Source organism: Pistacia vera, unplaced genomic scaffold (genome assembly GCF_008641045.1).
Source record: "Pistacia vera cultivar Batoury unplaced genomic scaffold, PisVer_v2 Contig525, whole genome shotgun sequence".
Lineage (NCBI taxonomy): Eukaryota > Viridiplantae > Streptophyta > Magnoliopsida > Sapindales > Anacardiaceae > Pistacia > Pistacia vera.
This window is the reverse complement of record NW_022196363.1, coordinates 488,804-632,014: the sequence shown is the minus strand read 5'-3', so window position 1 is coordinate 632,014 and position 143,211 is coordinate 488,804. Positions and strand designations below refer to the sequence as shown.

At 35.5% G+C, this 143,211-nt stretch overlaps 12 protein-coding genes, 1 non-coding gene and 1 pseudogene across 24 annotated transcripts; 11 read left to right on the top strand and 3 right to left on the bottom strand.

The window, feature by feature from the left end:
* Nucleotides 1-38,050: 38,050 nt before the first annotated feature.
* LOC116107004 (UDP-glycosyltransferase 83A1-like) lies at nt 38,051-39,816 on the top strand. Its single transcript, XM_031393321.1, has 2 exons — nt 38,051-38,546; nt 38,654-39,816. The coding sequence occupies exons 1-2, from the start codon at nt 38,057-38,059 to the stop codon at nt 39,550-39,552; spliced, it is 1,389 nt and encodes a 462-aa protein (XP_031249181.1). The 5' UTR covers nt 38,051-38,056; the 3' UTR covers nt 39,553-39,816.
* A 916-nt stretch (nt 39,817-40,732) lies between these two features.
* LOC116106987 (UDP-glycosyltransferase 83A1-like) lies at nt 40,733-42,497 on the top strand. Its single transcript, XM_031393294.1, has 2 exons — nt 40,733-41,253; nt 41,360-42,497. Exons 1-2 carry the CDS (start codon nt 40,740-40,742, stop codon nt 42,241-42,243), a joined length of 1,398 nt encoding a protein of 465 aa, XP_031249154.1. The 5' UTR covers nt 40,733-40,739; the 3' UTR covers nt 42,244-42,497.
* Nucleotides 42,498-44,306: 1,809 nt separating this feature from the next.
* On the top strand, nt 44,307-46,176 carry LOC116106965 (UDP-glycosyltransferase 83A1-like). Its single transcript, XM_031393277.1, has 2 exons — nt 44,307-44,820; nt 45,166-46,176. The coding sequence occupies exons 1-2, from the start codon at nt 44,343-44,345 to the stop codon at nt 46,071-46,073; spliced, it is 1,386 nt and encodes a 461-aa protein (XP_031249137.1). The 5' UTR covers nt 44,307-44,342; the 3' UTR covers nt 46,074-46,176.
* Nucleotides 46,177-53,168: 6,992 nt separating this feature from the next.
* LOC116106970 (UDP-glycosyltransferase 83A1-like) lies at nt 53,169-54,761 on the top strand. Its single transcript, XM_031393283.1, has 2 exons — nt 53,169-53,229; nt 54,286-54,761. Exons 1-2 carry the CDS (start codon nt 53,169-53,171, stop codon nt 54,759-54,761), a joined length of 537 nt encoding a protein of 178 aa, XP_031249143.1.
* A 12,412-nt stretch (nt 54,762-67,173) lies between these two features.
* LOC116107009 (UDP-glycosyltransferase 83A1-like) lies at nt 67,174-76,644 on the top strand. Its single transcript, XM_031393324.1, has 2 exons — nt 67,174-67,237; nt 75,560-76,644. The coding sequence occupies exons 1-2, from the start codon at nt 67,207-67,209 to the stop codon at nt 76,441-76,443; spliced, it is 915 nt and encodes a 304-aa protein (XP_031249184.1). The 5' UTR covers nt 67,174-67,206; the 3' UTR covers nt 76,444-76,644.
* A 7,606-nt stretch (nt 76,645-84,250) lies between these two features.
* On the top strand, nt 84,251-86,547 carry LOC116107001 (transcription factor TCP13-like). 4 transcript variants are annotated; one of them, XM_031393316.1, is made up of 3 exons: nt 84,251-85,006; nt 85,160-85,949; nt 86,028-86,547. In XM_031393316.1, the coding sequence occupies exons 2-3, from the start codon at nt 85,244-85,246 to the stop codon at nt 86,381-86,383; spliced, it is 1,062 nt and encodes a 353-aa protein (XP_031249176.1). In that variant the 5' UTR covers nt 84,251-85,006; nt 85,160-85,243; the 3' UTR covers nt 86,384-86,547. The 4 variants fall into 4 exon arrangements, with proteins under 4 accessions (XP_031249176.1, XP_031249173.1, XP_031249174.1 ...); XM_031393313.1 differs by having other exon boundaries at nt 84,254-84,637; nt 84,859-85,006; nt 85,160-86,547; XM_031393314.1 differs by having other exon boundaries at nt 84,254-84,637; nt 85,160-86,547.
* A 1,624-nt stretch (nt 86,548-88,171) lies between these two features.
* On the top strand, nt 88,172-90,435 carry LOC116106996 (transcription factor TCP13-like). Of its 4 annotated transcripts, none has more exons than XM_031393306.1 (3): nt 88,175-88,295; nt 88,517-88,664; nt 88,818-90,435. In XM_031393306.1, exon 3 carries the CDS (start codon nt 88,902-88,904, stop codon nt 90,039-90,041), a length of 1,140 nt encoding a protein of 379 aa, XP_031249166.1. In that variant the 5' UTR covers nt 88,175-88,295; nt 88,517-88,664; nt 88,818-88,901; the 3' UTR covers nt 90,042-90,435. The 4 variants fall into 4 exon arrangements, with proteins under 4 accessions (XP_031249167.1, XP_031249166.1, XP_031249168.1 ...); XM_031393308.1 differs by having other exon boundaries at nt 88,180-88,664; nt 88,818-89,607; nt 89,686-90,435; XM_031393307.1 differs by lacking the exon at nt 88,517-88,664 and having other exon boundaries at nt 88,172-88,295.
* A 2,131-nt stretch (nt 90,436-92,566) lies between these two features.
* On the bottom strand, nt 92,567-92,638 carry TRNAT-CGU. Its single transcript has one exon. It is a non-coding gene; the product is annotated as a tRNA-Thr (tRNA).
* Nucleotides 92,639-93,598: 960 nt separating this feature from the next.
* LOC116107003 (transcription initiation factor TFIID subunit 8-like) lies at nt 93,599-95,742 on the top strand. 2 transcript variants are annotated; one of them, XM_031393320.1, is made up of 2 exons: nt 93,599-93,866; nt 94,118-95,742. In XM_031393320.1, the coding sequence occupies exon 2, from the start codon at nt 94,245-94,247 to the stop codon at nt 95,379-95,381; it is 1,137 nt and encodes a 378-aa protein (XP_031249180.1). In that variant the 5' UTR covers nt 93,599-93,866; nt 94,118-94,244; the 3' UTR covers nt 95,382-95,742. The 2 variants fall into 2 exon arrangements, with proteins under 2 accessions (XP_031249180.1, XP_031249179.1); XM_031393319.1 differs by having other exon boundaries at nt 94,113-95,742.
* A 2,836-nt stretch (nt 95,743-98,578) lies between these two features.
* On the bottom strand, nt 98,579-104,099 carry LOC116106999 (protein LONGIFOLIA 2-like). Of its 2 annotated transcripts, XM_031393312.1 has the most exons (6): nt 103,703-104,099; nt 103,318-103,576; nt 102,647-102,699; nt 100,589-102,568; nt 100,359-100,509; nt 98,579-99,621 (listed from the first exon to the last, which is right to left on the bottom strand). In XM_031393312.1, exons 2-6 carry the CDS (start codon nt 103,466-103,468, stop codon nt 98,816-98,818), a joined length of 3,141 nt encoding a protein of 1,046 aa, XP_031249172.1. In that variant the 5' UTR covers nt 103,469-103,576; nt 103,703-104,099; the 3' UTR covers nt 98,579-98,815. The 2 variants fall into 2 exon arrangements, with proteins under 2 accessions (XP_031249172.1, XP_031249171.1); XM_031393311.1 differs by lacking the exon at nt 103,703-104,099 and having other exon boundaries at nt 103,318-103,674.
* A 5,746-nt stretch (nt 104,100-109,845) lies between these two features.
* LOC116106991 (probable C-terminal domain small phosphatase) lies at nt 109,846-113,493 on the bottom strand. Of its 2 annotated transcripts, XM_031393299.1 has the most exons (7): nt 113,235-113,493; nt 111,671-112,279; nt 111,499-111,580; nt 111,292-111,358; nt 110,821-111,006; nt 110,640-110,700; nt 109,846-110,313 (listed from the first exon to the last, which is right to left on the bottom strand). In XM_031393299.1, the coding sequence occupies exons 2-7, from the start codon at nt 112,152-112,154 to the stop codon at nt 110,141-110,143; spliced, it is 1,053 nt and encodes a 350-aa protein (XP_031249159.1). In that variant the 5' UTR covers nt 112,155-112,279; nt 113,235-113,493; the 3' UTR covers nt 109,846-110,140. The 2 variants fall into 2 exon arrangements, with proteins under 2 accessions (XP_031249159.1, XP_031249160.1); XM_031393300.1 differs by lacking the exons at nt 109,846-110,313; nt 110,640-110,700 and adding an exon at nt 110,471-110,594.
* A 5,639-nt stretch (nt 113,494-119,132) lies between these two features.
* Nucleotides 119,133-127,527, top strand: LOC116106944 (putative methylesterase 11, chloroplastic). Of its 3 annotated transcripts, none has more exons than XM_031393250.1 (6): nt 119,133-119,771; nt 120,697-120,933; nt 121,681-121,824; nt 122,272-122,403; nt 123,153-123,332; nt 123,770-124,099. In XM_031393250.1, the coding sequence occupies exons 1-6, from the start codon at nt 119,400-119,402 to the stop codon at nt 123,806-123,808; spliced, it is 1,104 nt and encodes a 367-aa protein (XP_031249110.1). In that variant the 5' UTR covers nt 119,133-119,399; the 3' UTR covers nt 123,809-124,099. The 3 variants fall into 3 exon arrangements, with proteins under 3 accessions (XP_031249110.1, XP_031249112.1, XP_031249109.1); XM_031393252.1 differs by lacking the exon at nt 123,770-124,099 and adding an exon at nt 127,449-127,527 and having other exon boundaries at nt 119,134-119,771; XM_031393249.1 differs by lacking the exon at nt 123,770-124,099 and having other exon boundaries at nt 119,137-119,771; nt 123,153-123,688.
* On the top strand, nt 126,536-129,013 carry LOC116106945 (protein SPIRAL1-like 3). The gene is made up of 3 exons (XM_031393253.1): nt 126,536-126,680; nt 127,449-127,711; nt 128,538-129,013. Exons 2-3 carry the CDS (start codon nt 127,469-127,471, stop codon nt 128,613-128,615), a joined length of 321 nt encoding a protein of 106 aa, XP_031249113.1. The 5' UTR covers nt 126,536-126,680; nt 127,449-127,468; the 3' UTR covers nt 128,616-129,013.
* A 3,983-nt stretch (nt 129,014-132,996) lies between these two features.
* LOC116106942 lies at nt 132,997-137,055 on the top strand (annotated as a pseudogene).
* Nucleotides 137,056-143,211: the final 6,156 nt, after the last annotated feature.

The following is a 143,211-nucleotide window of genomic DNA, read 5'->3' as shown; positions in this document are numbered from 1 at the left end:
GCAAATTTTTGGTTAAATCCAGAAGGTTTACCCAGAACTTCCTCACATATTTCAGCTTCTGTTTTTTCACTTTCCCCTACTTGTGTTTCATCTTGTAGCTCTATCATTTTTTCCTACCATCAATTCAATGCATAATCAATAAGTCAACCAACAAACTATATAGCAACATAAAAGAATAATGCAGCACCAAACAAAAATAAATTTGATGGAGTAGAGAAGCAAGTATCTAAAACATTATCAATCTAATACTAAACAAACATATAAGCAATAGATTTACAGTCACATATCCATGCATAAACATGCTAATTAATTGGAAAGATAAGGCTATTGCATTTTGTAAATATCATAAAAGTGATGTGGCATATGCTTTGAAGATGCGGAATGGAAGTTGATTAGTTCAGTATTACTCATCAAGAAGTATAAATCTGTAGATATGCATTTCCCATTTTCAAAGTGTTTTAATTCTCCAAGAGGCAAAACAAAGCCATGGTTCTCTGCCATTGCTAGCCTAAACCCAAGGACATACACTACCACACTGTAAAAACTCCACTAACTTACATGATCTTCAGCACACACAAATAAAAAAAAAAATAAAAGAAACTCCAACTTTCTGCTTTAAAAAATACAAACTGTTAAGTTCAATCAAGAGAAACAATATAACACAAGTTAAATTTCAGCCTTATCCTCCAATGTTTGTAACATATCAATAGCAAACCACAGTAAAGTTATAAAAGTTTGGTAACACTGAGGAAAACTAAATGCCAATATCAAACAAATGCACAAGCACCAACATAATTATGGGTCAAAAGATGATAGAGAATTGCAATGATGATCAACTTCCATTCCGTTTCACCATACATTTATACCCAATTCAATGGTAAGACATTTCATATATCGATAATTGAAAGATGATCAACTTACATATAGCTCTCTTGATTGTTCAGTAATCCACCCTTTCTCGGCGCTCCAACGAGTGTCATGAAATAATTGTATAGGACCGACAGATTCCCCAAGTTGGTTCACTTTAACAGTTCATATCGTCATTGACCATAAAGGCAATTAAAATTAGTAAACAGGAAAACAAAGTTGTATATTTGTATAGATAATCATATTAAATACCTTTTCCTTTTTGTGCTGGATAAAGTTCTCGGAACCACCACGATGGTTACACCTCAACTTCGACCGGTTCTCAGAATAAGTTTTTGACCGTGCCTAACACCACAAAATTTAATATTAAAATACAATGCATATATAATAACATTAAAAGCCATGTTGACCTTACCTGAAACTTTTCACTAGAAAAGAGGTCACAAAGATATATCCAATCATCGAGATCTTTAATTTCTTCCGGTCTATTCTGTAATGCTTCCTCCTTAGTAGCATATGCTTTGAATTTCTTGTGTAGGGCACTCCGGAAGCTATTGAATCTCTTACACAATTTGTGCTTCAGCCATTTCAGTACATGGGGCTCCGTGACATCAATGTCAAATTTGGTTTAAATTCATTAATAATGTACATGCATTAAACTTATATGGGTATTATATATTATTTTCATAAGGAAGTATGACAATATGGATAATGATATTCAAATACATTACCGTGATACGAGCAATCATTTGTTTTTCGACATCGTAGGGACCTTTCTTCCAAGTAAGCACCCTAACGGGGGCATAGTTCCTCGCAACTATTCCTACCTCAGTACTCAACTTTGATGCATTTACTCTAGTAGGTACTCCATCTTCTTTTTGAAAGTTACATGCAACTTCGACTGCGCTGTTTGCATGAGTCTTTCACATCCAACTCCTCTACTCTTCCCTCTCACATTCTTTGCCACAATATTGTCTACAAAATCAAAATAATGCATCATTAGTAAATGATATGTTATTACAATGACGATATACATGTTGGTAAAGTAAAATGTATTCTTAAATTTTAAACAAACATTGTAGACAATATCTAAAATCCAAGTTTATATTTTAGTATGCTTATATGGACCAATATCATAACTTTACCAGTGATTGCGGGAATTTCAGGAGTCGGTACTGGACTATGATTCTATCGAACAACATTTACACGTCTAGCTAGGGTCCTTCTTGTACCAGGAGCCATCTTCAGAATCTGCAAACATCAATTTTAGAATATGTAAAACCAAGGTCTATTGGTCGAAATCTAATGTCCAAAGTTCAGATTACATGAGAAGAATCTCTAACTAGATACTTAAAACTACAAAATCCATAAGGCGAGCAAACAATACATTATTGTAATCTCTAAAAATGAATTACAAATACAAATATTCTGCTAACTGTAATACAGGAAAAATGGCGGTGAAGGCAGAAACTAACAAAAAAAGAGAAATTCCTGCTACTTCATCTTGTCTCCTACTATGTGTGAAAAAAAAAATGTTTAATCTTTTGTCTTGGAATAAATTATAGAATACAAATCTAGAACTAAAATTGTTCTCTTTTTTGTATCAAAAATTACATTACTGAAGCTAAAATCTGCACCTAAAGTTAAGTACCAAGAAATTAAACCTGCAAAACAAATAAGCGAAGGTCACAACCAGGAATTTGTTGCTGCAACGTAATCAAATATGAGATTTATCTAAAAATGGTAACAAAGATATAAAATAAAAACATATGCAGACCAGAGGTGACCAACATGAGAATATATATTAGCAATCATTTCTAAAGATAAGGAATCAAGTGATTTTTAGCATTTGGCTACACAAAGAAGCATGTGCCCTGGACTCAATCACAGAGGAGATAAATGGTTCTCCAGAATATATAAAGAGGTAAGATAGATAAAACAATATAGCAAACAGTTTGAACTGAGAATTTGAGATCGATTTGGAAAGCTCATATATGAAGCTGGAAGCAGAGCAAGAAAGCATACTCTGCATTCAGGATCATACTTTTATCAAATATATCAAGACACAAAATAATTACTCTGTTTATTAATGGAATTGATTCTCCTGATAGAGTCTCGTACAAAACAAATACTATTTTAAGAATAGGTGATCCAGCCTTACCCCTTCTTTAAGAAGGCATTTTTCTCGAAGAGCTAAACTATATTTCTCTAAGCGTTAAAAATGAAGCAATATGGTGTTTGTACCTTCACAGATTTTGAAGTAGTGGTTCCATATACTCAAAATTTAATGGCCTTTTCCCCACCAAAATTTAGAAACAGAAAACAGAAATGAAAATAGAAGAGCGTAGCAGCATATTGCTATAAATTGATATGCAAAGGCTAACAATCAAAAAAGCCACCTAGAAGAATTAAAAGGCATTCTTTTCACACCTCACTAATTACTTTAACATGGTTCATTTGATAGGCCAATTATTTATTCAGTTTTTTCTTGCTACAGTATCATATAATAAAGAACCTTCAGAAGTGTAAAATAGTTTGAACCTAGCTATGAAACCCCTTATAAATAGGAGTATTATTTGTTGTCACATACTTTTCAATTATCCTCTGGCTTAATAAGAGTGCACCATTGTAGATCAAAAGCAAATATCACAATACATTTCAAAAGATGAGCTACATCAAAATGAAATATTGATTAGGAGATTCTCATAGAAAGTCATCCTAGCTTTCTCTATTCTTAATGTTTTCATGAAATAGTACCTTCTCAATACAGAACTGCACTCATCGTGCAATTTGTAGAACATGTTGAAACTCATGGGAAATTTCTTTTTTGAAAAAAAAAAATAAATAAATAAAAAATAACCTAACCTCAAACACCATAACCAGATTATTGGTAGGCAATGCATCTTACCTAATAAAGCAGCAGCTGACCAAAGACCTAAATAGTATTTTAGACTGCCAATAGAAAATTTTTGCAACAAAACAAGTTGAGTAATCTTAATAAAAAAAATCACCTGCTAAGCAAAGATGACAGTAATGTAATCTGCTAGATAAAAGCTTCTTTATGACACAACATGGGGTTCTAATTTTCATTATTATGCATCACGGCAATAACTCAAATAGTGCTTTGCATCATATAGTTTGCAGAGATTTCCTCATATCTAAATTTTTTTTTTGTATTAAATCAGCATGAGCATTACCTACGTCAAAACACATTACATGATATTCCACAGAACAGAGCAGAAGAAGTGAGTCTTTTCAACATTTTCCTCTTCCGTTTCTCTTCAAAATCTGCTTAAAAAAAAGGAGGTTCATGCATGCTCTAAAGCGTAATAAAGCTTTGAAACTCGCTGTTTGAATAATGGTTCAAGCCTGAATGATTGTACTTACGGGAGATTAGGGACTACCTCTTATTGGATGAATGAAGGAAGCCAAGAAGATCAATTGAAAGATGAAGATGCATGGAGAAGAGATGAAGTCAGGTTCTGCATTTCAGAAATTCGGGCAACAATGATTAAGATGAAGACGCGTCAGAAGAGATGAAGATGTGTGGGGAAAAGATATGAAATTTGGGTTGTGAGTTTGGGAAATTTGGGGGAAAAGCTAGGGCAAAGATGTGTGGAGAAGAGATAGATGCGTGGAGAAGAGATATGAAATTGACAAAAATGCTTGCTTTATATAGGTTAGGGAATTCTGTAAATAACTTAAAAAAAGTAAGGGTTCTAATCAGTTATTTAATTTTGAAATATAATTCTATTTTGCAAATAAGTCAATTTGTAACTAAAAATTTAGTCAGTAAAGAGTTAGTGTTAGTTGCCTATAATTTAGGTCTGGCGGGAACAAATAATTTGGGGGGAATATGAATTTTTTAACTTTAATTGGCAACTAAATCAAATTTAGTTGCTGTATATACTTTGAGGCTCTTGTAATTATTGTCCAAATATGGGATATTTTGATAATTTCGTTTTTCTATAACTAATCATAATAGTTACGAATAAATTCCTAATTATTCGCAACTAATTTAGCTACTAAGGGGTAGTTGCAAAAAATTGTTTTTTGTAATAAAAAATGTAGATGCAAAATATAATATTTTAGATGCAAATTATCAAATTTTGGAGGGAAAAATCACCCGGAAAAAATTGCAACTAAATTTATTAGTCACTAAAGCAACTGGTTTTGTGACTAACAAAATAGTCACAAAAAATTAACTTTAGATGCCAAATGTTGGAACATGTGGGCCCCAAAATTTTAATCCTCTTTGCCCGAATAATGTGAATTTTGTTGGTAAATGTAGCCTTTTTGCAACTAATTCTGGTTAGTTGCTAAAAAATTGGTTGCAAAATGTCAATTTTCTTGTAGTGAGCTAATGCACACCAAAAATATATTAACACTATTTAAATAAGCACTTTTTTAAAAGGGCACGTAAAAGATATTCATGTGTGAACTCATACCTCAATATTAAGAGTCAATTTATCAACCGAAAGGTCTATCTTGAACTTGTCTACATGTATATTCACACTCGTGCTTGTATTAAATCTGACTATCACCCCCGTAACAGATGTAAATGGAATCCGATTATCATAGATATCATAGCATGCAACAGATAAAGGTGGAAAGCACGAACCAACTCTGTGGAAAGTGGGAATTTTATGAGAAAAGGGGGAATATAAAAGGTTATTAAGTCTAATTAGAAATACTAGCTTAAAGGAAAAATAATAGGAGGAAGAAACTCTCTAAGAAGCATTAAAACATGCATTATAATTGATGTGATAGGTAAATAGAATTCAGTAACTACTTAAACCAAAAGTTTAAGCTTGGTTTAAGCCCAACGATAATATTTAAGCTGTAAAGTCTCGTCATGCGTAATATAAGTTAAAAGATGCAAAAATGATGCTTTACTTGTCATTAATCCTATTTAGAGAGTGTATTGAGATTGAGTGGATGATAAAGAGTATTCTACTTAATTCTAGGAAAGAGCCAATAAAATTGCTTTTCATCTATCTAAAATACTCCTAGGATGGGAAATTGTGCAATTCATTCTTATGCAATATAGGAAGCATCTTGTGATAACTTATTTGGGCTACTTATCATCCCTTATTTTGTACTCTAGGCTTAAGACTAGCAAAGAATAATGTTATCCAAAGTTTTTTCAAAATTTTGTATGAATGGGTTATCTCAGCCAAAAGATGGAAAGGATTTTACTGTGAGTTTCATGAACAAAAAAATTGATAAGCTGATTCGTTAAAAGTTTTCTTACCTAACACAGAGCTCTGAGCTCTGTTTACAACTCAATAGTCTACGATTTCCAACCTTAGAAGATCCCTTAACTACCACTTGTCTCTAACAACTCTTACAGCTTGACTGAGGCTAAAGCACAAAATTCCATCACATCAGGGTATATAATCATAAAACACAAGAAACAATATCATATTATAGTGCAACGAACAGAAAAAGATAAGAATCTTTTGTATCACTTACAAGGTGAAATGAAAACTTATACATCTCAGTATTTTGAAAGAAGTTTGGTAACTTACACCCAAATTCAAATATATATAAACCTTGATACCCTTTCCTAGAAGTAGGTGGTACACGAGCTGTGTAGATATTGATACCCTTTTGAAGATTCTTCCTTTCACCTATGAATCCGACTTCCATGATCGTCTCTAAATTATTCTTAACAATGTGCTTTTGGTCCAACTTCTTTGAAGCACTAGAGGAAACAGCATTGGCAGGCCGAACAACAGCCATAATTTCTCTAGGAGGTACTTCTCCAGCTTTAGCATTGAAAGGTAATTCCTAAAACAGAAACTAATTAGTTCTAATTAAATATCTTGATGGAAGAGAAAAGAAAGGGATTGAATTTATGTTCCTCAAGCTAAGTGCCAAAAGAAATGGAGAATATTTTTACACATATAAGATGTGATATTCTATATTTATAATTTTCAGATAACTTAATCATTGTTCTCATCCTTGATAAACCAAAATAAGAGAAGTTTGATGAATACAGACCCCATCAACATCTAATTCTTGACATTGTGTTGCGTTCAAAAAGTCAATCAAAGCAAGAGCATTCTGACGTTGCTTCTCTAGTTGCAGTTCCCAATCAATATTGTCAATACATACACACTAATGCCAATGACCAAAAAAAAAAAAAAAAATACTTACTCTCAAGTAAAATTTGCAAATATCAAAGAAATAGAAATGTACGCAGCAATAAATAGAAAATTTAAACTAAATGGAAAACCTTTCCAGAATCAATTATGCCAATAGGTAACGATAAGAAGCCAAATATATCCAAGCTAACAGTCCCATTGTTCTCCATGTGGACACATCCTTCCTTATCCATGAGACCTATTGGCCTTTCAGACTAGGAAAGATATTAGACATCACATGTTTATGAAACAAAAAGTACAAGGATTATATGTATAAACTGAAAATAGAACTTTCAGAGCCACAAGTGCACAAGATAGCATACCTGCATATAATTCGAGCATCACCTATTAGAAATGTACAAAAGGGAGGGTGAAATTTATCAAATTTACAAGAAGATTAAATTATGTAAACTTGTCAATAATATGTTTGTTCTATCACAAAATGATAAAAAGAAAACTAATAGTCATATTCTATAAGTCTAAGAGTCTTAAAACCATTGCCTACCGGCAGCATCCCCTTGAAGACCTTCAATTAAAAAATATTCTATTGTTGCATAGATATTGTTGTTATGAACTCCAGCATATTGTCACGACCAGCCTGCTTGCCGACTCAAGCATGCTGCACGTTGCTTACAGATTAAGTATACTTCAGGGTGAAGCAAACTTAAGGGCTAAGTTAACTTAATAGCTAAGTTAACGACTCAGCAGCCAGGTTAGGCGACTAAGCACCTTCGTTTCCAAGGCTGCACCAATGCTTGCCACCTAGGGTTTTCTTAATGCTTAAGCATGTAGCTTAGTCACGTTAATTTGAGGAGCTTGAGCCTATAAATAGGCAACTCCACCATGTAAAGTTTCATAACTTGAATTCCATCAATACAGAGTTTATATTTTCCCTACACTTCTCTCTCATTTGTATGCTTTTAGCTTATGAGTTTGTGTGAGTGTTAGGCTGCTTAACTCATTTCCGAAGAGTTAAGGCCGCACGAACTTAGCAAAGAAGTTAAGTGCGTGACAAGTGGTATCAGAGCCTCGGTTAGCATAACCTCGGTTTTCATTCAATGGCAAAAGACACTGTCGCTTCAAAAGGAACCAAGACGGCAGAGATGGAGACTTCCCAAGAACGTGGTTGTCCGGAGAAAGTCGACCCCAACGCTTACCCCTCAAGGCAGAGAGGTAAGTCCAAAGATTTTCTTTCCAGTTTTGACTCACGCCTATCTCGTGTAGAAGAAAGGGTGAGCACGCAGTCGGAGGATCTAGATCATCGAGTGGATGATCTAGAGTCGGAGGTTACCGAAACCTACACTGTCGTGAAAGCTATGTTGCTTCAAATGGAAGAGTCACTAAGGACTGAAATGGGGAGAATCCGTGAGGAGTTCGTAGGGGAGCTTGCCAAGACCCGTCATATGTTCCAAACCAAAATCAACAGCACACTTGTTCGTTTAGACGAGGTGCAAGCTGATTTAGCGCGATGCAAGCGCGCCATGGTTGCAAGGACTAGTAGCAACGTCATTGAAAGCCAAAGGATTGACGTCCCAAGGCCTAGAAGTTTTGGTGGCTCACGCAAGGCACAAGAGGTTGACAACTTCTTGTGGGGACTAGACAAGTACTTCGGGGCCGTAGGCGTCACGGAGGAAAGCTCGAGGATTGAAACTGAAGTCCTCTATCTCACAGACACCACAAGGTTGTGGTGGAGGAGAAGAGAATGAGACATTGAAAAAGGTATTTGCACTATCTCTACTTTTGATGATTTTAAGAGAGAACTTAAGCGGCAGTTTTACCCGGAGAATGCCGAGGATGAGGCAAGAGCTCGCTTGCGAAGGATCAAGCAAACAGGGACGATCCGTGATTATATCAAGGACTTCACCGACTTGATAGTGGAGATCCCGAAGATGTCTGACAAGGACTCGCTCTTCAATTTCATGGATGGGTTACAATCATGGGTGAAAACAGAGCTAAGGCGTCGGGGAGTGCAAGATCTTGCCACAGCCATAGCAGTTGCTGAAAGTTTGATTGATTATAGCACCAAAAAAGAATACACCGGCAAATCCAAAGATAAGAAGGGCAGCTTTGTTAAAGGTGCGGGAAACAGGGGACAATCTAAGGAGAGCAACTGAGACACTCGCCAAGACTACTCCTCATCCAAAGGTAAGACAAGGGCAAACGTTGGGACAAGAGCTCCAACAAACCCCGCAACAATTGCTTCATTTGCAATGGGCCTCATTGGGTGAAAGACTATCTAGAAAAGAAAGCTCTTACTTCCCTCATAGCCAAGCATCAGGAGGGCAAACAAGCCGAAAGCAGTAGTGATGGAGCACATATAGGATCGATGCAACTACTCAATGGGATTCAGTCCACACCAAAAACCCAAGCTAAAGGGTTGCTCTATGTTGATATGGCCATCAATGGGAAGGCCACCAAAGCCATGGTAGATACGGGAGCTTCACATAACTTCATTTCAGTAAGTGAAGCATGTCGGCTAGGCATCAAGGCTTCAGGAGGTGGAAACACTATCAAGGCAGTCAACTCAGTGGCACAATCGATACATGGAGTGGCTCGACATGTCAAAACCACAATGGGAACTTGGTCCGGCTACTTAGATTTCTCAGTTGCACTGATGGATGACTACCAAGTTGTCCTTGGCTTAGAGTTCATGGAACAAGTCAAAGCATTTCCCTTGCCGTCAACCAACACCATGCGTATCATGGACAGAGAACAAGCTTGTGTGTTGCCCACTAGCCGCCCTACCAAGCCGGAGACAGCGACACTCTCGGCTATGCAGTTCAAGAAAGGCATCAAGAAGAAAGAGGAAAGCTACTTGGCCATCCTTAAGTAATATGACGACGAGGAGCCAATCTCGCCAGAGGCAGTACCCTAGGAGGTAGCACAAGTACTCGAGGAGTTTATTGATGTCTCACCAAACGAGCTGCCAAAGGAGCTACCACCTAGAAGGGAGGTAGACCATCAAATTGAGTTGGAGCCAGGCGCCAAGCCACCTGCCAAGGGTCATTACCGTATGGCACCACCCGAGCTTACGGAACTAAGGAGGCAGTTGCGGGAACTATTAGATGCAGGGTTTATCAAGCCCTCCAAAGCTCTCTATGGCGCACCAGTTTTGTTTCAAAGGAAGAAGGATGGTTCCTTGCGCATGTGCATAGACTACCCAGCACTCAACAAGGTATTTGTGAAAAATAGCTATCCCATTCCTTTGATTGCCGATCTTTTCGATCAGCTGGGGCATGCCCGCTACTTCACCAAACTGGATCTGCGGTCAGGTTACTATCAAGTGCGCATAGCCGAAGGCAACGAGCCAAAGACCACTTGTGTTACAAGGTATGGGTCTTATGAATTTTTGGTTATGCCATTTGGTCTAACAAATGCACCAGCCACTTTTTACACTTTGATGAATAAGATATTTCATCCGTACCTTGACCGGTTCATGGTCGTCTATCTAGATGACATAGTGGTGTATAGCAAAACCTGGGAGGAGCACATGTGGCACCTCAGGGAAGTGTTCCAAGTCTTGTGGGACAACAAGCTGTATATTAAGAAAGAGAAATGCTCTTTTGCCAAGCTAGAGGTAATGTTCTTGGGTCATAAGATCAAGGATGGGCAGCTTATGATGGAAGATAGCAAAGTGCAGGCCATTCAAGAGTGGGAAACACCCACCAAAGTGCCGAAGTTACGATCCTTCCTTGGATTAGTAAACTACTACTGTCGGTTTATCAAAGGCTACTCAGCAAAGGCATCCCCGTTGACAGACTTACTCAAGAAGAGCAAGCCGTGGGACTGGTCTAATGAGTGTCAAGCTGCCTTTGAGGAGTTGAAAGCTGCTATCAGCAAGGAACCTGTGCTTGCCTTGCCAGACCATACTCAGCCATATGAAGTGCACATCGATGCATTCGACTTTGTCATCGGGGGAGTACTCATGCAGAATGGGCATCCGATTGCTTACGAGAGTCGAAAGCTAAATGGGACCAAACGGTGTTACACTGTGCAAGAAAAGGAGATGACAGCCATCATCCATTGCCTTAAAGTATGGCGACACTACTTGCTTGGGTCTAAGTTTGTTACTTTAACAGATAACGTCACGACAAGCTACTTTCAGACCCAAAAGAAGTTAAGTCTGAAGCAGGCACGATGGCAGGACTTTCTTGCCGAGTTTGATTATGTCTTGGAGTACAAGCCGGGCAAGACCAATGTGGTGGCAGATGCACTAAGCCGCAAGGCCGAGTTGGCGAGCATCAATCAAGTCACAAGCGCATTGGCTGACCGAATCAAGTAGGGACTCCAGCATGAGCCATTGGCTTGAAACATCATTGCCTTGGTAGAAGAAGGGAAAACACGGAGGTTTTGGCTAACTAACGGCTTACTCTACACCAAAGGCAACTGCCTCTACATCCCGAGATGGGACAATCTGAGGAAAGGAGTGTCATGACTCCTTGTGGGTAGGCCATCCAGGTATGAGACGCACCCTTGCTCTCTTAAAATCTGCCTACTATTGGCTTGGGATGCAGGATAGCATGGAGGGGTATGTGCGTACGTGCCTTGTTTGCCAACAAGACAAGGTAGTGCAACAACAACTGGCAGGCTTGCTACAACCATTACCCGTGCCTGAGAGACCATGGGAGAGTGTCTCAATGGACTTCATCACATGTTTGCCAAAGTTCGAGGGGTCTGGGAGCATCATAGTCATCATGGACAGGTTTAGCAAATATGCCACCTTCATCCCTGCATCCACCGATTGCACAGTAGAAGAAACAGCTAAGCTTTTCTTTCGCAACATCATCAAGTTATGGGGCATTCCGACAAGCATAGTCAGTGATCAAGATCCTCGGTTCACCGGGAGATTTTGGACAGAGTTATTCAAGATGCTAGGATCAAACCTAGACTTCTCGACCAGCTTTCATCCCCAAACTAATGGTCAAACCGAGTGCATCAATGCACTGTTAGAGCTATATTTGTGGCACTATGTGAGCGCTAGCCAACGGGATTGGGCAAAGCTCCTTGACACAGCCCAATTCTCATTTAACTTGCAGTGGAGCAAGGCAACCAACAAAAGTCATTTCGAGATCATCATGGGACAACAACCGAACACACCTCTTTCCCTAGCCATATGCTATGATGGGAAGAGCCCTGCAGCCTTCAGGTTAGCCAAGTCATGGCACGAACAAACTGAACTTGCTCGTGTAGCCCTACATAAGGCAGCGAAGAGAATGAAAAAGTGGGCTGACAATAAAAGAAGGCACGTTGAGTTCCAAGAAGGTGATCTTGTTCTCGTAAAACTACTACCCCAGCAGTTCAAGACATTAAGGAAGGTGCATAAAGGCCTCGTGCGCAAATATGAAGGGCCATTTCAAGTGATACAACGCATCGGCAAGGTTTCGTATCGACTCCAACTTCCTCCAAAACTAAAGATACACCCGGTCTTCCATGTAAGCTTGTTGAAGCCATTCCATGAAGACCCAGAGAAGCCATCCCGAGGAGTCTCTAAACGAGCACCAATAGCCGTTGTAACATCCTTTGATAAGGAGGTTAAAGAAATACTTGCTGACAGAGTCATTCGTCGACGTGGTGTGCCAAATTATTGGGAATACTTCATCAAATGGAAGGGACTTCCTGATGCCGAAACCAGTTGGGAGACCGAAGACTCATTGTGGCAATTCCAAGACTCAGTCCTACACTATAAAGATAATGCGATGAGGGTGTCGCAGCATTAGGTGCGAGAGAATGTCACGACCAGCCTGCTTGCCAACTCAAGCATGCTGCACGTTGCTTGCAGATTAAGTATACTTCAGGGTGAAGCAAACTTAAGGGCTAAGTTAACTTAATAGCTAAGTTAACGACTCAGCAGCCAGGTTAGGCGACTAAACACCTTCGTTTCCAAGGCTGCACCAATGCTCGCCACCTACGGTTTTCTTAATGTTTACGCATGTAGCTTAGTCACATTAATTTGAGGAGCTTGAGCCTATAAATAGGCAACTCCACCATGTAAAGTTTTATAATTTGAATTCCATCAATACAGAGTTTATATTTTCCCTACACTTCTCTCTCATTTGTATACTTTTAGCCTGTGAGTTTGTGTGATCGTTAGGCTGCTTAAATCATTTTCAAAGAGTTAAGGCCGCACGAACTTAGCAAAGAAGTTAAGTGTGTGACAATATGCTCCCTTGAAAACCGTAACTCTTTGACATTTTTTCCACGTTAAACCCTTCCTCTTTAGTACTTGGTGCACTCTTGCAACTATAGTTGAATAATATATATATGATAAGTCATCAGATAGAAACAGGAGGTAAACAAATAAATCAGCAACAAAAGAATAAAAAAGAAATCCAAGGAATTGAACAAGGTATATGAAAAGCAAACTATGCAAAATGGAAAATAATGTTATGTAAGTTAAATTCCTTATCAATCAAAGCCTACCATCAGATGAAATGCCCAGTGACTTTTTGTTTTTGAGGCTAACGATAAAAATTGGTTGATCTGCCCCAAAATTATTTTTTTTATCATAATGATCATGCGTCAGAAGACGCCAGTCTTGATATTCCTTTTCCAGTTGCAAAGGAGTTAATAGTTTTCCAGCTCTATCAATTTCAACATTGCAAATTTGGAAATTATACCATTGGGAAGATAGTGTAACAATTCAAATAAACTGATTAAAACTAACCCCATATTTACAATTTGCAAATAAGAATTACCTTTGTCTTCCTTACAAGTATTAGCACCGAAATTCTTCAAAGCCATGGTAAATGGATTCTGGTGTGGTAAATCAGTCTGTTAAATCATCGTCATTTGACCCAAAGAAAAAAAAACACAAAAAGATTATACAATTACTTCACCGCATCCACAAACTGAATTTAGAATTATTTTAGTTTAGTTGCAATGTCTGTAACCATCTTTGAAAATCTTGGTGAGAGAGAATTGAACATTGTAGGAATATGCTGAGAGTAGAAACAATTAGTACTAAGAAATGTTTTTTTACAAATTAATATTTAGAAAGAAAATTATACATTAGCTTTTAAAGATACGCTAATCTGCTCCAATATATAAAGTAACTTTGGTAATGAGGCCTTAGCAACTCACAGTCAAACAAAACCGTAAAAAAAAAAGGTTGTGGCATGAGATGGTACAAACACATGGAAATTTCACTACATTTCTTATCTTAGAAGGTGTCAGATTAAAACCAGCATCAGTATCTACAACCAAACAGATTTTGTAAAGCATGTCTTATATGAGAGGAAAACAAATCACATCCCAGTGAGTGGAAAGTACATGGATAGTAGTGACTTAAAAAATATTCAATTACCTTACCAATGAAGCATTTTGCTCTTGAGCAACATCTCTTCAGTAGGTGAGCCTTATCTCCCTTTTTCTGCCTCAAATCCATAAAAGGAAGCCATGCCTGGTGTAAATCAGAAACATGAAAAATTACCTTGGGAATTTATATTAAGTGGCAGACGATACATACAACAATTTTATCCAAACATAACTAGATATATAAAGAAAATGAAAGTATTAGTAAAAGCTTGCCAAATTTCACTACTTAAAATTTACAATTTAAATATTATTATGACGTAATATGGTTAGATGTAGAGCTTGAAAAATATTATTGGACCCTTACATAAGCTTTTAGGTCACGTTGTAACATAGGCATTAGATAGGTCCTTTACATAAGCTTTAAGTTCACACTATAACTTAAATGGCATTAGAGTGAAGTTAAAATGATCTTGTCTTTAGATCCTCCTATTAATTTAATTACGATTAATCATGTTTATGATTATGATTTTATTTGTACTTATGTTGGTCCACACATAAGTGCATGTGGGTGGACATAGTAGAGCTTTCGTACTATAGTACAACTCTTACCTATAAGTTTAAATTTTTACTCAAAGTTGTAAATAAACAAGAATCAGAACCAAGTTGACCAAGTACTCGTGTTTGAATCTTCCTATCTTAACAATCATGTATGTCATTATGATTGGTTCTGATTATGTTTGATCCACATGAAGTGCAAGTGCACTTTTAAATCCTAAATGGGCTCTTGCTTAGCAGATTAAACTTTTTATAACAAAACACAACAAAAAACCAAGGAAGTCTAGCTTCTAAACATTGACCACATTGTGGATGTATGTCCACATGGGGTAGAATTTGAGGTGGGTCATTATGTGATTAAAACAATTGTATTTTGAGTAATGTTACATTTACATCACTCTTTTACACCATTTTTATTACATCATGATGTGTCATACACTATAACCACACAAATTCTATTATAATATTAAAAATTTTAAATAATTAAAAATTTATGTGATTGTGGCATATACTATATCATGATGTAATGAAAATGATGTAAAAAAGTAGTGTAAATATAGGATTACTCTGTATTTTTACTACTTTCAGTCAACTTCTTTTGAATTCATAGGATTTAGAACTTACCCAACGAGCATTTGGAAGAAGATGACCAAGATGACGAATAGCAACACGACTGAAAGTTTCATAGTTTTTAGGAACTCCGCATCCTTTAGAATTTAACTTCTCTATAATTCTTAAAATGCTCTCTCCCCCTTGTATTAAACAATTTCAGAATTTATCTAGCATGCAAAAAAAGTTGTGCTCTGTATGACACATACCTCCGTAACTGGAAAAAAAAAACACATTTTAAGTGTGCATTTGCTTCTTAAGATGTCCGTGAACCTGACAAATACCAATTCTTGAGATAATAAAATCTACCAAAGATTGCATTTTGTTGACAATTGATATGCCATTGAAAATCATGACAAAAGAACTACAATTGCTACCAGGACTTTTGGCTGTAGAACAACCAAGTTTAAGGGAAAAGTGAAGCTGTAAAACAAACTCAGGACCATTGCATGAATGCATGTTCGTTATTGCAACCTCCCCACCTGCAATTTCAACTAAGTCAACACCATTAACCTACAAAGACGAAATTCCTTATTTGTTATTTTCTTTTTTTATTTTAAGAAACATAAAAAAGAATTCTATTAATAACATAAATAGAGACAAAGCTGCATTCCAATCTCTCTATGACTCGTAAAATTTTCTTTAAAAAATCCCAAGTACTTTGGTGTATGTATACCATGTTAGTCATAAAGCATGTTGGCATAAACGATGACGTTTAAGTGTCTTTAATATGTGCCAAAGCACTGTCGTTTTTGTAAAGCTGAAAAGTGTATAAAAGGGAAGCTTAATCCCTAACTGTAGCAAGTCGTTCAGTTACAAATAAAATCCCCTTTTGCTTCTCTCAATTTCTTTCTCAGATCTGCTTTCTTTACGCACTTTTCTCTCAAATTCCACATGGTATCAGAGCCCTGACTCACGTCAATGGCAAATACATTCAATTCTTCATCAATGTTTAACGGCATTGAAGAATTGCTTCGAAACTCAGCTAATCGCATGACTTCAGCTCTGGCGTCCAGTCTGCAGGTTATAAACCCAAAATTAACCAGAAACAATTATCGTTTCTAGAGCTCACAAGCACTCTTTGCTGTCGGGTCACATGAACTTGAAGATCACCTGCTTGGTAAGCTTCCTTGCCCTTCACCAGTTATCAGTTGCAGTTCTGTATTAGATGACAACTTAGGTGCAAGTAAAGACTCATTTGATGAAAAGATTAATCCTGATTACATTTTGTGGAAGAAAATAGATAAATTTCTTGTAAGTTGGCTATTAGCTTCGATCTCTGAGAGCATGTTTAGCTATGTTTCTAAGTGTCGTTTTGCGAGTGAGATTTGGATTGCTTTAGAAAATGAGTTCATTACAGACTCAAAGGCCAGAGCTCTTCATCTTAAAAACTTACTACAGACTACTCAAAAAGGTAATCTTAGTATTGGAGAGTATATTAAGAAGATGAAAGAAATTGCCGACAGTTTATCTGCAAGTGGTTCTATTGTGTCAGAAGAAGATCTTTTGCAATTTGTTTTGGATGGGCTGGGACCAGAGTTTGATGCAGTAGTTGTGAATCTTACCTCTCGGCTTGAGTCTAAGGTAGATAAAGTCACATTACATGAGGCGCAATTTCTTCTACAGAAATATGAAATTCGGTTAGACAGATTTAACTCTACAGACCTGTACAACAGTTCTGTACTTATAGCCTCAACGGGTAACTCTACTGGTTCTTATGATGAAGTTCACAATGTTAACGTTTTGGCAAATCAATCTATTGGAAGTCAGCATGTGACTAAAGCTACTGAGCCCCCTGTCCACAATAGTGTACCTTCATTAATATCTCTTGGGAACCCTCATTATCCTCAAACCTACACTATTCCATCCTCACCTTCATACATACCGTATGACAACAGTATAGTTAATGCTCGACCTCATGGTTCTGTGGTGTATGGTCGTGGCAGAGGAAGAGGCAATGGAAGAAACAGACTGATCTGTCAAGTCTGCAATAAAACAGGGCACTCTGCTATTCAGTGCTATCATAGATTCAATGCAACCTATACTGGTTCATTCTCACCTACAGGCAATGCTCCACTCCAGTATAATGGTTCTCATCATCATTTTGGTGGACAGAACAGACCTTTTCCTGCAAATGCTGCGCATTCTGTTGGTGCTGCGCATTCTGTTGGTGTTAATCCTCAAAACATTCCTGGTTATCAGTCACATCCTCAGTCACAAAATTTTGGTCTATCTGGCCCTGACACCACCAATCCAGCTCAATTTACTGGTTTCAGTGTTCCTAGTCAACAAACAACAAGATCAGATGCTCAAGCTCATTTTGCAGCCACTGGCTCAGCCTCTAATCAGTATTATCAACATACTTCACCTACTGCTCTGGCTACAGCAATGACTCCAACTGATCCAGCTTGGTACATGGACTCAGGGGCCACTGATCATGTCACGTCTCACTTGGGAAATCTGAATGTCAGCAAGCAATATGAAGGTACTAATCATCTCCAAGTTGGCAATGGTGAGTGTCTCAACATTTCTCATACAGGTCAATTATCTTTACCAAGTCAATTACATACAAAGTGTTTACATTTAAAAAATATACTGTGTGTGCCCCAAATTACAAAGAACCTACTAAGTATATCTAGGTTTACCAAAGATAATGATGTAATTGTAGAGTTTGATGCCAATTCTTGTGTTGTTAAGGACAAGCTAACCAAGGGAGTTCTGCTGCAAGGGGGACTTAAAGGAGGACTGTATCAGTTACACATTCCATCCACATTTTCTTCAAAGTCCCATAGACCATCATTTGCTTCCTTGTTTCAGTCTCCTGGTCTCACAAATTTTATGATTCCATCTGGTAGTGCTGGTAGTTTTTTGTCACAACCTAGTGTTCAGCTTACTACACCTGTTATTACTGATACGAATAAGTCTAGCCTTGTTTCAGAAGCTGAGTGTTTAGTTGCTTGTAAGCCTCTGGCTTCTAATGTCTCAAACAATAAAATTCAGCCTTTTACTGTTAAAACTAGTGACAGCATTGTTCAACCAAATGTTTCTTCTTGTAATGAGCTTAACACTGATGAAATTTCTAATAAATTGGTTACTGAAAGTACTAATGTGATGCTTGCTTCTTATTGCCAAAATGTTGCTGTTGATAATCTTACTACTAATAATTTTAATGCTTCCAACTTGAACATAGCTAATATTTCTAATAAGTCTGTTGATTTCACTAGTTCAATTTCTACTGCTGCTAATAATCATACTGATGCGTGTGATGATAATGTTGTGTACTTAACCACTAGTAAGCAATATCTTGATTATATGTTGTGGCATAAGCGACTAGGTCATCCTCATCCTAGGAGTTTACAAAAAATCATTTCTGGTTTCTCAAAACAACATGTTTCTTCAGAATTTAAACTAAGTACCCCACTGTTTTGTGACTCTTGCAAACTAGGAAAACTGCATCAGGCTAGTTTTCCCCTTTCACAATCACACACCACTTCTCCTCTTGAATTAGTGCATAGTGATGTATGGGGTCCTGCCCCTTTTGCCTCTAAAGAAGGATTCAAATACTATATTCATTTCTTAGATGATTTTAGCAAATTTACTTGGTTATTTCCTCTTCGCACTAAATTTGAAGTCAAATCAGTTTTCATTAAGTTTCATCACTTAGCCGAACGACAATTTGGGTGTAAATTCAAATGTCTTCAGTCTGATCAGGGAGGAGAATACAAAGCTCTCCTCCCTTATCTCATTGATCAGGGTATACAAATCAGGAATTCTTGTGCTTACATTCATCAACAAAATGGCAAAAGTGAGAGAAAGCATAGGCACATAGTTGAGACATGTTTAACTCTTTTAGCACATGCATCCATGCCTCTTCATTACTGGTGGTTAGCTTTTGAAACATCTGTTTTCCTTATAAACAGAATGCCATCTGTTACTCTTGATTTCTTTTCACCTTATCAAATGTTATTTCATCATCCTCCTGTTTATGATACTCTTAAAGTCTTTGGCTGCTCATGCTTTCCTTATCTAAGAGTTTACCACAAAAACAAGTTCAATTTTCATTCCACAAAGTGTGTCTTCGTTGGATATAGTTTGCTCCATAAAGGTTACAAGTGTCTTAAACCAGATGGTACCATTGTTATTACACCAAGTGTTCAGTTTAATGAGAGTGAGTTTCCTTTTAGTACTCATTAGTTTACTGATAATCAAGTACCTTCTTTAGTGTCTCAGTCCACTCCAGATACCATAACCTCTTTTCCTTTTGTTGTCTCCTCTTCTCCCAATTGTACAGCTTCCTTTGTCCCTCCTGCAGTGCCCAAGGTCACATGCTGTCCTGATATATCAACAGTTGGTAAGATCACTACTTCTACTACATTATCTTCTCCACATACATTTCTTAATGATCCATCACCATCTCAAAAAGAACCCACAGCAACTAAACCCATATTAGAATTCTCCCCTATTGTTAACCCACTACCTAATCCATTACCTATCCCAACTTCTCCTAACTCAATATCACCATCTGTTACTATCCAGCCTGTTACATTAGAAAATAACCCTCATCCCTTACCTACTATTGTTAACCCACTACCTAATCCATTACCTATCCCAACTTCTCCTAACTCAATATCACCATCTGTTACTATCCAGCCTGTCACATTAGAAAATAACCCTCATCCCTTACCTACTATTTCATCTTTGCCTTGCATTATCTCTCGAGACACTTTACCCTCTTGTCACCTTGAGATTGATCTTACCTCATCAGAGTTCCCGAGTGATTCACACATCTTCCAGCCCCCTGCTCAAAATAATCACCCTATGCTAACAAGAGCAAAGTCAGCTGCTGCTAGTTCTAGTATTGGTCACAAAATAGTCCTTGCAACCACTTGCCTATCTGCTGAATCTGCTGTTCCAGAGCCTAGTTCAGTACCAGAAGCTCTTGCTAGTAATGAATGGAAGACTGCCATGCAGTGTGAGTATGATGCTTTAGTCCAAAATCAGACCTGGAGTCTGGTCCCTCCTACTGCTGATATGAATATAGTAGGGAATAAGTGGGTGTTTCGTACCAAATTTAATGCTGATGGGTCCTTGCAAAAGTATAAGGCCCGGTTGGTAGCAAAAGGGTTTCAACAAACTCCTGGTTTAGATTACTTTGAAACCTTTAGTCCAGTGATCAAACCTTCCACCATTAGGATTATTCTTACTCTTGCCGTTACAAATGATTGGGACATCCAACAAATTGATGTCAACAATGCCTTCCTAAATGGTGTTCTAAATGAAACAGTGTACATGAAACAACCTCCTGGTTTTGAAGATAAGTCTCAGCCTTCCTTGGTTTGCAAGCTTCATAAAGCTCTCTATGGCCTTAAGCAAGCCCCAAGAGCCTGGTTTGACAAACTGAAACATGCTCTTCAGCTCAAAGGGTTTCACAATGCTGTTTCCGATTCCAGCTTATTTGTGCTTAAACAACCTTCTGGTATTATCTATGTTCTTGTTTATGTGGACGACATTTTAATAACGGGTTCAGATTCTTCATACATTACTACTCTAGTGCAGAATCTAAATTCTGATTTTGCATTAAAGACACTTGGCTCTTTAAAGTATTTTCTTGGATTGGAAGCAAGTAGAACTTCCTCGGGCATTCACTTAAAGCAGACAAAATATGCTGCTGATCTTCTCACTAAGACCCGAATGTTGGAGTCCAATAGCTGTCCCACACCAATGGCTACAGGTGTCAAGTTGTTCCCTAGTGACAGCCCACTCTTTGATAACCCAAGTTTGTATAGAAGTACCATAGGAGCTCTTCAGTATTTAACTTTAACTAGACCTGATATTAGCTTCACTGTAAATAGGCTAAGTCAGTTTCTTCAAGCTCCAACTGAATATCATTGGCAAGCCTGCAAAAGAGTACTTAGATATATCAAAGGTACACTGAATTATGGGTTAAAATTCAGATCAGCCTGCTCATTATCTGTGGAATGCTATGCTGATGCAGATTGGGCTGGTAGTGTGGAAGATAGACGTTCCACCACTGGTTACTGCATTTATTTAGGACCCAATCTCATCCAATGGAGTTCCCGAAAGCAAAAGGTGGTAGCCCTCTCCTCCACTGAAGCAGAATATAGAGCTTTAGCTCAAACTGCTACAGAAGTGGCCTGGCTTAATAGCATGTTCTCTGAGTTAGGATTACCCATTCATCATTTACCCATTGTTTGGTGTGACAATGTTAGTGCAGGAGCTTTAGCTGCAAATCCTGTCTTCCATGCTAGAACCAAACATATTGAAATAGATGCTCATTATATTAGAGAGCAGGTGTTAGCCAAGAAAATTGCTATTCAATATGTCCCTACTAAACTGCAGATTGCAGATCTCCTAACTAAAGCACTGCCTGCAGTCCAGTTTGCAACTCTAAGGGCCAAAATGAATGTTCAAATTGATGATATTCATGAGCCATTTTCTGAAGTTCTGAAATGACTGTGTGTTCTGAACTTACTGAACTGAAGCTCTGAAGTATATGTGTTCTGTGTTGTATTCTGGAATTTTTTTTTGTTATGGAACTTTTTTTTCTGCAGATGGCTGAAATCAGAGTGCAGAATCTAATAATCTGTGTTGAAGTTCTGGACTTTCTGAAGTTCTGAAATGATTGTGTGTTCTGAATTTACTGAACTGAAGCTCTGAAGTCTCTGTGTTGTGTTATGAATTTTTTTTGTTTTGAAGATGGCTGAACTCCAAGTGCAGAATGTAATAATCTATGTTGAAGTTCTGGATTTTCTGAAGTTCTGAAATCTCTGCGTGTTCTGGACTTACTGAACTGAAGTCCTGAAGTTGGTGTTGACAAGTGGTTCTAGTTTAACTGATGATTTCTGGAGCTTGTGTGATTGTTTGTATTATTGTGGCTGTTTGTGGCTGTTTTCTGAGTTCTGACTGAGGATGTTGGTGTAACTAAGCTCTGCGGTTTATTTTGTCATGTTGATAGTTGGTGTTGACAAGTGGTTCCAGTCAAACTGATAATTTATGGAGCTTGTGTGATTGTCAAACTGATGATTTCTGGAGCTTGTGTGAGTTTTTAACTGATGATTTCTGGAGCTTGTGTGATTGTTTGTATTACTGTGGCTGTTTCTGAGTTCTGATGAGGATGCTGGTGTAATTGAGCTCTGCTGGTCCTGAAGCTCTGGTTTTGCAATTATTGGTTTCTGAGGCTCTGATTCAATAGACAGAGTTATTGATCCTTTTTGAAGTTATGCAGAAATTCTTTTTACAGACTCTAGAACTTATGCAGAGTATGATTCAGCAGCAAAGGAAATGATATATCTAGGAATTATACAGAGTGTGATTCAGCAGCAAAGGTTATTGTGGCCATTGTTGTGTGCTAGTTCAATTCCTTGGAGGAAATGGTGCTCTGGGAATTATGCAGTATGCGTTACTCTTTGGCTCTAAGTATTCTTACTAAAGTTCTAGGTGCTGTCGTGAGAAGTTAGCAAAAGCTACGTGGCCTTGTTTGAGAGAGCATGTTAATCATAGAGGAATTGGAAGAAGGATTAGTCCATACGGTTCTGTTTGAGAAGGAATGTTAGTCATAAAGCATGTTGGCATAAACGGTGACGTTTAAGTGTCTTTAATATGTGCCAAAGCACTGTCGTTTTTGTAAAGCTGAAAAGTGTATAAAAGGGAAGCTTAATCCCTAACTGTAGTAAGTCGTTCAGTTACAAATAAAATCCCCTTTTGCTTCTCTCAATTTCTTGCTTAGATCTGCTTCCTTTACGCACCTTTCTCTCAAATTCCACACCATTATCCAATACCTCAAAGATGGGACCTTACCAAGCGACAAGGTCGAGGCAAAGGTTCTACGAGTAAGATCTGCTCGATTCACACTCATCGGGGACCAGCTGTACAAGAGAGGATTCAGTGTCCCTCTCCTCCGATGTGTAACCAGCGAAGAAGCAGACTACATCATGAGGGAAATTCATGAAAGGATCTGCGGTAACCACACAGCGGCTCGATCTCTCGCGAACAAGGTTGTTCGTCAGGGATATTATTGGCCCCGGATTCAAGAAGATACGCACAACTTTGTCAAGAAATGTGACAAGTGCCAGCGGTTCGCGAACATTCCACGAGCCCCCTCTCACGAGCTGATAACTATGTCTAGCCCCTGGCTGTTTTCTATGTGGGGGATCGATCTTATCGGCCCCATGCCAGCCGGAAAGGGAGGGGTCAAGTATGCCGTGGTCGCGGTAGATTATTTCACAAAATGGGTGGAAGCCGAACCTCTGGCCGCGATCACGACCAGAAAGCTTAAAGACTTCGTTTTCAAGAATATAGTGTGCCGCTACGGAATTCCTCACACCCTCATCTCGGATAATGGAAAGCAGTTCGATAATGAGGAATTCAAGTAGTTCTGCGATGAGCTGGGCATCGATAAAAAGTTTACCTCAGTCGCCAGACCGCAAGCAAATGGCCAAGTTGAAGCAGTCAACAAGACCATCAAGCATACTCTAAAGGCCAAACTTAGGGCAGTCAAGGGGAATTGGGCTGACGGCCTCCCCGAAGTCTTATGGGCGTACAGGACAACTCCAAGAACCTCCACCTCGGAAACCCCTTTTTCACTAGCCTATGGCTGCGAAGCGATGATCCCTGTGGAGGTCGGGACTGGTTCTCTTCGGAGGGACTTATACAATGAGGTCGAAAGCGAAGCACTTATGAGAGCAAGTTTGGATCTGGTCGAAGAGCACCGCAACAAGGCTTCGCTAAGGATAGCAGCCTACCAGCAGCGTGCAAAAAGGTTCTTCGACTCAAAGGTCAAGCGAAGAGACTTCCAGGTCGGAGACCTTATACTGAAGGAAGTTCTCCTCGGGACCAGAGAGCCAAGTGCGAGGGTACTAGGGCCTAACTGGGAAGGTCCGTACTGGGTCGACAAAGTGATCAGACCGGGGACTTACCACCTCAAAAGATTGGACGGCTCCAAAGTACCCCGAGCTTGGAATGCCGAACACCTCCGGCCATACTATCAGTAATCCCGAACTCAGCTCTTAGTTTTTGTTAATTTCTTTAATGTTTTAAGTATTGCTTTGTTCGCTCGAAACAGTTCGCATGTGTTCTGTTCGCATGTAAGAATTTGTATGTAATTGCCTATGTAAATCACAATTGCAAATTGTACATATATATATGAGAAAGCGAACTACAATTGCAAAGAAAATGCTCATTTATGTACAAACAAAAAGTTAAAAGACTCGATCTCGATGGGGGCAACTCGTTGCATTACGGCTGGTTGGGGGGATCCTTCGAACCAGAACCCCCTGCCTGGTCTGGTCGTTGGGCGGCCACGGTTGCCTGATCGTCCTCCTCGGCCACGATCCGCAAAGTCACTTGCCACCTCTCTGGGAGGTCGGAAATGTCCATATCTGGGTTCCTCAACTGGAGGGAATAAATGGACCCGATCGCCCAGTCAGCGGCCTTCTCCTCCAACTCCTCTGACTGATTCCGCAATTCTTCAGTCAATGAGACGATCCTTCCCCGACTCTCCTGGAGTTCGGCCTCAAGAGCTTGCCTTTCCTGTTCGGAGGCCTTCCTCTCTTGTTAAGCTCGCTGAGCCCGTGCGAAGGTCGTCTGGATCTGCTGGTCCTTTTCTCCAACCTCCTTGGAGAGCCTGGCGGTTGTCCTTTGAAGTTCCTTAACTTCCTCCGCACGGCGATCGAGTTCCGTCTTTTGGAAATCCACTGTTCGTAAAGCAGCGTCCTTTTAGTTCAGATACTTGTTCGCCACTTCGAACGCCTGTGTTCTTTCCACTTCGACGGACTCCAAGCTCTGCTTCAGCTTCACGACCTCCTCCTTCAGGTCGCTTGTCCCCTTTGCGGTCCCCAACCGTGTCTTCTCCATAGACATCCTCATCGCAAGCAACGCCTGCGAGCAAGATATGAGTTAGAAATAAATCAGAATGTAGTTTCAAATACAGCTCGTTTACCTTGCTTAGATGCTGGAACGACGTGATCATCAGGTCGTCGCCCGTATCAGCAAATTCGTCGTATGACTCCGATAGTTCACACTCGAGCAGGCCATAGACTATCGGCTGCAGGTATTCGGGCAGAATCCCCAGTGAGTCTTGCACTGGTGCATCCTTCACCTTGTCGGCAGCGACAGCCTCACTCACGGGCTCCTTGCTCGACCTCCTTGATCCTTGTCGCGACCTCAAAGGCTCTTCCTCAGATTCAGTCTCTGACTCTTCGGCCTGAATCTGCTTCCTCTTCTTCGACCTTTGGGCCAAGGCCTTATGCCTTGGGCGTGCCGGTGGTGCCTAAGCGACCTGTCCTGCCCTGATCGCTTCATGTACAGGTGACTGCCAAGGTGCACCAGTTCGCACTGGTTGTGCCGGGATGGGACGAGCAGCTTCGGTCGCCCTCTCACTCCTCGACCGAGGAAAGACGAACAGTGCTCGACGAGACTGCCCGGATTCCTTCGGAGGCATAATTTCTGTATTTTAGTTCGTTAGTAAACAAAATTACTTCGCAACCAGGACAGGAATCAACGTAACTTACCTTCTAGGGGTTATAAAGACGCTTTGTTGCTGAAAAAACAGTACTTCCGCAAGTTCGCGGTTGTCACAAGCTTCCTTGCGTCCCGACTCTCCTTGTCTAGTACTCCAAAAGATACGACCCTGTCTGGGTCGGCAAGTAAGTTCTGGTTGGTCGTTCTGTTAACTACAAAAGAAGATAGGTCGTTATTATGGGGCATGCGAACAAACAATATGCCTCACGAGGAATAACCTACTTGGTGTCTGAAAGCGGCAGTGGCCGTCGTAGCAGAAAAAGAAGAATTTCGTCTCATAGGCCCCCGCGTTGCTGGGATAGCTATGTATCCCCTCAGCGATGGTAGGTCGTCGGGACAGGTAGTACGAATCCTTGTCCCTACTCTTCTTGAGGTAATAGGCGACGCCGAGCTCTACTGCCGTTGACTCACCCAAGCTGCTTTCGGAGCACGCGATGTACATCGCGACGACGATGACATACGCGTTTGGCCTGAGTTGCATCGGTGCGATCTCGAAATAATCCAGGACCGACCTGATGAAAGGATGGAGGGGAATTCTCCCTCCACCCTTGAAGATCTCTTCGGAGATCGCGGCAAGGCCATCGGAAGGGCACCGTGACGACCTGGTATGGTCGAGGAACACCTCCGCGCAGATGTCATACTGCTTTTTTACCCTATCAAATTCCTTGGGGGTGAGAACCGAGAAGACATCAAGGGATGCGTCCTCAGGAACGTCCCGCGAGGACGAGCTGGCCGCTTTCTCGGGTCTAGATGTTGACGGATCCATTCCAGAGTCTGCAACATCGACAGACACGGTCATTTAGGCTTACGTGCTTAAAGCCGCCACCCACGGCTCGAGTCTGGCAACAATGGGGCGTCTCTGGTGGAACACCGAGAGACCCTACGCCGTTGCCCACCAACCAAAAAAAAAAAAAAAAAGGGAAAAAAGAAGAGAATCTCACCTCCTGGGATGCGTAACTGAGGCCGAAACTCATTTCAGTTGCCTGAGAAGCGCCGATCGGAAAAGAATAATTTCTGGTTTGCTATTGTTTGTCACTGGAAACGAAAGAGGTTTTGGTGGCCTCATCTGAAAAATGCGAGGTTTTATATGGATTGCGAATCGACGGTTACCGCTTCTCAGAACCGAAACGACAGCCTTCTCTCTCTCCCTACATTTAATGCGCCCCACGTCGCATTAAATGCCGTAATGAGGGTCATCGTTTCATATGCGTCGCTCAGTTAAGACTGTCAAAACGACGTCTGGTCAGTACACGCATTTAATGCTTCTGTCAGACATTGCAACGCGTGCAGAGCGCCTGACAGCGTGGATGCAGGTTCATTGAATCTCTCCAAGGCACGTAAGAAAGCACCCGACGAATCCAGGTCGTTAAAATGACAATTGTCAGGTCGTTTGGGCGAGAATTGTGCGAGGTCGTGTTAGCCGAAGGTCGTGTCCCGAGCTTCTTCTATTCAGGTCGGAATGACCAAAACCTCCAATCGTGGCATGACTTAGTTTCCAAGGTTCGGCCCTCAAACCTTGCAAACTAGGGGGCTTCTGTTATGGCTAAGAAATCAAAGGCTGACGTGGAGTCGCGTGACGAAACGTGGCCTGCTCCCGTTAGAACGGTAAGGGCACGTCAGGCCTACCAAATGCCCTGGTGCTTCCACGTGTCCGCTAACCTGCTCCAAATCGCGTGAAATCGGCTTGGAAGATGAGTAATAAGACATAAAATCATATTAGGTCCTGACAATCACACCAACCCAAGGATTTAGTGATGATTACGCACATTCAACTGGGTATAAGAAGAGGAAGACCCCTTCATTAAGGGGATTCGACAATTTTACATTTGTATTCTCTCTCTTTAAACAAAGCATTGTATAGACTATTCAATCATTTGTAAGTCAGTCCGCTTTAGCGACCTGACCCATACTATCAATATCAATACAAATCAGTGGACGTAGGACTTGCTACCNAAAAAAAAAAAAAAAAAAAAGGGGGAAGGTGGGAAGAAAGGAGAATCTTACTTTCTGAGATGCGAAATCAAGGTCGGAACTCGTTCCAGTTGCCTGATAAGCGCCGATTGGGAAAGGAAGATCTCTAGTTTGCAAAGGTTTGTCACTCGAAGCAAAAGAAATTTCGGTGGCGTCATCTGAAAAATTTGAGTTTTTATACGGATTGTGAATTGACGGTTACCACTTCTCGGAACCGAAACGACAGCCTCCCCCCCCACCCTCTCTGCATTTAATGCGCCCCACGTCGCATTAAATGCCTTAATAGGAGTTGTCGTTTCAAGTGCGTCGCACAGTCAGGGCTATCGAAACGACGCCGAGTCAGCACAATGCATTTAATGTTCCTGGCAGACACTGCGGCGCATGTAGAGCGCCTGACAGCGTGGAACCAGATTCATTGAATCTCTAAGGTACAGAAAGGAGCGTCCGACGAATCCAGGTCGCCAGGATGAAGATTGTCAGGTCGCTTAGGCAAGGAATTGCGTGAGGTCGTGTTGGCCAAAGGCCCTGTGCCGAGCTCATCCCATTCAGGTCGGACCGACCAGAACCTCTAATGTGCCTTAGTTTCCAAGGTTTAATCCTCAAACCTTAAAAACTATGGGGCTTCTGTTATGCCTGGGAAAATAAGGGCTGACGTGGGAAAGTCACGTGAAGAGTGACCTGCTCCTGTCAGAGCAACAAGCACACGTCAGACCTGCCAAATGATACGGAGCTCACACGTGTCCCTTTCCCCTGCAATAAATCGTGCGAAATCAGCTTGGGAAGAGAGCAATGGGACATAAAGCCGGATTATATCCTGACAATCACACCAACCCATGGATTTAATGATGATTACACGCTTCAGTTTGATATAAAATGAAGAAGACCCCTTCATTATGGTGATTCGGCCATTTTTACACTGAGAAACTCTCTCTCTCTCCTGTAAACAACACCTTTACTTTTTCCAAATCTTTTGTAAGTCAGTCCGCTGTTGTGACCTGACCCACACTATCAATATCAATACAACTCAGTGGACGTAGGACATGCTACCTTAGCATCCGAACCACTTTAAAAACTCTCATAGCATTTATTTCGCTTTTGATACTCATTATCACGTGTGTTTTTCTGCCAATCAACGCTACGCACGTAACAATTGGTTGGTGCAAAAATTAAGCATCAACAGAAACGAAGGAGAAATGGCTATGCAGATTAAGTAAGCAATGAAGAAGAGTATGGGACGAAGGAGGAGTGAGGCAAGTAATGCCAGAGCTAGTTGCCCTGAGAAGTCGCCAAACTTGAAAACAATTGGGTATGTCAAAACATGTATATGGAGTTTGGTCGAGGTGAGTAGAAAGAAGAGAATAGCAAAGAGAAGAGAAAGCAAGACCAAGATGGACAAAAAGAAGGTTCCTGGAATGTGTGGCTCGAACCATAGTGTTGTGGAAACAAATCATAAGTCTAACCATTACTCTAAGCTCTTATTGATAATAGCTTTTTAATATTAGTCAATAAATATGAATCATTGTGATCTCAATTGATTTACTTTGGCAATAGTCAGTTTTGGCAAAAATTTTACTATTTATACTTTAGTTCGAAAACGCTTAGTAACTCCAAGAATTTGACAAATAATCTCAAGGTAACTTGCTTTTTTTTAATTGAATTCTTTTTTTTTTTTTTTTTTTTTTGGCAAAAAAAAACTCATGGAAATGTCAAAGAATATAAAGAGGAAAAGAAAATCTTTTGATTCACGTATTGAGTTGAAATGATATTTTACTGAGAATAATTCACTTTCAAGATGTTTATGAATTTTTGTCTTTTACCCACTCCAAATAGCGAGGGTAAGAAGTAAGGATGCGTTCCAATATATTACTTCATCATTGAAAATGAACTAACTTCACTTAAAAAATTGGAGTCTTGGAATAATGAGTTGGTTGTTACAAATATATTACTGTTGATTTTATTTATAAAACAAAAAAAGAATAATTAAATCAATTATCTTATTTATTTTATATAAATATAAAATGAAAATAAGGAATGAATAATTTTTAATCATTTGTTTATGAAAATCAGAATAAAAAAGGAATTAATGTTTGATTATATATTTATAGAAAATAATAGATAAAAATGAATTTATTATTTACTTATTTTTTATTAAGATCAAAATAAATAAATAAATTGTTGTTTTAATTATTTATTATTAAAAAATAAAAATAAAAATGGAAGGTTATTTTAAATATTTATTCATAAGAAATAAAATATTAACAACTCTTTTAAATCATCTTTTAGAAATCAACCCTTGGCATTTGACCTGAACAAAAGGAGTCAATTTTGTATTAGTTTAATAATAGTTGTCTTTACATTAAAATAATCCAAGTTGCATCGTACTTATGTTGCATGACATAGAAATAATTATACCTTTGATTTTAAACAGTTGTGTGAAATAAAGAATTTGGTTTATAGGTATACAAGACAATATATATTCTGTAAACGTGGCCAGGTGGTCGTGGATTTGGCTGAAAATAGCCAAATTAGTTCTAGTCAGAAACGGTCAGATCTGTGCATGATTGGCCAAATACGATCGATCGTGCGTCGTTTTGACATCGATTTCTGACAGCGGGTAGTGGTGGCCGACGACCGACATTGGCAATGTTGGTCAGATCCGACTACCAGTCTTGGATAATTTTTTTTTTTTAAGTTCAAGGATATTATGGTCCTAAGGATAAAATAGTCCATTAATTTAATAATAGAAACCATGAATGGATCAAATCAACTAATATCCTATATTTACATCTTGACAAATAAGGGAACAAGATACTCCTATACAGTGTTATATTGCCCTCGGGAAATAAACGTGCTTTAATAGCCTATTAAGGGGAGATTTCGTGTGTGGGGTTGAAGCTGTATTTACCCATCGCAGTTGTGGTGGGTTCTTTCACATTTACCGTCGTCCTTTCTTTTATTCTCATTTATCTACTTATCAGTCTTTTGGTTCAACTGCCAAAATTTAAGTCCAACCACTTCTCATTCTCAATATCCGTTGGAGTATTGGCTGCAATGGTCTTTCACTCATCAATGGTTCCCTTTACCTTTCTCATAATTATCATATGTAATGCTCAATGGAGGCAATTAGGTCTTCGTTTCCTTTGATCCGTTTTTGCTTCTTTGCTTATTCAACAGGATCAGGAAATAGAAGAAGAAGAGCTGGTGTGAGTGAGGGTCAAACTTGAACTCCCTATTGGCTAAATTTGTATGATGGACTCGGACCAGAATTTGATTCTATTGTGGTGAATATCATGTCAAAACTTCATTTGACTCTCTAATTTTGTTACAATACACTACAACTCAATAGGTTAAGAAATTTGTGGGAAGGACAATACAATTTACAATCCAATCTTATAACCCGACGTGATAATTCGTAATTGGTCAACTTGTAATGGGTCTCGCCTGTCCAATAGAGTCTCGTACCAAATTTCGAACTGTCATGTCGAGATTATGAGAAATAGTTGTTAGATTGGATTGTAAGCCAATCTTTAGTGGGAAAACACGTTTCCTAACATAAATACATGAAAAGAATTAACATGTAGATTCTTAGTTGTAGTTAGTATGGACTCTTGTTTGTACAATTCATGTGTTATTTCATTTAATATTATATAATGTTGGTAGATATCTTTTAATTTTAACTCACTCCAATAGACATGTTGTTAGGAGATCATGCAGCGGAAAAATACATCGAGATAAATAACAGAGGAATAAAACCACACAAAAGAGACATGATATTACAGGGTTCAGCATAATCGACATATTCACGGATGAGAGAAATCCACTATAGTTTCATGAATATGATATATAAGAGTTAACTAACACCGTAAACCAGATACAAAATAGAGCGGAAACATGCTAGTTTCTAACCATGCCACCCAGTATCTAGAGTGGAAACGTCTATGTTCTATGACACTCGTTCCCCATGGTGTATCTCTCGCAGTATTGGTCTTATCATTTTAAAATACACTATATTAATTTTGACTCAAAGACTATTAAAATATATTTAAAATGATAAAAAAATATCCTCTTTTAAAGATAATAAAATGTCATTAAATATTGACATAAAAATACATTTAAAGAATATTTTTTTTTTTATTAAAAATAATTTATTTATGCGTTGTATGAGATGAAAGTTTACATTTTATCTGTGTTTTTATAAGATTATGGGTTGCTCAGGGAAATGATATGTTATGTTACGTTGCATAAGTCAAAGCGGATAGTCTTTGTCCCCACACCCAGTATAAAATAAACCTCCACCTTCATTATCGTTTTTTTTCCATTTTTCTCATTATTAAACAGCCTTTATCTCTATTAACTACTTTTTTCATTGTGCCCATTTATTTATTTTATTATATTTATATTTTTTTAACCTAAATAAAAAGATTAAATTCCAATCAATTATATATGGAATAATGTAAATTCTCAATTTTCTATCATCATCATCATCATCATCATCATCACGTCTTTATAACACAATACAAACTTATTAAGCAGCGCCATTACATCAAGTACAAACTTAGTATATAAGTCTTGTTGATGTAAATATATGGGTCTATCTGCCTATTGTGAGCTAATTATGACGAGCTGCCATGTCGAGGGTTATGACCGTAATAGTGAGATCGTGAAAGGGAAGTGAGCGTGTGTCGTGATCGTGATTGTGATCAAGGAGACAACTGGGACCGGGGGAAGGGATTATGACTGTAGGAGCCAAGAATGTGATAGGTATAGACGAGAGCGTATGTGGATAGATCAAGAGCGGTGACATGAGATTCGGATCGGCACCATAGTTATGATTCAAGAAGTCAAAAGAAGTCACGCTTTGGTCAAAGGAATGTTCAGAGAGTATGATCACTGTAGGTGCTTGGCCCTTCAATTTAGATTTTACAACTTCTAATGTTTCGCTTTCCTCTTTGTTCTGTTTTTTGTTAATTTTTTAAGCTAATATATATTGCTTGACTAGAGGTTTCAGCTATTAGGGTATACCAAAATAGTTGCTATAAGAGGTTACACAGGGTTACTCAAGAACATTTAGACCCTAGACATAGTTACTTGGGAGCCTTCTAATAATATAGCATATATTAAAAAATATTCAAATTTATTTTTCTTGCCTTTCGATATCAAAATCACTAGGGAGGGGATGGCGACTGGTGGGCTAACGGGGTCAGGTTGGTGGGGGGTTTTGGAGAGTTGATGCTGGAGAGTGATGGGAGGTGAAATGGGTGATTTCCAATACCAGATTGATTGGAAAGATGAGAAGTTGCACAGTAAAAGGTATCGATGACCGACGATGGCAGGTAACGAGGAGGTAGGATAGGGGTTTTTGTGAGAGGGTTGGAGTGGGAGATGGTGGTGTCAGGGAAAAGACCAACGAAGTGGGAACTGGGTTGAGAGTTGTCAAAAACAGCTAAATCGAGGGCTCGAGCCTAGGAAACACTTAGGAGGAAATGATAGTGATGATTCTGGTCGATTTGGTGAAAATCGATCGGAATTGCTCCAAAGGTCGGCGATGGAAGAAGGGTGGAGATTGATTTAGTGTTGAAATAATATCGATATTTCAAAGAATTTAGAGGACTGACTATATTCATTTGACAATTATTGCATAAACCTAGAGCAAGGAGTTTTACAACAGTTAGAGTTAGCATTATCTTTGACTTCTTCATTGCGTTCATAAGCCTTATCTTTCTCTATCTTCCTTAACACAACGTTATTATAACATATAATAAAGGAGAGTTATACTGACTTCTTCTGAGCCTTATCTTTCTCTATTCTTACTCAATTAAACCATTATTGACGTTATAACAAAAGAAGTTATTGCTATCACAAAAGATAAGTTATCAATCTTCCCTTTGTACTTCTTCTCTAGGTTAATTAAAATCTCTTACTATTCTATGTAGCTGAAATTATTCAGAAGAAACTTGTTAAAACTGGGGGATTTTTCATTCTGAAATAGTTGTTGTGAAGTAATCCTTAAGGACATGTTTATAACAGTCTCAGGTTTCTAATTTTTCCTTGTTTTTTGAATATTTCACAACAATCTTAAGGATTATGGGGGTATTCTCTGGTAACAATTCCTTCTGTTGCTATTGACAATCCTATAGACAAACTTCTAAGCAAACACTCCGCAATGCGGCCTTCATGGAGGTACCATCAACTGCTTCTGCTGTTCAGTAAATCACCATGTCTCATATGCCAAACCTTTCCTTAATACTCTAAAAAGATGTTGGAGGACAAATTTTTAAAAGATGGCAAGAACGCACTCTTTCGATCCTTAACATGTTGTGTGAGCTGCTGCTTCACCGATCCTAAACCTAAATTGTAAACCGTGTTATTATCCAATGCCTTAAGGTATGAAATTACTTTTCAAGTAATTTTTTTTTGAATGGAAGGGTAAATGGTCAATTTACATGTATTTTCGAGATGTGGCTTTATTAAGTTAAGGGGTGATGTCATTAAGAGAGAGGGTAGAATGGTCATAAATTGATTGATAGGTTTAAATGACGAAACGGTAACCAAGGGTATAATGGTCTTTTCATACAAATCCATATGTAATAAGTATCCATAAAGTGCATAAGGGTAAGTTAGTCATTTACAAGGGATTGCTAATGTTACGTGTTTTAAAGAAGTCAAGGCATTAAATGAGGTTTATCTTTATGTTGCGGTAGAAATGACCAAATGCTTATATGAAAAATTTATGCCAATGACCCTTATATCTAACTTTTATGACCAATCACATTAGAGTAACAATTGAATGAATATTTACAAGATTTTAAGTGAGAGGGTCGCTTTACACCCACAAGTGCAATCTTCTTCATCTCTCAATATCCACCATAAAGCCACTAATAAGCATTTTATTTTCAAATTTTTCAGGATTCAAGTTGGTTTTCAAGGAGTATCGCCATCTACACTTAAAGACTTCATTTCAGATGTTAGGTGGGTCAAACCCTAGTTGTTGATCTTGTTTTAAAAGAGAAATTTATAATGGTTAGTGTATAAGGTAGAAAGGGTGAACCTTTGGAGCTAAGGAGGAGGTCTCTTGTGTTTGTATATAAGGTAAGGAAAAAAATCTCCTATGACTACAATGATAACACCTAGGGTTTATGAAACTATATTTATTAGTTAATATGGGTTGATGCTATGTTTTGGTCATGGATTGTTTAAAGGTGTGTTGAGTGTGTATGTGTGACTGTGGAGGATGATTTATGCCATTAAGAGATTTGTAGGTGGACAATGGTTGGCACTTTTTTCTGTAAAAAGGGAGGTTATGGCCTTTTATACAGGTGATTATGGCAAATGATGAGTGCAATGAATGGTGACACGGTAAAATGAACAAATCGGATTGGCTTTGTTGATTATAGTAACATGCTTCACTGAAATCTCATCACTGAGAGTTATAGAAGTCCGATGAATCGAGTGATGTCTTGAAGTGTTAAAAATTGAGAACAGACATAAAACTTTTATGTTTTAGCCAAAATAAATTCGAATTAAATAATGGAAAAAATTGCTTGAAAGTGACGAACGTGTGGCATCCACCTTCTTAATGGAAATTCCCATTGTTTCTAATTTAATAAACCCCTGAATAATATACTACTGAATCCTTGTATTGTATGAGAAATTGATGAATGTAAAGTAAGAAGTTTAGTAGGAGGATATAGGATGATGTGGCATGGGAATATGTAATCCATACTGTTGTGCATTCATAATGGTAAGCATATAGCTTTTAGTTGTGTTATGAAATGTTAAAGACATGAATTCCAGTGAGTCTCTTGAGGTAAAACCAGATCAGAGGAAGGGAAATTCTATGGAAACCATGAGTCCTTTGAGGTGACGACCAAGAACAAGGTAATGGTTTAAATGAATCCGATCGGATAACAAAGACTAATGAAACCATCAAGTATAAAGACAAAAGAAATAAGCATGCCATGTACATGAATATTTCATAAGTCATATATGTTCTATGTTATATTATGTATGATTATGTTATGACTTATGTTTATGAGAAAAGTCCAAAGTGTATGATATGTTTTATGAACTTGTTATGTTAAAGAATGAAGGTCATATTTTGTAGGTAGGTAAGGTCCTAAGTAATATACTTGTATAATGATGTATAATGAACCTTAATAGTTTATAAATGGCCATATTCCTTACTGAGCGATTAGCGCTCACCCCATGAAATGTTTTAAAATGTTTTGCAGGTAAGGATTAAGGCATGAAGCTGGGAGAGGATTCCGAGGGACACTACGAGCATGAAGGGATGTTTTAATTATGACTTTTGAATGATTTTGCTAGTATTTAGTATAGTGATTATGTTTATATCTCATAATGCAGTAAATATGTCCATGTTATTATGAAGTATATATGTTTGTGTTAATAAAAGAAATCAAATTGTTAGTAAATTTGTAAAAGTGTGTATGTTCTCGTAAGTACTACTATGGATTTCATAATGTACTCCAAGAAAGGAAACTATATTTTTGACTTGTACAATGAACTTATTATAGTTTAGAAATTAAAATGTTTTAAAATTAAAATAGATATATTTTTAAACTACAAGTTTATTCTTTTAATAGGATTTTAAAATAAACTTCTTTCCTAGGCGTGCATTTTCTAGGTTCTCAGTGGCCAATGGATACTTAGGAAATACTCGGCTAGGGAGGGGTTTTACATAGATCATCAGCTAATCCAAAACAATTGGAAATGACTTGTAGGCATACAATCATTATCACCTTATCTAATGACTTGTTTGATATCTATTGCCCCTATAAAGAAGCCAAGGATATATGTGATTCAATGAAACTAAAATACACTGTTGAGGATGCTAGGAAGCAAAAATTTGTTATTAGCAGCTTCTATAGGTGTGAGATGATAGATGATAAGGATATCAAGATGCAAATAAATGAATACTACAAACTTCTAGAAGATCTCAAGGCTGAAAACATCAATTTGCAATATGAGTTTATTGTAGGATTGCTGATTGAAAAGCTGCCAGAATCTTGAAAAGATTACAAGCAACAACTCAAACATAAGCACAAGCAATCGTCACTGGCATATTTGCCCACCCACATCATAATCGAGGACACCAACAAAAAGGAACTCAAAGCTGCAGAATGAAAGGAGATGGCTTTAAAAGCACACTTGGTGCAAGATAGATTCACAAACAAAATAAGAGGTACGATAAAAAAAAAAAAAAAAAAAAACTTGATTACAAGCCTAAAGCTACTAACCCCGCCTTCAAAAAAGAAGAGAAATTATCTGTTTGTGGAAAGCCAGGTCATCATGCACCTCAATGTAGAATGAGAATGAGAAATGACAATCCTCTTAAGCCAAATGCAAATTTGGTTAAAGGAGATGATATAATTGCAGCGGTTATTTCTCAGGCTTATCTTGTGGCTAATGTGAAAGAATGGGTGGTAGACTTTGGTGCTACCAAGCATATTTTTGCAGACAAAGATGCTTTTACCTCCTACACTCCTGTAAGGGACAGAAAAGAAGATGTATATCTTAATGATTCTCAAACTGCTAATGTTCTTGGCAAATGTAAACTTCTTCTCAAGCTCACATCTGGCAAGACTTTGGCTCTCAATGAAGTGTTTCACGTGCCTAATATTAGAGCACATTTAATTTCTGTGGCTCTATTAGGAAAGGTTGGGGTTAAGGTGTCATTTGAATCTGATAAAATTGTAATGACAAAGAATAATGTTTTAGTGGGCAAAGGTTATTGTAACCAACAACTTTTTGTACTCAGTGTTTCTAACATTATGAATGGAAATGCATCTTCTTCTACTTACTTGATTGATTCTATTGATATGTGGCATGCTAGATTAGGANTTGTTGAAACTCTGTTTTGTTTTATTCTGTTTAAAATTTTGGTAAAGTTCTCAATGAGAGACAAAGCAATCCTGGAATCTCATAATGAACATCATTAGGTGCAGAAGATGACAGCGAAAACATCAATGGCATCTCTTGGGATCTATTGGGAATCCATCCCTGATCTTTATTAATTAAACTAGATAATAGCATGATATATACGAAGCCATTATCTGTATTATTGATAAGAACATACAAAGCAGAAAACTAAAATGAATCGTCCACATGTTCTGATCATACCTTTTCCAGCACAAGGCCATGCAATTCCTTTCCTTGAGCTTTCACAGTGCTTAGCAAAGCATGGCGTCAGTGTCACGTTTGTAAACACAGATCATAATCACAAGCGGGTCATCAATGCATTGCGGGCAAAGAAGCATGTAGGAGATGATCAAGAAATCCGGCTGGTATCGATTCCAGACGGATTGGATCCCTGGGAGGATAGAAATGACATAGGCAAGTTATGTGAATCACTTGTAAAGGTGATGCCTGGGAAGCTGGAAGAGCTCATACAAGAGATGAACAACAAAGAGGAAGATGAAAAGATCACTTGTGTTATTGCTGATGTGCATGTTGGAATGGTTCTGCAAGTAGCAGAGAAACTGAAAATTAAGGGGGCTGCGTTTTTGTCAACGGGAGTGGCGGCTCTGGCCTTGTACCACCATATTCCCAAAATGATTGATGATGGAATCATTAACAAAGATGGTAAGACTGGATTTTTAACTTGCGATGAAATTGATTTTGCTTTGCGTTGATAAAAGGTAGCTAGGCCATGCAATTATTTATTTCCTTAAACACCTTAATTATTTCAGGAACTACGACCGACGGTCGACATATGATACAGTTGGGACCAAACATGCCTACAATCAACAGTGCAGAACTTATCTGGAACATTGGCCACTTAATTAGCCAGAGGAAGATTTTTGAACTTATTCTTAAGGGCACAGAAGGTACACAAATGACAGCTGACTACCTGATTTGCAACACAACGTATGACCTTGAGCCTGAAGCATTCAACTTGGTTCCAAAAATTCTTCCTATTGGACCTCTTTTAGCGAGCAACCGACAAGGAAATTCAGCGGGATACTTCTGGCCAGAAGACTCGAGTTGCTTGAAATGGCTGGATCAACAGGAACCTAAATCAGTCATTTATGTTGCATTTGGCAGCTTCACAGTTTTTAACAAGATCCAATTCCTGGAGCTGGCACTAGGACTTGAACTCACCAACAGGCCATTCCTGTGGGTTGTGAGGCCGGATATTACCGAGGATGCAAATCAAGCCTACCCAGAAGGCTTTCAAGCCAGGGTAGCCAGTCGTGGCCGGATGGTGGATTGGGCACCTCAACAGAAGGTTTTGAGTCACCCTTCCATTGCCTGCTTCTTTAGTCATTGTGGTTGGAATTCCACCATGGAAGGTGTAAGCAACGGGCTTCCTCTCTTGTGCTGGCCGTACTTTGGTGACCAATTCATTAATGAGAGCTACATTTGTGATATTTGGAAGGTGGGATTGAAATTTAACAGAGAAGAAGGTAAGATCATCACACGAGAAGAAATTAAGAGCAAGGTGGATCAAGTGCTTCGTAATGAAAATTTCAAATCCAGAGCTTCGGAACTCAAAGAAACTGCATTGAAAAGTGTCAAAGAAGGGGGTTTATCTGACAAGAATTTCAAGAAGTTCATTGACTGGATAAGGACCCAAGAAATGGAATAAGATACCTTGATATTACTGGATCATTCATTTGAAGATTCGTTCAAGTAAAAGAACTCTCGTGGTAGTCTAGATTTTCTCCTCGAACAAACAAACTTCTTGTTGTCGTGTAATATGTTGGTAGGTTCTCTCTGTGCTAAACTTACGTCTGCTGTGGAAAGAATTTAATTTCAAAGCTTGAAATCAAGGTTCATTAAAAAATAATCATGGATTAATTAAGGCTAATGATATTCACGCTGACCTGTTTCCCAGGCAACTGAAAGTTTGAAACTGAGCGTTACAAAGACCAAAATTACAGCCAAACAGGCCAGTAACGACGAGTCTATATAGCAGTATGTGATAGCATATGAGACCTGAGAATTTCAGTCAAATGCATGCACTGGCTACTCGCAATGAGATGTATTCAAAAATCTAGAATACCACTTCAAACTACATTATTCCTGCAACTATCTATTGAACTTATCTCGAGGTTTTTTTCTTTTTTCTTTTTCCTATCTTTTTTCCTTTCTCGTTTATCTTTAGATTGATTTTGATTGATATATAGTTGCCACATGCATTAACTTTTGGTATTGAATCAACAATAATATTGCGATACCAGAGACTATCACTTTTAAAAAATATTATTTCATAACAGTTAAACTTGAGAGACAAGTTGAACAGATTGAAATCTGTAGTTCTGAGCTTTAATTCTAATGCTTGGCTAAGGAAAATTGGGCCAGCCATAAAGCACAAATCATAACCTCACTGGGCGGGATGCCCAAAATATGTGTTAATTTGAGGCAATGCGACACTATGACCAACCAAGATGTTATCCTTCTCGTGAATCTCAACACTAGATATTATAATTAGAACAAGGAAACTAAAATAAAAAGTTCCAAGAAACCAAAAACATCGAAGACTTTTTTAGCCATTTAACTCAATCACTGGCTTACTTGTTATAGTTAAATAAGATAAACGATGATTTTATGAAATCGAGGAGAGAAAATTGACTATTAGATTAAAGTATAGAAATTAAGAAAAACCCCGAGATGATGAGAAGTTCCAGGGCCTGCCAGATCATAATAGATAAATAATAATAAAATGACAAATCTACACCAACGAGTCGATAAGCGACAAGCAGGAAACCAAAGCAAATATACGAATTAGATCTCCTGGGAAGTCACCCTGATCATTATAAAACAAAGCAAATTATGTTCATAGGAACATACAGGAAACTGAAAACTAAAATGAGTTCTCCACATATTCTGGCTATTCCTTTTCCTGCACAAGGCCATGTAATTCCTTTACTGGAGCTTTCGTTATGCTTAGTTAAGCATGGCTTCAGAGTCACGTTTGTCAACACAGATCATACTCACAACCGGGTCATCAACGCATTACCGGAAAATTCTATTGGGGATGGAATCCGTCTGGTGTCGATTCCAGATGGAATGGAACCCGGGGAGGATAGAAATGATTTAGGGAAGCTATGTGCAGCAATGCCGAAGGTGATGCCGGGGAAGCTGGAGGAGCTTATTGAAGAGATCTACAGAGTGGAAGAAGATAAGCTTGTTTGTGTGATTGCTGATGGGAATATTGGATTTGCTCTTGAAGTTGCAGAGAAGATGAAAATTAAGAAGGCTGCCTTTTGGCCTGCAGCAGTCGCTACTCTGGCCTTCTTTTACAATATTCCAAAGATGATTGATGATGGAATCATTGACAGTAATGGTAGCACCCTCTCACTTGTTTTTACTCTTTTCTATCTTCCTCTGTAAACTTTCTGCAAGTTAAAAGTCACTGAATCACTGTTTTGTTGTGTACAATTTGTTTCCAGGGACTCCGTTCAAGAAACAAATGATTCAGTTTGCACCCAACACGCCTGAAATCGACAGTACAAACTTTATTTGGGCAAACATTGGTGGCGGCTTAGCCCAAAAGATACTCTTTGACTATATAAGCAAGAACACAGAAGCTGTGAAAGTGGCAGATACCCTTATTGGCAACTCAACCTATGACTTTGAACCTGGAGCGTTCAACTCGGTTCCAAATATGCTTCCAATAGGACCTCTTTTGGCGAGCAATCGACAAGGAAATTCAACAGGATACTTCTGGCAAGAAGACTCAGCTTGCTTGGAATGGCTTGATCAACAGCAGCCCAAATCAGTCATTTATGTTGCATTTGGCAGCTTCACAGTTATAGACAAGATTCAATTCCAGGAGCTGGCACTAGGACTTGAACTCGCCAACAAGCCGTTCTTGTGGGTTGTTAGGCCAGACATTACTGATGGTGCCAATGAAGCCTTCCCAGATGGGTTTGAAGAAAGGGTAGCCAACCGTGGGAAAATGGTGGGTTGGGCTCCGCAACAGAAGGTTTTGAGTCACCCTTCCATTGCCTGCTTCTTTAGCCATTGCGGTTGGAATTCAACCATGGAAGGTTTAAGCAATGGGCTTCCTTTCTTATGTTGGCCATACTTTGCTGACCAGTTCATCGATGAGAGCTACATTTGTGATGTTTGGAAGGTAGGATTGCGGTTTAAAAGAGACGAAAGTGGAATCATTACACGAGAAGAAATTAAAGGTAAGATAGATCAAGTGGTTGGTGATGAAAAATTTAAAGGAAGAGCTTTGGCACTCAAGGAAACTGCCATAGAAACTGTTAAAGAAGGTGGTCAATCGAACAAGTGTTTCAACAATTTCATTGAATGGATCAAGGCATAGGAACTCACCACAAGTGATGATGGATCATTGTTAAGGAAAATAAACATATAATAACAACTTGGAAATCTCTGCCATCGAAACCAAGGTTTTAATTTCATCCTGTATTTCTCTTTTATGATACATTCGAAGAATCGAAGTCTTTTTTTTTTTTTTTTTTTTAATTTGTTATAGTATTTTGCATTGCGAGGAATAAGCTCATGTAATACAGTAGTTGGTCTGTAACCCTGGGTCACCCTGTGGCTCTTATCGCTGTTGATGTCTCTCCCTCTGAATTGTGTCAATCGTTTGTCTTGCATCTCTGTCGAAAGGAATGGAGAAAAAGCCCGGCCCAGAGTTGGCCTAGCTTGGGGTTGTGTCCAGATCGGACCTCAGTTAGAGTTCTAGATCCAAAGTAGATGGCCCAGCCTGGAATTTTGCCATCTCTATCTATCATGCAGGGTGTACTAATCGCTCTAGTAATATAATTAAATAAGCGGAGTATCGTTCGTACGAAGATTGACTTATCCATTAAATACACAAATTGTCCTAGTTTTGAGTTATTTGAAAACAACGAAAATTGAAATATTATGAATTCTGAGTTAAAAGGTAAAATTAATTAAAGAATGCAATAAACAAGATCGAATCACCAATGAATAGAAATGTTATTGCTAAGGCATTCAACTTCACCTAACCAATTCAATATAAATCCTAAAAACATGGTACTAAACATTTATCATCTAATGTTGATGGCAAAATACTCGAACCTATTCAAAACCCTCTCTCGAGTAGAATCAAAATTACTCACATATAATAACCCATGGTATCCCTATATGAATTTAAAAACCTATGAGCATATTAAGTTTTATAATATTTCAATAAAAACCACACAAATCACTTTGATTTTACTTCTATATTAGTAAATATCTCTAATATTACTTACTTGGTTGGCAAGTATTATTAAATAGGAAATTTATTATTTAGCCTTTGGAAAATTTCAGGTACTACACCATGTAAACAACTAAACAAAAAGCTATTAGAGCAAGATGATAGAGGCAAATAATATAAATTTAAAAAAAAAAAATTAATATGTAAAGTTCAGCGTATGAAATGGTATTGATCGAACCTGTATATGTTTTCTCTAGGAGATAGACTAGGTTCTTTGCTAAATGAATGACACTTTGACCATCACAACCCAAAACGCTCCTCTCATAATTTTGACTCAAATCTTCTAGGAATTTCGGTAACCATATCAGCTTCTTACTAATTTTTGTCACAGCAACATACTCTATTTCTTAATTCTGACCCAATTCTTCTGACATGATTATTACTAATTTAACATGCAGAAATTAGTAAAAAAAAATTCTTAAATTAAAAAAAAAAAAAGGGTTAAATGGAAAAATAATGCTTAAATAAAATAAACTAAGTGATTTTCAGGCCTGAAGCAACCCGTTGCCGTTATGGGCTATGAGCTCCTATATATTCCAGGTCCAATCTAACAACTAAGACTAAATAAAATAAAGTATTTTTCTTAAATTCTAATTAACTTGTTAAAAACCTAGGCTTCAAATCTAGCAAGTCAAAACGTCACTAGGAGAAAGAACACAAACATAATTTAAACACTAGATTTCGGGAGACATCACAAAATACTCTAAAATCTTGGATTTGATTTAATCTATATTAATTTTTACTCCTCTCGGCCAAACGGTTTTCCTCCACTTTTACTTTTCTTCCCTCTTTCTCCTTTTTTTTCCTTCCCCTCTCTCTTATCTCCTTTCCTCTCGAGTCTTGGCTCACACTTGACTCAGAGATTAAAATGAGAGACTATGGGATTTTTCTGGTTAACCAGTCAAACTCTATAATGCTTTTGCTTGCTGAGTCAATAAAAGTAAATACAAATATCTTGACAATTCAGCAGCCACCTCTACAAAGTCATGTTTTACTTCTCCAACTCTCTCAGCCCCCTAACAGGAATAATCAGGGGGTAACAAAATCACATACGCAAGTCAGTAAGAGACAAGCTGCTAGCCCATCCCTTATCCTTATAAAACTGGTTATTAACACGATACAAATATGCGAAGCCAAAGTTTGTTCATAATTCAAGAACGAAAAAGAAAATAAAAATGAGTCGTCCACATATTCTGGCGATACCATATCCTGCACAAGGCCATGTAATTCCTTTACTGGAGCTTTCACAATGCTTAGTTAAACATGGCTTCAGAGTCACATTTGTCAACACAGATCACACTCACAACCGAGTCATCAACGCTTTACAAGAAAATTTTACTGGGGATGAAATCCATCTGGTATCAATTCCGGATGGAATGGAACCGTGGGAAGATAGAAATGATTTCGCAAGGTTATCTGAAACAATGCCGGAGGTGATGCCTGGGGAACTGGAGAAGCTCATAGAAGAGATCAACAGAGTGGAAGAAGAAAAGATTGTTTGTGTGATTGCGGACGGTAATGTTGAATTTGCCATTAGAGTTGCAGAGAAGATGAAAATTAAGAAGGCAGCATTTTGGTCTTTAGCAGCTGCAAGTCTGGCCTTGCTTTACAATGTTCCGAAGATGATTGATGAAGGAATCATTGACAGTGATGGTAACACACTCTCACTCGTTTCTGTTCTTAATTTTGTTGCAAGTTTAAGGAACTTAATGACACACAAATTAAGGAATACTATTAGTATTATATTACTGGTTAACGCCTGAAAACGGTAACTTGATCCCAAGGTGCTTGGCTCTTTTCCCCACAACATTAATAATATTATATTTTGCTCTAAAAGGGATCCAACTTACAACCTCCGTTAAGAAAACCAGCGCTTACAATAATTAATAAACTGAAGAAGAGAATTAAATCTTTAGATTTATTCACTGTGTTCTACTATAAGGTAGGCCAAGCATGCAGTTATCTATTTCTTTTATGTTCACTTTCTGTTAATTCCAGGAACTCCAATCAAGAAACAAATTATTCAGCTCGCTCACAATATGCCTGAAATCGACAGTACAAACTTTCTTTGGGCCAACTTGGGTGGCGGCTTAGCTTTCCAGAAGAAAATCTTTCACCGCATAGAGAAGTTCACAGAAGCTGTGAAAGTGGCAGACTGGCTCATTTGCAACTCAGCATCAGATTTTGAACCTGAAGCGTTCAACTTGGTTCCAAATATTCTTCCAATAGGACCTCTTTTGGCAAACAACCGACAAGGAAATTCAGCAGGATACTTCTGGCAAGAAGACTCAACTTGCTTGAAATGGCTAGATCAACAGCAGCCTAACTCAGTCATTTATGTTGCATTTGGCAGCTTCACAGTTATAGACAAGATCCAATTCCAAGAGCTGGCACTAGGACTTGAACTCACCAACAGGCCGTTCTTATGGGTTGTGAGGCCAAACATTACTGATGATGCAAACCAAGCCTACCCAGAAGGGTTTCAAGACAGGGTAGCCAATCGTGGCAAAATGGTGGGTTGGGCGCCACAACAGAAGGTTTTGAGTCACCCTTCCATTGCCTGTTTTTTTAGCCATTGTGGTTGGAATTCCACCATGGAAGGTGTAAGCAATGGGGTTCCTTTCTTGTGCTGGCCATACTTCGGTGACCAATTCATTGATGAGAGCTACATTTGTGATATTTGGAAGGTGGGATTAAAGTTTACCAGGGACGAAAGTGGTAGCATCACACGAGAAGAAATTAAGACTAAGGTGGATCAAGTGGTTGGTGTTGAAGATTTTAAAGCAAGAGCTTTGGAACTCAAGGAAACTGCATTGAAAAGTGTCAAAGACGGCGGCCATTCTGACAAGACTTTCAAGAAGTTCATTGAATGGATAAGGTCACCGGAACCAGGCCATGCTTGTTAGAATTAATATTTCAAGATTAATTCGTTGTGACTTTTGCTTTTCCAAAATAATCTGTATGATTGAGTAATTCTAAATTTTCAACTTCTTATGTTTTTTGCTCTCATTTCCTTTTCTTGATCTGGGAACTGGAGTCTGGAAGAATACTGCAGAAGACAAAACTACAGCCCAAACCACCCGCCAAACAGGTCACTAACCCACTTTAGGTTTCAGAATAATTGATTCATCAGTCAGCTGCAAGAGGAAAGAGCAAATTAAACATTGGCCCCACCCCACTTAGATGAAATTCTTGAATAAATGTTTTGTAAGTTGTAACGGCTGAATCTGAAGAGAGGACTAAGTTCAACAGATATAAATAAGCAATCCATATGCGCTGGTAATTCCTTATGCACCACAGGGTTGAACGAAATGGAGAGTCATATGAGAATAAAATAAACCGGAAAACAAATCATAGACAGTAAAGAGAGAAAATAATACGTACGATTTATCCTGATTCACTCAATATAGGCTACGTTTAGCTAAGTCAATATTATTATAATACTTCCTCACCTCTCTCGTTTACAATGAATGAATTGTCTTATAATTACAATTATACTCATAACAAGTGAAAAATATATTTATATATTACACCTAGTTTTATAAGGATTATTATTCCTAAGTCTAAACTCAATAATGATTAGTAACTTAAAGAAATCCTTAAGTGATTTTTCATGGAAAATGCCCAAATCACCTACGGGCCCAAGAGCGCTACAGCACTAACCCCACGACCCTCGAATGCATCTGCTTTATCCATTAATACTGAAGTAGTCGACAACTCTAACAAGAGATATCTATCATGTACTAAAGTTTTCACAATGCTTAGCTAAGGATATATGGCTTCAAAGTCACATTTGTTAAAAGTGAGTGCAAACGCAGACGAATCATGAACACATTAACCGTTCCTGAAATTTTTAACATAAAGAACAAAGAATGAAGCTCACGACCACACAGCGTGGCATACATAAAATATATTATAATTTGAAGCAATGTGACCCTTTAACCAACCAAGACGCTATCCTTCTCCTAAATCTCAACACAAAATATTTGTAAATATTTAAACCAAATAAATTTTTATTTTAGTAATCAGACAAAAGACACACTTTAAGAAGCCTTGAGTTCCTGACCTGCCCAGAAATTGTTCGTCCATACTATTTATTGAAACTCTGTTTTGTTTTATTCTGTTTAAAATTTTGGTAAACTTCTCAATGAGAGACAAAGTAGTACTGGAAGCTCATAATGAACATCATTAGGTGCAAAAGATGACAGCGAAAACATCAATTAATTAAACTAGTTATTAACATGATATATACAAAGCCATTGTTTGTATTGTTCAGAAAACATACAAAACAGAAAACTAAAATGAATCGTCCACATGTTCTGATCATACCTTTTCCAGCACAAGGCCATGTAATTCCCCTACTGGAGCTTTCACAATGCTTAGTTAAGCATGGCTTCAAAGTCACATTTGTTAACACAGATTGTAATCACAAGCGAGTCATCAACGCATTACAAGAAAATAACTCCATTGAGGATGGATTCTGTTGATGCATGATTTTTACACCAACGAAACGCACATGTAAAATGCTGAGCTGGCTCAAAAGACACACATGAATGCAAGGAAAAGAGAGTAAATACAATGAGAAAAACGTTTTTAAAGTGGTTCGGATGCTAAGGAAGCAAGTCCTACGTCCACTGTTATTTTATTAATGATAGGGGTCAAGTCGCATTAGCGGACTGACTTACAAATGATAGTACAAGCGAGTGAATGCTTTTTATTATAGAGAGAATAGCCAATCAAGAGTAAAATGAGCGAATCCCTTGAATGAGAGATGAGCTCTCAATTTATAGTGAGATACATTGAGGCAATGATTACTGAATCTGTGAGTTGGTGGGATTATCCGTGCAAATCTTTATTTATGTCACATTGCCCACCTTCTAGAGTGATTTGCGCGATTTGGAGCAGGGATTGGACACGTGGAATCACCACAGCTTCTGGCTGGTCTGGTGCGCACCTACTATTCTGACAAAAGCAAGCTACGGGTGTACCCATGTTCTGACTTTTGCACGCTGACTGGGCCTTACGTCAGCCCTATATTTTTCAAGCATAACAGAAGTCCCCTAGTTTTTAAGGTTTGAGAATCGAACCTTGGAAACTATTAAGTCATGCCGCAATTGATGATTTCTGGAAATTCTGGTGATTCCGACCTGATTGAAGATAGGTCGGGGTAGCACTTTTTGCAAACACGACCTCGCATGGTCATTGCTTATTAAAGACGGGTGAGCGACCTGACTTCGCCTGTTGTACTTTAGGTATGGATGCATTTAATGAAGCAGTCTCTGCATTGACAGATGTCCTGTGCGTGATAAGTGTCAGCCAGGTACATTGAATGCGTTATATGCTCACACGGTACCACTTTATCAGAACATTACATGTGTGACATGCTGAAACGACAACCCTTATCAGTGCATTAAATGCAACTTGGGGCACAATTAATGCTGAGGGAAAGAGAGTGTCGTCGCTTGAGTTTTTCAAAAAAAAAAACGATGACGGTTTGATTTTCTGTAATCATGATGCTCACTCTTCCTCAATGATCTGCAACACATGGCCGTGATCAACGGTGAGAAATTTTTGCCGCCCAAAGTTTGTTTTGATTCCGAAAAAACAAATGTCGGTTCATGCGCTATAAAAACTCAGATCTTTCTCAGACAATGTCATCACACTCGTCCTTTTCACAGAGAGCAAGAGATTTTCGCAAGCTTGGAACCTTTGCCTTCCAAACCAGCGTTTTTCCGATATTTGAAGCAGAAGCCATCTTCGTACTCAGAGAGGTAAGAATCTTTCTCTGTTTTTGTTTTCTTATTCCCGTGGTTGGTAGATGGCATTAGTCTTCCGGTAACTCATCGGGGACGAGACGCTCATGTCAAGTTCGAGCCATGAATGGCGGCTCGAATCATTCTGCTAGGGTTTTCTCTAGGTTTTAGGGAGTTTTTCCTTCCATGTCATCGTACGGAGTAGCGTACGATGGCTAAATAACCCCCTTGCTTGTCACTTTTGCAGACCAGTAGAATGGACCCCTCAACAACTAGATCCGAGGAAGGAACCGGTTCGTCTTCGTAGGGTGCTCCGAGTGTCACTCCTGAGGTCTACTCGGTACTTATCGGGGAAGAGCTCGAGAGGGTAATAAAACAATACAGTATCGAGGTGGAAGTTTTCCGTGATGTGGCACACTCATCGCGATACCCATCAAGTGGGATGGCCGCGATCTCTGAGGAGATCATCAAGGGTGGGGGATTGATCTCCTTCCACCCTTTTGTCAGGTCGATCTTGGATCACTTCGGAATAGCGCCAATGCAGCTCACTCCAAACGCGTATGTTATTGTTGTTGCCATGTACATCGCGTGTCATGACAACAAGCTAGGTGAGCTAACCGTGACAGAGCTCGCCGCTTGTATGTCTTGAAAAAGAGCAAGGACAAGGATTCTTATTACTTGTCCAGACGACCTACTATAGCCGAGGGGATACATAGCTGCCCTAGCAACGCGGGGGCGTACGAAAAGAAGTTTTTCTTCTTTCATTATGACAGCTATTGCCGCTTTCAGGACCCGAGTAGACTCTTTTCTCTTGGCGAACTCATTAAATTCGGAATGCATTTTTCTTTCTAATGACTTGTTTCTTCTCTAGCAGTTAACAAGACGACCGACCTAGGACTGCTTTTTGATTCGGATAGGATCGTATCTTTCGGCTTCTTGCCCGAAGACAAGCGCGACGCGAAGAAGCTCGTGACGACCGCGAATCTGCGGAAATACGGTTTCTTCAACGCAAACGCGTCTTTAGAGCCCCCATTTAGTAAGTCTTGCTAACTGGTTCTTTTCTGGTCGTGAAATGAAATGCTTTTGTTAACGATGCCTGTATGCAGCGACCATGCCTCCAAAGGTGTCAGAGCTGATGCGACGAAGGCAATTCAATTTCCCATAGTCGAAGACCGCCAAGGTGAAAGATGGGGCTCCTGCCGATCCCCCGGCTGAAGGTGCCACATAGGGCCCCCCGGTACGACCTGCTGGAACTCAGCAACAACCTTCGGAGGATGCACCAATCCGATTCACGAAGGCCCTTCAGCCATTGGCTGTTCGCTCGAGGCTAAAGACAACGGCTCAGCGAGCAAAGAAGAGAAGGCAGATTCAGGTCGAAGAGTCAGAGACCGAATCTGAGGTCAATCAACCCGAGAAGTCGCGGTCGGACGTCTGGAGGAGGTCAGGTAAGGAACCGATGGGCGACACGACCCCTACTGAAGGCGTGAAGAAGGAAACTCCAATGCTAGACTCGCTGGGGAATCTTTCGGAGTACCTGCAGCCGATAATCTGCACTTTACTAAAGTGCGGACTCTTGGAATCATTTGAGCAATTCGCAGGTTCCAACGACGTGGATCTAATGTCCACATTGGTCCAACACTTAAGCAAGGTGAACGAATTAACCTCGACGAGGACTTCCCTTAGCTCTTTTTGATAAGCTAACTTTATCTTTCCTTGTTCGCAGGCCCTACTTTCCTTGTGAATGTCCCTGGAGAAGGTTCGGCTGGGAGTTGCAAAGGGGGAGGTCGCACTAAAGGAAGAGAACACAAAGCTTAAGCAGAGCTTGGAAGCCGTCGAAACAGAAAGAAACATGTCCTCTGAGTCGGTGAACCGGTACCTGAACGAAAGAGACGCGGCTCTTCACATGGTGGACTTCCAAAAAGCGGAGCTCAAGAAGCATGGGGAGGAAATAAAGGAGCTTCAAAGGACCATAGCTAGACTTTCCAAGGAGGTCAGAGAGAAGGACCAAGAGCTCAAAGTGACCTCTCTGCGGGCCTTGCCAGCAGAACAAGAGAGGGATGCCTCCGAGAAGCAAAGGCAAGCTCTCGAGGCTGAACTTCAGGCAAGTCAGGGAAAAGTTGCTTCCCTGACCGAAGAGATGCAAAATCAGGCAACAGAGGTCGAGAAGAAAGCCGTCGAATGGGCGATCGAGTCCATCTATGCCTTGCAGCCGAAGAACCCGCGTATTGATATGTCCGACCTCCCGGAGGATTGGCAGGAAACTCTCAGGTCCATGGCGCGGCAGGATGATAAAGCAACGGCCGTCTGAAGATCCCTAGCCGACCAGCCTTAGGATGATGAGGTCGTTCAAACGAACATCAAAATTTGATTATATCATGAGTACGTGTCCATAAAACTTAGCAGCTCATGCCTCGAGGTGGCATCTTTCCTGGGCACCTCGCGGTTCCCCGCGAGGTGCGGCCCTCCGAAAATCATGTGACACGGCTATATCCTTTGCGATCACGACGCTTCTTTCCCTATTTCCCTTGCACAGGAGCAGAGTCGTCAATATACTCCTTGAAATGCCCCTTCTGAATGAGCTCTTCGATTGCCTGCTTGAGAGCTCGACACTCATCTGTGTGATGCCCATTGTCCCGATGGAAGCGATAGTACTTTTTATTATTTCTGCCTGTCGCGGGAGTTTTCATGGGCTCGGGCTCTCCGAGCAGGCTGACTTCTTCGGATTTATCAAGAATAGCCAACACAGATGCATTCAGAGGCGTATATTGGTCTCTATCGCGATCGCGACAAGGGACAGGAGCATAAGGATTTTTGGGCTCGTAGCGAGGTTTCTTTTCTTTTCGATGATTGTTAGTGGCCCTTCTGCGATCAGCTCTTCTACTTTCCCCTCGACCAGACATACTGCCTGAAGTGTCGGGGTCGCGATGGCGGAGCGTCGCCAATGAATTTTCTATCCGGAGGTACTTCTCCGCAAGGTTATAGAATCCGGTAAAGGAAACATCGTCCTCAGCCTGTAATTCTTTCCACAGGTCAATTTGTGAACGAACTCCCGCTATGATGAAAGTCCGAACAGACTCTTCGGGAGAATGAGCCACCTTGTTGAGTTCTCTGTGAAAACGGTCGATGTAGGACTGGAGGGATTCATCCATTTCTTGCCTTATATTGCTAAGATAGCTCAAAGGCATCGAGAACTTTCGATTTGCTTGAAAATGCTTTAGGAACGTCGCGCTCATCTGAGGCCACAAATTGATCGATCCCGCTGGGAGCGACCTGAACCACCATTTGGCATGAGAGGTCAAAGTCACTGTGAAACAACGGCATTTGCTAGATCTGAGACCTGGTGAAGCTCCATCGGGTCGTTGAACTCATATAAATGATCTGCGGATCAGAATTTCCATCAAACGCCCGCCTGTCGGGCATCTTAAATCCTGGTGGGAGTGGAGCAGCTAGCACTTCGGGAGAGAAGGGGGACATAGACGCGACTTGCCCTTGCTCATTTTGTTGAGCTCTTAGTCTGTCTAGAGCTCGCTGCAGCTCCTCAACTTGTGGCAATGGAGCTACTTGGGGATTGCTTTCACCCATGCGAGTTCGATCCTTGCGATTATGGTTGAGGAAAACCCGAAGATCGGGTTCCTCTTCGCCTCGACTGGCGGTTCCGGCCACTCTCGACACACGCTACCTAGAGCCATGTGATGGCGATGAATGGTGTTAGGTATTTTCACGACCTTCGCGATAGTAAGAACTGACCCGCGAAGTGTGGGACCCTCTAGCACGATGACGATCTGGATGGTGCAGAGTATTTTCACGACCTTTGCGGTGGTAAGAACGGCCCCGCGAAGTGTGGGACCCTCTTGCACTGTGACGATCAAGATCGTTTTGCTGGCGGTGATAAGAATCGCCCCGCCCAGCACTTTCATTGGGGTGTACATGCGACGTGGCATAGGACAGCTCAAGCTGCGTCTTTTCACCAAGTCTCAATGAGACTGGTATTCTACTTGGGACGCGATCGGAGTTCGCTGGCCCTTTACAGCCCGTAGCCCTTTTTTTGCCACTTGCTCACCCTTTTGCTTACGTGCTACAGTGCTTGCGGCACGGGCTATTTCCCTTTGCAACGCTTTCGCTCGACCTGCATGCGTTTTTGGCGGTTGTACCACCCCAGCTGCTTTGGGTGGCACGCCTTGGTCCAAACGGTCCAACCTTTGGTTGACCATCTGGAGAGTATTGTCAAACCTCTCCAAGTAGCTTCTAATGGCAGGGTCAAATTGTGAACTTGATGAGATATCCCCTGCAGCATTTTGCAGAACTGAAGGTATTTTGGAAGAGGTATCCCCCTGGACCTGGGGGATTCCCTCAACACCTTGGTTGGTTTGCTCAGGTTCAGGTTGGAGGGCCATTTGTTGTTGTAGGACCAATAAGTTAGAGATTCTCCTGATGAAGGATGAACACTAAATCAGGCCCTTCCTTCTAGCGTCAAACTGTTGATGCGTGATTTTTACACCAATGAAACGCATGTGTGAAATGCTAAGCTGGCTCAGAAGACACACGTGAATGCAAGGAAAAGAGAGTAAATACAATGAGAAAAGCGTTTTTAAAGTGGTTCGGATGCTAAGGAAGCACGTCCTACGTCCACTGTTATTTTATTAATGATAGGGGTCAGGTCGCATTAGCAGACTGACTTACAAATGATAGTACAAGCGAGTGAATGCTTTTTATTACAGAGAGAATAGCTAATCAAGAGTAAAATGAGCGAATCCCTTGAATGAGAGATGAGCTCTCAATTTGTAGTGAGATACATTAAGGCAATGATTACTGAATCTGTGAGTTAGTGGGATTATCCGTGTAAATCCTTCTTTATGTCACATTGCCCACCTTCTAAAGTGATTTGCGCAATTTGGAGCAGGGATTGGACACATGGAATCACCACAGCTTCTGGCTGGTCTAGCGCGCACCCACTATTCTGACAGAAGCAGGCTATGGGTGTACCCATGTTCTGACTTTTACACGCTGACTGGGCCTTACGTCAGCTCTATATTTTTCAGGCATAACAGATTCCATCTGGTATCAATTCCAGATTGAATGGAACCCTGGGAGGATAGAAATGATATAAGGAGGTTATGTGAAGCAATTTCAAAGTTGATGCCTGGGAAGCTGCGTTTTGGCTTGCAGCAGCTACCACTCTTGCCTTGTTTTACAAAATTCAAAAGCTGATTGACGATGGAATCATTGACGGCGATGGTAACACACTAGTTTTCATTCATCTGTGTGTCAAACAGTTAATTTGTTGTAAGTTAAAGTCACATCATTATGCACATTTATCAGTATTTATTTCTTTTATGATCAACACTTGTGTATTTGTTAATTACAGGAACCCCAATAAAGAAACAAATGATTCATTTGGTGCCCAACACGCCTGAAATTGATAGTAAAAACCTTATATGGGCAAACATTGATCGACGTTCAGCCCAAAAGACGATCTTTGATTTTATATATAACAACACAGAAGCTGTGAAAATGGCAGACTGCCTCATTTGCAACTCAATTCATGACTTTGAACCTGTAGCCTTCACCTTGGTTCCAAATATTCTTCCAATAGGACCTCTTTTGGTGAGCAACCGACAAGGAAATTCAACAGGATACTTCTGGCAAGAAGACTCAACTTGCTTGAAATGGCTAGAACAACAGCAACCTAACTCAGTCATTTATGTTGCATTTGGCAGCTTCACAATTATAGAAAAGATCCAATTCCAAGAGCTAGCACTAGGACTTGAACTCACCAACAGACCGTTCTTATGGGTTGTGAGGCCAGACATTACTAATGGTGCCAATGAAGCCTTCCCATAAGGGTTTCAAGACAGGGTAGCCAATCGTGGCCAAATGGTGGGTTGGGCGCCACAACAAAAGATTCTTAGTCACCCTTCAATTGTCTGCTTCTTCATCCATTGTGGTTGGAATTCCACAATGGAAGGTGTAAGCAACGGGGTTCCTTTCGATGTTGGCCATACTTTGCTGACTAAAGGTGGAACAAATGGGCCGGGTTAGGCGAGTCAACCCTAACCCAGCCCGCATTAAAGAGGGTTCAACCCGGTCTGCCTAGCAGGCTGGCCGGGTTGAACCCAACCAGCATGCAACCCCCGGGCAGGCCGGGTTGATATATGGCAACCCAGCGACCCGACGGGTTTCTGTTTTGTTTTTTTTTTTTTTTGGAAGAACCCTTCAACCATTTGGGTTGACCCGCGGGTTGGCAAAAAAAAAAATTAATTTTTTTTTCAAATACCCCTTTAACCCTTGAAATATAGCTGTTTTATAGCATTTAGAGTGGTCTTTTTCATCATTTTTTTCTATAAATTGGCCCTAAACTCTCATATTTTCTCACATCCCAAATTCTCTCATTCTCTCATTTTCTCTAATCTCTATTGAAATCTCTTAATTATTCTCTTTGTTGTCAATTTGCTCTCATGTTAATTTTTATTAGTTTTTGCAATTTTCAATTCATATTTCCATATTCCAATTCTCCTTCTTTATTTTTTATTTCTTCTATATCAATTTTTTTTTTTTTTTAACTACAATGGATAGATATTTCTCTCCCATCAATTTCGATGATGAAGGAAACTACTATCCTAGTCCTGCTGAATTTACTAACATAAATGTAGTAGATTTAAATAGTCCCGCTTTCCCAGTCTCAGAATCCGATACACCTCAAAATATGCCCCCGATTTCTCCCCATGCTGCTACAGCTCCCAGCGGTTCTAGACGTCGTCCTCGTAATCATCGTCCTCGTCCAACTTCATCTCAAGCAAAAGCGGGTTCATCAACTGCTGTCGAAACTGACGACAGACACACATCAGACGTTTGGGTGCATTTCGATAAGTTTTACGAGACAGAAAATAGAGTTCAAGTGAAGAAAGCAAGATGCAAGTATTGTGGAAATATTTATAAAGCTGATTCAAGTAATGGTACTAGTACTTTAAAAAGGCATGCTAATAAACATATTGCTCAACATGGAAATAAAGAAACCAATCAAACTCAAATAACTAATATGGGTACTACTTGGCGTTATAATTCGAATATATATAGGGAACAATTAGCTTTATATATTGCTGCAATTGACCAACCTATTAATATGGCTAAAGATAAACATTTTGAAAGATTTATTAAAAATTATTTTTTCAAGGATTTAAAAGTTATTCTAAAACAGAAACTAGAAATGATTTAATAAAATTGTTTGGGAAAGTGAAATTAGAATTAACAAATAAAATACATAGTTGTCATGTTAGTGTGGCTCTAACTACCGATATTTAGAGTGGTAGAGCTAAACAAGATTATATTTGTATGACTAGTCATTATTTTGATAACGAATGTAAATTAAATAAATCTTTTATTAAGATTGAGATTCATAGGAGCTTGTGGATCTAGTGGGGTACCAAATTTATAATAATATTGTTGAAGTGTTAGAAGATTATGAATTAGTATAAGTGATAAGTTTAACTTTAGATAATGCAAGTGCTAATAGTACAACTATAATTTTTTTAAATATTATCATTTTTTATAACAATTTGAAATTTTTCACCAACGTTGTGCATGTCACATATTAATTTAATTGTGAAAAGCGGTATGAAAACACATTAAAGATAATATTGATAGAATTAGGGATTTTTTAGCTTGGATTACTAGTAGAATAAAAGAAATGTTAATTTCAAGATGCTTATATAAATTCAAATATGTCTCCTAGACGTTTGCATTAGACATGCCTGTTAGATAGAATATTACTTTATAATACTTGATTCATGCTTACCTTATGCAATTTATATTAGTTATTTATACCAAATAATAGAGGTCCTCATTATTTGGTAGAAAATGATTGGCATATAGCTAAAATATTTCATTGTTTTCTTAAAATTTTTTACCAATCCACGTACAACTTTTTTGTGTATTATCCTACTAGTCAATTGGTAATACATACATATAAAAATTTCAGAGTTATTTAGAAAAAACAAACCAGTGAAATTTTAAGGGACCCAATAAAGGCAATGGAATTTTTTTTTTTCAAATATTGAAACTCTATCATTTTTTTATTGTTTATGTGCTAAATTTGATCATAGAATTAAAGTAGCAGTTTAGAAAATGTTTAGACACATTAACTGAAAATTACAAACGAAGCATATGCTAATCAACTAGGAGAGGTAAGATTGTTCTTGTAGGGTATATTCTCCAATATGAAACAGTATGGAAACACGCAAAGATGCGAAATACCTAGAGTTGCTCACGAAACAAATGGATTCTACTTTTGGAGTGTATTTAATAAGCCAAAGGACCCGAACCCGAAGCACAGCCTCCTCTTCAAAAGCACCAACAACGAATATACTGTCCTCCATACAGTCACAGAGTAACGAGCTTCAACAATTTTGGGAACCCCCAAAATGTTACCAATAGATCCACAATAAGAGCTAACTTTGATGTCTTAGAATATTGGAAACCAGAAAAGTATTTTTCCCGATATTATCAAGACTTGCCTTTAGGGCTGTGCAAAAAAACCGTAACCAAACCGAACACGGTAATCGAACTAACCGAACCCAAATTTCGGGTCGGCTTCGGTTGTTTTTATAAGATACCCGATATTTTTGTGTTCGGGTATCGTTATTTAATTTTAGAAAACCGAGTACCCGTACCTGGTTTATCTTGTAAAAAAAAAAAAAAAAAAAGACGTCAAAGTTCAGACTAAAGTCTAAACCCAAAAAAAATCCCCAATCTGAAATTTTCAGATGCCCTAAAACTAAACACCTCAGCCGCTCTCACTCTCCAGTCTCCACTGCGTAAACTTCCAGTCTCACTGTCTGAATCTTCCACTCTTCGTCAGTTCGCTCTTCATCTCTCCAGTACTCAAGTCCTGCAGGACACAGTTTAAAAGGGCTGTGCAAAAAACCGGTAACCAAACGAACTCGGTAATCGAACCGAATCGAACCCGAATTTTCGGTACCCAAAATTCAGGTCGTTTCGTTATTATAGATACCCAATTTTCAGTTTGGGTATCGGTTTTTATTTTAGAAAACCGGTACCCGTTTTTTATTTAAAAAAAAAAAAGACGTCAGAGTTCAGACTAAAGTCTAAACCCAAAAAAATCCCAAATATGAAAATTTCAGATGCCCTAAAACTAAAACCCGTCAGGCTTCACTCTCCAGTCTTCACTACGTAACTTCCAGTCTCACTGTCTCAATCTTCCACCTCGTCAGTTTTTCGCTCTTCACTTCTCTCTTCCAGTACTCTAGTCCTGCAGACACAGTTTAAAAAAACATAAACCCCAAATTTCCTAATACGCAAAGAAACGCAGCTTTGCTTCCCACCAGACTACCATAGAGCCGTTCTTTCACTATCCGGTCACTGACTGTTGCCGCCACCTAGAGTCTCCTACTTGAAGTTGCTGTCGACCTACAAGTTTCTAACCAGGTAAAATCTGCATTTTTTCTCTTTTATTTTTCATTTCTTTAATATTTTTTCACTTTAATTTCATTCATTCAATCTCATCTAGCTACATTTCTTGTCAGATCTGTCACTGACTACCACCATGAGCCACCCCAGCCGACCTGCAACATTAATTACATATTTGAAGTCCAGTAAATAGTATTTTTCTCATAAATTAATTACATATTTGAAGCCGAAATTATCCATTTGAGTTGTTGACAATGAAACAACTTATCTAAGAGTTTTTATTAGTAAGAAAGCTTATTTAAAGTCATAAACACTATTGAATTATTTCGTGTATTTTAAAAGGCTTGTAGGATTTTTAAATAACATCTTCTCGGCCTTCAACGCTTCTCCTATTACTCTTTTGGGCTTCATTTGTTACTAATTCAACTTTGTTGGACATTTAAAACTTTCTTCCCCTCTTCGTACTTTGGTGTAATAGTATTTCGAAGAGGAATTACTTTTGTTAGCCCTAAAAAACTTATGTGTGGATACAATTAATAATTAGAAATACATTATTGAGGACAAACCGTAAAATTCTTGTTAGGCCATCGGCAGCCCTCACTGCCGGGTTGTAACAACCACATATAACACCAACAAAAAAAAAAAAAACCCAAAAAAATAACAACAAAAAAAAGAAAAAAAAAACCAAAAACTAACCATTGAAAAACTAACAAAAATATTTTTACGGCTTTTTGAGCTTCTCTCATTAGCTCTTTTGGAGCTTAATTAAATTGTTAAAATTTCAATCTATTCTTACATGTTAAAACCTTTTTCTTTTTGGTAATTAATATTTGAAATCTTTTTAAAAATTTGTAACCAAACAATTTAAAAATTCGGGTACCAAAATCGGATACTCGGTTTGTAACCCAAATTTTCAGATACCCGCAAAACCAGTAGTCTAAAACCCGGTTCGGTTAGCGGGTATATTTTTGGAGATTTTTGGCCAAAATCAGAGCCGGTACCCGGTTTTGCACAACCTGCTTGCCTTGGATGTTTTCGTTGTTTCGTCTCAACCGTCTCATCCGAACAAACATTTAGTACAAGTGGAAGAATTTTAAATGAAAGGATGACAAACTTTCCAAAAAAATGATTGAGAGTCCTCACATATCTCGAGATTGGGAACAGTCACGCCATCAAGATCAATACGAGGTTGTCGATGATACTTTAATAGAATATTTTAATTTTGTAATATAGATGATACGATGAGAGAGGTCCTAGTCAACCCTCAAATTAATTGTTTTGTAATATGTAACTTGTAAATTAATTGTCAATTATTGCATTCTTTTTTCTTTACCAAGTTTTTGTCCCATTGGGTTTTCTTGGTGAGGTTTTATAACAGAGGCAATAATTTTGTAATTTTATTTTTATTTTTTGATAAATAAATAAATCTAATTTTTCTATATTACAATTTTATGTATTAAATTGAATAATTTTGAAATGTTAACAAAAAAAAAATTAATGAATTGAATTATTGATATTTAAAAGTTAACTAAAAACAATTACAATTTACACAAAACAAAACAAAAAATTAAATAAAAAGGAAAAAGGGAAGGGGGGCGGGGCGCTAACCGACTTGACCCTCAGCCTAACCCCGGTTAGATTGGTAGGTCGACTGGGCCAACCAACCCTAACAAGTGGCGGCCATGTTAGGTCCGACCCGCTAAAAACACTAACGTACAAGGGCCGGGCCAGACAGGTCTACTTTTTCCAACATTATTGGACTAATTCAATGATGAGAGTTACAATTGTGATACTTGAAGGTTGGATTGAAGTTTAATAGAGACGAAAGTGGTAATCATATACACGAGCAGAGATTAAAACTAAGATAGATCAAGTGGTGGGTGATGAAAACCTTAAAGCAAGAGCTTCATGGCTCTATCTTTTTCATTTTTGGGAATACTATTATTAGTATTCCCAAAAAAGTTAAACAGTACAATTGCAAAAACTCACAATATTATCCAATATTATTCAACTTTTTTTAAACCCCCTAAATTTGTTAATTTAATTAAATACACTTAAATATTTTTTTTCAAAATTGTAAAAACACCCCTAAACCCACATTATACCAGATTCCGGACACAACTGCCGAAAGTTGGCCGGAATCTGATATAATGGCACACTACCGGCTGAATATGGCCGGTAATGCGCTGATCTAACCTTTTTCGGTTAGATCCACGGTGGATCTGGCCGGAAAAGGCCAGATCTTTGGCTGTAACCAGACGTCAACGACGGTCAACATATGGTCGTTGTTGACCATCAACGACGGCCGTATCGAGCAAATGCGGCCAAATCTGGCAATCAATGGTCTGATCTAGCCATAGATCTGGCCTTTGCCAGCCAGATCCACCGTGGATCTGGCCGACAAAAGTCATATCGGCGCATGACCGGTAAGATCCAACTGGTCATGCGCCGATACAGCGACTTCGGCCACCCTCCGGCGGTGGTGGCCGGCTGTGATTATTCAATGGGTAGGTTGGGAGTGTTTTTGTTAATTTTTAAAGTTTTATTATAGAGGTATTTAATAAATAAATAAACATAAGAGGTATTTTTACTAATTTCTAAATCTTATATCGTAATACTCGTGCAATTCATCTTTTTTAACTTTTTTTTAAAAAAAAATTCTAAAAAATACAAAAAAGTTAACCGAAGAGCCTTAGAACTAGAGGAAATTGCATTGAAAAGTGTTAAAGAAGGTGGTCAGTCGAACAAGAGTTTCAAGAAGTTGATTGAATGGAAAAGGAAACGGGAAAACTGACTCAGGAAGAACAGAGCCTTAGAACTCAAGGAAATTGCATTGAAAAGTGTTAAAGAAGGTGGTCAGTCGAACAAGAGTTTCAAGAAGTTGATTGAATGGACAAGGGAACAGGAAAACTGACTCAGGAAAATCTTGTTGAGAATTTACTTGATTTGGGTGGATGTAATATTGGGCTTGACACTTACAGTTGGTCTAGCTATGTGTGGCTAATCAATCTGACATCATTAGCCTAATTTTTTTTAATAATATTAGTATTATAATGAGTCATATGAAAGTCATAAAGAGATAATCTTACCTTTAAAATTCATAATTGTGTCTCTTTCTTTTTTTTCTTCTCTTAAGGGTAATGATTATCTCTTAATGTTACTTAAATTTTTTTTTTTTAAGTCCAAATCAGCTCAAATCTAGTAATTGGTAGCAATGATTAATTAAGAATAGGCTAATGATATTCTTGTGCAGAGTGTGCATTTATAAATGAATCATAAAGCTGATCTGTTTCCAGCCAATGAATGTCTGAAACTGAAAACGCAGAAGACATTAGTACAGCTCGAATCACTAGACAGTAGTGAAAGTAGAAAAAGACGAAAAGAAAAATAATTGAGTGAGAAGCAGACCTAGGAAAATGAGCAGGAGAAGCAGACTTCAGTCTGCAAACGCTATACCCAAGAAAAGTGGGGAAAAAAGCAGGGATTTAAAAAAAAAAAAACCGACTTTTAAAACCAATTTAAGATAATCAGTTTAATATTGTCCTTAAATCATTAATCGAATCTTAAATTCGATTTAGTTATTTTTTAAAACCGAAACCAAACTGATTAATTGAAAAAACCAATTTTTTCATTCGATTTTGATCTAATTTTCTGATTTTTTTAATTTTTTTTTTTAACCCTAACATAAACAGCTGATGTAAAATATTAAAAGTAAAATAATGCTAATGAAGTACTTAAATTTTATATTTAAATGATATCATTATTCATAAAATATAATTGAGTAGTAGTTTTGGTTCATAAATGGATTTCGATACATAAAATAATTTATCTGTTGACAATTATTTACATTTTTTTTTTTAGTATGACGTTAGTAAATCATTATGACTTCAGTAAATCATCTATTATAGTAAACATTAAAGATAAGCATATAATAAAAGTTCTAAGATATTTTTATATATGAGTTAGTGACTTTTTTCTACCAAAATAATAGTTTAATGATACTTTATCATTCATAAAACTTTTAAAATACTATTTTATTATCTAAATTTATACTTAGACAGTAAACAGAGAGCAAACTCGACCTACACTGTTAGAACTTTTGAAGAGGGGAGGCATATGACTCTTATGGTGGTGAGATATTGGATTTTGTTGATTAGAATTGATCGAAATTTGACTTGGAAGGGACAACTATGTAAATCCTAATCACTCAGTTGTAGGTGATTTGCGGGATCAGTGAAAATATGGTTTAAGGAGTTTTGGTGAGTAATGATCAAAGAAGAGAATGATGGTGGTGTAGGGTCACAACGATGCTAGAATCACAAATAGAATATAAATTTAAGTAATAAAATGATATTTTAAAAATCTGTGAATGAAAAAGTGTCATTAAACCTTTATTTGGGTGGAAAAAAGTTGTTTACTCTATTTTATATTCTAGGTAGAGATTAATTAGAAGCAGTATGGCTCTTTATCTAGCCAAGAATCTATCTCTTAAATATGTCAAAATTACTGTCAAGCTCCAACTTTGACAAGTAGCTTTATCCATTCTACGGTGAATCTCTATCGATCTATCAATATTTTTGTTCCTTATTTTATACTATTTTCTCCTTCTAATTTCATGTAAATTAACCCCATTGATAACATTAAAATTTAAACTTTTCGATATGATTCTACTAATTTTCCGACCATGACTAAGCACCATTTGCTGTTGTTTTACCAAGATTATGCGACAGATAAAATTTTTTATTTGAAGAAGCTTAAGCTCTGGTTGATTTCAACTTTGATCGTTACTTACTATAGTTAAATAAGATAAATGATGATTTTATGAAATCGAGGAGAGAAAATTGACTATTAGATTAAGGGAGAACGACATTTTTCCACCCAAGGTTTGACGAAATGACAATTTCCCACGCCTCAAGTTTAAAAATGACACTTTCCCACCCTTTGTTAGGTTTTGTTATGTTTTTCGTTAATATTTTATTAACAAAACAAAAATACCCTTAAAAATTTGACTTTATAAACTTTTAATTAGCTAAAAAGTCAAAAAAAAAAGTAGTTAGTTCCACCTAAAAAGTTAAGAATAATGCTATGAAATTGTTTAGAGTTAAATGATCTTAATATTTATTTATAATGTCATCAATATCTCATAATTATTATTCAATAATCTATTAAATTTATAATGTTTTTCATTTTTCCTAATTAATATAAAAAATCAATTTTCCTAGTTAATTATATAAACAAAGAAAAAAAGTATCTTTACACTTAAACTAATAAATAATCGAGTAAAGACTTTGATTTAATTAAATTTTAATTTATAATAAACTATTTAAAGATATTTTCATCTTTTCAATTAAATATTAATAGAAAATACTAACAGAGTCTAACAAAGGGTGAGAAAGTACCATTTTAAAACTCGATGGGTGGGAAAGGGTCAACTCATCAAACCTTGGCTGTGAAAATGTTGTTCTCCCTTAGATTAAAGTATAGAAATTAAGAAAAACCTCGAGATGATGAAGATGTTCCTGGGCCTGCCAGATCATAATATATAAATAATAATAATAATAAAATGACAAACCGACACCAACGAGTCGATAAGCGACAAGCAGCAAACCAAATCAAATATACGAACTAGGTCTCCTGGGAAGTCACCCTGATCATTATAAAACAAAGCAAATACAACTATTCTTGTGCAGAGTGTACATTTATAAATGAATCATAAAGCTGATCTGTTTCCAGCCAATGAATGTCTGAGACTGAAAAAACAGAAGACATTAGTACAGCTCGAATCACTAGACAGTAGTGAGAGTAGAAAAAGACGAAAACAAAAATAATTGAGTGAGTAGCAGACCTAGGAAAATGAGCAGGAGAAGCAGACTTCAGTCTGCATACGCTATACCCAAGAAAAGTGGGGAAAAAAGCAGGGATTTAAAAAAAAAAAAAAAAAACCGACTTTTAAAACCAATTTAAGATAATCAGTTTAATATTATCCTTAAATCATTAATCGAATCAATCTTAAATTCGATTTAGTTATTTTTTTAAATCGAAACCAAACTGATTAATTGAAAAAACCAATTTTTTTATTCTGTTTTGATCTAATTTTCTGATTTTTTCATTTTTTTTTTTTTAACCCTAAACATAAACAGCTGATGCAAAATATTAAAGGTAAAATAATGCTAATGAAGTACTTAAATTTTATATTTAAATGATATCATTATTCATAAAATATAATTAAGTAGTAGTTTTGGTTCATAAATGGATTGCGATACATAAAATAATTTATCTGTTGACAATTATTTACATTTTTTTTTAGTATGACGTTAGTAAATTATTATGACTTCAGTAAATCATCTATTATAGTCGACATTAAAGATAAGCATATAATAAAAGTTCTATGATATTTTTATATATGAGTTAGTGGCTTTTTTCTACCAAAATAATGGTTTAATGATATTTATCATTCATAAATTTTTAAAATATTATTTTATTATTTAAATTTATACTTAAACAGCAAACAGAGAGCAAACTCGACCTAAACTGTTAGAACTTTTGAAGAGGGGAGACATATGACTCTTGTGGTGGTGAGATATTAGATTTTGTTGATTAGAATTGATCGAAATTTGACTTGGGAGGGACAACCGTGTAAATCCTAATCACTCAGTTGTCGGTAATTAGCGGGATCGGTAAAAATATGGTTTGAGGGGTTTTGGTGAGTGATGATTAAAGAAGAGAATGATGGTGGTGTAGGGTCACAACGATGCTAGAATCACAAATAGAATATAAATTTAGGTAATAAAATGATATTTTAAAAGTCTGTGAATAAAAAAATGCCATTAAACCTTTATTTGGGTGAAAAAAAGTTGTTTACTCTATTTTATATTCTACGTAGAGATTAATTAGAAGCAGTATGGCTCTTTATCAAGCCAAGAATCTATTTCTTAAATATGTCAAGAAAAATACTATACTTACTCACCACTTGTACTAACTGTCATACAACCTTTGTTAAAATTTTACATGGTACCCGTACTATGCGTATAATACCAGTACTATGCGTTATATTTACAAAGGATAGTAAGATGGTTAGTAAGATGGTGAGTAAGTATAGTATGGTTCATATGTCAAAATTGAACCATACTATACTTACTCACCATCTTACTAACCATCTTACTATCCTTTGTAAATATAACGCATAGTACTGGTACTATACGCATAGTACGGGTACCATGTAAAATTTTAACAAAAATTGTATGGCTGTTAGTACAAGTGGTGAGTAAGCATAGTATTTTTCGTCAAAATTACTGTCAAGCTCCAACTTTGACAAGTAGCTTTATCCATTCTACGGTGAATCTCTATCGATCTATCAATATTTTTGTTCCTTATTTTATACTATTTTCTCCTTCTAATTTCATGTAAATTAACCCCATTGATAACATTAAAATTTAAACTTTTCGATATGATTCTACTAATTTTCCGACCATGACTAAGCACCATTTGCTGTTATTTTACCAAGATTATGCGACAAATAAAATTTTTTATTTGAAGAAGCTTAAGTTCTGGTTGATTTCAACTTTGATTGTTACTTACTATAGTTAAATAAGATAAATGATGATTTTATGAAATCGAGGAGAGAAAATTGACTATTAGATTAAGGCAGAACGACATTTTCCACCCAGGGTTTGAAGAAAATGACAATTTCCCACCCCTCAAGTTTAAAAATGACACTTTCCCCACCATTCGTTAGGTTTTGTTATGTTTTCCGTTAATATTTTATTAACAATATGAAAATACCCTTAAAAATTTGACTTTATAAACTTTTAATTAGCTAAAAAGTCAAAAAAAAAAAAAAAAGTAGTTAGTTCCACCTAAAAAGTTAGGAATAATGCTATGAAATTGTTTAAAGTTAAATGATCTTAATATTTATTTATAATGTCATCAATATCTCATCACTATTATTCAATAATCTATTAAATTTATAATGTTGTCAGTTTCCGAAGTAATATATAAAAAAATAATTTCTTAGTAATATTATAAACAAAGAAAAAAAGTATCTTTACACTTCAATAATTAATAATAATCGAGTAAAGACTTTGATTATAAATTTAAATTTAATAAACTATTTAAAGGTATTTCATCTTTTAATTAAATATTAATAAAATAAACAGAGTCTAACAAGTGAAGGATGAACGCGATGTTGGGAAAGGGTCAGGCTGTGAAAATGTGTTCCCTTAGATAAAGTAAGAAATTAAGAAAAACCTCGGATGAGAGATGTTCCTGGCCTGCCAGATCATATATATAAATAATAATAATAATAAAATGACAAACACACAACGAGTCGATAAGCGACAAGCAGCAAACAAACAAATATACGAATAGGTTCCTGGGAAGTCCCTGATATTATAAACAAAGCAAATATGTTCTAGGAACTCAGGAAACTGAAAGCTAAAATGAGGTCCCATATTTGCTTTCCTTTTCCTGACAAGGCATGTAATTCCTTTATGGAGTTTCGTTTATGCTTACGAAGATGGCTTCAGAGTCACGTTTGTCAACACAGATCTAATCTCCAACCGGGGATCAACGCATTACCGGAAAATTCTATGGGGATGGAATCGTCTGCGTCGATTCCAGATGGATGGAACCCGGGGAGGATAGAAATGATTTAGGGAAGCTATGTTCAGCAATGCCGAAGGTGATGCCAGGGGAACTGGAGGAGCTTATTGAAGAGATCACAGAGTGGAAGAAGATAATAGCTGTTTGGTTGATTGCTGATGGATATTGGATTTGCTCTTGAAGGGCAGAGAGATGAAAATTAAAAAGGTGCCTTTTGGCTGCAGGAGTCGCTACTCTGGCCTTCTTTTACAATATTCCAAAGATGATTGATGATGGAATCATTGACAGTAATGGTAACCATCTAACTCGTTTTCAACTCTTCCTATTCCTCTGTAAACTTTTTGCAAGTTAAAAGTCACTGAATCACGGGAAATAAAGAGTGGTAAAGAAAAGGGCTTTGGACTTGAGAACATGAAAGGAACTATGGAAAATAAAATCCTAGCCCAAAAACTTGGGCCGTCCATATGAATTTCAAGACTTAATGGGAAGTTCTCCGATTGTCTCTTGGCTAGGCTTTGTTAGTTTGTGGTGTTGGATCATTTTTGTGGCTATCATTGTTTGTAGATGTGTGGTTGGCTCTTGTTTTGTCTTCTTCTTGCTTTGGTGGAGGTTTGGCGCGGATGTTGTGGGCAGGGTGAGGAGGTGTTTTGTTTGCTCTTTGTTCCTATTGATTTGTATTGTTGAGAGAGTGATGGTTGGTTCTAGGGGTTGAGCGGGTTCCGGGTACCCTGTATTTTTCGGGGGAACACGAAACCGGAATCGCACAGTGCAGGTTTCCAAAAAAAGGAACCGGAAACGGCATGCACATGCAGGTTCTTCAATTCAAGGAACGAAACCTAAAATGCAGTTCGGTTCCTTTCCAGGGTACCCTGTAAAAAATCAATTACTCCCTATTAGTTTAAAAAAACAAAAACACTTAAAGTTACAATACACCCCTAACAGTTTTCATATTTTCATTTTTGTATCCAATGTAACTCATAACCTGTAATCTCTAAGCAACACGTGAATGTTAATCATTTAATTAAGGATTGTAATATTGTTATAATGAATTATAATTAATTAAATAATCATACCATAAAATATATATAATGTTATAATAATTTGATTAAGTATTGTGTAAATTAGAAATTACAATGTATATATAATGTATAATCAATAAGAATATTTAATTATGTTTTATATTAATTATATATTATAATAGTATAATGTAATGTTATAATGAATAAGTAATCATACTATAAATCTATAATTTAATATTATAATTAATTAAATTTCAAATAATTTAATTAATATAATATGTTTATAATGGAATTTATAATGGATTAAGTAATCATATTACAAATATATAAAGTAATGTTATAATAATTAAATTTTTAATCGTTAATTAAGTATGTAATAGTATAGTAAATTACTAATGTTTATAATGTATGTATAAAGTAATGTTTAAATCATAACTAATTAAGTAATTATGTAATCATTAACTATATAATGCTATAATTAAGTAAGTGATCATAATATATAATGTATATAATAATATAAATTTTAAGGATTAATATTATAAATGTAATGCGTAATTAATGTTTATACTGAAATGTTTATAAGGTAATGTTATAATAAGTAAATTTCTTATCATTAATAAGTATGTGCTAATGTTTATGAAGTAAATTAGAATTACTAATGTTTAAAACTAATATTATAACTCATAATCAATTAGTAATAATTAATTATGTAAGTATATTAATTATATGATCATACTATAATAGTATAAGAATGTATAATGAATTAAATAATCATACAAATCTATAATTTAATATTATAATTAATTAAATTTCAAATCATTTGATTAAATACTAATGTTTAATGGAATGTTATAATTGATAAGTAATCATATTATAAATATATAAGGTAAGTTATAATTAATTAAATTTTTAATCATAATTAAGTAATGTAAATATAGTAAATTAGTAAATTACTAATGTTTATATGTATGTTATAATTCATACTAATTATGTAATTATGTAATCATTAACTATGTAATGTTATTAATTAGTAAGTGATCATAATATATAATGTAAGATATAATATATAATTTAATTGAGTAATATTTAACTATATGTAATGTTATAATGTTTATAAGGATGTTAATTAATAAATTTCTTTCATTAATTAAATATTGTGCTAATGTTTATGTGTAAATTAGTAATTATTAATGTTTAAAACAAATATCATAACTCATAATCAATAAGTAATCTTTAATTATGTAAGTTATATTAATTTAGATGTATACTATAATAGTATAATGTAATGTTATAAGGATTAGTAATCATACTATAATCTATAATTAAATTATAATTAATAAATTTCAAATCATTTGATTAATACTATGTTATAATGGAATGTTATAATGATTAAGTAATTATATTATAAATATAAGGTAATGTTATAATTAATTAAATTTTAATCGTTTATAAGTAATGTAATAATATAGTAAATTACTAATGTTAAATGTAATGTATAAATTCATAACTAATAAGTAATTATGTAATCATTAACTATGTAATGTTAAATTAAGTAAGTGATCATAATACATAATGTAATATAAATATTATAATTTATTGAGTAATTATTTAACTATAATGTATGTTTAATTAATGTTATATGAAATGTTTATAAGGTAGTTTAATTAATTAAATTTCTATCATTTAATTAAGTATTGTGTAATTGTTATATGTAAATTAGTAATTAATAATGTTTAAAATAATATCATAACTCAACAATTAAGTAATCATGAATTATGTAGTATATTAATTATATGATCATACTAAATAGTATAAAGTATGTATAATGAATTAAGTAATCATACTATAAATCTATAATTTAAATTATAATTAATTAAATTTCAAATCAGTTGATTAAATATTATGTTTATAATGGAATGTTAATTGTAAGTAATCATATTAAATATAAAAGTATGTTATAATTAATTAAATTTTTAATCATTTAATTAAGTAATGTAATAATATAGTAAATTAGTAAATTACTAATGTTTATAGTGTAATGTTATAAATTCATAACTAATTATGTAATTATGAATCATTAACTATATAATGCTATAATTAAGTAAGTGATCAATATATAAGATATAATAATATTATAATAATTGGTAATTATTTAAAATAATGTAATGCTAATTAATGTTTAATATGAAATGTTATAAGGTAATGTTATGATTAATTAAATTTCTATCATTTAATTAAGTATTATGCTAATGTTTATGTAGTAAATTAGTAATTACTAATATTTAAATATAATGACATAATTAATTAAGTAATATTATATTATGTAAATGTTATAATTTATATATCATACTATAATATAATGTTATAGTGAATTAACTATTAAGTACTCATACTAAATTTTTAATGTAATATTTATATATTAAATTTTTAATCATTTAATTAAGTTTGTACTAATGTTTATAATAAATGTTATAAATTGATTAAGTAAATTACATAAATTCTATAACGTAATGCATAATTAATTAATTTCTAATTATAAGTCAATTAATTAACCCTTAATATGTTATAACTTAAAGTCAATTAATTAAGTAGTAATCAATTAATGTAATGCTATAATTAATTATACTATAAATCAATTAAGTAATGTATAAAATTATAATTATAAGTAATCATTTAACATAATGTAATGTTATAATTGATTAAGTATGATATTTAACTAGTAATTAAATTTATTAATGTTTATCAATTCATCATATATAATTAATTAATTACTAATTATTATAGATATACTTAGAACTGATAATTGAAGTAAATAACTAAATATATTATTACTCAATCAAATAACTATTTATTCAAAAATAATTCTTAATAACATTAAAAATGTAAACAACTTTAATTGGATCAAATTCTAATTATTCACTTAATTGATCAAAACTTTTATATTAATGTATTATAATATATTTAAAGCTTTTATATGGTGTAATTTTATGTAATAAGTATAATTGTATTCGTATATTTATTAATTCGGTTATTCTAAAAATTTAACTTTTTCTATTTAAATTTTTTTATATGTAAAATAATAGAAACTCCCCCATATTTACATTTCACAAAATTTCATATAGTCCAGGGTCCAAAATAGGTTCTAAAAAGGTAAAAAACAGGTTCCAAACAGAGTTCCAAAAAGGTTCAAAAACAGGTTCCAAACAGGTTCCAAAACAGGTTCCAAAAGGTTTCCAAAAACAGGTTCCAAATAGGTTCCAAAACAGGTTCCAAACAGGTCTAAACGGGTACCCCCTACAGGTTCCAAACAGGGTACCCTTTTACAGGTTCCGGTTCCAGTTCTGATTCTGGTTCCTCACATGCAAGAACCGGAACCGGAACCTACCCGCATAGTGCAGGTTCTGGGTAGGTTCCGATTCCGGTCCCGGTTCTTACCCCCGGTTTCGGTTCTACCACTACCCGTACTCACCCCTGTTGGTTCACATGTGTTTGTATTAACTTTTGAGCAGCCTCATGTGAGGTGTGCAATTTGTTTTTTTGTTTTTTTTTTTTTTTTTGTGATTAGTTGCTTTGCTTAGCAATTAGTAGTAGCTCTTGTGACTACTTGATTCTTTGAACCTAACCTAGGGCTTGTCCTATGGTGGTTGGCCAATTTTGGTATGGCCCTTGTATATTCTTTTCTTTTAATGAATATTTAATACTCATAAAAAAAAAAAAAAAAAAAATCATAGCTAACCACCATGAGTACTGAGATAGTGAAAAAGCAAAAGATGATCAATATAATTTTCCAGTTTGAGTCCCCTTAATAGTAAAAGAGCATGAGAAGGGTTTAAATAACCTTAAGAGGAGGATCTAACACAGTCTTCCAAGTATTGAGGGTAAAACAATAAAAGGAGGATCTAACATGGTTTTTGAGTTCGAGTCCCATAGTTGCTAATAGGACGTAACCATTAGAACTCTTATCCTGTCAATAGTTCTAAGTTCTCGAGAAATTAATGAGGTGTATGTAAATGCCTCGACACATACAGCATTAAAAAAAAAAAAAAAAAAAAAAAGTTCATAGCTTATATAAGCTTACAATTTATTCTTAATTCAACAAGCTATGTAATGAGACCTGCCAGTCGAATCTTGGCCATCAACAGTTCATAACCTCATGATGTACAGTGAGCAATTAGCCTGATTTGGGTGGATGTATATTGGGCTTGACACTTACACTTGATCTAGCTCAATCTGCTATCATTAGCCCAATTCTTTTTAGTCCAAATTAGCGAATACCTGGTCATTGGTAACAAAATTTTTCTCTTTACATGTGTTTATGGCAATCTTCGTTAATTGTACTGTATCGAGGTGTCTTGAACAGATATAAATATAAAATTATTTATTTCTGTTTTGTCAAAACCTCTGTCCTTTGAATCATTAGAAAAGTAATTACGATTAATTAAGGCTAATGATATTCTTAAATAAATCATCTGTTTCCAGCCAATTGAATGTCTGAAACTGAAATAATATTGCAGAAGATATAAGTACAGCTCCAATCACTCGGCAAACATGTCATTAACGACAGAGTCTAAACAGCAGTTAATTATATTTGAAACCCAACTAACTGCTATTGTTGATTAATAATTAACAAATAGCAGTTGGCTTTCAAATACTTAATTACTCTTCGCTTAAGTCAAACTAGTTAAGCATGGGATCAGGGCCGGCTTAGGGGTAGGCAGATGACATCTGCCTAGGGCCCCAAAAATATGGGGGCCCAAATTTTTTATAAATGTTTTTTTTTTTTTTTTTTGAATATCTTACGAAAATGATTTATAATTTCTTATTTAGCTAGGCCCCCTCCCCCCCCCCCAAAAAATAAAAAGCCATAAAAGGCCAAATTTTTACATATATTCTTACCAAAGTTTAAACAAAATAGCAAGTTATACCTAGTTGATATATTTCTAGTTTAACCCTTAAATAACACATGAATCTCTTTTAACAATAGAAGACTAAAATAGTCATTTACATATCTCAAATTACTCACCCCCAATTCAATCCCAAAATTTGACATTCACATAAATCATCTCTAGCCCTTTTCTGCCACCAGTGGTTTGGAGTTGATTTCGGTCAATTTTGGTTCCGATCGATTTTCTCACCAAAATCGACCGAAATCATCATTTTATCATTTCCCAACCTTGATAGCCCTCGATTTGACTAATTTATGATGAATCTCGCAACCCAACTCCACCACACGATAGCCATTTCTAACCTTTTTGGCATGTACCCGACATTGTTGGCCTTCTCTGACACCACCATCTTCCTCCCCTCAGTCCTCTCACCAAAACCCCTATCATACCTTATCCGTTTATTCTGCTAATCGCCGGCCATCGATACCTTTTGGGCCGTGACTTCTCAAGCCTTTTCTTCTCAATCTTGACATTAGAAATCACCCATTTCACCACCCATCACTTCTCCAACATCTACTCTCCAAAACCCCCACCAACCTAACCTTGTTAGCTTGTCGATTACTGTTCACCTCTCCTAATCATTTTTCATTTCAAAAGGAAAAAAAAAAAATGAAATAAATTTTTTAATATATACTTATATTATTAGAGGACCCCAAAGTAACTCCTGCTTAGGATCACAAATATTCTAGAGACGGCCAGCATGGGATAAAAATCTAACCTCTCCGGAACTTGATTGTTAATATCCGACTTTCCAAATATTAGAAATTTTAGAAGTGCCTTTCTGATTACTAATAGCTGATCAAATCTTTATCCTGAAATAACATTTTTTTTTTTTTTTACACAAAAGCGATGCCATCTGACAGTTATTCATAAAATATAATTGTGTACTGGTTTTGGCTCATAAATGGATTTCTCTATATAAAATAATTTTATCTTTTGACAAACATTTACATTTTTTTTTTTTTTTTAGTATGACGTTAGTAAATAATTTATTATTATCATCTAATATAATAACAGTTCTACGATATTTTATATTCTACATAAAGATTATAAAAATTTGGATCAACAATGAATCACTATATTTTAATTAGAAGCAGTGTGACTCTTTAACTAACCCAGAATCTATCCTTCTACGGTGAATCTCCCATTGATCTATCAATACTTTTGTTCCTTATTTCCTTCTTTTTTATCTAATATTATGTTCTCCTTCTAATTTCATGTAAATTAACTCCATTTATAACATTAAAATTTAAACTTTTCGTTATGATTCTGAATAATTTGCAGACCATGACTGAGCACCATTGAAAACTTCTTTCTTTTACTCTTTTAACTCTTTTCCGATATTTAAATGTTATTTTACCAAGATTATGCCAGAAATAAAAGAGAAAAAAAATTATTTGAAGAAGCTTAAGCTCTTGTTCATTTCCACTTTGGTTGTTACCTATAGTTAAATAAGATATATGATGATTTTATGCAATGTGAAGAGAGAAACTATTATTTGTGATTGGAATGCTGACCAGTTTCCGCTGTTTCCTTTGGGCTGGCCTTCCTTAAGGCTTCTGCATAGCTGGTGACTGCTGCTCCTGGTTGTGATGGTGGTTTGTCTGGTTTTCTCTGGCTGCGAGCTGCTGTAGGCTCTTTTGGCTTTTTTGTTTTGTTTTGTTTTGGTGCGTGTTGGCCTGTTATGGCTTGTCCCTCTTCCGTTCTTTGATGATTGTTGTGTTTATCACCTCTTGCTTGTGTCAAAGGTGCTCCTTTGGGGTTCTCCCCTTTAGTGTGACATTCTTATTTTTTCAAATTATCTTTACCCAAAAAAAAAAAAAAAAAAAAAATTTTGACTACTAGATTAAAGTAGAGAAATTAGGGGGAAAAAACCCCAAGATGATGGAGATGTTCCCTGCCAGATCATAATATATAATAATATAATAAAATGACAAAACTACACCAACAAGTAGCGACAAGCAGTAAACCAAAGCAATATATAATATATCATGAGTTCTCCTGGAAGTCACCCTGATTATTATTAACAAAGCAAACTATGTTCTTAGGAACTTCCAGGAACTGAAAACTGAATGAGTCGTCCACATATTCTGGCTCTTCCTTTTCCTGCACAAGGCCATGTAATTCCGTTAATGGAGCTTTCGTTATGCTTAACGAAGCATGGCTTCAGAGTCACGTTTGTCAACACAGATCATACTCACAACCGGCTCATCAACGCATTACCGGAAAATTCTATAGGGATGGAATCCGTCTGTGTGCGATTCCAGATGGTTGGAACCCGGGGAGGATAGAAATGATATAGGGAAGCTTGTGCACAATGCCGAAGTGATGCCAGGAAGCTGGAGGAGCTCATTGAAGAGATCAACAGAGTGGAAGAAGATAAGCTTGTTTGTGTGATTGCTGATGCAATATTGGATTTGCTCTTGAAGTTGCAGAGAAGATGAAAATTAAGAAGGCTGCCTTTTGGCCTGCAGCAGTCGTTACTCTGGCCTTCTTTTACAATATTCCAAAATGATTGATGATGGAATCATTGACAGTAATGGTAACACACTCTAACTCGTTTTTCACTCTTTCCATCTTCCCTCTGTAAACCTTTTTGCAAGTTAAAAGTCACTGAATCACTGTTTTGTTGTGTACAATTTGTTTCCAGGGACTCCGTTCAAGAAACAAATGATTCAGTTTGCACCCAACACGCCTGAAATCGACAGTACGAACTTTATTTGGGCAAACATTGGTGGCGGCTTAGCCCAAAAGATACTCTTTGACTATACAAACAAGAACAGAGAAGCTGTGAAAGTGGCAGACACCTTTATTGGCAACTCAACCTATGACTTTGAACCTGAAGCGTTCAACTTGGTTCCAAATATGCTTCCAATAGGACCTCTTTTGGCGAGCAACCGACAAGGAAATTCAACAGGATACTTCTGGCAAGAAGACTCAGCTTGCTTGGAATGGCTTGATCAACAGGAGCCTAACTCAGTCATTTATGTTGCATTTGGCAGCTTCACAGTTATAGACAAGATTCAATTCCAGGAGCTGGCACTAGGACTTGAACTCACCAACAAGCCGTTCTTGTGGGTTGTTAGGCCAGACATTACTGACGGTGCCAATGAAGCGTTCCCAGATGGGTTTGAAGAAAGGGTAGCCAACCGTGGGAAAATGGTGGGTTGGGCTCCGCAACAGAAAGTTTTAAGTCACCCTTCCATTGCCTGCTTCTTTAGCCATTGCGGTTGGAATTCAACCATGGAAGGTTTAAGCAATGGGCTTCCTTTCTTATGTTGGCCATACTTCGCTGACCAATTCATCGATGAGAGCTACATTTGTGATGTTTGGAAGGTGGGATTGAGGTTTAAAAGAGACGCAAGTGGAATCATTACACGAGAAGAAATTAAAAGTAAGATAGATCAAGTGGTTGGTGATGAAAAATTTAAAGGAAGAGCTTTGGCACTCAAGGAAACTGCCATAGAAACTGTTAAAGAAGGCGGTCAGTCGAACAAGTGTTTCAACAAATTCATTGAGTGGATCAAGGCATAGGAAGTAGGAACTGGCCACAAGTAATGATGGATCATTGTTAAGGAAAATAAAACATGTAATAACAACTTGGAAATCTCTGCCATCACAACCAGGGTTTTAATTTCATTGTGTATTTCTCTTTTATGATATATTTGGAGAATCGAAGTCATTTTTAATTTCTAATAGTCTTTCGCATTATTCCCTTTGAACTTTTCTAGTTGTAATTACATAGCCATGTAATACATGTCATTAATCCGTACCCTGGGATCACCCTATGGCTCTTGTCGTTGTCATTGTCGCTCTCTCTAAATTGCATCAATCGTGTGCCCTGCATCTTTGTCGTGAAGAAGTGATGTCTCTCCGCGATCGGGTTGTGTGGCCTGTCATAGATCTTGGTGAGTAAGAACAAGATCGCCTCTCTCGTTTGTGCTCCAAGGTTTTCCTGATTGTTTAGATTTTCAGCGTTGATGGGCCTCCTTTCGTTTCTCCTAGCTTCCTGTCCCGTTGATTATCTCTGTTAGAATTGATCTGTGATTTTTCATGTTCAATACGGGGCCATTTTGGTTTTGATTCTCAGCAGCAATAGTGTGTCCGTTATAGAGATTCACCGGTTGTGCCCCTGTAGCGGGAACTTCGGCGATTAGCAGGTTAAGGAGTTCATAACGGTGTCCGATGCGTAAGTCATTGATTAAGTCTGGTGGGAACTCCATCCGTGATTCAAATGTATCGCAATCAACGATTCTTGGAGTGTTGCATGGCGGAGAGATAAAAGTTGGAATTGAGATTGTAATTTAGGCAGGCCAAAATAAGTGATTTTTTGTTACTACTACTGATTTAGCGTGCAGAATTTAGTAAAATAAATTCTTAAATAAAAAAAGGTTTAAACGGAAAAATAATGCTTAAATAAAATAAATTAAGTGATTTTCAGGCCTGCAACCCGTTGCCGTTATGGGCTATCAGCTTATATATATATATATAAGGTCCAATCTTACCACTAAGACTAAATGGACCGGACCACAAAAACTAAGCTTCAAGCTTAGCCCAATTAAGTTGTCACATGACATGCCCCATCAAAATTACTTTAATAAATATATTAATTAATATCTTATGATACAAATGTTTAAAATGCCAAGAAAATGTTTACAAATCCCAAATTGCTCAAATGAAATAAATGTATCTATTTGAAAACTCATAAGGAGCTCATCTATTCTTATTTATTTTTTTTTTTTAATAACTGAGATATCTAAGCACAATTGTCTTTGTGATGAGTCCACCTAATTTTCAGGGTCACAAAATACTCTATAAATAGACTAAAATAATTACATAAATGTGGTGTGTGCCACAGAACACCCTACAAGCCTAATAGATCAAAATAATTACACAAATATGATAAATGTCTCTCATGTTACTCGAATATAAAACCATTAGATATAGTTAATCTCAATAATTAAAAGGCTTGTCATCCGGCCACAAGGGGAGAGGTAACTCATCTACTCTTTTTATATTAACACATTTTATAGTTTGAATTAATGACTTCAAACAAAACTCAATTTTTAGAATTTTATCTTCATCTGATTTAATTCAACCGCTAAAATATATAACAAGGCCAAACCAAATATGTGAATTCTTAATTTAAACATTAGATTAAGGTAATAAATTAAGAGATATGTCGTTTAACTTAAATTTTCGATGATTAATCTCCTCTCATTCAATGGTTTAAAAGTTGACGAGGTAATAAAGAAAATAACAGATTCAAACTTACATTTCATATTTGTTAAATTCATGGCTTATATAACCTTACAATTTATTCTTAATTCAGTCAAGCTATATCAAGAGTTGCCAACAGTTGTTCATAACCTCATGATGTACAGTGAGCAATTAATAATCCAGGAGGAATTGAAAGAGTGAAAATAAAGGCACATGAAATTGATCGATCAGAAGCACTAGTAATTTTGTTCATATGATTAAAGTATATGATATGATTACTTCGTTCTCACGTTCGAATGAACTTTAGCCTACATTTTCCACCAGTATATCGTAGTGATCGACAAATATATTCAACCCAATGGACAAACTCAAGAACTTTTCCAAATTCATTCACAATTTAGGCACTAAAGCGTGCCAATTCACTTTCTTGTGTCTGCCCCTTTCTGTGTTAGTTTACTGTATTCTCATGTGATTTGATCTTACAGCCAAATAGCAAGAAAATGCATGTGATTTACTTTATTCTTCATGCAATGATATATACCAGAAATCATAGCATGCTTTTATTATTTCCCGAAGGGAAAGAGAAGATCGATGAGTTGCTTTATGAGTTATGTGGCTAGCTTCCATGCATATAGCTCTTAATTATTTTGAAGTACTCAATATATTGCATGAAGAAGGTTAGAACAGTATCTAATATAGGGATTCTTGAATAAAAACTTTTATGCAGTAGCTCTCTTAACAAAATTTGTTGCATGCATTGATCACTGAACGGCCTCAAAAATTTGCAGCTTACTATCATCATCATCCTTATTATAGTCACTATCTCTATCACCATCGTCATCATCAGTAATTCATGGCAGTGAGAGAGAGAGAGAATGAGCTCTCTTCTGTGTTGGTGATGACTGATGAGTGGAAGAGAGGAACCCATTTCTCTTGTTGACTTTGTCCTTAAATTGGTAGAGTTGTGATCTTTAATTTCTTTTTCTCTGAGTTATGAGAGCACAGCTTTATCTTTAATATTGATTTATTGATTTCTCTTTTCTTTTAGGGATTGATGTTGCTTCTGTTATTGCAGTTGTGTCTTTTATTAGCCCTTGAAAGAGGATAGAGAGAAACCCTAGAAACATGAAACGGTAAAAAGCTAGCAAGTCAGGATCAGAGCAAATTAAAACAATTAATGTTTACACAGTGAATAATGCAAAGATGGCAGAGATAGCACAGCTGCATATCCTCTCGGCCATGAAATAATAATCAAACAATATATATATATATAATTGAATATATATGAGTAGATAAATAAATAAAAATATCAATCTCAAAGCCAGTTTTGTTGTATTCTCTGTCTTTTTCTTTACAACTTCCTTCACGAATATTGAGAGGCTTTTCCTGCAATGAATTTTTAAATAATTTCTTGTCTGTAAACTCTTCCAATATATACCTCGGGAGACTCGGAGAGAAGATAACTCAGGCAAAGGTTTCAAAATGTAACAGTACAAATTGGTTTCCACTAGATAGCTTTTTGTATGCAATTACAGATTAGCTTTAAGGAACAGTGTTCTCGATAGGCATGCAGTAAGAAATGTAATGAAAGGTCGTCCAAGAGTAATGGTATTCGTCTGATAGTTAAGAAGATTAACTCCCTTAATTAAGTTTTTAGTTTGAACCTAAAGGTCACTTACCACATTATGGTTTACTTAGTTTTTTAAGTTTATAGAATGCTCAACGGACTGTAAAGGTTAATTGAGGTGAACAGAAATTGGGTCAGAAACTTCATTTATCAAAAAAAAAAATATATATATATATATATATATATATATATGATGAACTAAATTATATATTGGTTAATAAGTTAAACTTATTTTGAAAGTCCTTTATTTTGAAATTTGTCAGAAATCTTTTCTAAATTCACTTGATTCTCGATCCAACCACGGGGAATTACGGATATTGGCCGATATTAGTTTGAATCTAAATGTTTTTTGGGCTAGTAGATTAAGAATTGGGACCTTTCCACTTTATTTATTAGTTGTTAGTAATCAAATTTCCTTATGTTTTTTAAACATATCGGTGCTTTAAAAGTAAGAGCTATTAATACGACTGTGGCTTCAATAAAATGTTGATATGGCAAAAGTCTCACCCTTTGGTCAATAATATCAAGCCTGTCATGTGCAATGGACTGGTGCCTTTCAGGCTGACACTAGTTTGGATGAACTTTGAATCCTCTCCTTAATTGTTAGAGTTGGAAGAGTTCCACTTGATAAATTTAGTTGGAAGAGTTGGATCGATCTTACTGAGGTATGAAAAACATTTTAATGCTTTTTGTTTCAAATTCCTGATGATCAAACACATTTCATAACTTTAGATCAATAACGAAGACTTGTGTCTGGAATCTGGGGACCATTTATTTGGCAATAATGGCGTCCTTGCTTGGATCAGTCGATCTGAATGGTGTGTGAAACTTTTTATACTTTTCACTCTTGAGATGCCCACCACTACTGCTACTACCTGTTAATTTAGACTTCAGAAACATGAAAAAGAGGGGTTACAAAACCCTAAAACTTTCTCTCCCATCTCTTTATCCCTTAAAAACAAACGGTACGGTGCCTCTCTTTTTCTCCCTCTCCCTCTCTCTCTCTCTGTGTCTGTGAAATGAGTAGGATAGGGACGAAGAAGTCTTTGAAGAAGCATCAGTTAATAGTTAAAACTGAAGAACCCAGCTTCCAATACTTATGATTAATAACCCCACTGCCTTTCAGAAACAACTTGTGCGACGTACAGTGCCACAGTTTAGGCTTTCTTGCGTTAATATATATATATATTTTTTAATTAATACCATAACTTTTTATAGAAATTATTGAAAAATCAGAATCTACTCTCATACTATGTTGGAAATCGGAGAGTAAAAAAACATAAAATAAAGAATAACACATAATAACACACAAACACACATGATATTTTACATAATTAGGCATAATTTGCTTATATCCACATATGAGAGAGTTTTCACCATAATAATATGAATACGATATAAGTGTTTTATTACACCATCAACCTAGTACCTTTACTTAGGCAAACATTCTGTTCCTACGATGTTTAATACTCTTGTAGCATTTTTCTGATACTCTGTAGTGCCCTTACATCAAAACCCTTTGTATCATCGCATTTTCTCTTTCTTTACTTCCCGCTCTCATAAGTTTGAATTAGTTCTAACCCCTCTTTTTATAGGTAAAATAAGACATTCTTTTTCTACCAGGATTCATATTTCTAATCATAATAGGACTCCTCTAATTTAATTCATATCCTATTTTAACTATAAATAAAATCCTAAAACAATTATTCTTTCCTAGTAAAACTCAAAGTAAAAGGAAAACAAATATTTTCCAATACAAATTTCTAAACTAGAAATTTGCCTAAAACTTAAATTCTTTTTTCTTCTTGTTTGCATTTCCTTCATCACCAAAAAGTGTTCACATCCCAATACTCTTCCTTGAACCTTTTTGGTAATTCATCTTCTAAGCTTGTTTTTCATTCTCTTACTCTTCCTTTCTTCTACAACTTCAGCCTTCTACCTTTAGTGTTGGCTTCTTCTTCAATCTACTATTGGCTTCTTCTTCTTCAGCCCATTGTTGGCTTCTTCTTCTCTCCAACCTGTGTTGGCTTCTTCTTCTCTTCTTCCTTAGGTTCATCTTCTCAAGAACCTCCTTCTTGCCCAATGTGAGAATTTTGGAATTGACCACCCTGCCTACCTTCTTTTGCTTCGGGCACTTGGCGTGACACTCTCTCCCACCCAAATCCGATGACACCTTTGTTGTTATGGTCATCCCGCCTACCACTCCCTTGTGGCGCTTGGCGTGAGTCAGGTCTAGGAAAGTTTGGCTCTAATAGGCCCCAAGTTTCATCTCCCACAAGTCCTTTAAGAAAATAAGCTCTGGTACCATGTTAAAAAATCAGAATCTGATCTAATACCATGTTAGAAATTGGAGGAGTAAAAAAACATAAAATAAAGAACAACACATAACAACACACAAAGGCATACGATATTTTACGTGGTTCGGCATAACTTGTTTATATTCACGAATAAGAAGATTTTCACTATAATAATATGAATACGATACAAGTGTTTCATCACACCATCAACTTAGTACATTTACTTAGGCAAACATCCTGTTCATATGGTGTTTAATACCCTTGTAGTATTTTCTCGATATTCTATGATACTCTTACATCAAAACCCTTTGTATCCTCACATTTTCTCTTTCTTTAGTTCACTTTCTCATAACTTTGAATTGGTTCTAACCCCTCTATATATAGGTAAAATAGGACATTATTTTTCTATTATGATTCATATTTCTAATCCTAATAAGATTCCTTTAATTTAATTCCTTATCCTATTTTAACTCTAAATAAAATCCTAAACCAATTATTCTTTCCTAATAAAACTCAAAGTAAAAGGAAAACAAATATTCTCTAATATAAATTCTTAAACTAGAAATTTACCTAAAACTTAAATTATTTTTTCTTCTTGCTTGTCTTTTCTTCGTCAACTACAAAAAAGTGTTCACGTTCTAATGGAAATAATAATTTTTTTCTGCGGCCAAGTTGTCCTTTTTGAATATTAACCAATCTTTGAAAAATCACTTTCTATTTTGTTATATCTGTCATGTCTTCTCATCACTTAGCTGTACGTTGAATTTTCTTGTTTTCTTTTTAGCATATATTACTTTCTGCTTTCTGGAATGCCAGCTTGGATTTTTGTATTCCAAAAAAAGACATAAAATAAAATCTGTCTTTGTGTTCTTTGTTTTTGCACATCAGAACGCTTGAGTTAATTTTAAATATAGAGATTCTACTTAATTATGCAAAATGGATGGAGGAGAACACCATTTACTTTTGTTGCTTTCAAGGGTTAGGAATTGCCTTGTTTTGCGTGTTTTGCTGGCGAAGTTATCTACTAATTTACTTGTAAAGTAAAGCTCATAAATTCCAGATCAAAACAAAAGAACCCCATCTTTATATTATACTCATTTTGGTTGGAAACAATTTCTAAATTCATAGACTAAAAATCAACAAATTTTTGGCTTCATTCCCTAATATTAGTGTTAGGATTATGCTTATTTGATAGGATAGCTATATCATTAAACCCAATTTCAAAAGTAAGCTTTGAAAATCTAGGGTTTTGAAACTGTGATAAGACCATAATGATTGAAGAAGGTTAAATCCATGTTGGATTTTCAAGACCCTTTTTGAAAAAAAATGTATGAAGAATTTAACTCTCATACGTCTCTATTTAATTTCCTAAATGTTAAAAGAGAATATTTATATACAGTCATCCTTTAGGTTCAACACTTCCAACTTGATCCATGCATATCTCTCTGAAGGAAAAGTTGAGTGGTCCTCTTTTTACTAATAAAACTGGGTAAATGTTTTAAAGGAAATTACGAATGTTGGTCCCTCACCTATAAGGCAGCTTCTCAATGTCTTTTGTTGCTATCAGACACATCAACATGACAATGCTCTTAAGAGTATAGACCACAACTTTTCAAACCCCATGAATGGAACTTGTCCAACTTGATAATTTCTTCTTTGTATTGTCTTTTAAATCTTCTCCTCCATGTGAAGATCATTAGCTGCTGATTGATTAGTTCTATCTCCATTATATAATTTTGTCTCATTTGATTTTATAAACATTTTCACCTTCTCCTTTTGTATGGTTTATATTTAGACACCCTTCTATATCATATCACGATTGATAACGTGATAGTTACACGAACTTTCATTATTTAATGCGTTTGGCAGAATGTTTTGTACTATACTCTTGAAGTCAAATTCTTTACGTTGTCAAATTCTTTACGTTGTCTCATAAGTTAGTTTGTGAAATTGCAAATTGAATTACACATTTTAACGAATGCTTTGAATTGATCACATGAACACATCTTTCTTCGTACTAGGCGTGCATTCATCAACCCATGTGATAGGGTTTCCAGCTGCAAAGCCTTTTGTAGTTGTCGATAAAGCATGCCTTGCCACTTTACAAAATGGCAGCATATATGGTCCCCTGTTTAAATTATAGAGATTAAGTTACTAAAACATGTGTTGACCTCAAAGTAAACACAAGTTTGAGACCTTAAGATACAGAAAGATTAGCCCTTGTGGTTTCATTGAAACAATGATCGAACAATATGCGTGATGAAGAAAATGATAAGATTTCAATAAGGACACTTATTGCTCCGATGTGGAAACGTTACACGTGGTAGCATTTGAGCCTTTGCTTTTTGTTCAATTCTTCTGTGGAGCATGGTCGGTTGAATTCCGGCATCTTCCTTTCTCATATGCTTCAACTTTCATCAATAAGTTTATTCTCTGGCTATAGCTGCAATTAAATTCAAAATTTCAACCCTTGAATTACATATATACCAAATTCTAAAGAGGAGCTAGCTTTCAGACTGTGGTGTAGAATCAATACAGTTCTACACCAGATACCAAAAGAAAGCATCAAAATTTTGTCATTGGTGTAAGTTCACACAGTTTCAATTCTTAGAAAAGTATAACCTACAAGAATTCTAACCTTTCTACTCTTAAGAATATGTTATTTTCTTCTTCCGTGCTTAACCAGAGATCAAAGAAAAGCTAGTTCAACAATAGGATATTGTGCCTTCTACCTTGTATATATAAAGCTATCTCATAACAGCTGTTTTTTCATAATTTACAAAGGAAGCTAGCGTTTCTGCGCAGGTATTGGTTTGCAGTTGAGATAAATACCCAAAAGAAATGAACTTGAGAGCTAGTCGTTGACAGATCCAACATCAACTTCTCTGATTCGCAAGAAATTGACTGTATAGGCTTTGTTCATCAGTGGCCTTCTCTTTTTCCCACTACTTGTGTATAATATGATAACTTTTTTTTTGGATATATAGTTTCCTCTTCCCATGTTTTTTAATGAATTCTTCTTTTACTTTTATGAATTACTTTTACATCTTTAAGTATTGGATCTAATTTCTTTATTGCTTTGTTGTCTTCTTTTCATGAATCATAGGATACTTCAGGAAGAAACTTTTGAGGCAAAGCCGGTCTGAAAATTAGGTAAAGATATATATGAGATATCTGCTAGTTCAGCTGCATGTGCACCAATAATGAGAGACATAAGATGATATCAAGTTCAAAAGATCAAGCGGATTCTTCCACAAAACCAGAAGAAAATAATGCGAGTGATGGCAAGATGATTAAGGCTTCATCTAGTACAACTTCATCACCATGGTTAAGGTTGAAGGATCCGAGAATTGTGCGCGTCTCGCGTGCTTTTGGTGGTAAAGACAGACATAGCAAAGTTTGTACCATAAGAGGATTGAGAGATAGGCGAGTGAGGCTTTCTGTACCCACTGCTATTCAGTTGTACGATCTTCAAGATAGACTTGGACTTAATCAGCCAAGCAAAGTTGTTGACTGGTTGCTTAACGCGGCGAAGCACGAAATTGATGAACTCCCTCCTCTTCCAGTTCAACCAGGGAGTTTGGGTCTAACCCATCAGCAAGATATGTCTTCTCATGAAGTTGGTACTTCTCAACCTAACAGAGAAGGGTTTAGGATCAACAGCAGTATCAATTGGGAAGATGGAGATGAAGGGTTACCCAGATCAAATACTATTTGGGGTTCTAATGCCCTTTGGAGGGCTAAGTCCAAAGAAACTGCAAGGGAAGCAGCAATAAATGAGAAAGAAAATTGGACAAAAGGAAGTCATGAAGAGAAGCAAGGTGTTAATGAAGGGCAAGGAGCAGAAGTTTCATCAATCAATTTCCTACCTAGACCCAACAATTCTTCCTTACCAGGTTTGTTGAATAATGTTGTGCCTTATGGTTCGTATTATCATTTGGAACCTTCAAATTTTCCTTTGTCTCATCAATTAGGAAGTCATCATGGATTTACATCCCAAACAGAAGATCTTCACAACTTCAATGTTGTACCATTGCCATCCACATTGTCTCTATCATCCGTCTCTCAGATTTTGGTATGTCCACCACCTGGAACAACACAACCACTATTCCCTTCACATGTTGAGATTGATCCGCGACAAATCAACCAGTTTCAAATGTTGAACTCCAGTAGTTCACACAACCTCTTTTCCAATTCTCCTTCCCCACCTTTACAATCCATAAACCAGTCCATGAGACCCTTCCATTTTAGTATGACTCCTATGGTTCTTCCTTCTCACAGCAACAGCAGTAGCCAGTCGGAAAAGGACCAAGAGTTTCCTTCTAAATAATTAACATGAAAGCAGTACAGGAATCGAAGGAAAAGGAAATAAATCCCTCCTTTCAAGAAACAAACATGGTTCAAAGTTTTTTATTAAGAGAGGAATAGGTACTGATCTTTAAATGAGCTTATTACAAGTTGACTTGTCCCACTTCTCGGAAGAGATCATAAATATATATATATATATATATATATGCAGACAGTCCCTTATGTTATATATATTGGAGATTACAACTATAATTTTATGTTTGATTCTATTAATTGATTTATCAGGTGACTGAAAATCAAATCTACATTCCGTTTCATATTTGAATGTCAGAAGAAACAAGAAATGGAACATATGCTGTATGAATAGTTTGATTATACTAGTGTGACAACAGCATTTATACATATTAATTGTTCACAATTCATGTTTTAGTTGAATGACCAGTCGTAACACTATTGGAAACAATTTCTAAATTCATAGACTAAAAATCAACAAATTTTTGGCTTCATTCCCTAATATTAGTGTTAGGATTATGCTTATTTGATAGGATAGCTATATCATTAAACCCAATTTCAAAAGTAAGCTTTGAAAATCTAGGGTTTTGAAACTGTGATAAGACCATAATGATTGAAGAAGGTTAAATCCATGTTGGATTTTCAAGACCCTTTTTGAAAAAAAATGTATGAAGAATTTAACTCTCATACGTCTCTATTTAATTTCCTAAATGTTAAAAGAGAATATTTATATACAGTCATCCTTTAGGTTCAACACTTCCAACTTGATCCATGCATATCTCTCTGAAGGAAAAGTTGAGTGGTCCTCTTTTTACTAATAAAACTGGGTAAATGTTTTAAAGGAAATTACGAATGTTGGTCCCTCACCTATAAGGCAGCTTCTCAATGTCTTTTGTTGCTATCAGACACATCAACATGACAATGCTCTTAAGAGTATAGACCACAACTTTTCAAACCCCATGAATGGAACTTATCCAACTTGATAACTTCTTCTTTGTATTGTCTTTTAAATCTTCTCCTCCATGTGAAGATCATTAGCTGCTGATTGATTAGTTCTATCTCCATTATATGATTTTGTCTCATTTGATTTTATAAACTGTTTCTCCTTCTCCTTTTGTATGGTTTATATTTAGACACCCTTCTATATCATATCACGATTGATAACGTGATAGTTACACAAACTTTCATTATTTAATGCGTTTGGCAGAATGTTTTGTACTATACTCTTGAAGTCAAATTCTTTACGTTGTCAAATTCTTTACGTTGTCTCATAAGTTAGTTTGTGAAATTGCAAATTGAATTACACATTTTAACGAATGCTTTGAATTGATCACATGAACACATCTTTCTTCGTACTAGGCGTGCATTCATCTACCCATGTGATAGGGTTTCCAGCTGCAAAGCCTTTTGTAGTTGTCGATAAAGCATGCTTTGCCACTTTACAAAATGGCAGCATATATGGTCCCCTGTTTAAATTATAGAGATTAAGTTACTAAAACATGTGTTGACCTCAAAGTAAACACAAGTTTGAGACCTTAAGATACAGAAAGATTAGCCCTTGTGGTTTCATTGAAACTATGATCGAACAATATGCGTGATGAAGAAAATGATAAGATTTCAATAAGGACACTTATTGCTCCGATGTTGAAACGTTACACGTGGCAGCATTTGAGCCTTTGCTTTTTGTTCAATTCTTCTGTGGAGCATGGTCGGTTGAATTCCGGCATCTTCCTTTCTCATATGCTTCAACTTTCATCAATAAGTTTATTCTCTGGCTATAGCTGCAATTAAATTCAAAATTTCAACCCTTGAATTGCATATATACCAAATTCTAAAGAGGAGCTAGCTTTCAGACTGTGGTGTAGAATCAATACAGTTCTACACCAGATACCAAAAGAAAGCATCAAAATTTTGTCATTGGTGTAAGTTCACACAGTTTCAATTCTTAGAAAAGTATAACCTACAAGAATTCTAACCTTTCTACTCTTAAGAATATGTTATTTTCTTCTTCCGTGCTTAACCAGAGATCAAAGAAAAGCTAGTTCAACAATAGGATATTGTGCCTTCTACCTTGTATATATAAAGCTATCTCATAACAGCTGTTTTTTCATAATTTACAAAGGAAGCTAGCGTTTCTGCGCAGGTATTGGTTTGCAGTTGAGATAAATACCCAAAAGAAATGAACTTGAGAGCTAGTCGTTGACAGATCCAACATCAACTTCTCTGATTCGCAAGAAATTGACTGTATAGGCTTTGTTCATCAGTGGCCTTCTCTTTTTCCCACTACTTGTGTATAATATGATAACTTTTTTTTTGGATATATAGTTTCCTCTTCCCATGTTTTTTAATGAATTCTTCTTTTACTTTTATGAATTACTTTTACATCTTTAAGTATTGGATCTAATTTCTTTATTGCTTTGTTGTCTTCTTTTCATGAATCATAGGATACTTCAGGAAGAAACTTTTGAGGCAAAGCCGGTCTGAAAATTAGGTAAAGATATATATGAGATATCTGCTAGTTCAGCTGCATGTGCACCAATAATGAGAGACATAAGATGATATCAAGTTCAAAAGATCAAGCGGATTCTTCCACAAAACCAGAAGAAAATAATGCGAGTGATGGCAAGATGATTAAGGCTTCATCTAGTACAACTTCATCACCATGGTTAAGGTTGAAGGATCCGAGAATTGTGCGCGTCTCGCGTGCTTTTGGTGGTAAAGACAGACATAGCAAAGTTTGTACCATAAGAGGATTGAGAGATAGGCGAGTGAGGCTTTCTGTACCCACTGCTATTCAGTTGTACGATCTTCAAGATAGACTTGGACTTAATCAGCCAAGCAAAGTTGTTGACTGGTTGCTTAACGCGGCGAAGCACGAAATTGATGAACTCCCTCCTCTTCCAGTTCAACCAGGGAGTTTGGGTCTAACCCATCAGCAAGATATGTCTTCTCATGAAGTTGGTACTTCTCAACCTAACAGAGAAGGGTTTAGGATCAACAGCAGTATCAATTGGGAAGATGGAGATGAAGGGTTACCCAGATCAAATACTATTTGGGGTTCTAATGCCCTTTGGAGGGCTAAGTCCAAAGAAACTGCAAGGGAAGCAGCAATAAATGAGAAAGAAAATTGGACAAAAGGAAGTCATGAAGAGAAGCAAGGTGTTAATGAAGGGCAAGGAGCAGAAGTTTCATCAATCAATTTCCTACCTAGACCCAACAATTCTTCCTTACCAGGTTTGTTGAATAATGTTGTGCCTTATGGTTCGTATTATCATTTGGAACCTTCAAATTTTCCTTTGTCTCATCAATTAGGAAGTCATCATGGATTTACATCCCAAACAGAAGATCTTCACAACTTCAATGTTGTACCATTGCCATCCACATTGTCTCTATCATCCGTCTCTCAGATTTTGGTATGTCCACCACCTGGAACAACACAACCACTATTCCCTTCACATGTTGAGATTGATCCGCGACAAATCAACCAGTTTCAAATGTTGAACTCCAGTAGTTCACACAACCTCTTTTCCAATTCTCCTTCCCCACCTTTACAATCCATAAACCAGTCCATGAGACCCTTCCATTTTAGTATGACTCCTATGGTTCTTCCTTCTCACAGCAACAGCAGTAGCCAGTCGGAAAAGGACCAAGAGTTTCCTTCTAAATAATTAACATGAAAGCAGTACAGGAATCGAAGGAAAAGGAAATAAATCCCTCCTTTCAAGAAACAAACATGGTTCAAAGTTTTTTATTAAGAGAGGAATAGGTACTGATCTTTAAATGAGCTTATTACAAGTTGACTTGTCCCACTTCTCGGAAGAGATCATAAATATATATATATATATATATATGCAGACAGTCCCTTATGTTATATATATTGGAGATTACAACTATAATTTTATGTTTGATTCTATTAATTGATTTATCAGGTGACTGAAAATCAAATCTACATTTCGTTTCATATTTGAATGTCAGAAGAAACAAGAAATAGAACATATGCTGTATGAATAGTTTGATTATACTAGTGTGACAACAGCATTTATACATATTAATTGTTCACAATTCATGTTTTAGTTGAATGACCACAGTGAAGGCTATTTGTTCTGTGTACAATTAAACTCTTAACTATGATTAGTTCTTGTGTTGCATCTGAAATTTGGTTATTATATATATACTGCAAAGCAAGATGAAGGCTATTAGTTCAATGTTTGTAAAGTGTACTTGTTTACGTTTGCCATGAACATTATTAATTTGCTTCATGCTTTGGGGTGCATTCAAGCTCATGAGATAGCCTGGATAATCCACTGCTCTATTTAAGTGTCTCAAGTGAGAATATCCTGCGTATCATATATAGGGAGAGGAAAGGAGGAGCAAAAATGTTCATTTTCCTTTCAGAAAGTGTATATGTATATATATATATATCCTGATAACTATTTTAATAGATTAAATGTTTGCTGAGCTACTTGGAAGTACGAAAGGAAAGATTTATAGGCATGCTTTAGTGAGTAAAAGAAGAGGAGTTGAAACAGCATTATCAACTTTTCCACAGGATCCAACAAGATAGCGGATCAAGATCAATAGCATGTGTTTGATAGTAGGGTTAGCGTCCAAAGGACCAGGGAAATTTAGATGCAGGAATCGAAAAGACTGCATGCCTGTGGTCCTTATATGCATATGGATAAATGAAAAAAACATAAGAGAAGACAAAGAAGCAAATTAGATAATTAGATTTGGAAATCTTGTTCATTTTATTCCCACATGCTTTTGATCTGAGGCCTCATAGGTTTCTTTCTCAATTTTATCTCTTCATCCATAAACAATATTATTTTCCCTTGCATGTTTTGCTAATATGATTATATTACTACTATTAGTTGTTGGTAAGAAAGCTTGATGAATTAATAAGTTTCAGAGTCATGCAAACAGCTTGAAATATGAATCATTGAAAGCAAAATTAGAGGTTGAAAGTGAGAGCGTTACTGGAGAAGAAATAGAGATTAATTCTGAAGTCTTTTTTTCAGAAACTAGTCTTGTGGAGTTAAATGTAAATATAGGTAGGCATGCAACAGCAAGAGCGTGAATTTCATTCAGGTCAATTATTTTGATGTTGTACATATGTATGTTGCCTATCTTTTGCCGAAGGTTGAACTTGATGTAATCGCATATGTGCATGCTTTGTCGTTGATGCTGATTGATGGTGAGGAATACCTGAAATCTTATTTTATATGTATATATAAGTACACAAACTAATAACAAGTTCCTCAAACAGCTCGTCACTGAGGAAAAAGATCATGAAATATGAGATAAGAATGAGAGAATACAGTGTTAATTATACATAAATAACTATGGCAGCTGCTGTTTTCTGCACAATTTTAAAGCTTTAATTAATTTCATCAACATAACTCTATAAGGCATGTTCTGATTCAGTGCATGTGTGTTTTCCTCTCATGGAAACTCCCCCGAAACAAAAATAACTTATAAGTACTAAGTCATATTAATGTAACTGGTTATTTATCTCAGTGCATGCTTCATTAATCTGCAAGGAATAAGAAGGGTAACTTAAAAATGTAAGTCTATTAATATTCTTTCAAATAACTAAAATATAGTTTTTTTATGTGATGAGATCAACATATACCATATATATACATATTATGAATCTCATGTAGAAAAGTGTGATTAATAACATCTCTAATGGTGTTCTTTATTTTAAAGAACATATTTTATATAAATAAATAATATTTTTATTAATTTCTAAATATAAATAATAAAATTTGTATTCAAATCTAATAAACTCTTTAAATTAGGCTTAATAAATATGAGAGGGACTTAATATGAGAAAGAATTAATAATGAAATACATAGAAAATTATAATTTATTAAATAAAATAGGATAAAGTATGAAATTTGACTATCTTAATTTAGAGGGTCAAACTTGTTCTTTAATTTATATTTAAAGAATAAAGTGTTTATTAAACTCTTATTTTTATAGATAAAACCTTTATAATAAAAAGTTTGGGTGATATGAATCGTTTGTAGATACTCTAATAAAAGTATTATTCTCATATTTTTAATAAGAATAAAGGGTGGTGAGCCACGAAATAAAAAACTTTGGACCCTTGAATTCAGAAAGGGCGGCCCGTATCTAAATTTCCACGTATAAGGCCGAGCAAAACGTTTAAATAAATCAGTGCAATAAAAGCCCCCGGCGAGGATCGAACTCGCGACCTTTCGCTTACGAAGCGAACGCACTACCACTATGCTACGGAGGCTGCTGTTGATTGCCTTTTTAAAAGAAATTATTTTGTACTTTTTAGTTTTGATTCTTCATCAATTTGTTTTCTCGATTAATGCATCTTAATTTTTTATCACCCGTTAATGGCTTAATCAGAATCATATCTTTCAACATTTTTATTTTTTTTTACGCCGTAAACTCTCTGTTGATCTTAAAATTCTAAAAAATAATTTCTTATAAATTAAAAGAAATTTTTAATAGGTGTTGATTTGTAATAGGTTATTATTATCTAATCTTTCAAAGGCGACGATGAAATATAAAAAACATGTACAACTTTTAAAACAAATACAATCCCTAAATTATCATTTATTCCCCTTAAATTCATTCAAAACCACAATAATAAGATGTACCTCATTTTTACTCCTATTTCATTATCTTTCAAAGATGAATAATAATAACCCTTTGAGACCCTTAAATTATATTTAACAATATTTTTTTTTATAAAAGAATAATATTGTATAATAGATTTTTAATAGTTATTTAAACCATGAAAAATTCAAAATGCTCTTATAGCCCACGCATAAGTAGCCCAAATGTAAGAATGAGCCAAAGGGGTTATACATGATTTTAACCTACAGTTCCATATTCGATTTCTCACTACACGTAAATTGGTTAGGACATTTCAATGAAAAAAAAAAAAAAACTTTTGAGGATGGTTAACAATAACCCTTATGACTTATGAGATGTTATTAGAATTTTCTGTTTCACTATCAATTAACAATATTATTATTAAGTTCTAAAAAAAGAAACTAAAATTAAACATTAGGGAGTTAGTGATATTTTCCCTTTCAAAATCTTAAACCAAGCAAAGACAGGTGGCAGAGGCAGGATGGAGTTTCTATCCTACCGACGTGTACTTATCACTCCTCCCATACCCCGCATTTCCGTCTATAAAAATTAGACCCTTCTCAGGCTCCCTCTTCAGTCAGTTCCATCTTCAACACGTTTGCTCGCTCGCTCACTCTCTTTCTGTTTTTTCTTGATCCAAAGATTTTTCTAGGGTTTTTTAATTCACTGTTTACACCTTAAACCCCACGTAACAGAATTTCAAATTTTTAGAAAAGATTCTATTTACAAGTTAGAACCACCCCCTTAGCATTAGGGTTTATTTCTCGGCCGTCCAATCGGACCTGATTTCTGCTGTTGTGAGCTGAATTTCTGCTTCTTCAATGCTGGAAGTAGTACGGAATCGCTAGAGTTGACTGGTAAGCATTTTCTTTTTTTTTTTTGTCAACTGTTTTGAACCATTGTTACTTTTGTTTCGGTTTTGTGAGTGGGAGTTTCTAGGGGTTTTGTGGCAAGAAAAGATAATTGAGCTCTGCTTCTGAATGGATTCTTGATTAGAGTTGGTTTCATTATTGTTCTGGGGTTTTGTTTGTTAATGTGATATGAAAGATTGAAATGATTCGGAATCTTGATGTTTGCTTTTCTTTCTTTTTGGATTTTATTAGCAAAGTCAGAAAGAACGGGTGACGAAGTAATGAGTAGCGGGTGATTGATGTGAATTTTCGGGGAATATTTGGACTAGAATGTGGAGTTTGGATACAATAGTAGGAGCAAAGAAGTGATATGAGGAGTTGAATATGAGCGATGGAGGTGGGGAGAGTGGAAGTAAGCATGAACAATCACACGGAAAGAGAAAATCTGATGGCGATGACTTTGCCCAAGCGATTGCCAAGATTGCCGTAGCACAGGTATGCGAGAGAGTGGGGTTTCAGACTTTTCAACAGTCTGCTCTTGGAACATTGTCTGAAATTGCTGTGCGGTATATACATCATATTGGAAAGACTGCACATTTCTATGCAAATTTAGCTGGTAGAACTGAGGTTAATGCTTTCGATATCTTTCAAGGATTAGAAGATTTGGGGTCAACGCAAGGGTTTTTAGGTGCTTCTGATATCGATCACTGTCTTACAAGTTCAGGTGTAGTTCGGGAGCTTATTCAGTATGTTAATGAAGTTCAGGAAATCCCATTTGCATATTCTATACCACGTTTCCCAGTTGTTAAAGATCGAAAGCTATCATCCAGTTTCTTGCAAATTGGAGAGGAGCCTCCTGATGAACACATTCCAGCTTGGCTGCCTGCTTTCCCTGATCCTCAGACTTATCTTCAATTGCCCACTCGGAATGGGAGAGAAACTGATTCTGAAACTGAAAAGATTGAGCTGGGAAGGCAGCAGAGAAAGATGGAAATGTCTATGTTGAATTTGCAGCAGCAATTTTCTGGCAGTGGACCACAAGGACCTTCGTCAGTTGCCCATGGAGACAATCCTAAGGATAAACAGGCAGCTGAAAGTAATCCATTTCTTTCTGAACCCCTGCATTTTGAGGAAAAGGAAGTATCTTCTGTGGCTGTTCCAGCTAAGCTTTCAAAGGAAGTAGCTTCGAAAACTCCTGTTGCAGAAAACTGTGGGGTGGTTAATCACGTTTCAGTGCTGCAGACATTTGCTCCAGCTATTGAGGCAATGAAGAATAAGTTGTGTGATTCTGAGGAGGAACAGGAAAAGGTTCTTATGAACCAGAGGCCTGCTGTGCAATTTAAGATTGGACTTGGAAAGAAGTCATTGAGTAAGCCGCTTAAATTGGGTCCACAGCACAGGGATGTTGAGATGATTGCTCCTTGGTTTTGCAAGGATGTTGAGAAGGATGAGAAGAAAAGGCGAGCTGAAAAAATCCTGAAGGATTCTATGGAGAATACCCAGGAACTGGCTCAGTTGTAAAATAGTTTATTTTTATTAGAGTTTGTATACTTCCCTAGGAAACTTGGTTTCAGCTTAGTCAAAGACAAGGACATATGATTTTCTGCATATTGACCTTTTAGAATGGATTTACAAACTGCTAGAGGGAAATGCAATCACTCTAACAAGTTCTTGAGGTAGGTTTATGTCAGTTTCCATGATAGACCCTCTCAGTGATTCTTTTAATTGAATTCTTGTTATTTCGTTTATGATCTTAGAGTGAATGGATAAATGTATGTTTCCACTGTTGGCTCTGTTCTGTGTTTGCTCTCCATATGTCTAATGTGCTGATTGTAACTGAATTTTGTAAAAGTTATATAATGTTGATCTTATTTTTAATGAACATTGGGCTATATGGTAACTCCATTCTTCAAAATAATGAAAAATTTTAGAAAGTTGGCACCATTTTCTTGTAAGTTTATTTAACTTTACTTTTTTTAATTTCATGCGTTTCCCTGATTGACTACAAATATCTGAGATAAAAGTGTTTGGCACATTGCTTAAACTTTTGTCATCAATGTTACATAAAAAAATTAACTATTACTTTGAAATGGTTTTGTTATTGTTGAAAGGAAAAAAAAAATTAAAATTTGTGCTTACATTTTTGTTGCAATGAAAAATTTATGGTATTTTTTTCAGGTTTTAGTTGTATGCTGGATCATCCAGCACAACTATCTGAGTTCTTGAGTGCTCATTCTAGGATAGATGCTTTACTGGACTGGGATTGGTAACTATAGTAAAGAATTTATGATAGATGAATAGAATCATTAGCTTTAGGAAATAGATACAGGAACTAGAGAGATGTGAGGACTGCTGTAGCTAATTAGATATTGATGAACCTAAAGATATGACCATTTTCTGAGTAGTTAAGAATTTAATGATTATAGACTGTTGCACTATGTATGAACCAATAAGAAATCTGCTTGCAGAAGCTGAGGAAAATTTCTGGAGAGAGATTTCTCCATTGGTGTAAGGCGTTAATGAGAAATCCCATCTGGTTTACTGCTAATTTCAACATACGTAGGGAAAACGATTTTAACTTTTCATCGTCACAATGATGCCAACTAGAAAGAGCAACTTTTCATTTGAAAAAGCATAGAAAGAGCTAGTGATTTAACTAGGGAATGTTGAAACCAGAAAAAACCCGAATATTAACTGGTTGCCACCTTGGAAACTCCAAGAATTTTAAAGTTTGCTGGACTATCCACCCAATCTGTTTGGAATTTACTTTAGTTTTGACAGATGCATCATTGGAAGTTGTTCTTGCAATATGGTTGAGATTCTAGTTACATGAACTTTTTCTAGAGCTACTTATCTCAGACTCTCAGCTCAACAAGGGAGAAAAAAAGGTTAAGAAAGAAACGGAAAAACTAAATTTTGCTTGAAATCTTTTTATGTTGTTGACTTCTTTCTGCATCTTTAACGAGATTTCTGTTCCTCTTCTTTGGCAAAGAGAGATTTGATTAGTGACCTTGATAGATTTCCGGTAGTCTCTTGTTGAAGTTTTTAAAATTTTTAATCTCCTCTGAATAAAATGTAGTTTGTATTTGTATGTTGTACATTTCTTTTAATACCTTTTTGAGTTTGTAATTATATCCTCTAGTTCTTGTTGAGTTTTCTGGAGATAGTTTCTTTATTCTTCTGAGTGGTGTATCAATTTTTGCTATGGAATTCCCTGTTATCATTATCAGCATGCAATGTGGTTTGTTTTCTGAAATTTGGGCCAGATTTTATTTTCTCTTTAAGCCAGGAGTTGTGGTGTTTAGATGTGGTAATCTGTTAATCCACATTTTGTTGGATATGTCAACCAATGTTTTTCTAGTTATTCTGGTAATTGTCTTATTATGTCAGATCACTCTTTTCATTCAGAATATGACTTCACTTTCAGTTCTTAGATAGATTGGAGTGTTGTTCAACTTAAAATCTTTCAACAATTATGTCAGATGAACAAGTGTGAAGAATTGGCTTGTATAAACTGCTGTCAATACATTTATTGAACTCAATTTTCTCTTAAGATTTGTTATTTTAAATTCTCAAATTGTAGTGTTGTTTATGTTGAATCTCTCTATGATATGGTGAGTTATTTCTGTTATTGAGGTATTCATTCAAAGGATCATATCACTATTCTGACAGATGCATGAGTGTGAAGAATGTATTTTTGTTAAAACTCTTGTGTTTACCAATCATAAATTTCCCCATAGCATAGCTTCTTGAGTTCTTGAATTCTTGCATCTAAATATTTTGTCTGAGAGTTACATTTATGCAGTCATCATTTTGAAAAAAAAAAAAAGATTATTTTGATGTATGTAGTACGTAGCTGATCTTAATTGGGGGACAAACTCTTATGTTCTTTAAATATTAGTTGACTGAATATGGTCTTATGTTCTTTAAATAAAAAGTTGAATGAAATACGGTCTTATGTTCTGTATAAGTATATTGTTGATCGTTTTTCTTGCATAGTTTTAGCTTGTGACTCCTCTCAACAAGAAGAGGTCCATTAATTGTAGAATTTAGTGGTGCTACTGCATTTGGAATTCTGAGTTTTATGGAAATGAACTCTTGCCTTCTTGGATGTCATGTGATGTAGTTGGGCCTACTGTCAATTGTGCTGAGGTTTTTCTGTTGGGAACACTTTTTATCTTTATTTTCACCATTGACATTACCTTACTACTACCAAATGGTGATTATATAGTTTACCGGTGAATGGAAGAGAAAGGTAAAGGCAACCTTTTGGTAGTTGCAGCTCCTGAAAGTAATTTTTTAGCAGATCTTATGGGTATTCTGAAAGTAGTGAGTTAGGCTGGTTGTGTGTTTTACCTGATAAGATAGTGGCTTTCTAGGACATCTTTGTTCTGTTTTGTTTATTTTAACCATTGGCTTTGCCTTATTTCAATCAATATATTTTGTGGTAAAAACATTTTAGCAACATTTTGGTGGTGTGTTATAGCTTCTGAACATAATTGTTTAGGCAGATCTTATATAGGTGTTCGTGTACAGAAAATATCAGCTAGGGGTGTGTTATTTTAGCTGAAAGCGAATGGATTAGCTCAGTTTACATGTTGAGCTAATACTTAACAAAACATCTTTCTTTTGTGTCTTCTTCTGACAGCAGTAGTAACAGTAGAAAGTGCTGCAACCCTGTCGCATATTATTTATTCAAGAGCATGGCTGGAATGACATTCAGAGAAAGTAAGTTTATATTTAGGTGTATATCTAGTTTACATGTATGTTATAAGCTCCTAGTGGAGATTTACATGGTTATTAAGGCACAATTTACAACCTAGGATTACTCTGATTTAATCCTGAAGAAATTAGACATAAAAATCAAAACAACCAAGCTTTTAAAACTCTTTTCCTCTAATTAGTGAGAGAGATGAGAAGATGAGAGGAAACTAAAAACTATTTTATCAAGAACACTACTTGGAAAACAGCTGCCTGCAATGCCTACCAGGCTGACCTTGTGAACCAGTTGTTTCATGTCGCACAATCTCACTTATCAAGTCTTTGAAGATCAACCGCTCAACATCCAAAACTATCCATGAAATTTCACTCTTGTAACCTGTCCAGTTCATTGATCCATGCATAAGATCTTGCCTTAAACTGTCATCCTCATCATCTAAGCTGCAGTTTGATTGTTTAACTTGTAGACAATCTACCTCTGAACACAGATCTCTTAGAAGCTGCAGCCTTCGTGATCCTTTTGTAGCCTTACTGGCCGAGAACCATTGCTTGGAAGAACGTGCCAACACCAACTTTTGGACTAGAATTTCATTAACAGCATCAAATACTAGTTTCCTCCGAGCTTTCTCAGGATTAGGTTCTGAATGGATAACCTTCATACCTTCGTATTCATTGTTTAAAAGCTTGGAGCTAACTTCGGTTTGTTCCAAAACATGGAACAAATTAGGATTGATCAAGTGGCCCGATGGATGAAGCTGAATAGTCATGATACTAGCTTCAAAATCTCTAAGGAGACCTGATGCTAGCAATATCTCTGAAATGTATCGGTGGTCTGGATTTGTGCTTTCATGGATGGGTGCAATTTCATCAATGATAGATTTCTCATGATTGGGGATTATATGCATAAGATTCGGAACGAAGTGCTGAGTGTTTTCTACTTTTCTATAATCCTCAGAGCTGAAACTGGGTTTTTTGCAGTGGGATAAGTGATTTAGGTCTGCTAGATTCCACTCTTGTTCACTAGAATTCACGGCCTCAACATCTGTAGGAAGAAATAAAAAAAATCAATACATGAAGTAGTTTTTGATCTTGCCACAAATATGGCTATAGCAATGAGTAGTTCTCTGTCTTGATTTGCTCAGCATTCCCTGTTATCGTCTGCTGACAAGTTAATTTGTATTTTCTAGTCATTTATTGTTATAATCTGCCTACTAAATCTTTCTAAGTTTCTTTTATATTTGGCTAATGTAAGGACTGAAGTGTGTGCAGTTAACAATTCTTGTTGTCTATTGGTATGATCTGTGTACTATTCCTACGTTATAATCCTCTTTAATTCTTTTAAATGCCACAAAAAAATGGAGTTAAACTTTTCTGTGTGAACCAGCAGTTACTATTCTAAAGTAAGATTGAACCCATGTCATCTGCTGGCCGTTGAGGCAAGACGATAGAACCTATATTAGCTGCTAAGTTGGGAGATCAGGTTAAAGTCAGGCCAGAACTACTATATTTCATATATTTTTATTATTATTATTTTTTATTTGCAATAGTTATATTGAAGTTATTGTTCTTCTGATGGATATAAAAGTATTTTTCAAGAGCAATCTTGTTTGCATTCATGCTGTTTGTTAGAATTTAGACTGAATTAATCCCTTTTCAATATTTATTGATTTAGGGAATGTGTTGATCACTGTAGCATTGTTTTATTCTCATCTCAAACGATGAATCTTTAAATCAATTCAAGTTTAATGTAGTGAAGTGTAAATGATATGAGAGACTCACCTCTAAATGGATGTGATATCTTTTTCACTGGAGAAGGTGGGTCATCTCTGTAGAATGTTGCATCAAGAACAGAGACAGGACTTGGTTGTTCTGGACCAGTTTTTGTAGATTCTGCCATTGACCTGTCATCGTTATACCTCAGTGCTGGATCCTGAATGACAGAAATGAAAATTGTTAATGAATGATCTATATAATTTAATTTCGGAATAAGCAAAAGTGTTAATGCATACTTTTTGGCCATGTTGCTGGAAGAAGCCTCCATGAATCTTCTGAGATCTATCAATGCTTGTGACTTCAATGTCCACATGCGAGGCTGTGCTGATATTGCTTTCAGACTGGAGAGAACTAGCATCAAATTGGTGACTTAAATCTCTTGCATCACTACTGATGTCGCTCATTTGGTCATCACCTTGCTGCACCTGTGACGATTGCAATCTAGATTTCCTATGTGGAGAACCTGATTCTATTGATTGCCTTGTAGTCTTGCTGAAATCTGATGACATTGTGGAATGAGATTGCCTCTCCAACACAAGTTTCTTCTGTTGCAGTCTTGGGTTCATGGGTTCGGAGCTCGCTCTTGACTTGCTTTTTCCAGCTGTAAGTTGAGGATTCTTTGAAGTTTGTGCTGATCTCAAAGTTTTGGCATTGGCATTCTTATTTATAAGATGAAGTTGTTGGCTCGAAGGTTCCCTCTGTTGAATAGTTCTTGGAGTTGGATCTTTAGCTGTTTGCTTGTCAACAGAATCTGTTCTGCCATCTGAAGATTCACCAGTGCGGAGTCTTTGGAGACCTGATAAATTCTCAGGTAGAGTTACCGAGGAAGCAGAATAACTGGCTTTTTCGATGTATTTAGCTGCTTTCATAATCACAATTGGGGATTTAAAACTTCTTGGAGAAGTGGTCCCTCTGAATGTGGCAGATGCTGGGTTAACACCTTTTTGGTTTTTTGAATTTGTCAATCTTGAGCTCTGATCAATATTGTCGTTATTGGCTGTTCGAGGCACAAAGGTTGGAGCTTGATCTCCTTTTCTGCTTTCTAACACCTCTTTTGTCTTATGCATAGCTTCAAGTATTTGTTTAAGAGCTCTGTGGTCCTTCCCAGACTTTTTGAACTCAAGTTGTGCCAACCTTTTCTCAATTTCCCCATAAACTGAAAGAGAGGAGTTTGGGGCATTAGTCTGAGTTTCTCGACTCTTTAAAGCTGGTACTTGACCTTTGCTCCCATCAAATTGTCTCCATGGAGCAGGCTCTATAGGAACCTTGCAGCTTGCAATGGGCTTCTTAACTGAAACAGCATTTTTCATCCGCGGTGATGCAGGTTCCTTTGTAGAATTCCTTGGGGATCCACCTGTTCGATTTTGGTTGTTGCTATCAGCAGTTCTTGAAATTCTTGAGAAGGAATCACCTTCACCATATGAGGCTGTTTTCCGATGACCCGGCTGATTCCCATCAGTTGACATTGAATCTGGAAAAGCTTCCAATCCCATCAACTTTGCTACAACACTAGATGGTCCTTTGTAACTTCCTGGTTCTTGCTGTTGGTTCAGAACATCGTGAGAGTTGCAATTACCCCTCTGCAGGTCACCTAGGAGATAATTTGATTTCATTTCAGCAGTCGAGCCCCTCATGGAGCGCTCTCTACTGTCAAGTGATAGTCTTGGGAGCTCTTTCAGCTTCATGGTGGATTTAAATGCCTCACGTGATTCCCGACTATCATAAGAGAACCGAGGAGCATCCTTTACTGCAAAACCATCCTTATGTTCACTGGATTTCCTCGGTACTTCTCTCAGCTTACCAAGAACCCGAAATTCTTCATTGACACCCGAGAATCTGGACTTGACAGGTTTTGGCTGCTGCAAAGGCCTTGGAGAATCCATGTATTTCAAGATTTGTCCCCCAGCATTCTCTTTGGTTTGAGTTTTAATTGATACCCCGCGAGCTTCTCTGTACATAGAGTCTTTTACAACATTTCGGATATCAACAGGTTGCCGCCTTAATTGCAAAGAATCATTTGGTTGGTATATGGGCAATTCTCGAACAGGGGTTGGTGCTAGATATGACTGGCCATAAGAAGCTGGTTCTGCCTGTGATTGTTTATTGCAGTCTATAGATGAGAAACTGGATGAACAAGAGGAAGATGAAAATGAGGTTCTGGACGATTCAGTTGAGACTTTTTGTTTCTCTTTCATGGCCTTCTTGACATGTTTTTCCTGCAATTGTTAGTTACATTAACTTCAGTAATTTCAATTACCATCAGGGATGAAATAATTAAGGATTTAAATCCTTACTGTTGGTGGCTGTGATGCAATCTTGGACTTTGTTCCATGGTTATCTTTTTGACCTGGAGAAAACCGCAACTATGAGTTCTTGAAATAGAAATTAGAAATACAAGTAGTTGAGTACACATTCAAGCTTGCAAAGTAATTTCATCTGAATATAATATTGACAGAGCTATGACAATACTTCCAGTGCAGAAGAACTCTAGAACGGCGATAATGAAATTAAATAACTAAATCCAGAAAACCAAAAGTAGAAAAAAATGGACAAATAATAACAAAAAAAAAAAAAAAAAAAACGTAGTATTTCACAAAATGGGCTCAAGTCTGTTCGTGTTAAACTTGGGCAATTTTATGCAAACAGTTAAGTAGGAGTCCTTGTTGATATATATATATGTGCCCTTTCGTTGAAGAAGAGCAAGAAATTAATAACTTTGAATTATTCACACAAAACTTAAAAGAACGTAAACTAATCTTCTGCAAAAGATATGAAACACATCACTGAAACAAACACAACTGCTATCTCTAAGATGCTTCGACTTTATAGAAATTGGTAAAAGAAACATAGAGCAACACAAACTATAACCGTACTTTTGTGCAGAAACCAACCAAGAAAGTACATTATTGACTTTAAATTTAGACAACTTGAAATGAGATATCTCCATGAATGTAAAAGGAAATACCAGGTGGAAGCCTCTTCTGGTTTTGGTGGATGCGCCGGCCTCTCAGGAAATGTTGGCGGTCAAAGAGCTGAAAGATACCATTCATGCATCCAATCTGCTTCTGCAGATCTGGATTTTCATCTGATATTGAATGTAGAAGCTTTGCAGACATTTTAAACACCCTCTCTTCAATTGAACAAACAAGAAAATTTCAAGACTTTCGCAGCTTACAATACTCCCTCAGTGGTTTCAACGTCCCATTTCTGAGAACAAATGAGACCTGGAAGAAATATCATCAAGTTTTGTACTAGAGCTTCAAAACATAACATCATTCACTGACATAAAGTTAGCATAAACTATTCAAAGGTGAGAGGTCATATATGATAACATCTTCACAGCAACTCACACGTTAAAACCAACCGTTGCTTTGGTAGGCAAATTTTCTCTATGCAATAAGTACTTAACAGGCTTTTTCTTTAAGAGTTCTTTATCTTTACTAGTTTCAGAGAATTTTGTGAATGACACAGGAGAATGAAGGAGGTGATTTAAAGGGAAAAGAGAGATACACAGAGCCCCACATTATTTTCTTTAACCATGAGGAGAGGAGTTAGATAAAATTTGTTTTTGGATTTCACAGAATTAGGCAGACAATATCCTCTGCGAAAGCCAAAAGGAACAAAAATGATGAAATATCAAGGGACCCTACACAAAAACAGTTACCCAACTAGCCCCCACCTTTGAAGGACTAACAAATGAGAGTTCTGCAGGGAAGTTTTGCAGCCCCAAGAAGAGATGTTTTTGCGGTTTCCTCACACTGCCTTTTGGCTCTCTCTCTCTCTCATTTTTATATGAGTTGCATGTGAAAATCTCAATGAGGAGAATGAATGAATGAGTATTTGTCTAATAATCCTGAAGTATATTACTAGTTTAAGTTTAGAAAAAAGAAGATGTGTGGGTGATGATTAGATCTGGTGAAGTTTATGGTCATATTTCTACCATTTCCATGTGGACAAAATAATGTTGGTGGGTCTGTATTCTGGACCTCTCATGTGGAGTCTGTCAGGTAGTGAAAAAAATAAGAAAGTGGATTTATGTACTGGAAAGTCTGCACAGCTCTAATTTCTATACACTCTTTTCAACCAATCCCTCCAACAGATTCCTAATCTTTTCAGTTTTGACTGTCAGTTTTGGACTATTAGGGAAAATATGTGTATAATTTTCCTATACACTTTCGTTCTCATTTTCCCTGGAGACCTGTAGTGTATAACTGTATACCATATTTTCTACTTTTTTCTCTCTGCTAATTTTCTCTTCTGGTAGCGGTTGATAATTCTAGAAACTTAACTGTAATTAATAGTGAGCCCAATCCTTCCTTCACTGTGACTACAATGTTTCTGTAATTTCTCATAGCCTGATTGTTTTTATTATACCACTGCAAAGCATATTTGCTATGTCTGCCTCTACCTTAGGTTAATAGATTGCTCGGATAAAAAAATCAAAAAAAAATTAATGAGACTGGTAATTTTTATTTTTAATTAAGTCTAGAGATCAATGCTATAAGTTGTTTGACTGCTTAGGTTTCCAGAATTCTACAGGAAAGACAAAACAGTTTCAGAGAACCTGACAGTAATACCTTGGAAGGTATCTTCCATTTCTATTTCAAGAGGTTTAGCCTGTAATTCATAGAACCTACACTCTGCATCATAAATTATAACACTCTCTCCATGACTAGGGTAAAAATCTTTTCACCAGGAAATTGAAGAACCTAAAGAGTTAACTGATAACCACCCCTGTTTTTTTTTATGGTAAAAGAGTAAAACAGAATTTAATATGGTTTTCTAAGTTTGAGTCTCGTAAAAAAATCAAGAGAAGAATTTAATATGGTCTCTTTAGTTTGAGTCCTCACGGTTGCTAATAGGGGTGGTCACTGAAACTCTTATCCGACCGATAGTTTTAAGGTTTCAAAAGATTAGTTAAGATAAGCGTAAATTGATTCGGACACCCCGATCATAAAAAAATTAATTGAACAGTTGAGTAAAGTTAAAGGTCATTGTTTTTCACTTTTCAAAGATTACAGTCTACAGAGTTGTCAAAAACTCGGATCCATAAAATGAGTTCGTGAAATTATTTAAAAAAAAAAAAATGTATATTACCAAAATGCTCTTGACATGGTAGTGTCCTATCATTTTCAATTAGAATTAGAAAAGATGCAAATAAAAATATCTATAAAAAGATTGAAGCAAACCATTGGAAACAGCTAAGAAATATACTGAATGAATCCAAATCCCAGAAATATAAATCCATCTCTATCTCTCTTATCTGCTAACCATTATCAGAAATTTAAGCATATTTAAGATTTAGAAAGTGGGGGTCCGACCTAATTTATGAAATGCATTTAATTCTCTGTTTGCAATTTTACTAAACCAAGTACAATTATTCCAAAAGGCATCTAATCAATATACACATTTGGGGAATGTAAATTAAATATAAATATATATTTTCTCTTCTAAAATTCCAGAGATTAACAGGAAGAGACAGACACAGAAAATCTTCTTCTCTGTTTATCTAACATCATTATTTGTACCTTCTTATCGAATTATTTATCACTTTGAAAACTATAGACAAAATATTTAATCCCATAGTTAAAATCCCATCAACATTTTTTTATATGTTTATGAAAATACCATATTATTATTTTATGTTTAGATCTTTAGAATTTTGAGAATACGAAGGATACCCTTTTCAGCTAGATGAAAGTTAGCTGGCCATGTCAATTTATTAATACAAAAAAAATGTAGGTATATTAACCCGAAGGAATGGTCTGACAATCAAGAAGATTTGCTTCTTTTGTTAATATTCTGGGTTCAAATCTTGGAGCTACTACCATAAATTTAATTTATAATTTTCCTGAAATATTAGGTTTATTGGATGTTCAATGAGTCTAAAAAATTAATCGAGGTACGTGTAAATTATCCCGTACACTTCGGTATTAGAAAAAAAAAAGTAAAGTAAAAAACTTTTTTTTTTTTTAATTCCTTTTCTGAAAAACGGACAGAGGCTTATCATGATTAAGTCATCTCTGACTATACTTCTCAATATTTTTTACCTGCTATACACAAGAATTTCACTTTTATCACAAGGTAAAAATTTAACACTTTATTTGTTAGATTGACAATAATAAAATAAAATAATTGAAATAAAGATGATGAAGTTAATAACTTAAAATTCATGTAACAAAGGCTATAAATGCTATTGCACCATTCTCTATACTTAGAATTCAGAGCTCAAACTTTATAATATAATCTTATGGAAGGAAAATCTTTTAAAAATAATGAAAAATTGACTTTGCTTTTATATTATTATAATTAATTAATTAAGGATATTAGATTGAAAGGAAGATGGAATCACGTGCTCTGCTTTTCCAATGCGTTGTACCACGGACTTTATTAATATAATAAGTTATTTATTATTAAATTAAGTTTACTTTTAAAATAAAAACAACTAGTATATTAAAATACAAGGGAAAAATAAATAAAATAAAACAGATCAAGGTATGATTCAGGGGCTGCATAAGCTTTCAAAAGAAACCACACACCACTGGACGGCTTGATGATAAAACAGTAAAAACAAAAAAGTTTTATGAGTTTCTAAATTTAAGTCTTTACAGACGTTAATAGGAATAGTCACTGAGAAGTTTATCATATCATCAATTTTAGGGTCTCAAAAAATTATTGTGGTGAATACAAGCTGGCTAGACACCTCAAAAACAAGAAAACAAAAAAAGCCGCTATTATAGAAACAAAAATAAAAAATGTTTAATTGCTGAAACTGTGGGCGTATAAATTTCAGGAATTAATCAGACTTTTTCTTGTATTATTAAATTTCAAGAGGTTAGGCAAAAATTAAGTGATTAAGGTGGACCATTTTCATATCATTATTAATAATAATAAATGAATGGATGGTACATTTTTGGGTTCTATAATTAGCTTCTAGTACTATGAGTGACATTGCCTAAACAACACCATAATAAATTCATTATCACTCAAATACTTTACCCTTTTGTTTAAATCCTAATGCCAGATTGAAAATTGAAACCCAATTGGAATCTGTACCCATAAAGGAAACCCAGTTACAACATATTTTTCTCCAAAATTAAGAAATGTAAACAACCCATATAAGAATTCCTTTTTTCTTTTCTTTTTTTTTTTTTTTTTTTAAATTGGAGTATCCAAATCTAACTTATGCGCACCTCCAATAATCTTCAAGACTCGTTGAATACCCTATAAATCTAATGTTTTAAGGAAAGTCACAATATGATAGGGACTGCGCACCTCAACTAATCCATAGGGCCATTAAATACCCCTACAAATCCAATGTTTCAAGAAAAGTTAGAAATATGATAGGTGATCATCAACTTATACACACCTCAAATAATCTCCAAGACCCATTGAATACCTTACAGATCCAATATTTTAAGGAAAGTCACAAATCTGATAGGGATTACGCACCTCAACTAATCCATGGTACTATTAAATACCCTACAAACCCAATGTTTCAAGAAAAGCCACAAATATAATAGGTGATCTCAAGGTTCGAACCCAAAAAATTAATAAAAATAGTAAACTTTCTTGACCGCTAGACTAACCCTCGGGAGTTAACCCATATAAGAGTTTTGATTATACATAATATCTTATCCATGAGAGTACCTTATCCATGAGAGAACACATGCAATGTTAATAAAAGAGGGTGAAGAAGAAAATTGGAATGAAAAAGTATAGAAAAAAGGGAGCAGAGCCACATGCAAAAAGGAGAAGATCACATCACAATCACAATCACATCTTCCTCAAAATGCGACCAATTAAAACTAAGCTAAAATCTCTATCTTCTTCTTCATCCTAAAACTAGGTTCCAACGTTAGGCAATTACCACCATTACCTTACATGATTCCCACATTATGTCTCCCACCAAATCTCCATGTGAATCATTACCCCACTTGGATTATTTAGTGGGGTTTTCTAGGTCAACAAGAAAAGGATTATCACAATTTAAAACTATTGATTAATTGTAAGGCAAATCAAAGCTAGCTAGGCAGGTTCCTGTTCACATTCTGTGGAGTTTCATAAAGGTGTTGTGTTGTGTTGTGTGAGCATTAAACAAGGGATTGTTTCATGTTGAGAGGATTATGTAGGGCAAGTCAAGATTCCATCTTATCCACCAGCTTTTACATGAGAGTGTTAATGTTATATAGCTTGAAAAAATCTTGTAGATCTAAGCTTAGGGCGTACGAATTCCTGCAAAAGGAGTTGAAAAGTACCCTCTTTTTCTGGTAATACTTACTTAACAATGAAGCAGAATAAATGAACAGCAAGTTCTAGGTTGTTTTTGCTAATTCAAGGAAGAACATGGTGAAATATACAGGTGAGTAATGAAACCTAATGGAGCTGTGATTTAAAGGTATTAAACTTGCAGACGTAAAGTCATTTCATGATCGAAATTATTAATCAGTGTCATGTGTACTAAGAACCCAATTATGCTACTAAAATATTAGTGTTGATTTTCCTGATGATGCAAAGCTTGCATTGCATGAATGAATATAATATTTGACAGTCACAAAAAGTCAAGAACAAACCACACAATCAAATTGCCAGTTCATTAGAATCTTAAATTATCTCTGCACATGCAAACCCAGTTCATCAACTGGGGTTTTCAAGTCCATCCTGCTTCTGGGAAATAAAGATTAATTCATTTGCAGAAAGACACCTCACACACCCCCCAAATAATATCTCTGACCAAAATACTTAGCTTAACCCCATTTAAGTTTTTGGGTTAAGTAGTTTCTTAACAGTAACAATGAATCATAATAATAATACAAGAGGAGTTGGTTTCACTGGGTCCTATAAGGTTAAGAGTCAATACCAAATCTCTGTGCAGAGAAGAAAATGAGGGAGGGAACATAATAACATGATTTTTAAAGTCATGAGTTGTAACAGAAAATGTTGTCAGCAGCTTTGGCACATCTTATCGGAGGTTAGTCAGTGGCCGTAGTGTGAAAATATATGCCGTCGTACTCATACATTGATTCCTGTCATGTGGCTTAATCAATGCAGGAAGCTGTCACAGTGCAATTTCCATACCCATCCAAATGAAACTACACCATTAGTTTCTTATGTTGACAGATAAACTGTTTTGGTCGTTTTCTTATTAAAACGCATGTTTCATACTATCCCCTTGTGTATGCTCTAGTGATGGTCCATTCAACCTCAACAAATTAATTAACGCGGTAATGCCAGTCTAGAAATTATTGAAGTGGGCCGAATTGCTAAATCTGCAGTGGGCTTTGGCATATTTATCTGGACATTCTAGCTTTCTAGGGGCTACAGTATGCAAAGTGAAACTGAAATTACTCCTCAATTCAATTCAATCTGTCTGTGTGCTGCAAACTGAACTATTAAGATAAAATGATAAAGTGGGTATCTAAGATGAGGATTGACAAACAAATATGTATTTCTCAAAATATGAAATAAATAGAATTGATAACAACAACAATATCATTAGATGGTGGTTGTTTCTCCACAAGATTGATCCACGATGAGATCAATTACAACATTCTATGCCACCATTTTCCCCAAAAAAATGCACGCGCATAAAAACTAACGCATACTATGACGTAATAGTATGAAAGAATACTCCATTATGTCAGGCAAAAATTGGTAATTTTAAAAAGCATGCCAACTTGCTTTCTCCCTCCACCCAACTTTTTTCTTTTTACTATGTCTATAATCTGCTTAAGCTCAACACTCTGTTCAGCCAGCAGAACTATGTACCAAAATTGCTGAGATTAACATTAAATTGTAGATGGAAAGTGAGGTACTGAATTAATAGCTAGGAGGTAGTAGTCCCAAGATTCACTTCTTTCTGTGATGGCACTTTGACCAAATGGATGTTGCTCTACAAATGTCTGTACATTTTCAGCTTGGACCAGCCCTTCCAGATAAATTCTGAGATCACCTCCAGGACCTACCAGCAAGAACAATTATTATTTCTTAATCATTTGCTTTTTTAATCAACAATATACTTTAAAATATCAGAGAAGACAATCAGAAACATCAAACTTTTTGGCAAAAAAAAAAAAAAAAACGAAGCAAAAATCCTATATGTATTATATATGACAAGTATCCTAGCAACTCACTAGTTCTATTTCCTGAAATAATTATGAGTACAAGATCAGGTATTCCACAACCTTGTGTGATGATAAGGATGAAAAACTGTGGCTATGGTAGTCAACAATTTGCTGCATCCTAGAAAACAGAACAACAGTAGATCAAGTCAAAATGACATCTTACCTAATGAATTATCACTCTTATCTCGGAATGTGTATGAACAAGGAAAGATTGCTGTGTACAGCTGTCAGATGAATGTTAAAACAATTTTAGAGAAAAAAAATTAATACATGAATTCAAAATCATATGAGAAAAAAATATGAATGGCCTAAAACAATGGGAAATCAAGGAGTCAATAAATTACAGGATTAAGCAGAGCTTTGTAAGGAGAATCATCCAACAACAATGTATTTGTTTCATGATAATCTCCTTTCTTCCAAGGAAGATTAGGATCATCCCTCTCCCAAATTCTCCTTAATTCCTTAAATACCAAGGCCTTATGCTTGTTTTCAAGAGTACTTAAACGCGTAGCAGTACAGTGGGATTGATCCTGAAAGTTTGTTTAGAGTAGATATGCATAATTAGAAAGAAAAAGATCATGGTTTGAGCTATTTCCAGTAATCTGAGACAAAAAATGTTTAATAACCTATAAAGCATCCATCAACAGAGTTTCTTGCATGTATGAGTGCAGTGATGGTTAAGACAATGAGATCACATGCAAAAACTCAACAAGTTTGTGTCAAAATTTCTTATATATCATATCAAAATTTAATGTTGATCTCAAGGGTACTTCATTGATTCAGTTTTTCTTCCTTGCAAAATGGTAAGTACCTACCCAGCAAAATAGCAATTTGTGCTTCATATCTCCCATCAAAAAATCAACCACTCTTTCCACATTTTTCCTGCAAAAAATTGATATGCCGCAGTTATTGATATGCAAATATAATTACACCATAAAAAGATAAGCCAACTTGACAAAGAAAGAAAAAGTGATGAAATCACAAATAGAAAACAGAATGCAAGGTCAAAACTAGAACAATACTTGTTTCTTGAGGACCATACACCCACTTCAAATCTCTCAAAGCAGAACCTCAGAAAATCAACACAAAAGGGTCTCTTGAAAACTGAAACAAGAAATTAGCCAATCTGATTTGATCAGTCAATCATTAAAGACACATTAAATGTATTAACTGATAATTCGCTATCAATCACACCTGCACGTCTTGAAATGTTTATGTCTGCCTCACAGTTCTTTGGCGGAGGAGAAACTATATCTGCTAGCAGCCCATTCAAATCAAGAACAAGAAGTTTTTTTCTCAAATCATTGATAGGTGCTTTTAATGGTGAGGAATGAAAAATTTCTGAAAGGCTATCCTCTCTGTTGATAACAGCACAAATTGAATTTTGAGTTTTATCGGCCTCTGACAAAATAACCTTTTCTGCACTGTTTTTTTCATCTGATGGACTTAGAGTCGACATGTTATTCGATTGATCCACATTGGGGAGACCAAGATCGGCATGAAAATCATTAGCAGGAATATGTTTTAGCTGGTTATGCTTCTCTATCTCCTCTTTGTTTTCAGCCTCAAAGATGCTTCTCTTGGCTGCATCCATGACTGTCTTCAGAGTTCTTACAAATGGAAGCTGAAGTATTGAATCAATTCCAAAAAGAGTATCCCACATTTCTCTCCTGGACATTGAAAAGAATCAGTATTCTTCAAAACCTCAAACTATCAAGGGATTTTTCTCTTATTTGTCAAGTTGAGTCAGTTTCCACATGTTCTATAGCCTCCTTAATAATTCCCTTTCGATTCACTGTAATTCTACACCACAAAGACAGAAATAAGCTTCCAATGAGAGAAAACCAAGTGGAATAAATATCAGAACCTGAAATTACAGTTCAGTTTTACATATCAGACTATCATAAACACAGCTAGCAGGCAACTTTGGCAATGGAGAGATTATATGAACCTATACAGAGACTTCAAAAATTAAGAGCAAGAAAATAAAAGATATTTGATTAAGCCAAAACTAAAAATCTCCTTCCCAGAACTTAATGTATTCTAGAAAGTTGCAGCTCTTACTCACACTCACTTGCTTAACATAAGTCAGTTATGCTACTAATCAAGAATGTCTGTGACTGCCTATTCAACTATGACAAGACAAAAACCAAAATTATATTAAATTAGATATATGAATAAACCCTTAGCACGCTTGCTACCTAAACTAGACACCTTAACACTTAATTGCTTATTCTAATTCCATCTACACCAAACTTTTCAATGGTAAAAAATCTACAACAAGAATTCTGCAATTGTAAGACTTGTCTTGCAGTCAAGTTTTCAGAAGAAATACATCTTCCACCACTCAAATACTCAATTTCGTTCCAAGAATAATACGCCTGCTATCAAACTTCTGAGCTCTGACTCCCTTAAATGTAATTGGATTACAATTTTGCCGTTGGCGCAATATTAACTTGGATTATTAGTAAACTTTTAAACAATTAACTACAAAATTATGGACCTTCAATTCAAATAATTTAATTCTGTCTACAACTTAATCCCACACAATCCGAAAGAATACATAAACATTACTTCATTCAAACATAAACATCCACATAAAATGCCAAATCAACAACATACAAACATATAACATCAATACAAGTAGCAACATGAGATTTTAATCACTGTTTGATTGGCAAGAAAATAGCCATAAAAACATGCAACTATGACATGGGTTAATTCCTAAAACAAAGAAAACACAAACACAAACACTAACCTTAGCTATGCCAGAAAGCTACAATCTTTGGAGTCGAAACAATGCAAAATGCTGAATTTATAATAAGTTGGCGTACTGGGTGGAGAAGAAAGATGGAAAAATAGAAATTCAACTGCAATGGCATTGAGACGAGAAAACAACGTAGTCATCTCATGGTTTGTCCTTGCGTGGAGAATGATTTGGTCCAACGTAAAGAAGGCTTTTGACTTGTCAGAGAGAGAGAGAGAGAGAGCGCGCGCGCGGGGGCGTACGATTACATAATGAGGAAACAGAGAAAGGGACAGAGACAAGAGGAATCAAAGCGTTTTATATCCCCGGTAGCGTTCATATTGTATTCTATACGTGGCTTAGACAATGTTAGTTCCGACAGTGACACCGTTAAAGCGTCATCGTATTAAGGACTCTGACCCATTCAAACTCCAATTAGGGTCGGACTACATAACTGCAACATGGGTTGGCCCAATCAGCCAGCGCACCAAAGTTTATTACTAATTGGGCTTGCTATATGAGTCACCCTAAACCCTAAAGAAAGATGAAATTGAGATATCAAGAGATGACGCAAAAATTTGAAGTCAAAATGATATTGGTTTGATTGGCAATGGAAGACTGGATTTATTTAATTAAAACATTAACAATGTTGTTATTTGGTCATTGGGTCATGCTATTATATATTTTAAAGAATATCTTATAGAAATGGTACTCTTTTTCACTTTTCATTATATTACTTGAATAATTCGCATTACTATCAACATATGTAACCACAAAATTATTGAAGCTTTCACCATCTAACTTAGTGAAATATCATATAATACTACGCCCATAAGTATATAGTGCTTCAAGAGTTAAACCATGGTAAAAAACAAAATATACATGATACGAGAGAGAAGAATGAACTGAATTTTTTGACTATTTGTTTGTCAAAAGGGTTGATTTCATTTCATATTATATCATTTAATACGAACACATCTAGGGATATAAAAACAAAAAACAAAAAGCCCGTGATAAAAATATTAAAAATCTCTGAAATAAGTTACTTAATAATTTCTAATAACAATAAACGTGTTTCATAATAAACAATTTCGGATAATTAAAATAAACCCGGATCAAAATCAACAAAGTAAAAATTATTATGATGAGGGAAAAGAAACAGAAGGATCTAAGTGACCAAAATTAAGGCAGAGCATATGCATCTTAAGCTATAAAGGCAAAAACCAGAAGCCAAAGATAAAGGCAAAGCAACAATAACCCATTTGCCTAAAGCAATATCTTTGGGTTTGGTTTGTAAATTGCATATGGCTTTTTCTACTTTTAATGATGGGAACCTCTAAACTTTAAACCATTCCAAGTGCTTCTCCACTACTTCTTCTTCTTCTTCAAACCCATCAGTGATCATGATGAGGTCTTGATGGATCAAAATGTTTTGGCAGATTGGACCACTGTTCAAATGGGGGGCACAAGCATCACTGAGTTGGTTTATGTACTTGTTAATCAAGGTAATTAGTAATTAATTAGCTATTATCTTTTAAGCATGCCAAATTAAGATCCAGGATCAACTAGGATCATGTGCACATGACATCATGCATCATATTATTCAGATTACAAAGACTCTGTGGTCCTATCTTCCATCTCCTAAATCAACTTTCTTCTTGGGTTTGCTTCTCACTTCTCATACTTTAATGATTTTCATTTACATATTCTATTCTTCCCCATTTAACTTCTTTCAAACCAACCCCAAGGGGTTGATCTTGTGGTCAAAAAAGTTTGTTCCTTTTATCAAGTTCTTGAGTTTAAATCTTAGAGTCATCTATCACATTATGATTTACTTAGTTCTTTAAGCTTGTAAAGTATTTAATAGACCTTGAAAATTAGTTAAAGTGTGCGCAAACTGATCTTAACACTCTAGTTAAAAAAATAAAAAATAAAAAACCTTTTGCGAAACCAAATTGTAGACAATGCTATCTTTTGAGCTCAACACATTTGTTCACCAAATATATATAAGTACACTTACACAAAATCTATACAAAATCTTCGTATAGAAAACTTTATATAAACTCCGTATATGTGTAGTATTGTTCATATTTTATATTAATTAGAATTGTAACCTGATATATTATTCTATTCAGATTAATGATTAAATTTTGAAGTCAACATTTCTAATTTAGCGTTTTCTATCTTGTTAAATTTGAATAAGACGTTTGAATCGGAGCTACGTTTTTTCAAATGTAAAATTTAGAAGAGTTTGATCATTTTTAACTTTGCATAATACTACACATATAATATTTTTATACAACATGATGTAGTAAAAGATAATTGACTAATTTTACATTAAAAATAAATTTTTACCCAATTATCTTTTGTCACATCATATTGTATAAAAAAATGGTATGTGTAGTATTACTTTTTAACTTTTATAAATGGTTGCTTAAATTATACAAGATGCTTTATAAGACTTATGTTAAACTTTAAAGGTAGATAATTATGATCATATGCTAGAATTTAAATATATATTCATTGTGATTAAGATTTTGAATTCAATAAAAGTTCAATGTACCAATACCCATGTCCATTATGAGTGGAGAACAAGCAATCAAAATAAAATAAACAACAAAAAAGAAAGCTGTGAATTGGGACACAAACCTGGATTCTGAGTAACCCTCAAACTTAAAGGCATTAAAGTTGAATAACTTCTAACCACTACTTTCCCTTCCTTCCTTCCACCACCCCCATCACTTGCTGAAGAGTTAAAAATCCCCAAACCAAAAGTCAATCTAACATTTAAAACCAAAACATCTTAAAATTCAGTACCCACCTACCCTTGGATAGCTCAAATGGTAAGGGAACATTGGGATGTATTGTTAAGCTGTACAGTCTTAGGTTCGAATCCTCTTGACTTCTAAGGTTTAAGCAAGTGATCATAACGGTAGAATGTTATGCTAATCACTTACATGGATCAGTTGAAGTACACACAAACTTACTCAAATATCCTATTTTGAAAAGAAAAAAATATATATCTTAAAATTCAATACCCAATTTCAGCCTTTCAAGATCTCCACAAGACTTGGGGACCCATAACCAACCCAATTAATAGATGTTGTTGTTGTCCTTCTTCAATTTCAATCTATATATGCATAACATTAAGCCCTTTTTCTCTTCTTTTTCTTTTGTTGTCCAATGCTTTCACAAGAAAAAGTGTTCATAAAATGAAGCTATTTCATGTGCAACATGGTGAATAGAGATAGCTTTTTCTATCATGTAGACTAAGAAAAGCATATGCATCATCTTTTTACATTCATGGCTCTTCTCAAATTGTGAAATTTCCCTTTCATTTAGACTTTACTTAATGACATTTATATTTAATTTATGTGTGTTGCTTTTTAATATAATTCAACGTTATAAAACTTATCTCAATGTTGAAACCTTACGACCAAGCATAACTTTTTTATATCAAAGTGAAAGGTCTTAAGATCTCTCAGGTCTCAAATCAATTAAACCTATGTGTTCGTCTAATCCATCCATGATCTACTCAAATGGCCTATTAAACTTAAATACTAATATAAAAATTCCTAATCATATTCATATTTTATTAGCAGATATAATTGTGCGAATAAAATTACGACAAATCTTAAATTTATTATGCGAAAATTCTCACTTTTAGATATGGGTTTTTTAATGTTGGATTTTTTAAAAAAGTTGTTATCTTGATAAATAATCTTTTATATTCTATGCTTCATAATACCACTCATGGAAGTGTTTCCATATATGATATTATATAACAAGTAAAGAAGTTAATCTCATCCTAATCTCAATTTCCACATATTTTACTTTGTCAAATTCCAATTGTCTTCTCTTTTGAGAGTCAAAATCAAAAAGTAGCTTTTATTTTATAATATTAATTAATTAAACTACTTCCTGCCGCCCACCTGCAAATTTAATTTAATTTTACCGGTTTAATTAATTGTTTGTACAAATTTTAAGAAAAGATATCTCGCCAATTCAAGATGGTAAGTATTTACATCATACGACTCACAATTTTCTCATTTATTTTTGTGTAATATTATTTCAAACGAGTAAATAAATTATTTTATTGAGCTTAAATCCTCTCATATTTGATCTTTAATTTGGGGATTTTCTAACTTACCACAAGGGTTTGAGAGAGTTAATTTGCATTCGGAAGCTAGCAAAAAAATAATAATAATAAAAGGAAAATAAAATAAAATAAAATAGCATGAGTCTTTAAAAAAAAAAAAAAAAGTAAAATAAATAAAAGAAAAGTGAAAAGTGGATGGGAGGCCAAGTTTAAAATATTCATAGGGATAAGTAATTTACTTATTTATTTATAAAGATGATATAATATGCATATATTCTTAATATAGTATTTCAATCGAAAAAGCCTACGCATCTACAAGAAAGATGCTCTATGCATGGCACTTTTCTTTATAAATGGTGGGCTCTTTTTTTTTTTTTTTTTTAAAATTTTTTTTATTAATAATAAAAATATTATTCTTGGCACATTAAAGAAAGGGACCACGAATTTGTAATAAAAACCAACCAATTTGTTGTCTACAAATAAATAAAAATGGTGGCTGAAAATGCCAATGAAATTAATGCATTTAATTTGATGCAGAAATAGCACCCAAAATCTTGTTGGGTGTGAATGTAAATCATATGACAGAGAATTATAAAAGGGTTTTTGCGAGGTCCCTTTCCCTTATTTGGGGTTTGGAGAATCATTATGGTTCATGCAAATCAAATTAATATTTAGGGTTTGGTAAACTACTAATACCGTAATACCCATTTCATAATTACTTAAAATAAATAATACCCAACAATTAAATGAAGTAATTAATTTATTAAACTCAAATTTGTGTACTTTCTATTTTTATTTTTTATGATAGAGGGTGTTGAACCAGTTTGCATATACTTCAATTAATCCTCCGGAGTCTAATCAGGTAAGCTTTCAATGACCATCTTTATTAACAATCGAAGTGAATTGAATTAAAAAATTCTTTAATAATACACTTAAGAATTCTAGTTAACCGTTCGACTATCATTACAGAAGGGTTTTTGCGAGATCCCTTTCTCTTATTATTACTTTTTTGTTTTTTGTTTTATCAAATACAAGCTCAAAATCTCTAGTTTTGATTGATACCCATTGGATACCATAATATTTGTTTTAGTAAGGATAGTTAGGTAACTTTGTCCACATTCCAAATTGCTATTAGAATACAAAACCTAATCAAACACTAAGCCATGCACCTGCCTAGAAATCTCCTTACTATCCCAAATTCCCAATCCCTTCAACTATTGACCTTTGACCAAAATAAGAACGTTGAAATTTACAATTACACATGCAAAGAATGTTATATGAGACTCTTCTCATATATTCATTTACTTTTCTACTCTTAATTTAATCATTATTTTTATTTTTTTCCTCCTCAAATCATTATCATTAATTTCTCATTCAAATTGAGCTAGGAATAGTAACTTTAATGTAGACTACTTAATTTCATTGATTAGAGACAATCAGAGAGATAAACCTCAAATATTTGTTAGAATTGATTGGAACCCCTCATAAATATCTTTACATGATCAATAATCATTAGATGATTTGATAGTAAAAAAAATAAAAAAAGATTTAAAGAATTTCTAAATTCGAATTCTTTCATATACTTGATAAAAATGAAGTCTTTATCCCACCGACAAACATTTCCGATCATCGATGAAAGACTCTGGTTTCAAAAGAAATGAACCCATACCAAATTCTACCGTACCTTTAATTTAATATCCTTCGTCTTCACTTGAGCACTAGCCAGACCAGGGTCCACACCCAACACTTTTTTCGAAACATGACAAGACACTTTGCAAATTCACCAAAATCACGAAGGCAAATATATGCCAACTCAAAAACATGTAGCTTTACATTTTTCCCACTCCTTATAAAACCTCCAACCAGAGCCCTCACCTCCTCACCATTCACCTATCACCATCTAACCTTCACCTGAATTTTTCAACCTTTTCTCTCTCTCATATACATTTATACAAACACTAACCTCCCATTGCTAAAAGATACTTACATCACCTATTTATTTTACGTGTAAGCTACTACTTTTATAACTACTTATATTTATATATGTTAAGTTTGTTTTCCTCTTGACATGGTCACAAATGGGCAACTTTTGCACTTGTTTGGCACCCAAAACGCCCGTGAAAAGAAAACAGAGACCCACTAAGCGGTTGCAGAACCCGGGTCCGGTACCCAATTCAAGTAACCGGTGGAGCAGGATCCGATCAGGGTCTCGCAAAGATAAGCTTGATGATGCTTTGATACAGGAGCAGGCTTTGGCTGCTGCCATATTGTTTCGTCAGCACCAGCAACAAAATGGTGGTGCTGGTGGGTTGCCTTTTAATCGGTCAACTTCGTTAAGGTACCCGAATGGATCTTCCGGGTCGAAGAAGAACCAGTTGCCTCGGAGCTCCAGTTCTCGTGCCCGGTCTCTTACTGACCCGCTTTTGCAGCCGCATCAACTTGTTAACCGGGTTTGTTATTGTTTTAGTTTTTGATATATATATATATATATATTTTAATTAAAGATTTTATGTTTGCTAAGTTTTGTTGTGTTGTTGCATGGTTTGATTAATTTGATCAGGTGGCCGTTTTGGAGTTGAGTTTGGTGTTTGGGATATTTGTGATTCTTTGAAAGTTTAAAAATTGGATTTTTGCGTTGGATTAGTTAGAGATGCTAAAGATAGTAATTTTGGATTATGATTATTAATGTTTTGCTTTTCTTCCATGAAATTATTTATCTCTGTTAAATTTGGTAAATTTTTTTTTTTTTTTTTTGTTTGTTTTGGGTTGAAGCTTTAGGTGGTGTGTTTGGTTTTCTTGTACGTTAACGTAAAACTTTCGAAGCAAATTGACCAATTTAGTGTTAAGTCGGTGGCACCTCAGATTAAGCTCATAACATGTTGCAGAATGGCTGCTCCAATGACTGTCACATGTAGGCACTTTAAATTTCTGTAGTTTTTGTTGAACCATGTAGCTCAACAAGTTCTATCATGGAAAGTTTGGTAAATTTGCGGTGTTCCTTTTCTGTCTTATCAGGGAAAACCTTGTTCAACAACCTCCGGCCCCATGATGGAAATTAAAGTCCCAACTCAATGTTTTTTTTGAATCCGATTGTCCTCCAGTGAATGATATGGAATCGATGTCTTCGGCCATTTATTTCACAGTTTCTTGATTTCTTTTAGCTGTACTGGGCATACATTAAATTTTCTTGCCTTTATGTTTATTGCAATCTGGGGTTTCTTTTGATGCATATCTGGTCTATCTATTTTTTTTTCTAATGCTAGATAAAAAGAAGGCAATCATGAAAAATTGCCTTCAAATTTCTTGAATTCGTCATTTTTGTTTACTTTCATGGTTAAATTCCTTTTAGTTCCTTACTAATTTTCTCTTTAACAGGACGTCAAGCTTGATGATCTTGAAACCACCCATTTTGTCCTTGTCCACGGAGGCGGTTTTGGTGCTTGGTGCTGGTATAAATCTATAGCACTTTTGGAAGAAGGTGGTTTCAAAGTTACTGCCATAGACTTAACTGGTTCAGGGATTAATTCATTTGACACAAACGGCATTACCAGTCTCTCACAATATGTGAATCCACTCACTGATTTTCTTGAAAAACTTGCCGATGGGGAAAAGGTTCTTTCATTTTTCATACTGCTCTCTTTATTGTCATATTTGCTGTTCTTTCAGCTTTCTGTTTGTTGAGTTAGAGAGTTTCCTTTGAAAGGCTGGAAGTTACCATCAGGACTCATTGCATTGCTGTAGACTATATAACTGTCTTTTAGTTATGCTGATTTATCTTACAGTTAGTATAAGCAAGGGCTTTTAACTTGTTTATAAATTTTAAGTCTGTTCCTGAATAGTCTTATGAGATGCTTACATGCCCCTGCAATGGGATTCTATCGACTATGCAACCTTCATAGTGGCACATCTGTGCTCTTCATGTATAGAGATGAACAAAATCTAATTACGCTTGCTGTTATATTGCTAAGTTTAAAGTTGTCAAATTCTTAAATGAGAGAACTTCAGATTCATGATTCATGGTGGCATAGAATCCTTTATAATATTGGTTAACGTTTGAAATACTGGTTACAAGTGAAGCATTGATATATATGATTCTCATACCAAGATATGTGTCTTACACTGTTATATCTGAAGACTATGTCACACCTGCATTTATTTGAGGAAAATGAAGACTGGTGATGACTAGCTGTTGTTCTTAGCATGTACAATTAATTAGGTTTTCAATCTCAGGTCTTTGGATTTGTATTTTGGAGGAACACTATCCGATTCTAAAATTGTTTATAAGCTATTAAAACAATTTTGCTTTAAATATTAATTATTTAACTTTCTCTGTTTTTTTTTTTTTCTTAAATCATGCAGGTGATCTTGGTGGGTCATGATTTTGGTGGTGCATGTATATCATATGCAATGGAGTTGTTTCCTTATAAAATCTCAAAGGCTGTTTATATTGCTGCAGCAATGTTGACTAATGGACAAAGTACTCTCGATATGTTCAACCAGAAGGTCTGCCCTTAACTCCATCATTTTTCATTTACATTGATGATTGGTTTGCTAGAATTTTTACAGATTTCAAAGTTTCTTAAATTGCATTACATGATGACAATTGGGGGAAGTCTTTTATGTGTGTTTATGCTCCTTTTCTTTTTCTCTTTTTAATTTTGCACTAGCATCTTTCTTGCTCTGTGGCTTTTGGTCTTCTGAAGGGCAATGTTAATTACAGTAATTTTTTCTTTTTCCTCTTTTTATAGTAAAGCATTATTTGTCCCCCTCTCCTATCATCTTTGTTTTACTAGCTTCAAGTTTTAGCAATTAAAAAAAAAAAAAGGAAAAGGAATTCCTGGAGCATTCTTACTTTTTCACCAAACTGTAAACTTTCAATCTCACCTTCTTAGGAATGTTTTTGTAAATGATTTCTCTAATCTTTGAGACTGATGCTAAAAGTCATTGCAGACAGGTTCAAATGATTTGATGGGGCAGGCTCAGATATTTTTGTATGCAAATGGGAATGATCGCCCTCCTACTGCTATTGATCTGGACAGGTCATTGTTGAAGGACTTGTTATTCAACCAGAGCCCTGCGAAGGTATATCTGAACTGTAACTTGTGACATTGCTGACATAAAACTGAACACACACATAACAAAAGCGGATAAAATGATTGTTTTACTCTCTTCCCTCTCTCGAAATATCAAAAAGCATGGTTAGCAACTTTTTTCTCTGTACTTATTATATGATGTTATTGATAGGAGATGCAAATCATGATCTTAGTTGTGCCGTTGTTCATAGTTAAATATTGACCTTCAGATAACAAGTGCACTGAACAATGTCTATGTGATTGATCTCACTTTTAAATTGTTCGTATGCGCTTGGCAATGTATAAGATAGGAATGTGTATTTGGTCGAGATAGCTGATTAAAATGTTGTCTATTGATTTTATATGTTATTGGCTCCCATGAAGCTTAACTTTTAGCTTCATCATTTGCTATTTGGGTTGACGTTCATTTTAAAGGAATCACAAGTGGCATGTTTTACTATGCCATTTGCTCTGTTATTTGCAGTTGTTCTTGGGGTATGAAAATGCTGTTTTTGAACTGTTTTGTAAGGTCCATTTCAAAATTCCAAAAACTGAAATTACAAAGATATTTTGTGAATTAGCCAATAAAGACAAGCTATTTGGCCTTAGAATGCATTCTTATTGAAGTTGGTGGTAATACTCCATTGCTTTAGTTTTGATGTTGCAATTCTCTGTGGTTGGGTCATGGGTGTGTATTTGTGTTTCTTATTTTTCTCGTCTTATCATTGTTGTTATTCTAATATGCTTCTCATCATCCAGGATATTGCGTTAGCATCTGTTTCAATGAGACCAATCCCCTTTGCTCCAGTTTTGGAGAAACTCTCTCTTTCCGACCTGAAATATGGATCTGTGAGGCGGTTTTATGTAGAAACTCCAGAAGATAATGCGATTCCTATCACCCTTCAGGAAAGCATGATAAACTCAAGTCCTCCAGAGCAGGTATTCCGTCTAAAGGGTGCTGATCACTCACCTTTTTTCTCAAAGCCTCAAGCCCTGCACAAGTTATTAGTAGAGATCTCAACGATCCCTGCAACTTGAAATATCTATAGCTAATGACTTTTCGAAGTCTCTCCCCAGAGTTCATTGACATGGCACAGGAAAGCCTTACTGGATGTTAAGTGATCACATACATGCACATATCATCATAAATGGTTTCCACAGTGCCAAATTCTTGAAAATGATTCTTCAACATCATATATCAGAAAATGAAATGTGTTCATATCTTTTTGTGAGGTCATTTTTTTTCCAGAAAGGGATGATTATATTTTTTGTTAGTAAAATGGAAGTTATATTTCCAGAGCTTAGTGTGTGTGCATGCTGTTGATTTTCATTTTTTATGACTTCAATGCCACTATTGCGACTTCCTTGTAATGTAGCACTCCAGTTTACGGGGCATCATCAAAGAATCACATTGAATCTCTGCTCACCTGGTAAATGAGAGCTGACCATGTATAACGTTTGGTTAAGACAAGACTAATAATACCTTGAATGGTCGAATGTCGAAAAGTTTTCGGTTTTTGGCCACCTTTTTCTTTTTTAGATTTATTTTCTTATTCCTGCCTTTTATTAGAAAACTGGTTATGCTCTTGTGCTTATATACTAGTTGAATTACTTACCCTTTTGTGGTCACTTGTATGTAAAGTTATCTGGTTTATCTGTAACTTAAATGGAGCCATTCATCAAAAAGCTTAAGCAGTTGTTTCTTATCCAATACATGAATAAAATATGAATGACTCCATATTCTATCTTGATGAAGATGGGATTTCTTGCTCTATAATTTGTCTGACTCAGCCCTAAAATCTTAGAATGCAAGCAAAATGCAGTGCACAAGGTGAAGCCTACAATGTACATTTTTTATTATTCATAAAGTTTATGTGTTGCTTTCATCAAAAGTAGGTTAGACTTTAAAACTTCAGATAGTAATAAATAGCCAAGAGCCTTTGTTTACAAGACAGAAGGTAGTTGTGGCTTAAACCCTTTTTTCTGCAACTAATTTTCCATACTTCTGCACTCAAATGGAGCTCAAAAAAAACAAGTGAATTGCGCAACACTACTTCTGTCATTGAATTTTCATAAATGTAGTAAAGCTTTATTTGCTTAACACAATAAATTTATACCTATGAAAGTTCATTTTTATCTCTCTTTTTCACAAGATTTCAATTATTCCAACCAAACCCAACTCAGTTTAAGTCATGTCCATCTTCCTCAACTGCTTTCTTTCCAATTAAAAAAGCAACAACACTCGCTCATGAAAGTCTGCTCTTCAAAAGGGATCTTCTAGCTAATTGAAGGACCTAACATATCTTTGATATTGATTGCTCTTTACCTCTCATTATCATAACTTTTCCATCCTCACGTCATTTTCATTACAGGGTCTTTTCCAGAGTTGCATTTTCTGATTATGCATGCGACCTTACAGAATTTGAGGTTTGAGCATACGGGCACGCTGTGCACTACATCACTGATGATAAGACTGGTGGATTTAAAAACAAAAAATCTGTTTTCTTGCAGAATCATTTTCCATGCTTGATTATGTTTTGGTTGGTGATGCTTCTTCTTTTTTTTTTTTTTTTTTTTTTTGTTTTTTTTTGTTTTTTTGTTTGTGGTTTGGAAGTAGGGGAACAAGATTAAATTTGTATTGGAGGCAAATGACGGTTTTTTTTTATAGTAAAACTTGTGTGTTTTGTTACTCTAACCTCTACCTATTAGAATATATAATAACAACTATTAAACATAAATAAATAGCCAAATAAATGAAAAATAAAAGAACATAAAAATTAGGAGGTTCGATATCCACATTTTTAACATGTTTAGCCTTTTTGTGAGTACTAGTTGGTTTTAGAAATACAACCTTTACTCCCGAGTTTGCGCTTTTCTTAGTGAGTATTTGCTATTTTGAAAATACACCTTAACCCTTATTTTGAAGAAGAGTAAATGACTTTTTCCACCCAAGGTTTTCCTTAATGACATTTTCTCACCCAAAAAGTTTCAAATACACTTAACCACCAAAGTTTTATTTTTTTTATTATTCAAAATGCCTTTCGTTTTGCAGCCAACGGAGAGAAAACTTGGTCTAAGATTTTAGGGCTTCTAAGGGATTCCAATGAGTCTTTTGATGTGGCAGGTTGGATAGTGTGGCTGGATGTTGGAATCTGACTTGGGATGGACAACTATGCGTTTCAAAAATTACTAGATTGCCAGCGATTAGCGGGGTTAGCAAAAATAAGGTATAAGGTGTTTTGGTGAGTGATGATCGAGGAAGAGAATAGTGGTAGTTTGGGGTCGCAAAGATGTTAGAATCGGCCGACGATTGGTTGAAATATAAACTTTGGGTGAGAAAATGGTATTTTGAAACTTTTTTGGTGTAAAAGTGTCATTAAGGCAAACTTGGGTGGTAAAAAGTCATTTACTCTTTTAACTAACCGTTAGATTATTATGTTTAAATTTAAATGAAATAATGTTTTTACTATTCACTCAAATTCAATGAGTCTAATATCCAAAATGGGTCGAGAATGCTGAGAGGTTAATATATTTTTTTAAGGTTAAACTAATAAAATTGTTAATTTATTTGAAGGTTGAATTGATGACATTTTCGAAATTAGAGAGCACTCACTTGAAAAAAGGACACATGATTTAGGATCGTATTTTCAAAACCAACAGATATTCATTACAAAAAAGCCCAAACACATCGGGTTAGAATCACATTTCCGAAACGAATGGATGCTCGCTATAAAAAATACCAAACACAAGAGGGTTAGAGTCACATTTCTGATACCAATAAATACTAACACAAAAATATCAAACACTAGGGTTTTCATGTAAAAACCAAATGATATAAAATAAAACGATTAAAGAAGATGTTAAATATGTCATTATAAAATATCATATATTTCACAAATTAATAAAATTTCATATTATATTAGAAAGATTAACATCAATGTCATGTATTGATCAAAGTGATGAAGACGAAGCACCATCCCTCCAATTGGCCCGCGCAGCACCATAGCATTCCTTTGGACCAAAAAAACCAACACGTGACTCTCATGATTTTGGAACGTGACATCAACTGCCGACCGCTTAACTAAACCGAAACCAGCTCAGAATTTGACTACGTCAAACTCTATCTCAAAACAAAATCACAAATTCTCTTCTCCATAATTATGTCTTCGTAATTATTTTTAATTAAGCTAATTTCCCTCCCAGTTATATATAAACCACACCTCATTTGGTTTCTTTGAGCTCCTCATTTTACCTTTGCTTCAAATTTTAACTTCCTCAACAAAAAAGGTAAAGCAACCTTCTTTCCCTTAGCTTCACATTTTCATCTCCATTTTTTCATTTGATACTCATTCTGGTGTTTTCGGTTCTGGGATTTTATTTCTGGGGCATATTTTACAATTTCTGGTGTATAACATGTTGGTTTCTTGGATCTGTTCTATTTTTTTTTTTCCTTTCTTTCTTTCTTTTTTTGTTTGTAAACTAACAGAAAGAGGTCATTATAGGGAATGTGACTGATAATTGGAGATGATGAAAAGGGGATCACATTGGTTTTGAAGATTCTTTTCATTGCTTTGAATTTGCTCTTGTTGAGGAAGATATGAATAAAGTAGAGCATGTTATGCACAATTGTTGTGTTAAGATGGATTTGGTTGATTCTAGCTACTGATATTGTCATAAAGTAATTTGATTTTTGTTTGAATGAATTTTATGTTCTATGAATGCATTTGGATGCATGTATTGTACGTTCATCCATGATAAAGAGATGGCTAGGCAGCAAATGTGATGATCTTTTAGATTTGCATTTAGTGATACTGCCTGGTTCTCAATTTAGCTACATACTTCTGATAATTTCGGATTTGAACTGATATTTGAAGAAGAAACAACTGAGATTGCATGTAATTTTTCTTTTTGTTGCATGTGCATTTGATGAGTGTATATATATTTTGACAACATTGGCTTTTCTGTTTTCACCTTTTTCTTTTTCTCATGCATGAATTTTGAAGTTTCAATCATTTCATCATTGGAATTATGTGCTGATTCAAGTGTTATTTGTAGAAAGGTAGCAATCAGTAAGAATGGGTCGTGGAGTCAGCGCCGGTGGTGGACAGAGCTCTTTAGGTTACCTGTTTGGAGGTGGAGAGACTGCCTATGCTGCCCAAGCTCCTAAGAATCATGTTCAAACTGCAAATAATGTGCCTTCTCAGAAGCCCTCTGTTGCTTCGCAACCAATTGACAAGCAGATTCCAGCAGGCATTCATGGAAATCCTAAAAACAACTATTATCGATCTGAAGGGCAGAACTGTGGCAACTTTCTCACGGTATGGCAATAGTCAAGTTATTGCTTAAGGGTGATTTAACATACAAAATGAAGTCTTTATCCTGAAATATCCAGTGTCATGAGTTTGACTGAAATTATTGTGACTAGTTTGCTCTTGAAAGCCTCATATTTCCTACAAAGAATGTCAGTCGAGTGAATGAAAATCTAATTTTCTTATTTGATCCATTGGAAAGAAACAACTTGGATGTATTTAACTTTTGCCGAAGTTCTGCTAGAACTATTAGAAGGCTGCAGTTACATGCACTTCTGAAATCCAATTAAAAATATATCTGTAGATGGCATGCTTTAACTGATGTTCAGAAAGATTTGATCCTCTAAGTTACTTTATTTTGCTTCCTGGAACTCAGTATCAGAATAGTTAATTTTCTTGAGGGTTCTAGAAATGAAGGGATCAATAAGGCAAGATATATAGGAATAGATTCTGCTCTGTCTTTAATTTCCATTAATTGGATGTAGCATGCGATCTTTCCGTGACCGGATTGGCTTATGATCAAATTACTTAACCATTTTTCCCTATAAAAGATGACTTTTCTTCCTTCTAGCTGTTCAGGTTACCTTTTCCCTTGTTCATTACGATTTGGTTGTCCTCATCCCCTTTGTGTTGATGGACCTTATTTCTCACAGTATTATAGGACAATGTCATATGACCCCGTTTACATTCTATTTCAATGGCATTACTCATTTTTACTCATCAAAGGCAGAAATTTCATCATACAGCATTATTTCACATGTCGAACGTTTGATTAAGCAATTTGATTGTTCCTCAATCATTATACTCATTTATCGGTTTTTATACATGGGTGCAGGATCGTCCATCAACCAAAGTTCATGCTGCCCCTGGTGGTGGATCTTCCTTGGGCTACCTCTTCGGTAGTGGGAACTGATTATTTGGTCGTTCGCAACCCTAAAAAATGATTGGTTGCATCATTCAATCAGCAGAATTGGCACATACTATTAATGGTTCAGTATATTCCTTCCAATCCCTGGTTATATTAAGTGCGTGCAAAGGCAATAATTCTTTGAATGGTTTATGTCTATATATGTGTATGGCTTGTCATTGTTCTAGTCTAGTGATTTACTTTGCTGTTTGGATATTGCAAATAGCACTGTAAAATAGGGGAAGAAGACTGTATTTAATGATCTGAAAGTGTTTTTGGCATTTTATAAGTGTTCTTGAATGTATCGTTTTGCTACTGGTTGAAAATGCTGTAATTTGGTATAGAAGAAAACATTATTCTATAACATACTTGCCATAATTTTCATTTAACATCGTCGGCGGTCACAAGTGTTAAACTTTATTCTATACAGTAGGTCGGGGTGTGTGTGATTTATACGCATTAATGATGAGTAAACACCTTTTCCCACCCAAGGTTTGCCTCGATGAATTTCCCTCCAAGAAGTTTTAAAATACCCTTTTCCTACTTAATGTTAATATTCTGTTACTACTCAAAGCTGATTTTGATAGATAAAATTCTCCCTGTCACCACTATTTGAACATCTGGTCTTCTCTCTATAAAACCCCTCTTATTTTGACATCTAATTTCTTATCGATTGCTGGTTACTGCAAAACAAAGAGTTCCTGTTTTTAGATAATTTTCAGTTGATTTCGGTGATGAATATTCAATCGGTCACTACTATTCAATCCACCGACCTCCACTCTACAAAAACTCTCTTATCCTGGCTCCTGGTTACTCGTTGAACGCTAACTGAGGAAGTGAAGTATATTTTAGGTATATAACAGAATACAAAATGTTGAGTAAAAAAGTAGTATTTTGAAACTTGTTGGATAGGAAATTATTATTAAAGCAAACCTTGAGTGAGAAAAAGTTTAAATGATTGGACGAACAAATATACATTTGTTATAATTTTCCCTTTTTTTGTTTTAATGTGTGTACGAACTACACTCCTACTTTAATTAACAGAAAAAAAAAAAAAAAAATTGAATTCATAAGTGATATGACCTTTTACCGAGGGGGCGTTTGGTTAGGGGATATTTGAGATTACTTTGGTTAAGTTATATTACATTACTTGATTACCATATTTGGTTGTCAAGTAATATAAGATACCGGTAATCTTTAAATACCAATAGTGGTTACTATTGGTAATATTTGAGGTAATCTGATTACTTCCATTTTTTTAGATCTTCTAAGATTACCAGATTTATATTTTTTTGTTACAATTCTATCCCTTATTAATAAAATTTTAGGACAATAATACTATTATTTTTAAATTTATTTACATGAATATGACTTTTATTATTTCACCCCCAATTAATTAATTTTTTAGACAAAATTACCCTTGAATTCAAAACAAATTACAACCCACCCAAGCCACCACACCTAGCCACCTTCTGCCGTAACCACCGGAGCAACCAGCCGCCGCCGTCGGAACAATGTACGGAAGATTGAAAATGGCTGCCGTGCCCCGATATGACCATTTCCGACCAGATCGATGGCCGGAAATGGTCATATTAGCGCACGATGGCCATTTTCAGCCTTTCGTGCACCGTTAGGTTGCCAGCGGCCTGCGTGGTTGCTGGCGGCCAGCAGTGGTTGGGTTGGTGGGGGGTGTTTTGTTGATTTTCTAAACTTTTATTGTAAGGTTGTTTTTGCTAAGTTTTTAAATGTAGGGGGGTTATAGTAATCCAAATGATAATAATATTAAAAAATAATATAATAATAATATTTAATTAGAGAACAATTCAGTAATTTAAATAACATATCTACCAATTTATTCCTCCCAACCAAACATATTAATATAACATACCCACCAATTAATCAAACACATTTTCCTAAAGATTCCTAATAATCTTTAAGGTAATCTATCTTTCCAGTAATCTAACATTCTTTGAATCAAACGCCCTCTGAAGGGTACATATCATAAATCAGTAAAAATCACTTCATTCATACATATTTTTAATCTATGATACTATCATTTATATAAAACTTAAATATAAACTTTAAATGCAGAGGAAAAAACTATGTCCTAAGTTTTCTTTTCGTTTTTTTTTTTTTTTTTTTTTTTAAGAAAAAGAAAAAATTAAATAGGTTGTAATATCACTATAGTAAGTAAAGTTTGTAGTGTGAATTGAATTTTATAATATGTAAAACATTAAAACCGAATATAAATAGGCCTTATCATACAAATAAATCGCTTTGATAAAACTTGTGTTTAAACACAATTCAAAGCTTTGTAAGCAACTTTTTATTATTTGAGACNAAATGTATTTTAGGTAGATAACAGAATACAAAATGTTGAGTGAAAAAGTAGTATTTTGAAACTTGTTGGATAGGAAAGTATTATTAAAGCAAACCTTGAGTGAGAAAAAGTTTAAATGATTGGACGAACAAATATACATTTGTTATAATTTTCCCTTTTTTTTTTTTTTTTTTTTAATGTGTGTAGGAACTACACTCCTACTTTAATTAACAGAAAAAAAAAAAAATTGAATTCACAAGTGATATGACCTTTTACCGAGGGAGCGTTTGGTTAGGAGATATTTAAGATTACTTGGGTTAAGTTATCTTATATTACTTGATTACCATGTTTGGTTATCAAGTAATATAAGATATCGGTAATCTTCAAATACCAATAGTGGTTATTATTGGTAATATTTGAGGTAATCTGATTACTTCCATTTTCTTAGGTCTTTTAAGATTACCAGAGTTTTAATTTTGTTACAATTCTATCCCTTATTAATAAAATTTTAGGACAATAATACCCTTATTTTTAAATTTATTTACATGAATATGCCTTTTACTATTTCAACCCCAATTAATTATTTTTTTTGGACAAAATTACCCTTGAATTCAAAACAAATTACAACCCACCCAAGCCACTACCCCTAACCACCTGCCACCGTAACCACCGCAGCAACCAGTCGCCGCCGTCGGAACGACGCACAGAAGACCGAAAATGGCTACCGTGCCCTGATATGACCATTTTCGGCCAGATCGATGGTCGGAAATGGTCATATCGGCGCACGATAGCCATTTTCAGCTTTTCGTGCATCGTTAGGTTGTCAGTGGCTTGCGATGGTTGCTGGCGGCCGGCAGTGGTTGGGTCGGTGGGGGGTGTTTTGTTGATTTTCCAAACTTTTATTATGGGGTTGTTTTTGCTAAGTTTTTAAATGTAGGGGGTTATAGTAATCCAAATGATAATAATATTAAGAAATAATATTATAATAATTTTTAATTAGAGAACAATTCAATAATTTAAATAACATATCTACCAATTTATTCCTCCCAACCAAACATATTAATATAACATACCCACCAATTAACCAAACACATTTTCCTAAAGATTTCTAGTAATCTTCAAAGTAATCTGTCTTTTCAGTAATCTAACATTCCTTGAACCAAACGCCGTCTAAAGGGTACATATCATAAATAAGTAAAAATCACTTCAATCATACGTATTTTTTAAACTATGATACTATCATTTATATAAAACTTAAATATAAACTTCAAATACAGAGGGAAAAACTATGTCCTAAGTTTTCCTTTTTTTTTTTTTTTTTTTAAGAAAAAGAAAAAATTAAATAGGTTGTAATATCACTATAGTAAGTAAAGTTTGTAGTGTGAATTGAATTTTATAATATGTAAAACATTAAAACCGAATATAAATAGGCCTTATCATACAAATAAATCGCTTTGATAAAACTTGTGTTTAAACACAATTCAAAGCTTTGTAAGCAACTTTTTATTATTTGAGACACTCTTGACTTATTAATAGTTATAGTGTTATCTTTAGGACACACGTTCGAAATAAAAAATCAACTTATTTTAATAATATTATATAAAAAAGAAAAAAAAAAAACTTAATTTAAAATGTATTAAAATATTGAGTGGTTCAATTCCTATTCAGTTTCTCATCAGTTTTAATAGGAATAGTCACTTGAACTTTTATCCGTAATAGTTTCAGAGTTTAAAAGATAAATTAAAATACACATAAACCAACTCTAACATCCTCGATCAAAAAAAAAAAAAAAATCTTAATTTTATTTTTAATTTCATAACGTCACGTTAAAACACCTTAGATACAAAAACATTTTAATCTAACATTACTTATTTTCGTATTCTAATTAATCTCAACTTAATTATTATGGGGATATTATACTACCATTATAAATAGGAGAATTTAGAACGTAATAATGGTCTATATTATAAGAGAAACAATCTGCGCCTGTTACACAAAAGATACCTACTTAGGGTTTTAACACACTCTCTCTGCTCGGCGCCAGAACAAGAAACGCCGTCGTTTTGAAAATCGCCGTTGCAGAGAGCTTCTTCAACATCATACAATGACAACCGTTGTACCAACCTCCGAAAGACCCGCCCTCGCTGTTGTCCCTTCACCTCCGAACTCGCCTGGGCTGACGCCGGTCCGAGTATCTGTTTGTGCTTTTCACTTTATTAAACATCTGGGAACTTGATTTCGAAGTTCTTATGCATATTCGTAATGGGTATGAGTCATTTTGTTTTTTTTAATTGATTTGTTTGATAAAAGATCCTTTTTTTTTTTTTATTGATATAAATTGATAAAAGATCCTTTTTTAGGATTTTTTGTTTTGCAATTATTTTATTTGCTAAATTTAAGTGCATGAGAAGATTTAGGAATAAATATAGAAAATTGTTCTGAAAATTAAGGCTTTGAACAACAATGGTTGCGCGGTGGTAAAGGCTTGGGGCAAGGGGTTTGCTCCCCTGTGGTCTCAAGTTCGAATCACAAGAACAGTTGCTAATAGTACTGGCCACGGCCCGCAGGGCTTGTCCTGATTCTGGGTTGGGGACTATTTGAGATGCGCGTAAGCTGGTCTGGACATACCTGGTAACCAAAAAAAAAAAAAAAAAAAAAAAAAAAATTCAAGCTTTGATTTTTTTTTTTTGAAATGAATGAGTGGTGATAGTACTTATTTTTCATAGCATGTTAATTATCATGAGTGAATGTGTTTTGGTGGCTCATTCTCAGGCTGCGGAAGAACAAGTTAGTAGGCTCTGTTTGGAAGCTCAAGAGAGTATGGTGATGGGGAGATGGTTGGATTTGGCATCTCTAATGCTCACTTCGGCTGACTTGATGTTCGCAAAGGTCTCTGACAAAGGTAAGGAATTCTTTTGCTTGTGCACATTGAATTAATTACTTACAAAGCTTAAGTGATAACTTGAGTTATTTTAAAATATGGATCAATCTGTTTATTTGGCTATGCGAATACATGTAAATTTATGGTTTGATATGCTTTATATGGGCCATGTTTTTATGCTCTTTGCAGAGTGAAGTGCCAACCTTCTTGAATTCTGCTTATTCACTTAGTACTGCTTTTATCTTTCTTATTAATTCTGTGAAATGTCTATTTCTTGTTAATTTGATGAATAAGTAGCTCACTGTGATCAGGATTCGTGATATTTGTATGGTTTAAACTTAATCGCTTGGTTTTTGTGGATTAAATTCTTTCCACTACAGAATACAAATTTGTAATGGCAAGGTGTGGCTTTTGATGTTGGAAATACTATTCAGGTGGTGATCTTTGGGTGACTCGTATAGTTCTGTATCTGGAATCCTTTCGTTTGCCTAACAAACTTTATGTAATAAAATTAAGTTGGATAACTTTTGTTTGTTTCTGCTGCTGTTTCCCCTTTGCTGTTTTTGTATGAATTTACAAAATAGTTTCCCACACAATATGATTATAATAGATTTATTCTAGGTTCTCCAAAAAAAAAACATATATATTTGTGTTGGATTGTTGCATGTACTTATGACCAACTCGGAATAGAGCATTGATGCCTTATCCAGTTAAATCTTTTTTTTTTTTTTTTGGTTTTATATATATTTGACATCCTTGTTCTTTATAATATTCATCGTAGTTTTTGTTTGTGTAAATACATTGTGCTGCTGTTTTCTGGCAGATGTTGAGTGTATCTTCACTGTTATCTGTAATCTTGTCACAAAGCCTGAAAGTCTGGATGAAGTACATGAGATGGCGAAACTTATATCCGGGAAAATTATTCAACAACCAAATGACAAGCCAGCATTGCGCTTAAAGATGTAATGTCATGTGATTAGTGTAATTTTGCTTATCAACTGTCGAAATTATTGTCTTATGTTTGGCCATTTCTTTTTGCCAGCTTGTTCAATCTTTACAATCTGCTGGAGAATCCATACAGCCGGTTTTTTGTGTACATGAAAGCCCTGAAGTTGGCATTGAATGGAAAGGTCACCGAACATATACTACCTTCCTTCAAAAAGATAGATAGCTTCTTAAAAGAATGGAATATTGAGATCAAGGACAAAAGAGAACTCTTTCTTGGCATCGCTAATGTGCTCAAAGAAAATAAAAGGTATTTACAAAGCATTAACAACTTGCAAAGTTGGTTTTTTTTTTTTTTTTTTTTTTTTTTTTTTTTTTTTTTTTTTTTTTTTTTTTTTTGTTTAAATGTCATTATGTATATCGTTGATTGGTTATGTGCTTTTGTTGTGCTATGGCTTCTAGTTATTCCAGTCCATCCAAGGATTCTTTCAAGTTTCTGACGAAGTATTTGGCAACTTTCTCTGGTGAAGATGCTTTACCATGGGTGAAGCCAAGGGGAAGCTGTGCGCACAATTATAGAATTTGTAAAGGCACGACATGTTTAGGTAATATGAAGGGCTCACTGAATTTCTAAGGAATGGCCTGATAGTTTCTTCAAACATAAACTGCAGTAAATTAAACTTTTTGTGATCAGCACTAAATGTAGTTAGCAAATTGAATGCATTTGCATCCAACTGATCCTGAATTTGTTCTTTTGAGCGCATCTCTTCTGTAATTGCATGAATATATGCAGTGTCTTCAGTTATTGTTTGCCTTACCTAAAAAAGGTTTTTGCTATGTAACTAATCTGTTCTGTTGCATTGCAGTGTGATTTATTAGACATGCCTGCAATAGGGCAATTAGAGAAGGATGCTAAATATGCATTGGTATATCAGCTTCTGAAGATCTTTCTGACACAGAGCTGGATGCCTATTTGGAATTTCAGACTGCAAATTCTACTTTACTGAAAAGCTATGGTAAAATTTCTTTGTTGTTCTGTCATTTTCTAGTAATTGGATATTAATGAGCTACAAGTCTTCAAATTAAAGTAAAAATAAGTATGCTTCTTCTCGGTGTAGGTCTTGTTCATGAAGACTGTATACAAAGATGAGGTTGATGTCATTAGTGGATCTTGGTTCTAGTGGATCTGGCCAAATTCCTTATGCCCTTATAGGGATACCCTAAGGGTAATCTTGCTTGCCTTTGTTTCTATGGATTTGCTGTAGTTCTTTGTTGCTTATATTTGGGCATGTTTGTTGCAGATCAGTGAAGATGAGGTGGAAATGTGGGTGGTTAGGCAATAACTGCCAAATTGATGGACTGCAAAATGGACCTGAATCAAGTTGTGATTGTGAGGTAAATGTCCTGTTCTGTATCCCCTCTCTCACTCTACACAAATATAAATGCATACATACCATTGATTCTTTTAATTTGCAACATTATTCAGTAATATCCAGCAATTACTACAGCTAATATCCTTTGTTTTGGTTGTAACTTTCATTTGATCTGCAGCCGCTGTACTGAGCGTGTCTTTTCACGCACCAGTGGCAAACTCTTAGAACAAGCTTGCAACTTGGAGGGTAAGAATTCCCCACCAGTAATGCTATAGTTTTAACCTTTTTTCATTCAGTTAGCGTACCCTCTATGTTTCTTTGTGTGAGAAGAAAAAATGATAATTATAAATAGTTGCCTCATATTTTGGACTTGAATGTTAAATGTTTGAAATAGAAATTTGACTGTCCTTTACTTTTATATTACTTCAAGGCTGTCAGTTGAAACTAATGTTGTATTTCACGGACTTATTTACCAAGTTGGTTTTCTTTTCCTGAGTCAGTATCAATAGAATTGATAGGAAAATCTTAGAATGTTCTAATTTTTTGTTTTATTCGTTAATTGGTGTTTTTATTTTTATTTTCAAAAATTAAGTTGTTTCCTTCTTTGTTCTCATTTCCAGGGTAATATTGCAAACGTAATCAGCACTATTCAAACGAACAAGGTAACTGAAGAAGCGTCACAAGGAGTGCAAGGTTTAATGACTCGCTAGGCTGCTTTTTTATGTCGGATTTTTGATGGCCCCTGTTATTTAGAGATAGGTCAGACTATCATGTGCGGCTGAAGTATCATACTGAAATTTATATTTATTGAACATTAATTTTAGTGTATTGGAAATTTTGACAGAATGAGTCAAATCATATTTTGTTTATCATGCTACCTTAACTGGTTATGTTGTTTAAACTAGCAGAACCTGATATGGGTCCAAATTTTCATCTCTATTTTGGCTCCATTTACGTACTTTTATAATTTGTTGACTTAGTTTTTTAATGAAACAAGAGGCTCGAGCTTGTTCAAAATCATCATTCAAGGCCATGAGAAATTGATTCAACCTTAACTTAACACGATAGTCATCAAACAGTTTTACATCAATTGCACATGTCCATTCAGGTTCTGATTCTGATAAAGCAATTTGGATTGGGTTTTATGGGTTTGTGTTTAGGCTGAATGGTTAGAAATAAAACAAAAGAAATCACTCCAAAGTGTACCTTCAAGTCTTCAACAATGGCGATTAAACAAGTAATTACCACCAAAAGATAAGAAAGCAGCAAAGAAACACCGGAACAGGGAACCACCAAACAAAACCACCGGAATAATTGCTCATAATGATGTTTTTCGTGAGCCAACAAAACATAGTGAGGTTAATTGTCATCATCTGCAAAAGAGAGATTTACAACTTTCTTCTGTCAAACACTCATGATCAGCCAATTGATATCTTCGCCAAGCCTTTACCTTCTGGAAGTTTTCTTGACCGGGTTTCCAAACTCAAGTTATAGCTTCATTCCCTTTAAATATCCTCACCCTATATTTATCCCCCTCTCTTTCCTGTATCTATCTCTGTCTCTGTCTCCTAGTTATAGCTATCCCTCTAATTCTACATGTATAAATACTCCCTTAATATATTATTGTTTGAAATAATTCAGTCTTTTGTTAACGGGAACATCTCTAAGGTTGGATGGCTAAAGAGCCTGTGGATAACAATGGGAACTTTTTTCAGAGATCGATCATTTTTAATTGTTGGTTTTACGACAAGCGTTTGTCCAATTCGTATCATTCTAGTTGACAGAGTTAGGTAGATCATTATTGTGACATTTAATCCCTGTACTGTGTGCAAACTGGGGTGATTGATTTGAGACAGAAAATTTACTTCTAAGAACATTAGTTTTTTTAATTTTTTTAATCAAATGATTGCTAGGTCATTCTTCCAAAAATACTGCTAGATAGAAATTTTTTGTTGACGAAAATAATCAAAATATGAAACTTGCATGTTCTAATGCATTAATTGAGCCATACCAACCCAGATATTTGTATTCTCAAGTCTTTATGGTTATTTATCTCCCTCTTGCCTGTCAGAAGAAACGAGAAGAAGATAGAATCAAATGGGTGCGACTTGGATCTCACTAGCAACATTGTTGGTGATGACAATGTCTAGTTGTTCAGCATCAGTAGTGGAGCTCACCAACAATGACTACTCCAACACCACCTCTCAACTGCATTTCAATGACGGCGCCTCCATGATGCAGCCAAGACCATTTCAAGAATATTTGTGACCTTAGATAAGAGTTACTTTGGGGGCTTCTAATAATATAAGCATATATTAAAAAAAATTATTTCAAAAATTATTTTCTTGCCTTTTGAGATGCAAAATCACTAGGAGAGGTGGACGGCGATCGACAAACTAACTGAGTCAAGTTGGTGGGGGGTTTTGGAGAGCAGATGTTAGAGAAGCGATGAGTGGTGAAATAGGTAATTTCCAATGCCCAGATTAGCCAGAAAAGGCTTGAGAAGTCGCAACCCAAAAGGTATTGATGGCTGGCGATTGACAGAGTAAATAGATGAGATATGATAGAGATTTTGGTGAGAGGGTTGATGGGAGGAAGATGGTGTCGAGGAAGGCCAACAACATCGGGTACATGCTGAAAAGGCCAGAAATGGTTGTCGTGCACGGTGGAGTTGGGTTATGATATTCGTGAAAAATGGGCCAAATCGAGGGCTATCAAGGCTAGAAAAACACTTGGAAAATGATAAAGTAATGATTCCAGTCAATTTTGGTGAGCAAATTGATTGGAATAAGCTCCAAACGACTGGTGGCGGAAGAGGGGTGGAAATGATTTACGTGAATGTCGAATTTTGGGATGGAATTCGGGTTAAGTAATTTGAGACATGTAAATAATTATTTTAGCTTTTTATTGTTAAAAGAAATTCAATGTGTTAATTTAGGAGTGTAAATTAAAATATATGAAACTAGAGGTACAAACTTACTATTTCGTTAAACTTTGAGTGGGAATATATGTAAAAAATTTATAATAAATTTGGATCTTTTTAGGTTTTTTTTTGCCTCTTGGCCTAATAAAAAATATACACCATTTTCATTTTTGTAATACATTAAAAAAAATTATAAAAACTTTGGGCCCTATTTTTGGGGGGCCCTAGGCAGGTGCCTCACCTGCCTATCCCTTGAGCCGAGCCTGGATGCAGCACGACCAAGACATGGAATTCTTAATGGATTCCCCCATCAGTAGCAGCTTAGCTATTACATTCAAAACTTTGATAAAGAGCTCAGGAGATCGTAAACGTCAGGTTGTTGACTGTGGTCGAAGAAAGCCATACATCAGCTGCCTTCCCAACCCAAACCCCCCTTCAAAGATTCAAGAACATTGTGGCTGCGTATACAAGGAGAACCGTAATCGTCTCTGTAAATAGTCCTGCATCATCAAGTGCCTGCCATATTTGTTTCTCTCCGTTGCTCGGTGGGTTTTTTACTTTTTTTTTTTGTGATTATTATAAACATTACGGATGTGTTTGGTTAAAAAAATATTGTATTATTAGGAATGTTATATTAATGAAAATATAGATTACCTTAAAGATTACTAGAAATGTCTAGGGAAATGTATTTGGTTAGATTGAAATAAATTGGTAGGTATGTTATATTAATATGTTTGGTTGGAAAGATAAATTGGTGGGTATATTATAAATATTATTAAATTACCTTTATTTTTAAATATTATTATTTTATTATTTTATTATTTTTTGAATCATTTCTTTTAACCCCCTATATTTGAAATTGTGTTAAAACACCCTAGCCATATAAAACTTTAATTTGTAACAAAATGACCCTCACCCACCTCGAGCCACTACTGACAGCTAGGCTCCACTGTTGGTCGTCACCAAAAGTCGCCAAAATGGCGCATGACCAGTAGATCTGGCTGGCCATGTGTCTGAAAAGGCTAGATCCGCACTATCGGCCAAATCTAGTCGGTTGTGCACCATTTCGTCATTAGTTGACAGCTGCTAGTGGCTGGCGTGGTGGCTAGATCCGGTCACTGTCATTGGGTAATTTTTTTAAAGTCTAGGGGTATTTATGTCCTAAAAATTTTGTATATAAAGATAAAATGGTTTATGAATATATTTGGAAATTAATTTCAAGATAAGATTATTTTTGTCCAAAAATTTTATTAATAAGGGTAAAATTGTAACAAAAATAAGATTAAAATACTTAAAAAAATAGATGTAATCAGATTACCTCTTATATTATCAACTATATTTACTATTGGTAAAATTACCGAAATCTTCTATTACTTGACAATCAAACGTGACAGTCAAGTAATATATGATGATATTATCTCATAAATCCTCCCTTATCCCCAATCAAACACACTCTTAAGTATCTACAAAGTAACTATATGTGGTTTACTTGGAACCGTACAAGAAAGTTATATATGGTTGGGTTTGTTGAATCCAGTAGATTGTTTCTTAACATGTCATTATTCTTGTATTATCAATTTATCATGTTATTCAAACTCATTTATTATGTTATTATTAACGTAATTTTTTTTTTTAATATTTATTCATCTATTTATTTTACATCACATAATTTGATATACAGGAATTTGTGTACAAACTTTATATACATATTACTATATAAAGAGCTCCATAATGTTGTAATCCAACCTGATATGCTTAATTAAGATATGGCATCTTAAAACTATAATTTCAACAAGCAGGTTGGTAAATGATGACAAATAATAATCCAAAAACATGTGATTCTATCTGTCCCGTGAAAACTATTGAAGTTGAATTGAAATTAAATAATCGAGCAAAGTCGGTAATCTATTTATAATTAAACAAGAGTATGATATTGATATTGATTAGTAGGTCTTTAAGTTATTGAAAAATATTGAATTTCGATGGATCAATTTTGAAGATGAGACAATACACCATTGTAAGTGGTTGGAATAGAGGAACTGTGCTTGCATGAAGATTTAAGTTTAAGAAAGAGTGTTTATTCAATTATTTTATTGATTTGTAAATCAAAATATCAACAAACCCATTTTGGATTGTCAAAAGTTATCAGAATAAGAACTGTTCAAAATAAATTATCCTGTGAGGTTGGTGTGGTTGCAGTAAATGAACTGGGGCCGAGGTTCGGAGACACGAGTGAATGCATCTGCGGTGCATTAAACTCCCTCAAAGTAAGGGCAAATGATCTCCTTCGAATATCCGTATACATTTGTAAAGAGTTTCAAGTCTTGAGTTTTTTCAAAGATGCAATGCAACCTTTTATCTTTATTCATTAATGAAATTAATTAGAAAGTTGGTAGCATCATTCTCTTTCTCTTAATATTAAGAGAAAGAGATGAGTGCATACATAATACATTAAAACTTCACTAAACTTAATCAACCAGAGGCGCATCCACGATTCCTGGTGACGTACAATTTATGATAACAACGTTCAAGTATTTTAGACTTGTGAGGATCAGGAACGCATGGTGTGTAGCTTTTACCTCTCCCGCAATCAACTACTGGACGACAAGCTTGAGAAGATGCTCCTATGTTGATACTTGGCGTTACGATTTCCGAGTCAAACAAGAACTCAACGTTTTCGTCGTCTGCAATCAGGCAATCTTGAACGGAGCCATTACAATCCTGGAAAGTAGTGCTGGTGGAATTGCTCTAGATTGATTTGCGTTGGAGAGTATCATAACTAGGATCACTGAACAGAGGCATCCCATCAAATATTTCGCCATGTTAATCAATCTACTTGCTGATCTCGATCTCTCTACTTCAGTGAAATTTTCTAGCCGAGTGGTATGTGAAGTCTTGTTAGGCTATATATAGAGAAGAGGGGGAGAAAAACAAATATAGGACTAATGATTTATGAACTGCATGTTATAATTTGTATAAAAAAATTCATATTATAAAAAATCAATGTATTAAATATAGGATAAGTCTGTGGAAAGTATATTTGAATTTATATTACCTTTTAAAATTGAACATGGTGTGGTCCTGTGACTCCTGTCTGGCTTGGTGGTTGATCATATTTATGAAGACCAATTATTAAACTTTGGGGAAATATTTTTGCAGTCCAAAATTTTAACTTGGACTATTCAGAAAAAAAAAATTTTATATTTTTTGTTTAACATAAAATAAATAGGCATCTGTCCGTTGGATGAGCCCATATAATTATAATTAATTAAGCTATTAAAACCATCTAATTATATACCATATAAGCTATTGAAAATTTCAGCTAAGCTTCCAAAGAAACAATGGGAATCAATTTGCAGAGGAGTCTATCATCTCTTGCAACCCAACTGTTAGTAATGTTGATATTATCAATCTCAGTAGAGCTACTTCTTCGAGCTGCAATGGCTCCATGCACGACTGTCTAATCGGTGGAAGTGGAGACGATGAATTTGAGGTCTTGATGGATTCTCACGGCAACAAATTAAATGCTTCTTAAACCGGCAGATACTTCATTTGTTCTTGTAACTCTGTCAAGGGAAAGGACTTTTCTAAAGCGAGAGAAAGCTTCATCTCTACCTGGTGAAAACAGTGAAAATGATTTATTAATTATTTGTTTTCAGATTAACCAAATTTATAAGATCGCACTTGATATTTGTCATGAAATATATATACATATATCGCATTGGGCATCCTAATGTAAAGATTTATATTTTTTTCATATAAGTGCGAGTCGTTTTATATATGCTTATTGAAGTCCTCTATTAATTAATAATGATATTAAGAAAATATCATTTATCATATTATATTGCAATTACGTTGAAATTTACTATTAAAATTTCAAACTTGATAAATGTAATCCCAAGTTAATCATAATAACAAGAAGTAGCTAGTAAACTTGATAAATGCTAGTTTGCTACCAAATATGCCTTTACAAATGCTAGTCTGCTACGTAGGGTGTTCAAAAGAACCGATTTGAACCGGAGCCGACGGGTACAAGGAGTTTGGTTCCGGTTCCTATCCGGAATCAGCCGTCAACGGGTAGGTTCCAGTTCCAAATTTCTGGAACTGTCATTGTGCGGTTTTGGTTTTGGTTTGTACAATCAAAAACCGGAACCGAGACT

Coding starts and splice junctions, on each gene's coding strand:
- LOC116106965 (XM_031393277.1), top strand. CDS start 44,343: ATGAGTCGTCCACATATTCTGGCGATACCATATCCTGCACAAGGCCAT. Junction 44,821..45,165: donor AGGAATCATTGACAGTGATG/GTAACACACTCT, acceptor TGTTAATTCCAG/GAACTCCAATCAAGAAACAA.
- LOC116107003 (XM_031393320.1), top strand. CDS start 94,245: ATGAGCGATGGAGGTGGGGAGAGTGGAAGTAAGCATGAACAATCACAC.
- LOC116106987 (XM_031393294.1), top strand. CDS start 40,740: ATGTTCATAGGAACATACAGGAAACTGAAAACTAAAATGAGTTCTCCA. Junction 41,254..41,359: donor TGGAATCATTGACAGTAATG/GTAGCACCCTCT, acceptor ATTTGTTTCCAG/GGACTCCGTTCAAGAAACAA.
- LOC116107001 (XM_031393314.1), top strand. CDS start 85,244: ATGTGCACCAATAATGAGAGACATAAGATGATATCAAGTTCAAAAGAT.
- LOC116106945 (XM_031393253.1), top strand. CDS start 127,469: ATGGGTCGTGGAGTCAGCGCCGGTGGTGGACAGAGCTCTTTAGGTTAC. Junction 127,712..128,537: donor ACTGTGGCAACTTTCTCACG/GTATGGCAATAG, acceptor ACATGGGTGCAG/GATCGTCCATCAACCAAAGT.
- LOC116106970 (XM_031393283.1), top strand. CDS start 53,169: ATGGCAGGGTCAAATTGTGAACTTGATGAGATATCCCCTGCAGCATTT. Junction 53,230..54,285: donor AGCATTTTGCAGAACTGAAG/GTATTTTGGAAG, acceptor TGTTAATTACAG/GAACCCCAATAAAGAAACAA.
- LOC116106944 (XM_031393249.1), top strand. CDS start 119,400: ATGGGCAACTTTTGCACTTGTTTGGCACCCAAAACGCCCGTGAAAAGA. Junction 120,934..121,680: donor AACTTGCCGATGGGGAAAAG/GTTCTTTCATTT, acceptor TAAATCATGCAG/GTGATCTTGGTGGGTCATGA. Junction 122,404..123,152: donor TCAACCAGAGCCCTGCGAAG/GTATATCTGAAC, acceptor CTCATCATCCAG/GATATTGCGTTAGCATCTGT.
- LOC116107009 (XM_031393324.1), top strand. CDS start 67,207: ATGATTGATGATGGAATCATTGACAGTAATG. Junction 67,238..75,559: donor TGGAATCATTGACAGTAATG/GTAACCATCTAA, acceptor ATTTGTTTCCAG/GGACTCCGTTCAAGAAACAA.
- LOC116107004 (XM_031393321.1), top strand. CDS start 38,057: ATGAATCGTCCACATGTTCTGATCATACCTTTTCCAGCACAAGGCCAT. Junction 38,547..38,653: donor TGGAATCATTAACAAAGATG/GTAAGACTGGAT, acceptor TAATTATTTCAG/GAACTACGACCGACGGTCGA.
- LOC116106996 (XM_031393307.1), top strand. CDS start 88,902: ATGTGCACCAATAATGAGAGACATAAGATGATATCAAGTTCAAAAGAT.
- LOC116106991 (XM_031393299.1), bottom strand. CDS start 112,154: ATGTCCAGGAGAGAAATGTGGGATACTCTTTTTGGAATTGATTCAATA. Junction 111,359..111,498: donor GTATGGTCCTCAAGAAACAA/GTATTGTTCTAG, acceptor AATTTTTTGCAG/GAAAAATGTGGAAAGAGTGG. Junction 110,701..110,820: donor ACAAAGCTCTGCTTAATCCT/GTAATTTATTGA, acceptor TTCATCTGACAG/CTGTACACAGCAATCTTTCC.
- LOC116106999 (XM_031393312.1), bottom strand. CDS start 103,468: ATGTCTGCAAAGCTTCTACATTCAATATCAGATGAAAATCCAGATCTG. Junction 102,700..103,317: donor CCAGAAGAGGCTTCCACCTG/GTATTTCCTTTT, acceptor GGTTTTCTCCAG/GTCAAAAAGATAACCATGGA. Junction 99,622..100,358: donor GATATCACATCCATTTAGAG/GTGAGTCTCTCA, acceptor TTCTTCCTACAG/ATGTTGAGGCCGTGAATTCT.